At 39.9% G+C, this 136,722-nt stretch overlaps 4 protein-coding genes across 4 annotated transcripts; 1 reads left to right on the forward strand and 3 right to left on the reverse strand.

The window, feature by feature from the left end:
- Nucleotides 1–8,771: 8,771 nt before the first annotated feature.
- acbd6 (acyl-CoA binding domain containing 6) lies at nucleotides 8,772–37,955 on the reverse strand. The gene is made up of 8 exons (XM_083887673.1): nucleotides 37,499–37,955; nucleotides 37,241–37,305; nucleotides 36,560–36,656; nucleotides 33,571–33,650; nucleotides 29,727–29,832; nucleotides 27,767–27,856; nucleotides 12,530–12,560; nucleotides 8,772–9,550 (listed from the first exon to the last, which is right to left on the reverse strand). The coding sequence occupies exons 1-8, from the start codon at nucleotides 37,775–37,777 to the stop codon at nucleotides 9,396–9,398; spliced, it is 903 nt and encodes a 300-aa protein (XP_083743799.1). The 5' UTR covers nucleotides 37,778–37,955; the 3' UTR covers nucleotides 8,772–9,395.
- Nucleotides 37,956–40,174: 2,219 nt separating this feature from the next.
- On the forward strand, nucleotides 40,175–101,771 carry xpr1a (xenotropic and polytropic retrovirus receptor 1a). Its single transcript, XM_083888059.1, has 15 exons — nucleotides 40,175–40,289; nucleotides 46,124–46,175; nucleotides 82,666–82,767; nucleotides 86,151–86,371; nucleotides 86,465–86,614; nucleotides 86,741–86,824; nucleotides 87,467–87,548; nucleotides 87,741–87,928; nucleotides 88,156–88,335; nucleotides 90,366–90,534; nucleotides 92,435–92,635; nucleotides 98,446–98,612; nucleotides 99,221–99,360; nucleotides 99,920–100,144; nucleotides 100,460–101,771. Exons 1-15 carry the CDS (start codon nucleotides 40,221–40,223, stop codon nucleotides 100,515–100,517), a joined length of 2,088 nt encoding a protein of 695 aa, XP_083744185.1. The 5' UTR covers nucleotides 40,175–40,220; the 3' UTR covers nucleotides 100,518–101,771.
- Nucleotides 101,772–106,265: 4,494 nt separating this feature from the next.
- Nucleotides 106,266–120,843, reverse strand: sin3b (SIN3 transcription regulator family member B; the record flags this gene model as incomplete). The annotated part of the gene is made up of 20 exons (XM_083888781.1): nucleotides 106,266–106,502; nucleotides 106,667–106,865; nucleotides 107,645–107,739; nucleotides 107,828–107,920; nucleotides 108,723–108,896; nucleotides 108,988–109,157; nucleotides 109,845–110,130; nucleotides 110,674–111,027; nucleotides 111,938–112,121; nucleotides 112,400–112,638; nucleotides 112,764–112,880; nucleotides 113,405–113,618; nucleotides 113,916–114,034; nucleotides 114,200–114,289; nucleotides 114,454–114,582; nucleotides 115,498–115,653; nucleotides 115,919–116,284; nucleotides 117,863–118,016; nucleotides 118,686–118,792; nucleotides 120,733–120,843. The coding sequence occupies 20 exons, from the start codon at nucleotides 120,841–120,843 to the stop codon at nucleotides 106,266–106,268; spliced, it is 3,594 nt and encodes a 1,197-aa protein (XP_083744907.1).
- A 2,748-nt stretch (nucleotides 120,844–123,591) lies between these two features.
- haus5 (HAUS augmin-like complex, subunit 5) lies at nucleotides 123,592–130,302 on the reverse strand (the record flags this gene model as incomplete). Its single annotated transcript, XM_083888007.1, has 19 exons — nucleotides 123,592–123,694; nucleotides 124,458–124,590; nucleotides 124,739–124,877; nucleotides 125,568–125,664; nucleotides 125,884–126,029; nucleotides 126,135–126,215; nucleotides 126,977–127,139; nucleotides 127,370–127,524; nucleotides 127,606–127,687; nucleotides 127,771–127,898; nucleotides 127,988–128,042; nucleotides 128,130–128,218; nucleotides 128,611–128,698; nucleotides 128,820–128,979; nucleotides 129,089–129,221; nucleotides 129,330–129,354; nucleotides 129,879–129,911; nucleotides 130,059–130,121; nucleotides 130,205–130,302. The coding sequence occupies 19 exons, from the start codon at nucleotides 130,300–130,302 to the stop codon at nucleotides 123,592–123,594; spliced, it is 1,971 nt and encodes a 656-aa protein (XP_083744133.1).
- Nucleotides 130,303–136,722: the final 6,420 nt, after the last annotated feature.

Raw genomic sequence — 136,722 nt, forward strand, 5'->3', positions numbered from 1 at the left:
ACCAGAACAGAAGCGTGCCACCAACTTGACTTGGAAATGGCATGCCACAGGGAGCTGCACGGACTGTAGGTGTTCACGCAGTCATCCTTGTAGGGTCAGAGCAGACCACAGTGGAAAAGGGCTGATGACTTGTATGCCACATTGGACTATTGCGGACGTATGACCTGGGCCTAAACATAGGTAGGTTACAGATTATTATTATACTACACTATTTCGTCCAAAATCTGACAAAAAGTCATACTATACTATGTCATCCAAAATCTGATAATTTTTTTGAAAAAAGATTTTTAGCCCAAAATGTGACCAAAACGTCATACTATACTATGTCATCGACCTGAATATCATACTACACTTTTAAGTCCAAAATCTGACCATTGTTTAGAAAAAAAACTGTGGCCAAAATTTGACAAAAACGACATACTATACTATGTCGTCCAAAATCGAAAAATGTTTTGAAATTTTTTTTTTTAGCCCAAAATGTGACCAAAACGTCATACTATACTATGTCGTCGGCCTCAATGTAATACTACACTATTTTTTTCAAATTCGGACTATTTTTTTGAAAAAACAATTTTGGTCCAACATTTGACAAAAACGACATAATATACTATGTGGTCCAAAATCAAAAGTTTTTTTGAATTTTTTTTTTTTTGCCCAAAATGTGACCAAAACGTCATCGTTTACTATGTCGTTGACCTCAATGTCATACTACACTATTTCGTCCAAAAACTGAGCATTTTTTTGCAAAAAAATTTTGATCCAAAATTGGACAAAAAAGACATACTATACTATGTCGTCCAAAATCTGACAATTTTTTTGAATTTATTTTTTTGCCCAAAATGTGACCAAAACGTCATACTATACTACGTCGTTGACCTCAATGTCATACTACACTAAAAAAAACATTTGGTCCAAAATCTGATAAAAACATCATACTATACTGTGTTGTTATTTTCATTTAAAAACACACACTATGGAGCTGAAATAGCTCAGTTGGGAGATCGTCAGACTTAAAATCTGAAGGTCCCTGGTTCAATCCCGGGTTCCAGCAGCAAATGTCAAAGACCACACATTGGTTACCTTGTAATTATATTAGTCGTGTGATAATATGCAATAGAATACACTTATAAAAGTGCAAATTGGGACAAAAACGTCATACTATACTATGTCGTCCAAAATGTAACCATATTTCTGAAAAAAAAAATTTGGTCCAAAAATTTGACAAAAACAACATACTATACTATGTCGTCCAAAATCGGACAATTTTTTTTTGCCCAAAATGTGACCAAAATGTCATACTATACTATGTTGTCGACCTCAATATCATACTACACTATTTCGTCCAAAATCTGCCCATTTGTTTGAAAAAAACAAATTTGGTCCAAAACTTGACAAAAACGTCATACTATACTATGTCGTCAAAAATCTGACAATTTTTTTGAATTTTTTTTTAGCCCAAAATGTGACCAAAGCGTCATACTATACTATGTTGTCCAAAATCTGATAATTTTTTGGAAAAATATTTTTAGCCCAAAATGTGACTTAAACGTCATACTATACTATGTCGTCAGCCTCAATGTAATACTACACTAATTGGTCCAAAATATGACACATTTTTTGAAAAAACAATTTTGGTCCAAAACTTGACAAAAACATTATACTATACTATGTCGTCGACCTCAATGTCATACTACACTATTTCGTCCAAAATCGGACATCGTATGATCGGACGTCATACTATACTATGTAATTTTTTGGGGGGGGAAAATTGTCCAAAATTTGACAAAAACTTCATACTATACTATGTCGTTTTTTTGAAGAAAAAAATGTGTCCAATATTTAAAATAAAACTTCATACTATACTATATCGTCCAAAATTTGACAACAACGCCATGCTATACTATGTCGTTCAACATTTGAAAAATCTTTTGAAAAAAAACATTTGGTCCAAAATTTGATAAAAACATCATACTATACTATGTTGTAGATTTCAATTAAAAACACACTAAGGAGCTGAAATAGCTCAGTTAGGAGATCGTCAGACTGAAGCTCTGAAGGTCCCTGGTTCAATCCCGGGTTCCTGCAGCACATGTCGAAGGCCCTGTGAGTATTAGTGGTGTGATAATATGCAATAGAATACAGAAATAAAAGTGCAAACTAGGATAAAAACGAAGTTCTATACTATGTAGTACGTCATACTATGTCTTCCAAAATGTGACCATTTTTGGAAAAAAAAATTTGGTCCAAAATGTGACCAAAACATCATACTATACTATGTCATCGACCTGAATATCATTCTACACTTTTTAGTCCAAAATCTGACCATTGTTTAGAAAAAAAAACTGTGGTCCAAAATTAGACAAAAACGACATACTATACTATGTCGTCCGAAATCGAAAAATGTTTTGAAATTTTTTTTTAGCCCAAAATGTGACCAAAACGTCATACTATACTATGTCGTCGGCCTCAATGTCATACTACACTATTTTTTCCAAATTCGGACTATTTTTTTTAAAAAACAATTTTGGTCCAACATTTGACAAAAACGACATAATATACTATGTGGTCCAAAATCGAAAGTTTTTTTGAATTTTTTTTTTTTGCCCAAAATGTGACCAAAACGTCATCGTTTACTATGTCGTTGACCTCAATGTCATACTACACTATATCGTCCAAAAGCTGAGCATTTAAAAAAAAAAAATTTTGATCCAAAATTTGACAAAAAAGACATACTATACTATGTCGTCCAAAATCTGACAATTTTTTAGAATTTTTTTTTTTTGCCCAAAATGTGACCAAAACGTCATACTATACTACGTCGTTGACCTCAATGTCATACTACACTATTTCGTCCAAAATCTGACCATTTAAAAAAAAAATAAAAATTGGTCCAAAATTTGACAAAAGCGTCATACTATACTATGTCGTCCAAAATTGAAAAAAAAAAAATTGGTCCAAAATTTGAAATAAAACTTCATACTATACTATGTCATCCAAAATTAGACAACAACGCCATGCTATACTATGTCGTTCAACATTTGACCATCTTTTGAAAAAAAAACATTTGGTCCAAAATCTGATAAAAACATCATACTATACTGTGTTGTTATTTTCGTTTAAAAACACACAATAAATAGCTGAAATAGCTCAGTTGGGAGATCGTCAGACTTGAGATCTGAAGGTCCCTGGTTCAATCCCGGGTTTCAGCAGCACATGTCAAAGGCCACACATTGGTTACCTTGTAATTATATTAGTCGTGTGATAATATGCAATAGAATACACTTATAAAAGTGCAAATTGGGACAAAAACGACATAATATACTATGTCGTCCAAAATGTGACAATTTTTAGAATTTTTTTTTTTAGCCCAAAATGTGACCAAAACGTCATAATATACTATATCGTCGACCTCAATATCATACTACACTTTTTCATCCAAAATCTGACCATTTTTTTGAAAAAAAACTGTGGTCCAAAATTTGACAAAAACGACATACTATATACTATGTCGTCCAAAATCGAACGTTTTTTTAAACTTTTTTTTTTAGCCCAAATTGTGACCAAAACGTCATCGTATACTATGTCGTCGACCTCAATGTCATACTACAGTATTTCGTCCAAAATCGGACAATTTTTTGAAAAAAAATTTTTTTGCCCAAAATTTGACCAAGATGTCATACTATACTATGTTGTCGACCTCAATGTCATACTACACTATTTCCTTCAAAATCTGACCATTTTTTTGAAGAAAAAATGTTGTTCCAAAACTTGACAAAAACGTCATACTATACTATGTCGTCCAAAATCGTAAATTTTTTTGAATTTTCTTTCTTTTAGCCCTAAATGTGACCAAAATGTCATACTATACTATGTTGTCGACCTCAATGTCATACTACACTATTTCCTTTAAAATCTGACCATTTTTTTGAAAAAAAAATGTTGGTCCAAAACTTGACAAAAACGTCATACTATACTATGTCGTCCAAAAGTGGAGAAAAATGTTAAACATTTTTTTTAGCCCTAAATTTGACCAAAATGTCATACTATACTCTATCGTCGACCTCAATGTCATACTACACTATTTCGTCCAAAATGTAACCATATTTCTGAAAAAAAAAATTTGGTCCAAAAATTTGACAATTACTATGTCGTCCAAAATCGGACAATTTTTTTTTGCCCAAAATGTGACCAAAATGTCATACTATACTATGTTGTCGACCTCAATATCATACTACACTATTTCGTCCAAAATCTGCCCATTTGTTTGAAAAAAACAAATTTGGTCCAAAACTTGACAAAAACGTCATACTATACTATGTCGTCAAAAATCTGACAATTTTTTGGAATTTTTTTTTTAGCCCAAAATGTGACCAAAACGTCATACTATACTATGTCGTCCAAAATTGGACAATTTTTTTTTGCCCAAAATGTGACCAAAATGTCATACTATACTATGTTGTCGACCACAATGTCATACTACACTATTTTCGTCCAAAATCTGACCATTTTTGAAAAAACAATTTTGGTCCAAAACTTGAAAAAAACGTCATACTATACTATGTCGTCCAAAATTTGAAAAAAAATTAGAATTTTTTTTTTAGCCCAAAATGTGACCTAAACGTCATACTATTCTACGTCGTCGATCTCAATGTCATACTACACTATTTCGTCCAAAATCTGACCATTTTCTTGAAAAAGAATTTTGGTCCAAAATTTGACAAAAACGTCATACTATACAATGTTCTCCAAAATGTGAAAATTTTTCTGAAAAAAAGTATTGATTCAAAATTTGTCAAAAACCTCATACTATACTGTCGTCCAAAATTTGAAAAAAAATTCATACTTTAATATGTCAACCAAAATCGAAAATACTTTCGTATGTCGTTCAAAATTTGACAAAAAAGTCATCCTTTGGTATGTCGTACAAAATTTGACAAAAAAATCTGATCCAATTCAAATCCGATTCGAATCCGATTAGAATCCGATTCGAATCCGATTCGAATCCGATTCGAATCCGATTCGAATACGATACTAATCCAATTCAAATACGATTTTAAATCAAATTCAAATACGATTCTCTATTATTAAAGAATTAAGAATTATTTACTGAGTGGTAAAAAGGTCTCGAAACAAACTGCAGGACTCCGGGACTTGACTTGTCGGTTTTGACTTTTGACTTGACAACTTGGCTCGGGACTTGCCTGTCATTACTGCACCAAGGACAGAATCTTCATTTGTAGCAATGGAGCAATAGTGTGTACTTGTATTTGTTACCTCTTAATAACCTCTTTTCTGGTTTAAACACTGTCATTGTCAGTAACAGCAGGCTTCATGGAGACAAAAACACATTCCTAAACTGCAGGATTAAGGTTTGCATTAGGTTTAAATTTGGATTAGGGTTGGGGATGTTGTTGAAATGGTTGAGGTTAGGGTACGAGGCAAAGGAATGCATTATGTCAGTGGTTACCAAACCAGCCATGTACGTCCCTACTTCCACACCTAAAAAAAACTTGTCTGTCTTTAAGACCCTCTCAACACACACACACAGAGCACATGTCTATGAATGTCCCCACAGCTATGCAGAGACAAGTGTGTGTGTGCGGCCAGTGTTAAAAAACTTCACAGGCTTAAGTGGATTATTTATTCCCCGTAACTATGGTGTTGGCTAACTATGTCTAGAATTATAATAAAATTACACCGCAATGTACATCTGTATGAAACTAATTGGTATGCAGCGACGTGCAGCAGTTGTTTGAGAGCAGGCCAAGCTAACCCAAACTTAAGTGTTATCGATTCCTTTGTGTTTTAGCTATTCCTGCTGCATTATAAAAACAAAAATCAAAGAGTCAGCCTGGTTGGAGTTAGCACGTTTGCATAAAACACCACAAATTGAGCTGATTTTTATTTAAGCATTGATTGGCTGGGCTATGTGCATTAATGGATAGGCTCTAATAGTAGTGCCTTACAAAGATAAAGAGCCACACAGACAGTTAGGATAATTTACACGCCACTTACAGCACTAGTATACAAATAAATCTGAGGAAACTCCACCACTGTTGCTTTTGCGAAGATGACAAACACAAGCACAAATGCCATTATCATTGATCGCAGGGCTTTTATTACAAACTTCCTGAAGGAAACAGTTTTTTTCCCCATCTCAAGCTAAAGCGAATAAATTAACATGCAAAATAGATAGGATTTGTTTTATCCTGAAAGTCAATCTTGCAGCGTCGAGACAGGGCATTTTTCTCCCCCAAACAACTCCATCCTGCCTGCAGTGAACAATGATCTGCAGGATGACAGAGTGAGTCTTAAAGAGGGACTGGAGTCAAACCGAGGCCTCTCAATGACACCGTCAAGGTTATGAGCTCAATGCTGTTTTAATGTGAAACTGGGCTATTTCCACTCAATAAGCTACAGATATCAGCGATATAAAATGGAAGCAAAGGAGGAGGGTTTTTGACCATCGAGAAACTATGACAAATATTAACACACTGTATACACTATAATACACCATGTTTGCTGTAATGAAGGCCTCAGACTACAGTGCAGTTACCTCATTGCTTTGGTAAATACACTGACGAGTCACGTCATATTTATTTTCATTTTCCCCACATAAAAAGGATAAAGAAAAAGAAAAATGCTGTTTCATACAGACCAAGGTGCAAAAAACACAAAGACAAATGATAAACAGAACAATAAGCAATAACAATACTCTAAAGAGGGATGGCGATAGCTGTGCAGAATTAACTTTTTGACACTATCTCTTCACCATAAACTACATACAAATAATTAGAGTTAAGACACACAGAGATCAGTCTCTCTAAGATACAGGAAGTGGTTCAGAGGCAGAGGGATTTCTGCTTACTGTTGGGTTCCCAGCTGCACTTTCTAGGCGGATGTGTGTATGGAGGGATGCTGCAGTCTACAGACAAGTTGGAGGAGGGGTGGGGGGGCGTAGTTGCATTAAGAGCTGGCCAAAGCAACGACATGGTACTGCTTTTACAGAAGAGGGAAAGTAAAACGATAAAAACCAACAACAAGACAGCTCACGGGCGCTGAGCAAAACACACAGATTAAACACAACAGAAGCTCTCACTGTGTCTGTGTCTCAGCACGTTTACATGTCCTTTAGACACCTTCTATGTTTTTTTCCCAACAAACGAGCTGCAGTTAATTATGAAGTTGCAGAAACAAACGAAAGAGCACTCGATGCAAAGTACTGGTACCTCAAAGCTGTACTTCAGCTTACCGCTTTGAGTAAATGTAGTTTATTACTTTGCACCTTTGAAAATACATAAACACACAGAGCCGCTGAATACATTTGGGTCTGTGTGTGTTTCTTTGTGTGTGTGTGTGTGTGTGTGAGTCTGTGGTTTGGAGATGGAGGGAGCTGCAGTGTCAAAAGTGAAAAGCTCAGAGGAAAATTGAAGCCCCATAATGGAAGCGTAATGGGCTTAGTGTCAGAGTCTTGCAGACGAGCCGGGGAGGGGGGGGGGGATGCATGACTGCCGTCACCCTCCCTTACCTCAAGCCAGTGTAACGTGGTTTAGGAAGCAACGAGGAGACAACAACGGGCCCCAAACAGGCTTTAGAGATACACCAACAGTGTAATGGCAGGATGTGGATGGAATTCATAACATTGAGATGATCACTGGTTGTCTCTTTGTGGGATTGTAGTGCATCACGTCCCGCGACTCAGGTCGAATACTCAAAAAGGTTTCTTCACATCTCATGTAGGCTTCATCCTCAAAATTCATGAGGGGAGACACAAAAAAAAAAAAAACAAGAAAAGAGAAAGTCTTTATAGCTGAAGTTTACAAAAGTAAATGATAGCTCATGTGATTTGTGAAGTAGGGACACATCTACAGGTAGAGACATCACATGAATAGATTTTAATTCATATCATGTATTGCATCTTCTTTCACTAGAAGTACTGTCAAGTCAAAAAAAATGAATTTGAAGTGGAGCCTCTGGTGATGACTACCAATGCTGGGTTAGACCATCTATTGCTGAGTGACAGACTGCAACCAGACATGTGGAGATGGTTATCTAACACCTTGTGTCAAAGCAGATTTCTAGGGTTTTAAGTACGCTGGTGCAGGAGGGCAAGCGCGGGGCAAGGCAGTGTGTTACAGAGCAGAGGATTAAGCTTTGTCCCCGCTGTTATGTACAAAATGTGCTTTTGCATCTTTGTGAAGCTGTAGTTAAGAACCAGGAAACTAGATTTATTTAGTGTATTTTCATGTGGCAGATTGAGTGTGTGTGTGTGACCTGAGGTGGAGAAAATGTGCTGATCTGAGAGCTGGCCTGAGGACAAACAACGCAGATTTTGGTCTCAGTTTTGTGGGGTTTTTTTCAGAGAGGATCCTTTCTGATTAACAGTGAGTAGGATTCCCAAGCTCCTTAATTAAAAAAAATCAGAAACACAATGTAGTGCAGTATTATAATACTCCATTTAAGGTTCATTTGAATTATAGGTATTATTTTGTGTTTTTTTTTTTTTTTTTTAAATAAATAAACTCAGCTCTGTTAATTTATTCTATGTAGAATGCCGTGTACACAAACACACTGCGAGGTAAAGAAACAGTAAAATGTCGACTATCAATAAAAAGTCAGAGAAAATCAATTTTCTTGAGGACTTTAATGATATTATAAGTCAAATGATAAAAGCATTCCTTGGAACATAACGCAACTGAATCATGAAAAGACCTGCAGTAACACAAGTTGAACCAGGCAAAAAAAAAAAAAAAAAAAAGGCCTGGCTGGTTTTCAGACCCACACGATAGGATTCGGCGACATGTAGAATATTTTGTTTGATGTATTTTCTGAAATTCAAAATCTTTGAGTGGATAAATTAAATGAATAGGAATGTTTGTTTGTTGTTTCCTCTGGTGACATAAATAAGTGATAAAACTAGATACTTATGATGCTCAAATCCTGTCCTTCTGTTGGGGCCACTGCTCACTGATTTACGATATTGCTTGCAATGGTCTCACACACCAAAAGGATTTTGCTACCTCAGTATAGTGGAGTCTGAATCAGCTATTGTCTCACAGTAATCATCCTATCACCCAACCATATACTTGGCACACAATCAATATATATATATATTATTTATATTGATGAAAATATACATGGGGTGTGTTTCATTATATGTGTCTTTAATGGGGGGGCTAATGTTGACACATTTAGTTAAGCCAACAAAATCAAATTCTTCAAAGTTGTTTATACATAAAATCAATTCAAACGTCTGGAATCCTGGTCTACTGACTGCTGGGGTTCAACAGAGTCTCTTCAGGAATGAAGGGCTGATGGTGATGGTGGGGAGGTGAGAGTGAATGAGTGGAGCAAAGGGTCAGACTAGGACACAGGTGGTGGGTAAGAAGGGTGATCTAGCCTTTTGGAGCCGTGTACTGGCGAAGGAGAGAGGAGATGGCGCCGGATTCAGTGACCTCCTCGGGAAGAGAACCCTCTATGTCTTTGATGGAAGGGTCGGCTCCAGCGTTCAGCAGGAGCTCCACGATTTCAGCAAACTCGCACGCAGATGCTAGGGAAAGAAAAAAAGACACAAATAAGAGATGACTGAGAAGGAAAGGAACAGCACTGTACAGTTCCGGCATGGCACGGTTCGGTATGGGTTTCCATTTAATATAGTACCTCCTCAACGTGGGTGGAGTCATCATAGCATGGCTGCATGAAACTGCCACGATGTCGTTTTATACTTGACACAAACAAACTAGTGACATGTAAAGCAGGTGTATTCAGTGTAACTGAAGCATTAGAATGAGTTCATTAAAAAGATTAGTTGAGTACTTCCTGCAGGACCAGACCACAGACTCTGTCTGACACAGTCACTGAACTGAAATACAATAAATTGGAGACTTCCAGTGATGACACTCTGCCAATCAGTAGCCGGCAATCTGTCAACGTCACATTTAGTATCGGCTCAGCTCGCTTGGAACCTCGCAGGTACTAAAGAAAGTACCAGGTACCATCGCTAATGGAAAATAAAAAAAACGTGCCAAGACGTGCTGAGCCGTGCCAGAACTGTATAGTGGCTAAGCATTTTTTTTTTTGCTTTGCTTTGGCTGTGGTTGATGGATGTCAGTCAGGAAAAAAATATATACAATGGATTATTAGAAACTTATGTAGCAACATTCAGAATTACCTAGGATGAATCCTACTTTTGCGACCCCTGGACTTTTCCCCTAAAGCCACTGGCACGTTAAAAGTATAATTTATGACAGTGAAATAAATCGGGGCCACGTGGCAGAGTAGTGGCTAGCACCGTTGTTTGCGACCATGGGGTTTCTCCGGTTTCCTCCCACAGTCCAAAAACATGTGGAGGTTAATTGGACACTCTAATCTGACATAGGTGTGAATGTGAGAGTGAATGATTGTTTGTCTCTGTGTGTTGGTCCTGTGATGGACTGGTCACCTGTCCAGGGTTTAGCCTGCCTTTAACCTTATGTCAACTGGATTGGCTCCAGCTCCATGTGACTCTCATGTGGAGGATAAAGCAATAGACAATGAATGAATGAATGAATGAATGAAATCAAATATTTATTAGATAAATGGATTTGCATGAACATTAGGTACAGATGTTGATTCCCAGATGATAAATCAATTTGTCTTTATTGAGCCCCTGACCTTAAATCCAGCACCACCATAAATGTGATATACAGTAGGTAGCTTTCAGTAACTCTCTCTCAACAACTGTTGAATGTATAAGCTATTAAAAATTAATACATTCACAATCCCCTCAGGACGAGTTTGACCACCTGATGTTTTATCTTAGACTTTTTTTTATTTGTTAATAATTTGGTTTAGGGACAGATTTAAAATTATTTATCCATATTAAAGTACTTAAAATGTGTCAATTATTTAAATTAAATTAAATAGCTAGTATTGTCAGGCTAACTAAATAAATGAACACACTACGTTTGGTGCAATAAACATAAGATAAAAGCATTATTATTTCAGCATGTTAGTATGATAATGTCAGCATTTAACTTCAAATAAAAATCTCATGTGGCTACAGTTGTAGTCTTCTTTGGAAACAATGGATTGGTGATTGAAATCACTCCAAGTTCTGTATTTTTTTAAATTATTATTCTTAACAAGAGAATCAGGGATTTGTGTAATTTTCTTGTGTAGTCTGATACAGTATGTATGTATGTATGTACAGTGCTGCAGTTAATGAAAAGGCCATTTGAGGTCCCTGCACTGACAATGGCCTGAACCTGTGGTTTCCTTAAACACTTTTGTGCAATTTGTGGCCCCGCTAAAAGGGTCTTCTCCCTCTTTATATCGAGGAAGCATGCAGTTGCTTAACCTAGTTAGCAGGTCCCTGCCTTCCCAGTGCACCTCTCACCCCCACCCTACCGCTCTCCTTACTGAGTGCTCTTCTCTGTTGGTGTCACTGTCTCGCTACTTCTTAAAGCACAGACTCATGATTGCTGATGTCAGCAGCTGCAGTGATTGACAGTCAGGCCTTTTAACCTCCAGCCCAGGGGTGGCTCCCTCGCTGGCCGGGTGGCAGGAGCACATATGAGATATGACGATACATCGGAATGTGTGTGTGTGTGTAAGTAAGTGCACGGCGTGTGACACTCAAACTCTATAAGAATCACTTCTCCTTCAGCCAAATCAGACTAACAAAGCTTGGCTTATTTTTTCAGCCATGCTTGCAGTCCTCCTCCTCTTTTTTTTTCTGATCGAAACAGTGTTTTATTTAGCCAGCAGTGAGTGTGCGTGTGGCGGCGTGTGTCTCGCCTGGGCCTTGAGCTGTAAAAAGTGGCTGGCCCTCAGGGGAGCCGTAGAGGAGGAGAACAATTTATGGTGAGCAGTAAACCCTCAATTAATCACTTGCCAGCTACTGTGGCCCTGTGCAAAGAGAGGTGGGAATGAATTTTCATTCTCTGCTATTTGTCTCCAGGAGTTCATCGCTTATGTTTATTAGTCATCTTTTTATGCCCCATCTTCAGGGTTTCCTCAGCTGAGTGTGTGTGAATCTCTGGTGGTAGATGCAACATACAATACCAACTCCGATACCACCAAGTTGGGGGACAGATGGTGCAGCTACACACACACACACACACACACACACAGACACAGACACACACACGCACAGGCTCAGAGGACAGGGGAAACGCCTCTCAGGGACATGTGTGTTGGGGCATGAGAGGGTCAGGGGAGTCTAAGGACCACTGCTGATTTCCTTTGGGAGACCGAGCGATTATTACACACACACACACACACACGCACATGCACACACATAAACACAGCAAAAAAGTACAATACACACACTGCTTGCACCCACAGGATACAGAAACTAGGTTAAATCCAATTGTAGGAATTAAAGATGAAGGATGGCAAACAGAGTAGTAGGAAGAGGATGACACATTCGAGACTAATGCAAGAAAAGAGCGAGTCTTAGCAGAAAACGAGCCAAAAGCAAATCCCGCCTTTATGAAAATGAGTGCATATAACATTCTGTAGAAATTTAAAGTAGTAGCCTCCTTACCATAATGTAGCGCTGTTTGTCCTTCATTGTCCTTTAAAAGATAAAAAAACAAGTTTTCAATATAACAAGCATGCAACTGGGGAGGAATAAAATATAAGGCTAAAAATCTAGAATAAAACATACAGTATATTTAGCGATGAGAGAAATTGCAAATTTCCTGTCCAGTCAACAGGAAAACCTTTAGGTGATGGAATACTAAATAGCTGTGGACAAAAGCTCTCATGTTTTCATTGTACCAATGACAGATTATGAGAAAATGAGATATTGATTTGAGGGACACATGACCTGCAAAACAAACCTTTCAACTTGCAGGTGACTTCAAGCTCTGATCAACCTGAAATTAGGACTGGGCGATATGTTATTTATAAAAAAATTCAATTTTGGATTTAAATGGTTTAAAAATAATAATAATAATAATAATAATAAAGCTCCCAAGGGCAAAAGTTGCACTGTATTAAGAGGAGAAAACAATCAATGTTTTTATTTTTAAAATCGTCCGGAGCAAAAAAACTCAAATTAATCGATAAAATCGATATATCGCCCAGGCCTACTTTAAATAAGAAGCAACTACAACCGAACACATGACAATACTTCTACCACATCTGACCAGTGTTAGCACCACCAACCCACAACTTATTACCCAAATCCAAAACTTGGGACTATTTGGGATAGTTTTTTTTTCTTCTTGCCCAGTGAGAGATCACAGAAAGGAGTAAGCTACAGTATATGTGGCTTCAGATACACTGACAATGTTTATAAGTGGAATTTATTCATCTTGCCATCTTCATTCAGAACATAGGAAACAGATGAAGATAAACAAGAATGAGGGATTGAAAAGGAAACAGAAAATACAAATTGTGTACCAGTTTTTGAACATAGTATGACAGTATTAATATTGGGCTCAAACTGTAAAAGATGATGACCCATGTTCGAGGAGCATTGATTGATCATCACAGAATCTAGACCTTAACCCCACTGAGAAACTTTGGGATGTTCTGGAGAAGACTGAGCACAGCAGTCCAACTCTATCATAAATACAAGATCTTGGCAAAAACACACACTGCATTAGCTTATAGAAGTAATGCCATGGCAGATGTACTGTATGTTGTTATCAAACGGACATCTGAGTGTGTGACTTTTTTTGGCCAGGCAGTGACTCCTTCTAATTAACAAATTAAAGATGGAATCTGTGTGACTCTGACACACGGCAGCTCAGGCACAATACAGAGAAGAGTCAAAGTAAGTGTGTGTGTGTGTGTGTGTGTGTGTGTGTGTGTGTGTGTGTGTGTGTGTGTGTCATTCTAAGTGTAAAATGATGCATGGGGTCAAAGAGTCAATGGTAAAGATATCATTATTTTACGAACTGTTGGACAGAGATGGGGTAAGAAGTGTGTAGTGTATATGTATGTGCAGATATATGACAGGCATCCTCAACAGGAGATTCACTTTTTAATCACTGCTCAGACCTGCCTTTGCACCTCGTAATGATGACAAACGGTCAAACTGTTGCCTCCTGGACTAAGAACAAGAGCAGCTGCTCAGCCAAGTACAATGAGCCAGCAGGCACGGTGACATTTGCTTCAGTGCTGTAAAATGTCACTGAACAGGAAATACTACTCAATGACTAAAACTGTTTGAGTGAATTTATTAATCAGTCTTTTGTACCTTTGCCCTTCTAAGAGCGAATCCTCTTCCCTGTTGTAGTCCTTTCCTTTACTTTAGTTTCTACCATTCCTTTCTGCTCTTTTTTATATGAACCTCCAAAACACACCTCCCTCATTTCTGTCCTTTCATTACCTCACACAGTCATCTTTTTCTTTGATCATTCACTCCTCTATTTCCTCTTCTCTCTCCTCCCATTACCACGTACACCTCTCTTGCTCTATTCCATTTATCATCCTGCTCCCTTTTCTGTACAATCCCTCTTCCTTGTTCCCCTCTCCTCCCTTCATCTATTTCCTATCCTCTGTCTCTGACTGGGCCTAGTGCAGAGTGATCCTATTGTTGTCTCTCTCACCCTCTCTCTCTCTCTCTCTCTCAGGGGCAGCACTTTGGGGACCTGCTGATTGGATTAGAGCTTTCTATTCCCTCTAGGTGGATCACAGAGCACAGATGCAAATCGCCACCAGTGTGGAAAGTGCACCATAGTTAACTCAAGGCAACAATGCTGTCAGCCTGCGAGTTGAAATGTGTGATGTACTGCAGGCAATGTGTCTATCTCCCACAATAAGTGTAGAGCAATGTGAGCAGAACTGTTTGACATCGACAAAAGCTACAATCTTATTTCAGCATCCAGGCCTTTTCCTTTAAGGCAAAACTGCATCAGCTAACCGTTTAGTTTAATGCATAAACACACACTTAAAGCAAACTAAGCACAGAGGGACAGTGACAGATGTTTATAGCCGAGACCACGCGAAAGATCTCAACGCACATTAATACATACAGTTATAATTAAAGTGTAAGGGGTTTAAGCCCTAATCTGCAGCAAAGCGTTAATCTGGAGTTTGTTGGTCAACAAGCACAAGCACACTCGCACAAAAAAGCAAGACTTAGTGACACATAATGCACAAGAGACGGTTATGAGCGAAGATGCTAAACAAATATGATTGGGTTATAAATAAATACAAAATCTGAAGGAATTAATGAAGAAATTGCTCATATTTGAGTTTTTGTTGCTCTGAGTTGGAGCAAAAAAAACTGGACTGATTGCGTCCAGTGAATAATATGATAAAGTTATGGACTGAAAAAGCAAACATCAGAAGAAATTAGCTGCAGTGCTGAGTGAGGTAAAAAAAAAAAAAGAAGAAGAAAAGATAACAGTGTTGTTGCCTGAAAATGTGCATGTTGGTGCGGAGCTATCTGGAGCATGCCAGTGCATGTGTGCAGCCTACGAGCTCCTCATATGTTCGTGTGAGGGGTCAGCGGACTGTCCTCTCAGCGTTCCCTAATGCCCCTCGATCCAGGACGGAGGCTTGATGGAATCACAGGAAATTGGATTGTCTTCCATTTGCTTTGGAAGCAGCCCGGAGGAGACCTCACCCCCCCGCCCACTCCACTCCCACCTCCCACTCACAATACCTGTAGTTAGCGACCATAGCATCCCCCCCCCCCACCCCTCTCCGGTGCACCCCGTTTCCATCCCATTACTGAGGCATGTCGCACCCAAACCCCTGCTTTTACATGTCATCCAACGTTTCCCCTTGCGGTGCAGAAATGCTGGGCTGGATGTCAGCAGAGTGCTCAATAAAGCAGCTGCTTGCACAATACCAGCGGCGGAGAACCAAACCAGTGTAGTGTATCACTCTAATGGGGTGGAGCAATATGCTTAGGAGCAGCATGGATAGGGATTGATCTATTAGTACTATTGCAGTTTTGCTGAATTTAAGTCACACCAATCTATCATTTCTACCACACAAACGATGTGAAGCAAGATGGATGAAAGAGAACGAGGATTTATGGAGAGATATGGCAAACATTCTTATTCCCTTGGCTGTATGCCTCAACAGATTAAAATAATACTGTAACAAGAGGGAAATTAGTCCCCCAAAAAAAGAATAAACTTGTGTTAGACGTGTGTGGATGTGTATGAAAATATACACCGCAATTTTACTAAAAGTAGAAAGCTTGTAGCTTAGGTTATCTAAGGTGGTTAAACTTGTTTGATCCATTAATCTGCCGTCACACATCTCAAACAATGGGACAAGATACTTCAACCCACTCTCTTTATACCAGGATAAAGAAGAGGCATCAATGACTTATTTGAGCTCAGTCAGGGATACAGATAGGACACCGAGGTCCCATGAGTCTGTGTCCGCTCAAAACTGGGTTTCAGTCTGTCAAATCCACCAGCAGCTGTGGAGTCTGCAGCTGAGAGCAGAGTGTGTGTCAGTATTTCTGTGAATGCTTTGTCCCCCGTGGACTGTAACAGCGTTCATGTTTTCATAGCCTGCAAATCCAAGTGCCAACTGGACTCAGTATGTGGCGGGTGATGGGAAGCAAAGGCCTCTGTGAAGATTTAATTTCCTTAATACCATTTCCTTTAATGCTGGGTTTCTTTTTCTGTACTATCTCTTACTGTACATGGGAACGGTGTCATGCTTGGTAATAATCAGTTAAGTGGTATTTATTTTAAGATGGACAAACCATTGGTGCAACGTCCAGGGTTTTATAATCAATAAATCATCACGACAACCATTCTGAGAAATTAATATAATCGCCTGTATACAAATAAGACCTTAGTGAGGATGATTGGCATTCGTCTTGGCCAAGCAACAAAACACAAGGAGGGCTTCAATCGAGTGTGAGATATTGCTTCAAAATCTTCCTGTAATGAGATATAATTGATTATTTTAAAAAGCTGAAAAGAAAAAAAAATCTATCCCTACTGTAATAATGCAATAGCTTAATGATGTGGTGTCATATACAACAGTTAATTCAATTAATGAATACCCGTGAATACCTGTTCTGTGCTTACAGGACTGACGGTTTCAGACAAAGGATATATGCCATTTGGGTTTGGTTATATAGACCGGGTCAACCTGGGTACAAATTGTGTAAGTGCTGATATATGTGTATATATATATATATATATATATATATGTATATATTTATGATTATACATGTCATCTTCCTTTAGAATTTACCTTAAAAAATCAAAAAGCCTTCCACACCACTGCATCTATTATTCCACTCCCGCCGTAACTAATTATCTTTCTCAATCGCTCCACTTCTCCATCCGTCAGTCATTTCTCTTTTTATTTCTCATCTTTCTGTATGTGACTAAACTTTCTTTTGGTTTTTTTTTTCTCCCCCTCTCTCTCCCCCCTCTTATTTCCCCTGCCTTCCCCTCCCCCCCCCCTTCTGTCCCTGACAGCAACATTAAACAAGTGGGGAAAAATGGACAAGCAATTATGATTTATGATCAATGCATGCAGCAGCTGCTGACTTTTATAATGACAGTAGTTGGGGGAGGGAGAGAGGAGGGGGCGAGGGCGAGAGAAGAGATGTGTGTGTGTGTGTCAGTCTCAAGGGTGTGTGTTGGGAAGATGGGGGCGAATCGATAAGCGACTGGGATCATTGGTATGCAGATTCCAGTGGATGGCATTATGATGAGCAGGTGCCATCAATCAGAAAGCAGAGCACAGATCTTTGCAAGATGGAGAAGCCAAAGACCCTCCTCTGTCACTGGGTCTCATATCTGTAACCAGAGCAGCTACTGAGTTCACCAGGCACTCCCAGAGACTGGGATGACCCACAGATCACTAGTGGGAGATTATTTTGGTTCGCCAAATTTGTAGAATCTCTCAGCTCTTTACTTAAAAATTGATTATAGTGTATCCTTTGGAAATGGTTAATGTACCTATTCAAAATAATATTAGGTGTAGAAATGACATTAAAAATGTCAACGCTTTCATTTAAAAGGTTAAGGAAACACTGGTCGCCATCACAGACCAGACGTCCTTCACAACATTCCTTGAAGTTCCACACACTTCACAGATGATAATTTTTTATCACATAAATCCACAAGCATCTACATAACGGCATAAACCCAACAACAAAAGGCTGAATAAATGTTGAGTGTGATGGATTTCCCTTCTCCAAGTAATTTTATGATGCATAGATTACAGTGGACCACAATGAAAACCACAGGTTTTCTGGCTCCATATTTTGTATGAATAAAAAGTTGCATTTTTACATTATGGTGCACCTAAGTGGAATATGAACACTCATATCTAATCGACTGTAACTAAACAGTGTTTGTGTACAGTATCAGGTCAGTAAACTACAACCAAAGCTTTTAAAAGACTCTGGTCCCCACTGAAGCCAATACTATGTTATGTCCTCCAGTGGACACACACTCACATAGATGCTTTAAGCATGACCAAAGCAGCTAAGTACACCTTCTCTACATTTGTTTACAAGGAAGTTTAACAGCGATGTTCCCACACTTGGGTACCCACAGAAGCCCAGTGTCTCAGAGCAGAGCATGTTGCTGAATTTTACATGATTTGAAACCTTTTTTTTTTTTTTAAACACTTAGCAAATTTTTTTAATCAGTCAAATTTGGCAAGGTGGTTAGTAACACATTTTCCCCGTGGGGTGACAAAGTCAGAAACAAGATTTTAATCACTTTAGAGAGGCTTACAAATGAAAAATAAGATAGTGAAATGCAATGAAATTCCCTGGTGAAATAAAAAAATATAGATTTCAAGATAAATAAGCTGCAGGTTTTATAATGAAGTAAAAAAAAAAAAGTGGTTTGGGAAATGTAAATACTGTTAAAGAAACATGAAACTGATGCACTCAAACCTTTAGAATGAACAATAACTGAAATCTTGATGTACAGACCCAAACTGACATGTTTTGTTTGTGACTATGATATAAGACAGGGTTGACCTTGCACATGAGCTTATGTTAACATATATGGTCTTGTTTGTGTTTACCCAACAATGTGCGTGTTTGTGTGCTTCGGGAAGGCCCGCACACTTTGTTAAAAGGATCTAGAGACGGGGCCAGCACTAATTGAATCTGGGTCTCCTCTGAGCAGAGAGAGGTAACCTTGCCACTCAGCGTGTGAGCAGCACTGCCACCCATGGTCAAATTAGCCTGACGCCGAGCTCACTGCTCCTCACACCTCTGAGAGGAGTGTCCTTCAGGTGCCGGGGTGATCCCCCTTTTCCCTTCATTCCCCTATAGTTGCCATCAGGAGCAATAATGTTTCTGGGAAAACCCTAGAATGAATCTGGTGTCCATATGAAGATGACATGAGGGGGATAAAGGGGATTTTATACATTTAATGTCAGTTGTTTGAGTTTGGAAGGAGCCCAAAAGTGTGATACACTTTAAATGTCATCCATTCGATACCCATTCGGTAAAAGCTGAACATACATGAGACCACATCCACGTTTTCCTGTTGTTCCCTCATTTCTCTAATTCACCATCTCTTAATGTACGTTTCCTGTTCTTTTCCTGCACGCCGTCTTTCCTTCCACACTTCCCTCCCCTCACAATGTCGCCAAGCTTGCTTGTTCCCGCGGGACACCTTAGCCTCCATTAAGGCCATCAGAGAGGAGGATAAGGTTGAGGCGGAGTATTAACATCGCCAGAGGTCCCGTCTGTCCTCTGTCGCCTCATCGATGATGTTTAAAAAGAAATATATGATATAAATAAATATATAAAAGAGTGTAATATGAAAATCAATGGCCAGGCAGCAGGGGCTGCAGCTGAGGCATTTGGAGTGAGGGACTCATAAAGCTGAGTACTGCGGGAGACTGATGGAAGGCAGAACACTTACTTTGTTTATTCTCTCTCCTCACCCCCTTGTCCCCTCCCCTCACTGTCTGTATCCAGCTCTCACTCTCTTATTCTCTCCCCACCCCCCCACCTCCCACCCCTTCTGTCTGAAACGGTCGAGGACAGCTTTAATGCTCCTGACAATTTATGTGGATGGTTAAGAACGATGGAAATCAAATAGTTGAGTGTAGGCAAGGCCCAGTGAGTGGCCAATAAGAAAGAAACAACAGCTGATGATGGCAAAGAGGACTGTTACCTGCTCGAATGGCTCTTTAGGCTGCACTATTACTGTCAAGTTGCGAGCTCCTTTTTGAGTGCTCAATATTACGGATTCATAACTGTATCTGTGTGTCCGATAGGCCGTTTTAACGCGGCACAGCAACAGTTTTCATTTCATCGAGTCCAGCTAATGTGCATCGCGTACTAAATATGGCTCCCATAAGAACAGCTCACAGTGAGGCTTATAAAATGTCAAGTGCTGTGCGCGGTGGCTATGGTAAATTTTATGTGCGCGTATAAACTTTATCAAGGTGTGCTCTGATTAGATAGAAAATGATTACTCAATTAATCAATAAGCAGAAAATTTGATGGTGCAACTGTTTTTGATAAGTGCCAACTCATGTGGGTCAAATGCTGGCTCGTCCCAGCTTCTCCAATGAACTCATTTGCTGCTTTAATATTGTAAACTGAAGAACTTTGAGTTCTGGAGCTTTGATCAAACAGAGCATTTAAAGCATTTTAAAGATGTCTCGTTGGATTCTGGGAAACTGCAGGGGATGGATGTTATTTTATAGACAAACAACAAATAATGATCTATTACTAGATCCTAATCACATACTATATCATATAAAATGAAAACTTTTAGGTGCAACAAATCTTTGTGCTGTCACTGGATAAAACTTTATATATAGTGTATATGTTATGAGCAGTGTCAATATTCTGATATTCTGTATAATATATTTATAAAGTAAAGCAATTATAATACAGGCTGACTGATATGCAACCATGCTGTTATAACAGAGATGTGATCAGAGAGGCAAAACCACTGACGGCCAAATCTATATCTAAAATCGTATACGTCTACCTCATGTCTTTGTTTACTCCATCCCTCCATCTCTCTTTGTACTCCATTATATGATTTGAATTCACAATGCATTCTTCCACCTCACTTTCCCACCTCCCAGCCTTTTCTTTTTTAAGACCCCATACATTCAGCGGATAGGTTGTACAATACACAAACACACACACAGACACACACACACACACACATACAATTATGACAAATCTTGCTGAATATTTGTTATGACTGGGTAGACCGAGCCATTAGTTATAGGAGGCATTGCTGGGAAAGGGGAGGGATACAAATGTGTAATAATGCCTCCACCATAGAATTTCAATCAGCCCCCATGGAGTGCGTGTTTGTGTGTGTGTGTGTGTTTACCACTGTGATCACACAACACACAGGTAGTAGAGGACACAGACGAGAGGCTTCGGTGTTCTTTGTTTGCTAGAACCACTGGGCCGAGCTCCACTGCAGTAAGCTCTAAAGTGCCTTCAAAATCTGCATTACAAAGTTGTGAATATTAATGACCTTTTTCTGACTGTAACGGCTTCAGCAAGAAAATGTTATAAATACTGACGCCGGTTTCCTTCGCCTTTTCATGAAAAATGTGCATGAACAGATGGTAATGCTTTCGATTTTGTTCAGTTTGATTAAAATGGAAAATTTACTCTGACGCGCTTGATTTGTGAGCTGTGACTTTGGCATAAACCAAGAAAACGTTGTTTGAGAAGCTCAGTGAAACACTTTGAGAAAACCTTTGATATTTGGTCACTGCAGTGGCTCATAATAATGCATGAGTCTGACTTTTTTTTTTTTTTTTTTTAAATCATTCATTTGACAGACATGCTTGAACTAGGGCTGCTTATAATAATTATTTGCATAATCAATTAATATGTCTATTATTTTCTTGACTAATTGAGTATTTGTTTGGTCCATAAAATGTCGAAAAATGTTGCTCAGTGTTTCCACATTCCAACATTCAAACGAATTAATTGATTATCAAAATAGTTAACAAATTAGTAATCATTAATAATAGATTAATCAAATAATTCTCACAGCTTATAGAGAAGGGGCCAGGTGTTTTCTTCAGCAGTGACTTGATAAAAATACAAAAGCAAATGTGTAAGGCATTGAACCTCAAAAACATAACACATACAACATGATATAACCAATTATTCTACTGAATGACAACTCAGTTTGATTTTTTTTATATATTTGTTTGTTGTTTGTTTAATTTCCCAAGCAAAAATGCAATATATTCAAAAATGCAATATATACCTCCACAAATTGGAGGATTTCTGTGGTTTCCAAAAATAGATTGTTAAACAATCTGGTAAACCACTACTAAGGTTTTAGACTGTTTCTTGAATGAGACATATCATTTACAACATGTTTCCTTGAAAAACAAATATAATGGGCAATTTCACCAATGTCTTCAAATATTATTATCAGTTGAAGTGCTAAGGAGAAGCCCAATGTGTTACCTCAGCATGGCATCAGTCTTTTAAACACTAAATTAATTATATTAAATGCTTGTGTGGAATCATATTGTTCAGTTATAAATGATAACAAACCAAAATTAATGAAAGAAACGGTTAGAATTCACCATTCTAACTTCATCCATCTAGTCATTATGTTCACAACATCTCACAAGAAAGGTATCACAGTCTAACTGATTATAGATTTTTGAATCAAATATTAAATATGAGTCATCACAATGCTGTACACTTGAAATCTCAACTTGTCAAAGATCATATTGATCATAAATCAACTTAAACACATCTTTGGCATCCTGTACTTCATTCTCTTGTTTTTAGCCTTTATCTGATAACAGGCCTAAATCATGATACTGTCCATATTTCTCACACTAGCACGTGTTAAGAAGGAGTTCCCATGCAGTCATGAATTCACTATTTTACTCCATTATGTCGATAAATCCACCCACACCACTCACACATCAATGGGTCCATACCCTTGCAGAAAGACCACACCTTTAAAAGTCCACCATGTTGCCTCCGACTTTGTCCCAAACCCAAACTCTCTCCAGACAACACTGTGGGATCCACACGCAGACTATGTGTATAAAGACTTGTTGTGTGCTCTCTAGCCACCAGTTATAGGCTGCCCAGTCAGATATTTATTACTATTGATCTCGCTGGTCCTGGCTGGAGACTTTTGTTCTGCTACTCGAGGCTCTGACCTCAATTAAGTTATGAATTTCTATCTGATAGACTGGGAGCGCTTGGGGCCTGCAGTGGCCATGCTACCACGCTGGATTAATTTGAATTAGCGGTGCTGTGAGTTGCCCTCCCCGCCTCATGGATCATGTTGTTTTAATACAAAGTAGAGGCAGCGGCAGGGACGGATGGAGCGAAGGGGATGGGAGCTCGGAGGGGGGGAGGGGAGAGTGATGAGGAGAGAAGAAAGAGAAAGACGAATAGAAAAGAAAAAGAAAAAGTGGATCTATTAAAAGCATGTGAGTTGTGGCCATGTGCTTCAAACCTGCATTTTTTCCTTTTAATTATCACCGCTTCCAACTTAAGGCCTTAGCTACGTTTCCGTCCTGCCATTGTGTTCGTGTTGTACTAACCTGCATCTCACCTTTCCGTCCTCTTTGTGAGCCTAATCCTGCTTCTGTCACTTACCCTGCGAGTAATCGCTTTAAGTCAGACATTGTATGAATCTACTCTGGACCATTCCTGACAATTGTCGTAGTCTGAAAAACAAATTTGGGACAAAGCCCTGCCTTTTCCACGCCAGTTTCCACAAACGGGAACATCCTTCATATGAATGTATTTCCATGGCAACCAGACGGCTTCCTGGGAAGTGTCGACGAAGGAACCAAAAACAAAAGTTGAGTATGTGTGTGGGATGAGACTCATTGTAGATTTGGGGTGTGGGATTAAAGCGTCTGGACAGAGAATGACCACAGGGAGTGTGAACACACACACACATACACACACTGACCAGACCACTGAAATAACATGCTATGCAACGTCTAATTACGTACAAATAAACATCTTAACCCAAATCTCCAAATTCTTCACATTTCTCAACAGCCTACCTTTTCAGAAAATACATGTTCTCCCCCTTGTATATGTGGCTTTTCTATGGGTTCTCCAGTTTCCTTCCACAGTCCAAAAACATACAAAGGTTAATTGGACACACATTGATTGTAGGTGTGAATGTGAGAGTGAATGGTTGTTCCTATGTTGGCCCTGTGATGGACTGGGATGAGATTGGCTCCAGCACCCCGCTCATCTCAAACCTGTATCCTAATAAAAGGGTGGCCAAACTAATGCCCAATCCTTTTTTTTTTTCTTTGGTTTGCGTTTTGCATTTGTTCAATTAATTTTTTTGTATCCAACTTGTTATATCTGGCTTTAGTTTGGTAAAACTAAAACTACAACATATGATATATGCTATTGTAAATATTTGGATAAACAAAATATATCAAGCATATCAGCATTTAATTTTATCTTAACACAAGGCAGCATCAGAAGAGTTGTATTGCTGATGTTTTAAAAAAGGCCACAGAAGAGGGTTAAGAAAAAAAGTGACGATAATAAAATGTTAAATGAAATGTCCTACTACAATGGCTACTGAATGTGAATTGTTTTCGTCTAAATCAGGAATTATCTAACAAAAGTATAAAGTAAATTATGCGAGGAAATGTCATTTTTGTTAATCAAATCATTTGGTCATTACTCAAACATTTGACACAAACTGCTGAAGTCCAGAAAACATGATTATTATTACAGTTCAAACCAATTCTACTGTTGGACCTGATATGAAGGAATGTCCAAAACTTAAATCCAATCCTCTTAAATCCATTCTAACACAACAAGTCCAGGGTTGCAGCATCATTAATTTCTGTTATTACATTAAATGGGGTTTTATTGTCATCTCTCCCAGTTGGTACCGTCTGCCCCACATTCACTGAGCGAATCAGCAGAGGGAGCAGTGATACAGTGGGGAGGCTTTGAGGGGGAGTTAATGTACAGTACCAACACCGGGGCCTGATCTACAGTTGGCAGGTGGCAGGGCTGTGATCTGTGTATTCAAACCCACACAGCTACCTATTGTCGTCCCACCCTTCCTTGATCCAGGATTAACTATCAAACAAGCCTTTAATGCAAGTTACCAGGGTTTGGGAACAATTCACTAAAACAATCAGTTGATTAATTTCAAATGATTTTCCTCCTCTGCCAAGCAAATAATACTTTTTGTTTTAACTCTCAAGTCCCCCTCCCCTTTTTAATCAACAAATTAAGCATAAATCATGTTTGATCTTTATTTACTGGGTGCACAGCAGTTGGTAGAGGTCAAGAGAGATTACTGGTTGCTCTAATAGCCTGCAAACAACTCAGACATTCCTCTATTCTTCTCATGAACACATATAACCTCTAATACACTTTGTTTCATGGGAAAGGGGCTTTGGACAAAAAGGACAGATGCATAAAACTACCCGTCCATTTAAAAAAAAAAAAAAAAAAAAAAAATGTAAGTAGAGCTACAATACAACTAAGTTGGTACATTCCTCCTCTTCTTTTCATCCTTCATTCAACAAGGAAAAAAACCACAAGGATGTTCAAGTGAGTTCTAATGAGAGGCATATCATTCTGTAAGCTTTACATAGTGAGATAATTTGGCATTGCGACAGAGTGATATGATTTAGCCCACTATATTTTTCTCTCGGCCACCTCAGTGCCACCTCATAAATCTGCCACCAGTAACTGCTGCAGAAGTCCAGTTTCTTTAATATCCAGTCTACGCCACGGCCACAGCTTCCTGTGACACCAGTTAGACAGACGGGTGGAAAGGTCCTGATAGTGTGAATGCATGAATTCAGGTCATATCTGTACCCTAACTGGCTGCAAAAGCCTGCCTCTGAAAACATCAGTTTAACTTTTACATACACATATTTAGTAGAAAAAAAGAGAAAGAAGAGGAAAAGAAGGGGGAGGTCCATTATAAAACAGCACTAGGATATTTAAAAAAAAATTAAATCCATCCAAATTCTTGACAATTTTTTTAATCCTCTCACTGTTTGCTTTATAACAAATAAGAAACATTGGACTGCTTCCCTGAATGCTTTTGGATACAAAGTGAAGTAGAATCTCACAAAGGTGCTCGAGCAATAAATTAGAAGTCTTAATTCAGCCTTCCAGTGTCCCTGCCTGGCCAAAAACTAATGTTCTCTACTTTGAATGCTGAAAAAAACTCTTGGCATTTTACATTTTTATATAATTCAAAATGAAATGATAGATACATGACTGCTATTACACACCTTAGCAAAGGAAGAAAAACAAAGTCTCACTATACATCAATCTCTACTCTTCTGTCATTCTCTTGATATGGCTTTAAATCATCAGTGAAGTGTTTCATAGTTATTCCACAGTTAAGTCTTTTATGAACCATTCGCCACAAATCCAGACCCCCCCCCCCCCATTCACAACAAAAGAGGCCGCGCATGACCACAAAAGAGAAAGTCATTTGTGAAATGTCCTGATTATGTGGGTTGTGCAACGTAAAACAATTTGCCTGATTACTTCCAATTGATTCAGCCGTACAGTTAAAGCCTTAGTGTGCAGCCCCGTGAACTACACTATGTAGTGCCGCCGGGCAGGGAAGAGGAGTAATTTCTCCGATGTGCAGCTGAGCCAGCTTACCACCAAAGCTAAAGCCTCCTGGATGCAGCTAAACCTTGCAAAGAGTAAACACTAGGGCTAGCTACCAGCTAACTGTGTCTGTTAAAGCCCTGGGGGATTTGTCTCTGGCATAAAGTGAATTAAAGGTGACCTTCTGGAAGGGATGGAGATAGACAAGAGGAGGGTAGTGGGGGGGGGGGGTGCTGAAGATGTCACTGTTTGCTTTGGGTTCACTCATGTGTTGAGTACGGTTTCCTGCCTCTGACCTCATCTATTACAAACACTGATGATGCCTGCTCATCTACACTGAAACCGACCTCAAATGTAAACTGTAGCAACTTTTGGATCAAGCAACATCCTTTCGACAAAGACATTGCTGAAGTAATAATGTATGATGTACAAGTAAAATTGTAAATAAACATGTATAATACACTATTTTGTGCAGTCACAGAAGTGGACTTTAATAACAAACCTTTTTGGGAGACCTGTTACTAGTGTGATTACGGACTTTCAAACATGATTGGGAACTTGGAACTAGCCTCTGTGCACAGATGCGAGAACTTCTTCTTACACAGAAGAAAATACTTGGATTACGCAATCTATAACATTCTGTGCATTCGGTATTTAACACTGTAGAGGTTGAAAGTCTGAAAACAAATCTACAGCACACATATTTCTGAGTGAAATCTACATTGTGAAGTATGATCCTACAAGTAGTAAACATAGGCTACTAGAGATCAAACTTCCACGCCAACACCAGCACATTTTGAAAAACTCTCTATGAACTACAGAACTTTGAAAACGTTTCAGGCACCACCAGCTCTGTTGTTGTTTATGTGTGTCAAATGTGATCATTGGAATTTGGAATGACATAAAGCATGTCTTGAATAAACCTGGCGTAATAGATGTTTTTTTTAACAGCAGATGTTTATTTAAATTAAATAGCAGGACAAACACAGTATTTACCAGTAACATTAATTAAGGTTCCACTCCAGTATTAACAGAGCTGTTTTATTGTTCAAGTGTAAGGGTAATCACGCTAAATACTTTACACCTGTAGAGGATGTTTTTTTTTCTTTTAAACAACAAAAAACTACATACATATTTTCGGGATGTGTTCCAGTAAAGTGAAACAACAAATCTAATGGTGGCCTAAGACTTCTGCACAGTACTGTATATCTTAGTTTTCCAATGTAGCCGAAGAAAGACGGGCAGAGACATGCTGCTCACCTGACTGTTGATATCTGCTTTGTGTTGCAGTAATACAGACACCAGCTCCTTGTGTCCTCTATCACAGGCCCAGTGCAGGAGAGCCCGGCCCTACAAACACACGCACAAAGGCACACAACTTTGTATAAAACTTTCACCAAACATTGAACAGCAATGGATGAATTTTAAAAGTGGCTTTATTGTGTAAAATGTCATATCTGTTTTTGTCATGATGCCTTGTGTGATCAGTTGTGCAACCGCTGAGAGCAGTTCCACGATGATGAGAAACAACATGTGCACTGCTCTCCCTCTCTTTTCAGATGTAAGGTGGCTGCAGAGAATAACAATGCAGAAACCTGCGTGTGTGCGTGCACACACACACATACTCTTTTAATGATATGCTGCTTTCCCCGGTCTAAAACTGGTCCTCACAAAGATGGATATACAAGTAGAAAGATACACATGCATCCTCTCCTGTGGTCTAAGGTCCTTGTTATCCTAAAACCACACAAGCTCATTTTTCAGTAAGGCCAATTAGGTAAAGCAAACCTGCCGAGTCCATTTCTGTTACCTAAATTATAGTGATTCCCACAGCTGAATGTTAAAATGGATAGTGTGCCAGGCAAGAATACCAACAAATTGGTATCTCGCTCTTTCTCTCACTCTCTCTCTGACTCTTTTCTGCTCTCTTACACATTTCCATAGAAGACCTGACTTCCAAGACACTGCATGCACTGACATGATATCACATGATAACAAGAGTGTCACTAAAACATTTGTTTGAGCCGGCAGTGATATTTAGAATAGTGAACACTGAGAAAGGTTTATACTGAAATAGCCAGAGCTGAAACTGCTTTTTAACATCAGAAATAAAACCTGATATAAGAAATGTTCCACACACTCTGCTTCGACGAGTAAGGAACAGCCTCCATTCTCCTTATTTGAAAATAATTTGGCAAACTCCTCTTCTCTGTGGACAGAGGCGCTGCTGTGTGCTGTTTTGCATATTGGAGTCAGTATGTACAGTAAAGAGGCATACGAAAAAAACTCACTTTTTTGTTTAAATACCATCATTTTACATGTTGAAGGTGGGATAGAAATGTGAATATTACATTGTCCTACAATGTCCTAAATAACAAAGCATCCAGTGCATTTTATGTGAAAACGTGTGACGTAATTACTACACACACAGCTCAATACACAGCATAATCTGACATCATCAGTCTTGACTTTGAGAAGGACATTATTTTACATATCATACACAAGAACACACTGTATCCTGTTATTTTATGTTAATCAAAAATGATGTAATTAAACTATTATACTACTCTTTTGGTTACCTGAACCTGTGATTTTGTGTTCACTGTTGTTTGACTGTAAATGCAAAGGAAGATTGATTTTTTTTTTTTTTAGGTAAATAGGATTATAATATTATTTAAGAAAATGCACCCGGAAATATACAAAATTAAAATCTGAATAAGTTAACAATAAGTTAAAATGAAAAACATAACGTAATGACATGTTGGGTGTCTGATACAGAGCCTCTTTCTGTGTCTGTATCTGTGAGCTACAGAAGCAGCCCAGGCTACACTGCTGAAGAGAAACTTCACTATTGCCCTCTGCTGTTGAGCAATCAGCACTGCAGGTGAACTGATGACAACATCACAGGACAAAGTTTTTCTGCTGCCGAGGACCACTACCAACCATCTGCTCTGTGACTGGGACCTCACCAGTGGACTGCCTGCTTATCTGAAGAACAGCTGTGGTGACAGAGAGGCATGAGAGTGAGCCATTTCTACCGGCTGATAACGAATCAAGGACAGATGAGTGGATTTCAGGGTCAATCAGGAAAAAAAACAAAAACACCTCACAATAATAGAAGGAACTGTTTGCACACTTTACACAGAGTGCACAGTTACAGATATGCAAAGTGAGCACAGTTTCACTTTGCATATCTTTAAACACTGTGCGTTGTCGTTACCTCTTCGTCTTTAGTATTGACATCCACTTTCTGGGAGGTGATGGCCTTGCTGATGTGGTCGATGTTGTTTTCTCTGCAATAGTCGAAGATGTTCCTGTCCTCTTCCCTGAGAGTGACACAGACATTCACAGAGGGGAAAAAGAGAATAAGACAGGGAGGGAGAAAAAAAAAACATTACTCTATGCTGAGAGTGAGCCCTTCATATCAGGTAATGAAACACTTATTAACTTAAATACCTTATTTATTTTGCCTGTTTTTATTGCGATGCATAAGCATTCTCTGAAGTAGAATTAGGGGGAAAGGACATCAGAATTGTAAGGATCACATATATCCAGTCTGTCAGGTTCTGTGATATAATGCTCAAACGTCATGGATTTAAAGTGTGCGGTAAAATCTTTAACCTTGAAACTGGCACTGTTGCCATTTATTTCTCAGAAGCTTTTCCTGCCAACATGGTGCACATAACGTCCAGAGCTATATAGTGGTCCATGCGTGTACGTGTGTACAGGTGTGACTTGCATGTATATGTATTCATATCTAATCTAATTTTTGTGATTGTGTATATTATATAACCCTAAACAAGATAGTTTGTGTGTGTATATATATATATATATATATATATATATATATATATATATATATATATATATATATATATATGCATGTTTGTGTGCTTTATATAGGAGGCCATGTGCCATGTGGCCGTCAGGACAGTCCCGTTTGACCATTGACGAAAGACTGATGAGCTGCAGTATTGATTAGCTGCCAGGGTAGATGGATGGTGGCCACACATCAGGGACACTTGGGGTCACTGTGGCCATCAGACAAGGAAGTGGGTGTGGCTCAGCATGGAGATCCATGAATAAACATAGAGCTGGTAATCGGGAGTATGTAAATGAATGTGCTCATACATAACCTGGCTGTGATAAAAGTATAATGAGTTATTCATGATTCATCACAGGCTGATAAGGAAAACGGCAGAGTGAGAGGGGATGAAGAATGACACGAGTGAAGGAGAGAGAAAGCATGCAGGTAAAAAAGATGAAGAAAGGGAAGTGTAGAGGTTCATTAAAGAACTTTGTATATGCAGTTAGTCTTGATGTTGGTGCTGTATCTCACAGTAAACAGTGAAAGTTGTAGATGGTGATGTTAGTGAGGCAGTGGAAGAACCTGGCAGTGAATCTATGAGCAAACTGTTGGTCCTCAAATGTATTTTGACCATTGGTTGTATTATATCTGTTCGTAGCCTTTAATTCATAACATAAGTACATAGATTATTTAAGGGTGATCCATCACAGTTTAGCATTGCTTTTGAAAGAAAAATTATCACCCCTAATAATTGTGGACCATTGTGGACCAAGTCAAACATCTAACCACTCAAGTGTTAAGCCCACGCCCCACAGTGGCTCCTGTGGGGCAGGACCCAGGTGTTTGCTGTGGGACATTGTGTGGCAGAGCTAGCAGGCGTCACAGTCGAGAACTGGGGGGTTGGCCTTGGGGATGACTGACTTACAGTGTGGGAGTGGTACAGAGGCGGGTATGTGAGGTCTCCGTCACACAATAGAGCACTAAATTCAATTAATATGAATGGCCGGCCTGGTTAAGCGGGAGGGAAAGGCGTAAAGCTCTAAATGAGATTTCACCCTTTCGCTCCCAGTCACCCTGCAGCCCCCCACCATCACCTCCACCACTGCACCCTGCCTCCCACCAGCACTCAATCCAGTCCCCAATGCCAGGAGGTGATTAGAGACAGATATATATAATCAGAGCTGTTGTCTGTGTGTGCGTGCGTCTCATGTCGTTGTTCCCATGGGAGGAGACGCGTGTGAACACTGCATATGTGATGAGCTATGTTTTTGTCATCTGTAATGTTTGTGTTTATTGCTGACTACATTCTATAGCATCATTGGCCCTTACCTTACCTACGTGCTACAGGGAAGATTCACCAATATTATATTTATTGATCTGAATTAAATAAATCAAACCTCTGCAGTTGATCAAAATTTGAGACTGTGGTCATTGTGTTTTCACAATTTTTTAGCCATGCTATAGAATAATTTGAGGTTTCGGTTGTTTTATTCCCTGGTTTTGAAACGTACTGTACATTCTTAGATTGTACAACAGGTATGAATGGCACTTGGTTCCTGGTGTGAATAAACACTAATAATCTCACTCTACATAAGTTTTCAAGAAAAGTCTTACAACATTTTAATAACTGACAAAAATACTCAAGTTTTTATCCGTGGGTGTTTTTTCTGATGAAAACTGTTACAGTGAGGTCTGTGGATTATTAACAAAATCATGAGACTAAATGGAGAAATAAATGTTGCTATATAGAGCTGAGCAATTTGTTCAAAAACTTTATCACAATACAGAATAAAAAAAAAAAAAATCAGTCAATATCGGTGATCATCATGAGAAATGTCAGACAAATAAAGATTGGTTTTGGTGAAGGTAAAAGAAATCAGTTAATATACTGCAATATGTTGTTAAAGAATTATTGCCCAGCCGTATTGCTGTCTGTGTGTGTGTGTGTGTGTGTGTGTGTGTGTGTGTGTGTGTGTGTGTGTGTGTGTGTGTGTGTGTGTGTGTGTGTGTGTGTGTGTGTGTGTGTGTGTGTGTTATGAGCCCACATTTGTGTTTCCAGTCTAGTGTACTGGCAGATATGTCCTTCATCCATCAGCCTAAATTGGCCACAGTAGTGGAGAACACTCATCTACCTGCCCCGAGCTTCACTGATCAACACCATGGCCACACCATCCATCACGCACCAACACACACACGAACAAACGCCTGGGCAATATGTCATCCCATCTCCTATAGGACCCTGGTCAACACTCTCAACATGGCTGAGCTCCGTTTAACTAGGAAAAACAATGAGAACTCAAATAACTCAGAAATGGCTTCCAGCAAAGTGCACGGACAACAAAGCCTCCAGTGTTTATCAGTTTCCTTTTACAAGGTGGGTGAGGAAGATTACAAATGTAGCATTCAAAGCATCCTCAGTCACACGCTGATCAGCTCAGTCAGCCAACAATATTGATAACCAATCCTGCTTTTGTCAATATACACACCACACACACATTCTAAGCTTGAGATGAGCACTGAGCAATGCAATTAACTCTGTGTCTGGTTAACAGGTGCTTAGCTCTTTAATATGGAGTGGGTCTGTGTGAGAGTGTGTGTGTGTGTGTGTGTGGGAGAGGAAATTGAAATGCAGCAGAGCAGTGATTGTGACAGTTCCAGCAGGCTGTGCATGAATTTGGATGCAATTGCCTCGACGTATAGAGGCAAGTGTATGTTTATGTATGCACATGTGTGCATAGGTGCGTGTACATGCCGTGGTAATGATTTCCTCCTTCCTGGTTTCCCTCAGGGCAAAGCTGAAACTGAATATCACCAAAGGGAGCACTGTTCTGGGAAACCTGCTGCACCAGCCTCCCTCTGCTGTACCCAGCCTGTCTTCATCACCACCCTGGACTACCCCCCAAATCGTAACGTAATTAAAAGGGGAGAGACTCTGGCTGGCTCGACCCGAGACCGTGCATACTAATCACACACACACAGCCATTTAGGAGGAAAACCTGCAGGATTCACACATCTCATTCTCATCACCAAAAGAGCTTTTTTCCATTGAAATGAAGATGAGGTCTTTAAGCTTGAGTAAGTCTGCCAGGCAGAAGAAAATGGAGAAATCTTTCATTAACATAAATCAGAACTGTATGACGTCTCCGGACTAACTGCATTTACAGTCTGGTGAATATAATCTGATGCAGCATCAGGATTGGTTAACAATACCAGACTCAGACTTAGTTTACCTTGTGTGTGTGTGTGTGTGTGTTACCTGATCATCTCTTCTTGGTATAGAGAGCTGACTACTGCTCCTCCGAAGCCTTTTCTCCTTTCTGCTCCTTGCGCCCTTTCCTGTCAAATAAAAACATTCAGATATAAGAGCAACATTCTCCTCATACATAGTTAACTTTGGAATGGTAAAATTAGTTAGTCATAGTTAAAGGACTCACAATATACCATATTTCTCCAAGTAAACTAGTTCCCTGGTGTCTGTGACATACCATGACATACCATAAGCATGAAGCCCCACAGCAGTTTAATCACCCTGCCAAAACAGCCCTGTTCAAAATGCTCCGTTTAGTAGTAACTCTTTTTTTTTTTTTTTTTAAGCCACAGGGGCTACTGGGAGCTAAAAGCATTTAGCATTTAGAAAAGTGATAATTTGCAGGCTCTAGCAGGCACATTGCCGTCATATATAACATGTATCCACTGGACAGATAAATCCTCTGAGGCGGGAAGTTTGTGTAGGACTCTGTGCTGCACTGTGGAGCCAAGAATAGAACTTTTTGCGGACATGGCGGACTTCAGGTTTCAGAATACCTTTGCCCTCACCAGCACTCTTGTGTGTTTTACGGACAAAGCGGAGCTCCGCGAGACAACAATTCCAGGAATTTAACGTATTGTGACGTCCCAGTGAGTGCGGAAGTCAACATTGCATGTTTTATCTCCTGTATTAGACTGAGGAGGACCAAAAAAACATGAGTGAGTCATCTTTTTTCACACTTTGCTGACTGATAGGACCTCCAGAGTCCCAAATATAACGATTTAAATGATTAAAAAGTTGATTTTGGATAATATGGGACCTTTAATAAAATTACCACACACCTAGTCTAGTTTGGATTAGTCGTGTAGCCTGTGTTTCTGTCCTACATGGACAGGCACTGGCCAAGCTATTTTGTGTGTGTAATGTAGTACAATAGCGATGAATCTATTCACCATGAAAGGCTTTACCTATAGCATCTCCCTATAGCCTTGACAAAGGGAACACGCAACAGAGATAAAGTTCAAAATGTTGTAATTTTCAGATACTACTCTCTGTGGCTTTAGACATGACCTCACTAGCAATAAATACGCAATAACATGCAGGAGAACAGCATTAAATATATTGCGCCTCAATTTGTGACCGTTGTTAATCTTTTGAGTATTCATGGAATTCCATATTACATTCAGTTCAGCCCAGACTTTATTACCCGGCCTATTCTTCACTGACCAACCTTGACTCACAAAAGAACCCACACAAATCTGATTTGAGAAAATACGGGGGAGTAGGGAGGAACATGACAAGCGAAGCAAAACAACTGTGCATGCACTTTTGGTTCAACCTAATTCACTTCAGAAACTCAGAATATTCGCTGATGCACTGGCCCTGCTCCTCTGCAGTGTAATGTAATAAAAATCCAGTGTCTGCTCAACAATTGAGACAGAGCAGAGGTCACATTCTGGCTATTATTCTCTCCTCTGCTTTTCTGTCTATGTACTTGTACTTACACTATTTTAACTGTGCTTGCAAAAGAATAGCCACAGCCACGCTAAGGTGCTTTGTTAACACTAACACAATTAGCGTCTTTTCAGGGGGGCATTGGTGTATGCTGGGCTTTTTTCTGGCATTGTGCAGCTGTGAGGCAGAGTCAGTGAGTATTGCCCAGAGTGTGGTCGCAGACAATAGGATGTGTCAGGATTGGACATGTGGTTGGTAGCGGCACTGTAAACGTGACATAAATAGAGACAGAGAGCAAAGAAAGAGCAAGGATGGGGGTAATGATAGAGTGAAGGGGTAGAGAAGAAAAGAAGGTGGTGGGGAAATTAACTGAGGACAGGCAGGTATGTCAGAGGTAAAGAACAATGAAAAGAGGGGAGGACAACGGAAAGAAGTGTACTTCTGTGGGTCAGAGATAAATGCATTATATGATGCCATAAGAAAAATCAAATAGGAAACATCTCAATATTACAACAATAATGTGAATATACAGAAAATACATTTTATTTCAGGTTTTGTCTGGCAACAAATTTTGAAGAAATGCAGTGCTTTACACCTATTGTTGCCAGCTGCTGTAAACTTCACTTTACACTGAGATTTAGCCGGCTCAGGCTACTATAGATCATCCTTTGAGAATAGCTCCTTAAAACCTGACACTTAAAACTGAACAGTACTTCCCTTATAATAGCCACAGTGATCATGCACAGAAATTAGTTGGCCTTGTTCAATGAAAGCAGATGTTCTCATTTATTTTTCTTTCATGCTAACTTTGTGCATAACACATTTGTTCTTTTCAGTGTTCCATTAATAACACTCTTCCCAACAACGCAGACATTACAAAGTTGTTGTTGTATATCTCAATGCTTGTGCCTCAAAGGACAACCTGTCCATGGCAGCACATCCCTCCTGGCAGTCCACTGACTCCACACGGGACTGCGTAGAGACAAACTCTCTTGTGTCAATGCACGCGTAGACGCAGACTCAACAGCCATACTCTGGCAGTTTTTTTTTGCATTATTCATATTCCAAAATGTCAGGTATTGAGGAAGACAACAAAACATCCTCATGTATATTTCATGCAACTTGTAGAGAATAAAGAGCCACTAAAAGGGCTGAGACAAAATGACAGCGACACTGACCTCTATTGACAAAAACATGCATTGCATTTGAAAAGAGCAAAAATAACTTAAGCTAAAGATATAAATGAGATAGAGATAAATGTGATACTTTGCATATGCTAATTTGAAATACTAAGTGTCAGAAATTTTGTCATCATATTTTTCTTTATTTAGAAGATGAATTAATTAATGAATAACACTTCATTTGGAAACCACTGAAATACAAAAAAAATCACATCGCCACTATGACTGTTACAACTACTAGTGATATAATTAATAATAATACAAGTGTTAATATTAACAGCACTGCTTTATGATACAACAAACTACAGTATTTCTGCAGTTGCCATAATTAGATTTAACTTTTCAGAGACTGTTCTTATTACCTTTGTGCTGCCTTCAGGGTCTAACACATTGACACAGGAAATGTACTCCTGCATTGCCTGCTCTGCTTCCATATCTCCAAGCTGTTTCCAGGCTTGCCTGTAATAACAAACAATCACAATTATTACCAACACAGTAATTATCACCATAAGTAAAATTGACAGAGGCACTTTTATCTGCACTATACTGTAATGACGTACAATGTCTTTAAATGTGGATGAAAGCTGCAAGATTAAAAAAAAGTGACATTTCAGTATGAATTCTCATTTAAACTGAAATGTGTAAATATGTGAAACTGAAGAGAAAAAATACACTTAACACCTGGTGCATTTGCATTTTCAGTACATATCAAATCAGTTATATTTATATAACCAAAATGTACAAATCACAGTTTGCTTCAGTTATATCTACAACCTTTAGATGATACAACCTCATCTGTCCTTAGACCCTGGGTTTGAGTAAGGAACACCTGCCCCCAAAAAAAATTTAACAGGGAAAAGTTTGTGGAAACTTCAGATAAGAGTCACTGAGGAGTGATCCCTTTTCCAAGATGGACAGACGTGCAATAGACATCATATGTGCAGAGCAGCTCAACAAAAGAAAACATCCATTGTGACAAAAATGAAGGAATGTGATGACAAAGACAAAACAACCCCCAATAACAAAGTGACAAAACTACATACCATTTCCTCTGTCCTTCAAAGTCGAAGAAGCCAGGTTTTTGTGTATTGCACTTTCCCACTTTGACCTGTAAAGCGTAAAAGACTCTGATTAAAGATGTTTGATAACAACATGGCAACATAAAGATGACCTGAGTGATCTTTCAAAAGGCAGTGATGTAACATGGGTGTTGAGTCTTCACTGCATGCGGCTCTCATCTAAAGTCAAATGACGCAAGGTTGTGAGGACTGACCTCAACTTTCATTCAGCCTGACCCTCACCTGTTTATAGCGAGCATACAGGTACAACAGCTGGTCCCTGCTGGCCGTCTGAATCAGATCTCGTACGCGGTCGGCTGCAGACTCAAATTCCATCTCCAGCCCCTCGCCTTCCAGTCGCTCCCCCATCTCCGCGGCGCTGCAGTCAAATTTCCCCAAACCCAGATCCGAGTCGGAGTCTGAGCCTGCTCCGCCGAGGGGCTCCCCTGTATCGGGTCGAGCTGGGTCTGTACCTGAGCCCGTCGCAGTGTCCGGGGAGGACGACGGTGACCCAGAAGCCATTGTTATTGGTGTCTATAGCGTGTCGCCAGATACGACGAGCGCCGTAGATCCGTGTACAAAATATTCAGCGTAAACAAAGACTATCAGTCCGGTTTTATTTGCTCAGTATTTCAGCGGCTATTTCGGTTTTTAAAAGGTTATCACTGAGAAGCAGCGACCGTCGGACTGATTCCACCGTTGGTCCGTCTGCGGTACGATCAACTAAAAGTCCCGACTAAATCACCGTCTAGCGAGAAGGTTCCCGTCACTTTCCTCGTCGGTTTTCGAAGTTCTGTAAGAAAAAGTCTTTAAGCAACAACAACAACAAAAAAAAGCCTCTGCATATATATCTATATATATGTGTATTAATCTCGTACGTAATATTTTTACATTAGCCAACACATTATGTTCGTGTAGTGTTTTGTAGCGCTTTGTTGTTTATGGTAGGCATGGGAACATTTACTTGTCAAACAGTGAGACATCTTTGTCAGTGGTGATTAAAAACAGTTAAACAGTCAAAAAGCTAAGTTTATTGACATTTCTTTGAATATTAACTATATATCCCCAGTTTGTCACATAGTCAATCTTTATCTTGTTTTCTTTTTTCATTTTGTAGCTATAGTTAGATGAAGTTCCATTTTTGTTAATTCCATTGTATTCTGAATACAGTCACAATAAAGACATCATACTATTCTGAATACAGTCACAATAAAGACATCATACTATTCTGAATACAGTCACATTAAAGACATAATATCATATCCTATCTTAGTGTTACAGCTACCAACAACGCCATTGTTTGTAAACTATATAATGTACCCTGTAATTGTTCTTTTTGTAGCGTTAACTGTAACGATTTGTTTGGTCTTCTGAGATCATTTGAATTTTGTAATAAAAACACAATATAATTTAATGTAATACATAACAATTCGTCTAAATATTCAATATTAAACGTGAAGGGATAATATTCTACCGCAGGTAACGTATAGTATTTATTATTATCATGTCTGACTATAGTTTTGTTTATTTATTTAGTTGTTGTTGTTGATTACTTGATCCCTGAAGTAAAATCAGGCACGTGGGTGACAAACAGTATGTAATAGCGCAATTTGGCCACCAGATGTTGCTGTTGGAAAAGCGATGAAGTAGTGTTTTGTTATTCGTCTTTTCTCTGCAATTAGTGTCAGTTCCGACTGCTTTCACACCCCAAAAGCGAAGCTCTACATTTCCTGCCACTCAAACTCACACTATCAACCTTTTAAAGTGTGACTGTAATTACCTTTGCAACTGAACCGCGTAATGGGATAAAAGATCTTCAAAGAGTCAAAGTCCTCTATATTTTTTGTCAGCTAAGCACCACCTATAATAATATGATATCAAAGATTATTATATCTAAATGTATTAAAATCATCCCCTTCATGTATTGACTTTAGAGGAGTTTCACTGCAAAACGAGTGCTATTTTATAACTAATCTATTAACTACTTCAGATTATATTGTATTTTGTTAAAAATGAACAATATAGTTATAAAGAAAATACGGCAACAGATGAAATTACATTTTCAATAAACTGAAATTATCATTTTTTTTTTCAACCATTTTCTTTTTGATCCTGATAATTGTAATAAATTAATCTGGAAACATTTGCCAAACATGTGATGCCTATAGCTGCTTTTCCAGACCAATACTTATAACTCAAGACTGAACTCTGCACAATAAGAATTGTCAATATAAGAGAGATAGAAATAAGTTTTATATAATTGAAAAAAAAGTATTGTTGTAATGATTATTACTGTTGTTATTAATGGTATTAGAGGCTTTGTGATGATGGACACTACTGTATAAGTTTGAGTTAAGAGTATTTTATCCGCTTTTATACACGACGCTAATGTGCAGACACAACAAGCAGTAAAGGCTCATGGTCAGTGGTGTATTTTTATTTAAAGGACAGACGATCGCTGACCGCACTGGCAACACTTTCTTTCACAGGAGGTCCCAACAACGCCCGCCCGCCCGGTGCGGCTCCACTGCGCGCTCTGCTGACGCAACCACGTCAATGTGGCTCAATGCGATGGCGGACTGCAGTGTCCCCAGACCTGCCCACTGTGCCCAGGGAGGGACGGAGCAAAGTCACTGAGCTTTTTCCGCTCTCAACTGCTCCGAGAAACTACCACCTGTTTCAGGAAAGAGAGAGGGGACAGTTGTTGTCGCTGCTGTGGTCCCTCCCGTGGAGTTAGTATGCGGGACGGGATCTGCTCGGAGTGCACCGACCGGGACGAGTCAGAAGTGGAGTGAAGCAGGAGTGCGCTGCGCTGCTGCGCCGCTGACGCACCGCGTGTTCGGAGAGCAAGTTAACTGACAGAAGGGAGAAAAAAAAAAAAAAAAAAAAAGTCGCGTCGACGGGGAAAAGGAAGAGTCGCTCACGGATTTAACGGCGGAGTGAGGAGAAGACTTATTCCGGCAAAATGAAATTCGCGGAACATCTTTCCTCCCACATCACTCCTGAGTGGAGGAAACAGTATTTACTCTATGAGGTAAAGTCAAATGTGTTTTTTTATTTGACAGAAAAGCCTTGTGGATATTTAGTTGGAACGAAACTCCTGTATAATATAAATCATATTGCTGGGAATGAAAAGTGAAAGATAAGAGACAAAATCAGGAAAATAACAGGAAAGTGTTTTTTTTTAATATTATATATTTGGTAGCTTATCTGACTCATGAGAGCAATAAAGGACAGGAAACATAAGGGATGCTCGATTGTTTATGGAGGGGAAATTGACTGCGGTTGTTAAGAGCCAAGGGGAGCATTCATTGTGTAATATTGTTGTGTGTTGAGTTTACAACACATAAATATAAATACAATGAAGAGTTTAGTGAGCAGTGGAGTTGCTTTCACACTGGGGAAAAATATTTTTCTCTTCATTTTTAACAATTCACAGTAAGTGATATAGTGCATTTTGTTATAAATTAGAAATCTCCTACAGGTGTTAATTTCTCATTATCACATTAAAAAAATCACTTTCAAATGTTTGATTTGAATACATACATTGTTTTTTTTTTTCCTCTCAGTATATTTGAAGGGATGTAGTCTGTGAGGGGGTTCTATAGCAGTTAAACCAACAACATTGTCTGAATGTTGCCTTAATTTTTATTATTTGAAAAAAAGAAAAAAAACTGTTAATGGTAATTTCCCTTGCATCTTCAAGTCATAGCTGCAGATATTCAAATTTGCATCTGTAATTATTCATTGGCTTTGACTAGTGAGAACTGATTGTGGACATATTGTTTTTGTTTGAATTCAGATGCAGTTTTTATGTTCAGTTTATATCTTGGATTGAAACAAGGCTTATTCTGTCAGGGTGTGATGTGTTGTGTCTGTGGATTTAGAGGCATCTTTGTGTGCACACATGGTCTTTGTTGGATGGAGTACAGTACTTACGGAGTATTTTATTTTCACACCCCCACTTCTTTCTGGCTCTATGTTAAGAGCTGTATAGTGCAGACATGCAGTGACAGGATAGGCTGCTCCATTCCATTTAGCTGTATGAATTATAGACAAAGAGCCTGTTCTCTTTAAACCCCTGGTAACCTGCATCCTAGACTCAGCAGAAGCTCACTGAGTTGGGTTTTATTTTGGAGACATGATCTGAATATCACAGTTAAATTGGATAATTGCAGCAGCAGCAGACATCTTGATCTTTCCTGTCTTATATGTTGTCATCACCTGTGTCACAAAACCATCGTCAGATTTCAGTGAAAATGTGTTACAGAGATATGCAGTGAGCACACTCGCAAGAAGGCAATTTTACAATAAAATTTTATTTAGATTTAATATTAGCATAATTACACGGCTTTTTCTGGGTTCTTTGTCCTGTATGTACAGACAGACAGACAGACTGCCGCACATTAAGCACAGGGACAGATACATGGCCATACCAGCCATTTTACACCTTCAGTGTTCGCTCACACTCACTGACCTGAGATGGATGATGGCAGATTTTCTCTTTTGTCTGTGTTTATCGGTGCCACAGAATGGAAACGATGATTGTTTTTATTAGTGTTATATTATTATTAGAATCATAATCGTTTTCTATATTGTTTATATCCTTCACTTCGGGTTTTTTTCACTCTGCTTTTTGAGCAGACGTTATCATTCTATATCTTTAATTTCAACTTCATGGAGAATTAACAAAATGGAACATCAACGAATACAACTGTAATCAGTTGTTAATGCATGATTCAAAAATGAACAATGCTTTTGTATCTTAAAAACCTAGGGTATGCAATAATATACTTGTTGCAATCATACAGTCGTTGTTGGATTATTGCACCTCTATCCAAACAGTTTTTTTTTGTTTTTTTTCTCAAATCTGAATAACATGCTGTATAGGGTGAGCAGTGAGGATGGATTTGTGGGTATTTGTGTTTTTGTGGCTGCCTTCAGTCTTTGTCTGACCTCTGTAAACTCCATTACCTCCTGAGTGGGTGGGGCTGGTAGAGATCAAGGCGAGAGCTCACACCTACAGATGATGGACATCTTATTCAAGGCTCTGAAAATGAGTCAAGAGACAAAGACATACATGGCGTTATATTAAGACGACAAAGTCAATTAACTTTGGTGAACTTGGTCACAAAGACCTGGAAAAAAAATGCAAAGCCTGGAAATATTGCTGACAAGCAGTCCAGATATACCAAGGTCCATTCTGCAGACATTCAGTTATTATGGTAAGTCGTAAACATCACAATCAGCCCCTTGTGTGTTTATTCAGCATCAGGTGTTGCAGTGGCCACTGCAGTAGAAAAAACTGCTGCATTGTAATCCAGCTGTCTGTCTATTAAAATACATAATCGCCAGTTATTCCAGGAGCACAGGTCATTTTTATTACCCGTCGTCTGTGCTTCAAAGTGTCTGGATCTGTAGTGAATGCATTAAAGCCCCCTGCATTCACACTAACACTGGTTTATAATTGTATTCCCGCCTTTGTGTGCTCGTTGGATTAATTAACCTATGGCACACATTTTTCCTTCCTTGTTTTTTGAAGGACCCTACTGTGTGGAAATCTGCATGCTGCCTATTCAGATTGGTCAGCTCGTTTCTATGCAGAGGAAGAGGATGCAGCAAAGTCACTGTTGCGGGAAATGCAGAGCTTTGGCAGAGCTTTGGCTCCTAGGCACTTCATGTAGACGTGGAGGCATTGACAAGGCGATTGAGTGATCGAGTAATTAGGTGTTCGCGTTATCCCGTGGGATTGTAGTAATACACCTATATATGCTAAACAGCAGTTTGGTATGGAGGAGTGCAGGTCCCGCAGATTCCAGCAGCTTCCCGCCAAAGGGCAGAGGATGTAGAGGATTTGCCTTAAAATGTATTAACTCTTCTCTAAACTCTCACTGCCAGATTCCTCTCAAATTATCTCCTGTTTTTGTTCAAGGATTTGACATGAACTTGCAAATATGCATTACAATTATGTAGAGTGCACGTAATTAAGTGTGTACTGGAGGTATATGTAGGTGTGATTATGTGTGGGTGAGAATGCAAGGCCACTTATATACATTTACATATGCAGTCTACTCACTTAGACAGAGAGGAGGAGGAGGAGGAGGAGAGTGCATGGGGAGACTTGCATTTGAAATTCAGACTCGCAAAGTGGTATTACAGAATATAGATTCAAAGCAGGTGCCTGTGTGATTTCAGTGAGTGATTACTGTTTGTTCAAAGGTGAACCGCCTTGCATTTCTCTAATCGAGTCATGTTGGTGAAATGTCTTAACAAGCACAGTGAGCTCTGTCTTGTGACAGACAGCCTTAATGAAACGGTGCATTAAATAAACAACATTGCACATCAGCTATAGATTATGCGAGGGTGTGATTTATCAGCATGTTCTACATTATGAAAAATATGTATGCGACAACATGGCAACTGCTGAGAACCCCCACCCCTCCTTCCCTGTTCTATACCTCCCTCCTTCCTTCCATCCTCACCTCATCATTCCTCCCCCACTGGGAGGACATCTGGTCCCCGACCAGACCTGCCCTCTGCTTCCCTCCCTCTACTCCCCTCCCCTCCCCTCAGCATCTCTTCATAACCTCTCTACTCTACTTGCAGGGATCCACTTAAATACAGAGCAAGGGATTCAAGTGATCCACCGCTGGATTACCATTAGACCCTGAGCGATCTTCAGACTGTCCTCAAACATTATGAAAACAACCTCAAGTATACTAAAAGAAGGGTTTTCCAATGTAGCACGCAAACATTTCGCTTAGTTTCCACTCAACATGCCTCAGCTATTGAAGGATTGAATTCCATTGACAGAGTTCAATCAAGTGCATACTCTATGGAGTAATCCTCAATCTGACTCAAAGTGATACAAGTCTGGTACTTGAGTTCCACGTTGTGTCTGTGTGGGAGAGAGTGTGTTATCCTCACATTAATGTATGGTCATTCTAACTGATGGATCCATCAAGCTTGGCTTAGTTATTGTCTACAGGTTTCACCTCCGATTATTGCCAAGCCCAAAGGTTTATCCCCATTCCCCAGAGAGCCACACTGACTCAAATTCTCGTCACTGCCATCACCATGGCGACGCCTCCATCTTAAAGAACGCCTCACTGTCAGAATCTGCATGTTTGTTTCCCACCAATTACATGTAGAGTGTGTGTGATTGGGGGGGGGGGTGTGTTACTCACTAGAGATTACCCAAGACTGGGCTGGGCTCCAGCGCTTTGTGCACACTCAGGTCTCCTGTGATTCTTACCAGACACAGTAGACAAATAGCTGCAATCGCATGAAATGTTTACCTCTTGGATTATAATCTCGTGTCTGTTTTTGTATTTGTTGCATGTGAGAGTTGCAGATGAACCTGTGTATGAACAAGCCAGGCTGCTATTAATACACAGCAGTTTTCCCCCAAGTGGTTTATGCCCACACACAGAATCACCCTGTGTTCTCACTGCCATCGTACAAAAACACCATTCTCCACGATAGAACCTGTAAAGTAGACAGATTAATATGTTCAGAGGGAGCTGTTAATATGTCCCCCAGTAACTGCTCATCCTATTTGTACTTTATTACAACATGAGTTTGGTGATGCATCAGCATATGAAAAATGAAGTCAAGTCATGGAGCAAGTTGTAGGGTAATTGTTGTAAACATAATGATTTAATGATTCATTACTTAAGCAATCTTGAGAAAGTTTATTAGACTTTTCTTTTTATGGCAGGGCTATTAAGTTCCACAGGTTTTTTTTTGTTTTTTTTGATTCAGCTCCAGTCTGTTCTCCGCACTAAAACATTCAGATTAACCAGTGCTCAATTATCTGTCAGTTGTCATTGTCTTCAAGATCAGCCTTACCCCAGAGAAACAACTGCAGCTCTATAAAATTGCACAAATTGATGTCAAACCGTCTGTCCCCCATATCTGTCAGTTTGTCTTTCCCTCCGTCTTCTCCCCCCGTCTGCCACTTTAATTGAACATGTCTGCGCTTTGAACACAGATCATTTCAAAAGTCCAAACAACAATCATTGTCATGTGAAGTCTTGAACTGTTTGCAGCAACTGTGTTCAACCCCTGTTGTGTGTAATCATTTTGTAATCATTATTTCATACATTTGTCTTTCAATACCTGTTTGTAACAAGTGTTGTTACACAAGTGTTTTTAGGAACAGCCAGTCTGTGTGTGTTGCTCAATGTGGTGACAGCTGTGATCATATGGAGAAAGTATTCAGTCGATGGCTCTCAAATGGCATTAGATAGTTTAAGTGCTGCTGTCAAGGCAGATGATGCTGCGTGACTATTGTGTATTGCCTCTTAGACCTCTTTAATCACTTATTGACCTCCGCCAGGATGTATATGTTTTCGCCAGAGTTTGTCTGTTTGTCTGTCTGTCAACAACATAACTCGACAAGACGTAAACGGATTTTGATGACATTTTCAAGAAATGTCCACAGTGGGACCAGGAACAAGTGATTACATTTGGGCGTGATCCGTAGACGCTATCACTATTTTTATCGCTATTCTGTGGGGGGCTGGGCTGGCTTGGCGGAGGTCTGCGCTCTCCGAGTGCTTCTAGTTACTTAGTACTTTAATTACACCATCATCTCTGGATCAAATGTGTGAAAAAATGTTGTCATGTCATGTCGTTATGATCCCTTTTTGCGTCATTGTACCCCTCAGACTAAATTCATTTCATTTACTCCATACAGTGAGTGCTCACTCAATGCTTTTATGATTTTGTGGAAATTATATGACTTCTAATCCTTTTCGAGGAAAAACATGTCTTAATATTTCTCGATTTTATTTTTATGTGGGTCAGTGTTGGCTGATTGATCGGTTGCACAAATTCTAACCAACTGTTGCTTTGTTTTATTAGGCGTTCAAGGAAATGCTGTATGCTGCCCAGGACCAAGCTCCTTCCATAGAAGGTAAGGAGACTCCATGTTAATACAAAGCAAACCCACACAGACACACACATATGCACACGGCAACATAAACATACTTCTGTACTCACTGCCCCCCTTGCCCGTGGCCTGGTTGGGCATCCCCAGAATAACAGCCCTTCATGCTAAAAATAGAAATTCACTTCTAGCATGCTTCTACTCCACAGTCTCTGGTTCTAGTAGACAGCAATTAGTAAATCATTAGCCTCTGTCTATGTTAGCCCTGCTTTGGTTTATGGTCAGATACAAGGAGAAGAGTAAAGGGAATATCAGTTAGTGATGAGAGAATGTGAATAGCCTGACTAGTGGTCAATGTAACTGGCTCGAGCTGGACTTTAGTTTGAGTGGTGCTACTCAATATAACAGTGATAAGGAAGGGCCATGGCTAAAATTAAGCTTTGGCATTAGATTGCAATTGATGTGTGATGAGAGAAAGAATGTAAGGCGTTTATTTTTTTTAATATAGATGCCAGTATGTGGAAGTAAACAACTCTCTTCAGTTGCAGGCTTGAGATACAGTTCAGGATCTGGTGTCATGCAGCTCTTCATATGCGGCAGTGAACATGTGTGTGTGTGTGTGTGTGTGTGTGTGTGTGTGTGTGTGTGTGTGTGTGTGTGTGTGTGTGTGTGTGTGTGTGTGTGTGTGTGTGTGTGTGTGTGTGTGTGTGTGTGTGTGTGTGTGTGTGTGTGTGTGTCTAGAGAGTCTGTGTGAAAAAAGGTCCCCTAAACGTGCTTGTATGTAGTGACACTTCTTTCGAGCAGGTTTAAGTGTCAAAATGTAACACAGTCACAGTGACTCTGCTGTTACGTACATGTATGTATAGCATTAGTAAGCATGTTGACTTCATGTTGGACTGCAGTGAGTGTGAAAACTACACACTCACAAGTTCAAATAATTGTGATCCAAGTGTTTATACTGTGTATAAATGCAAATTGGCATGGTGCAAAAATCACGCTGTGTTTTTTTTCCGTAAGTGTTGCTCAGTCTTAAATAGTCTTTGTAGTATCGCACGTCTTTTTCAGTGATAACACATGAGCTGCCTCTGTTCTGAGAGGTGTCTCCAGAGGCTGTTAGCCACTTTAGTCAGGTTGTACATGGATGATAGATTATTTCCTGTCTCAAGTTTGAGCTGCAGTCATAGGTCAGTGGTTTCCTTCTGCTATAAGATAGGTGAGTGTGTTTTATGAATACGGACAGGATCAATCGATCAGTATAAATTCATACTGTGTCATTAATCTGTTATCAGTGTGACGTTCCAACACGGCCCCACTCAGTCATGTTGATTTGTGTCCTTTTCCACAGTTTTCTTTCACAGTTCAGAATGGAACCAACACACCACAACAAGGAGGTCTATAGCCTAGTCTATAGTCATAAAATCCCAGCTTTCTGCAGCAGTTTTTCTTCAGAAGGGTTTAAACTGGGTCAAAAAGATGTAGAGTTTGTCTACCTTGTATTTGCACTTTGCAAATAACATCATCACAGACAAGCATTCATTATATCGTCACATAAAACAGCCAGAAATCATGTCTCATGTGTCATGTCACCATTACACATACAATTCAATATTTTACACTGTTTTCTTAATATATTAATCTGTTCTTTCAGTCAGAATGTGTCATTATTAGGGTTTGATTCATGACTGCATGTTCTATCTCTCTCTCCCTCTTGCTCTGTTGTGTCTTATTCATTACAAAAAGCAGGGTTTTTGTTATTCAGAGGATGTTTCTCTTGCCTCAGGGAAACTGTTTACTGGGTCAGAACTTCTTGCTCACCCACTCTGCTCCTTCGCTGGCCACTCTGCTGTATCAGAGAAAGCAGTGTTTTGGATAAACACAACCTTGAGCCGCATTTCAAAGCCTGTGCCAGAGCGATTGCATACGAGAATGATCGACTATGGCCAACATTTAAAATATGTGTGTGGGGATGCTGTGGGAATATGGCACACAAAAGTCACTATTTTAAGCACCATTTTATGACACAGTAAACATTCAAAAAGATGGATGTACGTTAATTAAAGAGCATGTTGCACACAGACACACTACAACACGTGAACATTATCATAGCTCTGGTCTTCATCTGACCCTTCACTCATTGTTAATAATCTTTTGTTCCCTCCTTTCCTTGCCTGCATTGGTCCTTTAAGTAATTATAATTAAAACATGCTGGTCCCTGTTATACGAAGAGCCAATGGAAGACAACAGCAGCCCACTGGCCTCTGCTTCCCCTTGTTGCAACCATTACAATGAGTTATGCCACAATCTAATTCAATTACCCTGTGGATTATTCCAGAGATCTGAGGACAATGGGCTCATATAGACACACAGCTTTATGAGGCACCTGTGTGTGTGTGTGTGTGTGTGTGTGTGTGTGTGTGTGTGTGTGTGTGTGTGTGTGTGTGTGTGTGTGTGTGTGTGTGTGTGTGTGTGTGTGTGTGTGTGTGTGTATCATAGTACTTCGATTACTGTTTACAGGCCGGACATGTCATATGTGACTGTATTTATATTGTAAAGCACTTTACTTGCACGAGGGTGAGCTTTTACAGTCAGAGTCATTCATGTGCTGCTGCTTCATTCACTCACCCACTCAGTCATTCATTCATTGTGTATTTGATGTTGTTGCTCTGTAAATGGTCAGTCTATTACTGTGATGGTATCTGTGCGGAGCTGGGGCAAGGAGGAGCCATGAGAAGATGTTAGTGACAGCACTGTTAGTCACACAGAGGATAAGGGCAGGGCTTGTGTCTGTGTACTATTACATACACACACACATGCACACACACATGCACACACACACACTGTCCGAAGAGGGGGATGGTCTGACCTAAACCTCAGAGAACCCGCTAATGGATTTTTCTCTGAATCACGAGGTCTGGATATCGGATATGAATGAATGAATCTGATGCCCCTCGAAAAACTATTATGAATGGACGATTCCTCAGGTGACACTATAAAGTCTTTGTTACACTCTAAACAGTTGTGAAAAACTAAAGTAAATGCATACCTTATTTTGCTTATTGTCTTGTGGCTTGGCAAACAGTGGCCATATCCCTTTAGGGCTGTTCATGTTTTATGCAGTTAAATCAATAATGTTGTAAAAGCTGCAGTGAGGAAATAAAATGCTTGCAGTATTTCATCGTGTCGTGAAGAGTTGCTTTATCATCTTTTTTTTCCAAAAGAAATGTCAAGGTATTTGACTACAAATTTGGGTGGCTTTTATTTTTGTTCATTTATTTTTCAATAAAGGGAAGTATTTTATTGTGTTAAAATAGGGTGACTGTTTACGACTTGATATAATTATATGAACAGTCTGTTTCAATGCATATGTATGCATATGTGTATCGGTGTACCTTTGCGTAAGTCTATGTGAGTGATTATAAACATCCTGATGTATCTGACATGAGGTATAGCCACTCTCAGGTCATGTCATGTTTGTGTGGCCCAAAAATAGAGCAATTACTTCAAAGAAGAGTATGAAACCACCACTAAATATTGACTAAATATCACCGTAACGTTATCAATACATTGCAAAACAACTGACTAGAAAGAAAGTAATCCAACAAAAAACTACTTCCCTGTAACAATGGATGGAGGAAATAAATATTTCTCTTAAACCAGAACATAATGGCAACCATAATGTCACCATGACCACCTGCTCTCCACTGTATACAACCTGTCACTGTTTTTTTTTTCTCCCACACTTCCCTTGATGCTTAATTGTCCCACCTCTTTCAGTTTTTATAGCTTTGATTACAAGCGAATAAACACAACAGTAAACCTGCACACTGTGGCACATTTTTCTGCTCAGTCAGCAATTCCTTTTAGCTCCCACCACATCTTAATGAATTTTTTTTTTTTTTTTGCTCATGTGCGTGAGCCGTCGTACCTGATTTGATAACGGACGCATGAATCACACCCACAAATCACTTCATCCGGCACCTATTCTGCTCTTTTCTATTGTTGGCCACGTCACATTGCTTACCCGCCATTTTGTCTGCTGTTGTTGACGAACACGATGAGAGGCTAGTTGAAGGCTGCCAGCCTGTGTAATACAGTGCTGATTGTTATTCTGCCGGTGTGTATGATGGAACAGCAGCTGTTATTACGGGTGTTCGTCCCCCTTGGAGTCCGTCTTTGTCCTGCCATATTGATTTGGATTTTTTTTTTTCAAAAGTACTGATGATCTTTTTCCTTGCGTTTAAGATAATGCCTGTAAAAAAGAAACAATAAAATGTTTTATTATATGCATTGTATTATAAGTATGAACAACGTTGAATACATCTATGCGTTGTCTCTTTATCCAGTGGAGCTCAAGCATACATGAACAACACAGAGGAGAGCTTGGCAGGGAAGCACTGTGTGCGGTGAGAGGAAGACAGACAGATTTAGACAGCACGAGTCAAGCCAGTGTTCAGAGGGTGATAGGAGCAAGAAAAAGGAAGAGAGATAAAAGGATATACAGACAGACAGGTAGACAGGCAGGAGGGTTCAGCAGGACAGTAGCGTGGCAGCCAGGATCTCCCACCACTCTGCATTATTGATGTGCTCTTTGACAATCGGCTGCTGCTGCTGCCTGCTTCCGAGCACTAATTGCTGGGTTTTTGTGGGGGTTGGTTCCTTTTTTTTTGGTCCTTAACCCTCGTAACCCCTATAGCACATAGACAATGTTAAACCATCTAAACACCTAAAATAGAGCAACAGTGATTATTTAAAAGCAGGGAGCAGTTTATTGAGACGTCTTAGGAAGACAAATGTTATTTTAGACAACATACTTGTGTCAGTGCCTGTTGCTCTGCTCCATATCACTTGTATTTCTGGTATACTGGATATAAGTAAAGATGCTTGAGCCACTTCCTTGGAGTTTAATTGCCCGCAATATGTCAAATAATTCTAAATCAGGACATTTATTGAGCACACACAGTTGCATCCACAATCAAACGTACACGCAATTTCAGCTTCAAGAATGAATTTAAACTGATCTGAAATGGAGGGAGGTGGCTGTGGATTTTGGAATTGGTCCTTTGATGAGGCTTCTAAGGGTATTAGAGCAGAGGGAAGCAGGGGGTCAGGGTCAATACAAACTAAGGATCAGTTTTCCAAGGTCATGGACTAATCGAACTGAGATAATGAACGGTGAAAAGGGTGATAGAGGAGTGGGATGAAGAATGACAGCCAGCTGTCCTCACTTTCACTATTTGATGTGATGATCACTGATGGAATGGAGAACATTAAAAACAAAGAGGAGGTTGGGAAAAACAATGATAAACCTCACTGACCAACCCAAAACAGAAAGAGGGATCTCACTGACAGACAGTAGACAAACAGACTGAGTGGGCCGTCCCTGGGCTCATCTCCAATACATGTTGCCCTGCATTAGCACTGCAGCCACCCACAATAGAAAGACAGAGAGTGAAAGAGAACCTTAATAGATGAAAGTCTTCTATCCATCCATACATTATTCATTGGTGAATTAGATCTTGCTTGAATGAAGTTGAGAAGAAGAGGGAAAAGGAAGAGGGGGAGAGAGAGAAACGTATGGGATGATTGAGAGAAAGAGATCTAGAGAGTAGATTAATGTTGTGGTTTTAGGAAAAAAAAAAAAGGGGTGAGGATGTGGCACCAGAAGAGGAGGTATATTTAGATTTGGGACATTTGATAGCAATCTGGGAGGATATGATTCCCAGCAATGCAAATGTAGTGTTTGCTAAAAGGGGTAAAGTGATTTGAGCTGTTGAGAAAAGATGGCAAATAGAAGTAGTAGAAGCACTTGGGGGGGGGGGGGTTGTAACATCAGGGAGAGGGGTGAAGGAGAGGTGAGTGGTCACATCCATACTACTATGTTTTCATTTTTAAACAGCGGTTAAGATAAAAAATAATCTGCTTCGCGTCAAGTGTTTCTGCTCGTTATCAGCAGTAATCTGTGTCCATACTAACACGCCTGCAAGTGTAAAGTACATCACATGTCCATTCATGTACACTGGGCATGAGCGTGTTGGTGTAAACAAAGAGCAGATTCTCTTCTCTGCAGTTGGTTTCAGAAAATATTACAAAGTAGAAACAACAATGGTGAAAAGTTCTAACAAAGATGTCTGTTTCGAGACTGAAACTGAAAGTAAGCGTCAAGGCGAGTTATTGCTACCAATTAAGAGGAGAATGTGGGTAACTGTCATCTTTCCAAAGGTCTCCATTTTGTTCGTACTTCGTACTTTTTGGTGCTCTAAAATGCTGAGGTAGTGTGGACGAGTTATTCAGTCAATGACTTGTTGTTACTGTATACATATATACTATATACTGTATATAGTAGTACGTCTCAACATCAATGAGGTCTGAACACAGTGCCACTTAAATGAAGATGACACTGTAAACGCTACACCTTCAAAGACAACGTTAAGACACTTATCTTAAATGTGTTCCTCCGACAGAGCCTTAACTTGAATGTTAATGTGATCTTGGAGAGCTTTAGTAAACAGAGACGACACTAATGATCTGGCTGTTTGCCAGGTGCACAACCAGAGAACATACATAGAGCACATGTAGTGATCTGAGAACAATCTCAAGCATGGGAGGCATGTGAATGCAATGAGATCAGTCTCTGTTGATTAGAGATCAGCTGTCGCCATCTCAGGGGTTTGGTGCATTTGCTTAGCATTAGCAGGGCTTCCAAACCATAATCCGGCCCCTGATACAAGGTAAATTACTGTTTTTAATCTGCAAAGAGAAGCCTAATAAGCAGCTTTGGATGTCAGCCAGTGGCTCAGGCCAGGCTCTGCTGATTGGATATGATGATCAGTCATAGCTGACCGTATGTTATGATCTAGCATGGATTAAGACACGGCTATTCTGACAGGACAGAACAGTTTTCTTTGTTTGATTGTATTGTTTGGCTAAAATCGATTGATTTTGGATACCTTGCACACACCCACATGGCTCCTGTGCTACCATCAAAATGAAAGGTCACCAGTTTGGATGGATGGATCAGATCAGACACATGTGACCTTGTCTCAGCTGTGTGTGTTTTTACGTTTTTATCTTCCTTAAGCCGTCGCTCTTACTGCAAAGAGGTTGCCCTCTCTCTCTCGCTCTCTCTCTCTCACACACACACACACACACACGCACACGCACACACACACACACACACACACACACACACACACACACACACACACACACACACACACACACACACACACACACACACACACACACACACACACATTGATGTTTGTAGAGACGCTCACATACATGTGCACACACACAGACACATATGGAGCTGCGGGCTACAGGGTGTGGGTGTGATTGTGAGCTATAGATGATGACAGCAGGGCCATATGCTGATGTATTTCTGTTTTTTTTCCTCTCTTGTGCTGCTTTTAAGGTACATGAATTATGCAGTGTCCACTCTAATATTTGCTGTAAACTGTGGGGAAATAAGAAAACATTTATTACAATGCAAACCTAACTCTATAACACAACAAGATATTTTCAGTGTCACCTTTTGTTTCTTTAGCTTTTTCCCCAGTTATTTAAATTAGCTCTATGCTCTGTAATGGTAAATGGTAAACCTATGCTCTGTGACAGAGAAGTCATTTTATATATTTGTTTATGTAATTATTAGGCATCACACATTAATAAACATTGTGCATGTAAATGAATCAGATTTTGGCTAATATCCATATGCACAGTAGTACCTATATTAACTGCAGCCACAAATATTATTATTATAATAACATTCACTATGTACATGTGGGTTTATTTTGCACATTGTTTATCTAGTTCTAACACATATTGTGCATGGTGGTTAAATGTCTTCACAGTTTGTCCTGATCCAGTTTTTCACATGTGTTGTAAATGTGGAAAACCTGCAGCACTCACTTGCACACAGTGGGAAATTGCTCTACAGTGTGCTGCCTTTAAACAACAGAGTATTTTCACTGAAGGCAGTTTATCTTAATGGCACTTTGTGCCGTCTCCTCTTATAGTAGCTCTTGTTGTTTGAGGTGTAGAATTACTGCTTGGTTTTTTTTGTTTGATGTATTCCTTTAGTGGAGGTGGTGCAGTTCCATGTAGGGTTTTATACATCATACACACAAGCCTGATTTTTTTATTATTTTTTTTTAATTATCAAAGCAACAGTTTATCATTGGTTTCTACTGTGGATTATGTTGTTATTAATGGACATTAGTATGAATGTGGATGGGTTTGCGCTGCGTTTGTTAGAATAACAATGTGCTGCTTCGCCTCGGCCAGAACAGATTGTATTGAAAATGTGCCGCTCATACGAAGCTCATATGAGATTGTCCTCTCATCCCTATGTTGCTGTATTGTCTCTCTCACCTGATTGTCAACACAATCACAGGCACTGCACCTGGCAGCAGAGAGCTCTGTTTCAGATTTGATATTTGATGGAAATGTTTTTCCAGCAGCAGAGTTTGACTTTAAATTGAGTCTGGTCTAATGGGGGTCGGGGTCAGTGTATATGATTGTATCTGCAGGTGTGTCTGTGTGGGAAGTAGGTAACAGAGGTGGTGTATGTATTTTTATTTGGTACGGTCTCAATTTAAGCTGAGCAGTTTATTTTTTTTTTTTCAAATCAAAATTGCAATTTAAAACAATCAGAAGTGTTGTTTTTGTTTGAAGTTCTGAGCAAATTCAAGTTAGTACAAACGTGGGAAACGATTCATATCTTTAAAGATGCAGTGTGTAATATTCAAAGGTTTGTTAGCATTAATGAGGCTTGCTTTACAGAGAACAGAATGTTTCTACAGCAACTTAAAAGGCCAAATCAGCCACAGTGAGCATTTTATGTTCTGTAGTGGAAACGTACTACACAAATGAAGAAGGACAAAATCCTCTCCTCCTTCTTACACACTGTACTTTTAGGTTTTCACGCGTGCTGTTGAAACGTTGGTTAAATATTTTTGATGGGGTCTGGTGTTTACTACATTGCTGAATAATAGAGCTGAAACGATTAATCGATGAATCGATTATTAATTGATTACTAAATTAATCGCCAACTATTTTGATAATCGATAATCAGTTTGAAGCTTTTTTCATAATTAAAACAAGATTTCTGATCGTTTTAGCTTCTTAAATGTGAATATTTTCTTGGTATCTTTGCTCCACATAACAAAAAAATCATTAAAACTGAATCATGTTGGTTTGTGGACAAAACAAGACATTCAAGAACATCGTCATTTCCAGGTTTGACAAACACTGATCAAAGTTTTTTAACATTTTCTGACATTGTATGGACCAAACGATTCATCGAGAAAATAATAGACATACTCATCGATTACAAAAATAATCGTTAGTTGCAGCTCTACTGAATAATGAAGTGAAGTTTGAATGTACCACAGATAAAATTGCAATGGCAATATCTGTCCGAAAAATTGCAATTAGATATTTTTCGTTCTGCCCTAGTCTGTATTTCATCATCATTTTAGTTGCGGGCTAAATGAGAGAGAGACTCAGAGAAAGGCAAAAGTGTGGCAGGGGCGATTCGGGGGAAGTGAGAACTTGACGGATAAAATGAGGGAGGAAGCATGAAAGAAAGGAGAGAGGTGACATTGGTGGTAATTGGAGCAAAGGAAGCTAAAACCTCAGGGAGTCTCCTCTCCAATACATTACTATCACTCACAAAAGATGTGGGAAAAATACTGAGACAGCGAGGAGGTGAGTGTCCACTCAAGGTCTTTCATTTGCTTATTCAACGTCCTTTTCAGATATACTTGCCAACGATGGCAGCAATAACTAGCAGTAATTTATTTTTAATACAATTGAGGTTATAGAGGATATTTCTCTCAAGGGGCAGAAATATAATATTGGTCCAGATATAATTTCTCCTCTTATTTACACTACACTATATCACACTCTTCTAATCCAGGGACAAGATGGGAGAAAGAAGCATATTAATAATTTACAGCAATTGTTCCCTCCTGGACAGGCTGTCTGTTTTTATATTAAATGTTGAATTATTAACAGTGTGTGAGATTGAAAAGCTTGCAAATCTACCTTCAGATGCTCGTGAGTCTTCAACTATTGTCCCCTCTCCTTACTGGCAGCCAAACAAACAGCAAAAAGCACTCGGTTTTCTTTATTACTCTTACTTCATTTTGATCTTGATCTTGCGAGACATTTCAGATGATGCATTGGTGTTATGACTGAGTGCTGAAGAGGACAGTTTAGTTTGTTTATGTCCTCCATTGTCACCACAAAACAACAGAACCTTAAAATCAGTTTCAATTATCACCCACAGCTTCACTGTAGAGTTGCACTGTGAGGTCATCTAAAACAAATAGTCGCTTAATGTAACTACTTTGGGGTATATTTTTAATGTAAACATTCATGTATTTAATGATGCACCAGGATACTTGTTTGCAGAATTAGAATTAGAATTCTGTGAAAATGTCTTCAATAACGAAACAAATGGTATGGTATGGAAACTCCGGGTCAAAGTCGTAAAAGGGACTGCGGCGGGAAGTTGTGACAAAGTTATTTTTAAACATTTTTAAACATTTTTAAAACAAGGTTTTGATAATGAGTAGCAGTGCATTCACCTTTCCAGAGGGGGAGCTGTGCTTCTGAGAGCTGGTGTGCTAATTATGTCACTTCCAGGTATTTGCCAATCACAAGACATTTGGGAAAGCTCTCGTTGGCTGGCAATCACAACACAGTCTGTCTTCTGGGGGTGAGATTTTGGTCTGAAACAGTGCGACTGACGAGAGCTTCAGTGAGGAGAGATTTCTATCAGCTCATTTACAGCAACTAGGAGGTTTTTGACCATAATAACAAGTTAATGTATGTAAGTAGACCTCCATAACTAACATATATGTGCAACAGGACCACTCTATGTGAGCTTTAAAATATCTCTAAATGAATCAATGTAAAACCTAAATTGAATCAGAATTGAGGCAATTCAGTAAATCAGTAAATCTTATACATTTCTGTCAGCGTCACCGTGTCAGGACTGTTGCTCATCATTCTCAATTATTCCTCTTAAGCAGCCCTACTACCATGTGCCAGCCTCAGGGAGTATGCATCATTCATATCTCTCTCAACATGTGTCTAATCTATTCACGATGTGCATTAATAATAACCAAAAGTACCAGTTCTGTCCGGGGTTGAGATCTGTGTGTCTGTTGCATTTGTACAGCATCATGTCTGTGTCTGATGGTATGCTCTGACTTCCTTCAGTCACTTAAAGAGGAATCCTCTTGACTTACAAATGGCCATTTTATAGCATCACACTCCTTAGTGGTTTTTCAGCAGAAACAACAGTTTTGCATGTTGTCCTCAGGGCAAACTGAATGACTTCTTCTCGACAAGTGCCATCTGATAATTAGGGCTCAAAATCACCCGATTAGTATGCAGCTCAATCGCGCAGAGAACAGCTCATTGTTCCCCGCGGCAGGAGCTGCAGCCATTTGTTAGAAGATTACTGGAAATTCTTGTTAATGTTTTTATGAGAATCAATTGTATGCACAGTCATTTAAATTGTTGCCTTGTTAATCTCAGAAGCATTTGTTTTAATGTAGCCAGCAGGTCTGCTTGCAGATTTGGTTAGGCCTCTTTTTAGGATGCGTGGTAATGTTTGTCAAAGCGTGAAATCCCTCGATGGTCGCGGGAGTGGAGCTTTGTGTTCACTGATTGCAATGTCGTCTGTACTTTTCCATGAAAACACACAAACCCGAGCTGAACCGTCTCCATCATTGTTACCATGGCACCAAAGAAAGTCACCAGAGTCACTTGAGCCTTGTTTTACTCCGGTGACATTCAGGACCCAAACACAGTAAACGTAGAACATGTGGAACAAAGGGCTGTGGCGTTAGGTTTTATTACTGTTCTGTGAAAAACACTAACATACGCAATAAATCATTATCTCAGTGGGAACCAGTGTCTCCTATCTGTGTATGACCTGTATATGAAGAAGGATTACTTCCATATAAGTGAAAATATATATGGTATAGACAAAGAAAAAGAGAAATATCTGTTTACCAGTGCATGTTGCTGTAACTATTGGCCCATGGAGGGAGACACAATTCTGGCGACAATGAGCATTTGTTGAAAAGAAAGGATTGTGGAAACTTGTTCCCACTCAAAATGTTCTTAATTAACAGAAAAACACACCTTAATCTCATTATTTCTCTGTGGAATTTAAAGCAGAAACCAATATCGCATTGGGAAAGCAATTATCATTTAACCAGTAATAACTCAGCTCCAATTCCGGCCCCTATATTTTTCAAAACTCCCAACTGCTAATTTTAATGAATTGTTTTATTGCTTTCTTAATTACATATTTTTTGAATCTATGTTCTTCTTGCCCAAGTAAATCACGTTAATGATATGACTCTCAAGTACGGCACCACAAGGTTAGTGCGCTCCTAATCCGATTGAGCCAGGAAATTGGTCCTAATCATATCAGGTATTGGATTCCTCCCTGCCAGGATGGTAAAAGTAGAACGGGTGAGTGTGACGCCTCATTCATAAGTTAGAGGTGCTGTATTACAACAAAGAAATGGAAATAAGAGATGTGGGAAAATTAAAATAGAAGAAAAATACATTCAACTTTAATCTGAATTAACTTTTTGGTAGCACAGCTATGACCGTGATACTATTTCCTAGGTAAATATGAATTGGTAAATTATGCTTAAATTAAAGGCAGTATGTTAGGTTGTGTCAATGCTAAGCAAAATCTGTCTTCTTTAAAAGCATGTGTGAAACTCGGGAAAATAAAATTCAACTTTCTGAGATTCTGCAGGTTCTCCACCGTTTTTCCTACTCCTATTATATCTTTATTTATGTGTTCTTCTTCTATTTTTCCCCATGCATGTATTCACACAAAAAAAAGTGTTTACCTAATGTGATATGTTGTATTTATGATATAGATGTTTCCTGACTGGAATGTGAACCCTGTCTGCCTGAGGAGTTTCCAGACACTGCAAAATGTGTTAACCATATCTGAGGAAAATGCCTCTTCTCATGTCTGCTATGTGTGCGCGTCAGCGGAATGTTTTTCTTTTTATATGTCAGTTTATTTTGTGCTCAAAGTGAAGCTGCAGAGTACGACTCTTATCGAGAGGCTGCAGCTGCTGTTGGGAGAATATCGCGGGCAGTGTGGAGGGACTTCACACAAATACAAACACACAACATAAACATACACACACCTGTTTGTTTGTTTTGAGAACCTGGCAAAGACAATCTGTCCTAAACGAGCACGACTAACTAGCAGGATGTTATATTCACCTGCAATATGATAGAAGGGATTCTCCTGAGAATGGAGGAACACCTCGTTATGTTGTGCACTAATAAAGCTGCACATGAAAACACATTTCTATAATCTAATCTAGAAGGCAAGATGATGGGTTTTAATCCAGCTGTTATAAATGTGTATGTGTGTTGGTGCAGGTGTTTGACTTTGTGCCATCTAACATTTAAATGTTGGGTGTTGCCTCTATAGTTTGAGAAGAGAATCCAAACAGCAATATTGCTTAAGTCTTTCATGATATACGATGACATCTCAGGCTATGGTGTATTTCAGGCTCTGGCAGCATCCATGCCGTCAGTGTCCTGGCTATAGTGTTACCTCTCTGGCCTCTTCTGTTAATGGCATGGCCACCTTGTAGGTTAATGGATACTGAATTTTGTTCACCGCTACAGTGCGGCTCTGCTGCATCTGCTATGGTTACAATAGCAGGGACCTGGGCTCTTATTCTGCTTAGATTAATAGCCCCAGGTTGGACTATTGACACAACACTTATCTTGTTTTTATGACTCCAGCAGGTTCTAGCACTAAACCTTTGAGGCACACGTGCTCAGTCACACACACACACAAACAGTCACTGCACACACAGACACGCACCTCACTGACGCTACGTACTGTTCAGTTACAGTTAGATTTGCCGCTTACCTCTTGTAACTTGATGTTTTCAGTACAATGCAAATGGGTTCATGCTCGAGATGAAGTGAAAAGCTGATTACACTGAGGATCAGCCTGCAAAGAGACAGACAGACTGTTTTCATGAAATTGCAAATTACAACAGACCAGCAGTGCAGGACTAGGAAAGGGTTACTACATTGCATTTTATACACAAATGTCTTCACAAATTATGTTTTTTTAAAACTACTGAAAATGTTTTTTACTCTAACCATTACATCATCACACTGAAATGTATAAATATTATCTATCAAAGAATTTCCAATTCCAGGCATGTACTTATTTATTATAATGCAATATGTTCTCCATGTAGCAGTCAACAGGTCAAATGTAAACACATTTTAAAAGGTTTTAATTTACTTTTCGGTAACACTTGATATTAAGGAACACATATTCACCTTTAACTAGGTGCTTACTAACATATATAAGTAGAACACGAGCCCTTTATTAATAATCATTAAGCACATATTACCTGCATTAGGGTGAATATGTGTTCCCTAATGTAAAGTGTTACGAACTTGTCTTATTTGTTAAAGTCTTAATTATTGGTCATAAAATATTCAAAGGCAATTTGGCAAAGTTATTCAATTATACAATATATGATATAATAATGTTCATGCTATGAATTTACAATAAATAAAATGTATGGTAAACAGTCTGTATTTATATAGTGCTTTTCAAGTCTTGTTGACAAGTCAATTAATGCTTTACACCCACGCAATTTGGGGTTAAGTGTTTCGTACAGGGACACATCAGCATGTAGACGAGCAGAGCCCGAGATTGAACCCACAACTTTAGTTGAAAGATCACTCACTCTACCACTGAACCACCACCACACCAAGTCCTATGTGTCGACTGGAACTTTGGAAGTTTGGTGCAGTTACATTCTATGACATCTTTCTAATCATGACAGAATAGACAATAGACTCAATCCCACCACCACCACATTTAGTTAATTGTTGTGGCAATAAGAAAACATTCGCAATTGCATTTGGGTTTTTTTCTTACTTAACTTAATTTATATAATTATTAATCATCCAGTTAATTGATATTGTCTTAATAATATCAATTATGTTGCCTTAGTTGAATTATCGTATTACAGGAACATTGTATGTGCAATGACAATAAAGAGATTCTGATACCTTCCAACATAATGACATTCCCAGCCTCAGTGATACTTTGTGTTTACTGCAAAAAAAGAAAATATCAGTATTATTCAGACATGCTGGCACTAAGAAAATGGACACTGAAGTCACAGACTGATTTTTGTATAGGTTTATATTAAGCATATAAGTGTCACTGTCCGTGGGCTATGCTTACAGTTCAGTAGTTCTTAGAAAGCCGCAGCTATAAACAGATGAACGAGAGAGACACAAAGTTGTTCAGAGCAGGTAACGCAGAGTCAGCGCACCGGTAGTGTTTATGTTATTATAATGCACCTTTGTAGCAGATCAAAGCTGAAGAGAATGAGCACGAGCAGATGAGATGTCCCTGTGGGCTCCACTTCCTCTGTGCCTGCAAGTTCAAACACAAAGAGTGAACACAATCATCACAGGAAGAGCCAGCCACAGTTAGGCTAACAGATTACAATGCCGAGGCTTATGTTTGGTGAAATTGTTTGAATGGGAGACAGTGACAGGAGAGAGAAGTGAAAAGTGTGTGAGCCTCTGCTCAGGTTTCTGTCTTGATAGGCGTATGTTCTCTTACACACATGCATGCACACACTCACTGATCTCTCCAGTAAGAACGCCGGGTTATAATAATACGCTCTAATAGAAACGTGTTTTCACCTGTCAGAGCCTAATAGCTTTTGAATCACACCAGTAAAAAATTGACATATTTCACTATGTCTTTACAAAAGTGTATGTCTTTACACTTCACACATTAGTGATATCGGGCCTCATTCAAAAACAGTGCTTAAACAAATATGTTTGACACACAAATCTTCAATAAGTACCTAAATGTATTTAAACATATGAACGAATGTAGACGCACTCCCTTTTATCTAAATTGATATATGCTGGAATAAAATCAGCCAGTGGCCAGTGGTGATTTTGCGTTTGCACTTGTTTTCTGAGTTAGAACATTTCTGCACACATATTAGTAAATGAGGCACAAGGCTTTTTTCCTCTGGGATCGATTCGTTTAAAATTCATGGCGTGATTTCTAAAGAGTGAGGGAGAAAATGTAGGAAGAAGCAGACGAGAAAAGCACTTGTCCTCCGGATAGTTGAACAACAGGAACATAGAGACGGAGTGTTTACATACTGCATGTGGAATATAACTGAATTTAGCAGTGACTGTTTTGTGGAGAAGCTAATGGGGATTCATTACAGGGGAAAAGTTCACTTAATTCATTTATGTGAAATAAAGCTGTTGGAAGTATTGACCAGGAGCTGCTTCTCATAACAGAATAATTAAGAAACAAGTGAAGTCTGTAGATTCTTAGTCATGATTAATTACGACTGTATTGCAGGTCTTTCATCAGGTTTTTTTTTTTTACCTCTCAGAAAATCGGGCCTATATTCTGAGGCGGTTAGCCGAGATAATCGCTCCCCACTAATCAGTGGGCTGCTTGACATCAGTCATGATTGGCTAAGGTGGGAGTTGATGTTTACAATTGGTTGATGGTGGTTAGATACAAGCCGCCTGGTTGCCTGGATACAGCCGTCCCTCACAGTGTTAGTGGCCTTGGCAAAGTGACGGACAGCATAAGTGCTGTGCAGAGAATGTGTTGATTCTGCTGAGAATCTCTTCATCTGTGTGTGGTACGGATCTATAGCAATGTCTGTAGCTATTCAACTCTCCCATAGATAGATAGATAGATAGATAGATAGATAGATAGATAGATAGATAGATAGATAGATAGATAGATAGATAGATAGATAGATAGATAGATAGATAGATAGATAGATAGATAGATAGATAGATAGATAGATAGATAGATAGATAGATAGATAGATAGATAGATAGATAGATAGATAGATAGAATGAAAAGCAGTAAGACACAGTCCTGCAGTTAGGCCTGCACCATGAGCTGCTTTTTCAGTGTTGCATACTCTGGCTGTGCTCCAGACTCTGAGCTCAGCAGACTGACTGATAAAGAGGTAACAAATACACATACACAACCACTCTCTCTCTCTCTGACACACACACACACACGCTGCATTATGTATTTTGGCAAATATAAAGTGTCTTTCTAAGATCTGTTCAGGTTGCTTTGAAATGAACAACACCGATAATGGAAATAGATATAGATTGTTAGATTCAGTATTCTACGAAGCTAAGCTGTCTAAGATGTTGTAGTTCTACAGATTAAGACAAATAACTTTGGAGAAGCAGCATTTAGTGTACACTCCAAAGGGGTCCTTCTACAAGGGCTGAGGTTCTACCTGGAACAATTTGCTTCTGAAAAACCCTTTCTTCATGAAAGGGTTTTTCAAGGGTTCTTGGTAACACTAATGGTTCCAGTAAGAACCATTTTGATCCGGAGAACCCTTTAAAACCCCTTTTCCGAATAAAGGATTTTAAAAGGGCTCTTGGTGGAACCCTCCAAAAGGGCTCCAGGTGGAACCTTTATAAAAAAGATTCTACCTGGAGCCAAACAGGGTTCTCCTATGACGACAAGCCGAAGAACCTTATATGGTTCTACTTAGCACTTTAATTTCTAAGAGTGAAAGTGGTCCTGTCAAAAAGACCTGAGAACGTCCTTTACATTATTTTAAAGTGTTAAGCTCTACCCTTTTAGCTGCTTGTGTTGTATTTCACTGCTAATTCTATTGCTGTGTTTTTCAGTTTTACTGTGTTGGGCTTTTCTAACTACACTAATCATTGCAGTTCAGAATGAATGGCTCTGTACAAATAACATTTGATTGATCGATTGAAAACCTGCTCAGGTGCATTTGAGAAAAACAACAACAAAGGAACATAAAGCGAGCGAGTGAGAGAGGTTTAAGGCAGAGCTTTGCTGTCGTTTATCTGTGAACACAAAGTAGATCAACTCGTTAAAACGAACGCGCTCGTGGTCAGTTGAGCGGCCAGCAGAGCATAAACAGACAGCCGGACTGTATTTAAGCAGGACAGTTACGAGCTGCTTGAACACCTGATGTGAGTCGGATCGGTGAACCTCACCAGGCATCAAGGATCAACACCTCAGTTACCTCAGTCCCTCCCTCCCTGTGTGTGTCTCTCAAGGCCAGTGATATTCTCCTGTTGTACCTTTGCCTCAGTTGCCTTGACAACTGTTCTCTCGCAGGGCGGAGTACCACTCACTTTCTCCGTGATGGTGCAATAAGTGCTACAATTATGCAAATAGTGTTCAACAAAAGTGTTTTGCAGCTCAGACTGAAAAAAAATGCTCTTTTAGCTCGTACTTTCTGTGTTGCTGCATTTCTGCACGCCACCAATCATGTCTTTGTTTTACGATTTTATTCTTTCATACAATATTTCAAGGAAGGAGATAGATGAGTGCGTAAATTGATAAATGAGTGACTCTATATGCAAATGACACAGTGTTGTACTTGAGACATGGAATGATATAAAGGAATATTTATGCACTGGTGAAGAAGAGGTGTGACCAAAAACAGCATCTTCTTCACTCAGTAATTATCCAGCATTGTGTGATCAATGACAGCAGCTGTAATTTTGTGATCTGGCATGTTAGCAAAACACTTTTAATAGTACTTTAATTGTATATTGCAGCTTGCTGACGAAGTCTTGTTGTGACAAATTTCTGAAACGTATTTATGAGTGGAATAAATTCTCAGCTGCTGCTGTTCTGCTTTTATCTGTTCACAGCCAAACTCTTATTGTTTCCACAATCCTGTTAGTTGTGATTTAGTTACGGCTGAACTTTTGTTATTGCTTTCAATAACAAGCCTGTCCCTCAGAGACAGACTCACTGGGACTGAGACGTTTACACCGTGCAGTGGTGCAGCAGAGTTTGCGTTTGGCACGAGCTCATTGCATTTGTGAAGCTTCTAGTGTTTCCCTGGAGAGTAAAGGTTCTGATCCTGGTGCATCAGTATGCTGCCATTCTTCTCCCTGTTGTTACTGTTGTCTCGCTGAATGAGCAGCTGTGGAATCTGCTTTAAATGCACAGTTCAGTTTAGTAACATTAATATGGTCTTTTTCCCCAGATTTGTTTGCTTTGCTTGTTTTCAACTTAATATGGTATAAGGTATTTCCAACTGATTGGGGATGTGTTTGGTCTGGTGTTTGGTCTGATGTGCATGCAGAGATCTGCAGAAAAAGGGGTAGAGTGTCATTCTGGTTATTTTAATTTACTATACGTGACGTTACAGACAGGGAAGCATGCAGTCTTATTTATTGCAGTGAAAGTCAGAGGTTTGTTGCCAAAAGAGTTGAGGCACATTGAAGTTTCATTAGTTTGCCTCTGTTTGTGGAGACACTGATGTTGACTAAATCAATATAATTTTTATAATAAGTGTCAATTTGCATAGACAGAACTATCAATAATACAATAAATGACTGACATCCTATACCATTTGCTTTTTGTTTCCAATTGCAGTTTCCATGTGAAAATGGTTTATTCAGCCCTGTAGACAAGTAATGGCACATGTGGAATCTCATGATTAAGCTGTTTGCTCGGTCTGTAAATCACATTTAGTTTCCACGGCTACAGCTCTGCATGCAAATCTATCTTAATACAGTCTGTAATTTTGGATTTAAAATGTAGCTATAAGTGCTCTATTATGGATACTGGATAGGGATGCACAATTTAGATTAGCGGCATTATAGTATCAGCCGATATTGGATTTAAAATGTATTATCAGATATCGGCAAACAGATCTGCTGATATGACTAATGACTACAACAGTAGGCTAAAGGCCACATTATACTTCTCCGACTGCGTATGCGTTATCCGTCTGCGTCACCACGGAGACGCCTCGAGCATTTATACTTCTGCGTCGTGGTGACGGACACTCGCTGCAATTTCCCGCCCGATCAGTAGGGGTCGCTGCGCAAGGTTGTTGTGCTTCTGGCTACAGTGAGCAATGGCGTCCGAGAAAGAAAGAGAGAGAAAGACTGTTGTTGTTGAAAAAGTGGCCGTTTCTCACTTTTCTGTGTCACGGAACGCAGTTTTAAGATAATTTGAGGCGAGAAATTGGCCATTTAGAGTCTAAACATGTGCTGTGTGTGTTAAGATATGACGTATTTATAGTTCGGCAGCGGCGTTATCGGCGGGGATCAGCTCCGCCTCTGTCAGGACGCCCGGAGCGCACTGAGAGCCGGCACAGAGCAGCTTAGCTCGGCCTGTCCTGAGGACCAATCGCAGCTCTTGCCGTCTCCGTAGTCCCTTGACGGAGTGACGGACACTTAAAAAATATTCCGTGCACCCGGAGACGACGCAGAGGCTCTTCGACAGGTTCTGCGTCGACGCAGAGGACTCTGCGTAGCTACGCAGAGCACTTTACGCAGGAGTATAAATTGGGCTTAAGTAAGCCGCTACCTCCTTAACTTCTACGCTAATTATGGATATAATTACGAACTTACAAACATTACATGTGCTGGCACGTGTGTGTGTATGTGTGTGTGTGTGTGTGTGTGTGTGCGTGCGTGCGTGCGTGCGTGCGTTTGTATAGTGGCAAATGTTTTTTTAATGTGCTCTTTTGAACTCTGGGGCAGTACTGGTCTTTTGTTGTCTGTCTGCCACACACGCACTTGCACGTGCATGCACGCACACACACACACACACACACACACACACACACACACACACACACACACAATACGACGCCCTTCAAACCCCCATAACTCCCCCAACACCCATTGCCCCTCTTCATCTCCCATCCTCCAGCCATCCTCCAATCACAGCCATTGACACTTTCATCTGTTGAAGGAGTGAAGTATGTGTGTGTGTGGTGTGGACAACAGCACGAATATAAACATATATTTAACATTATATATAACATTTGACCTTCCATCATTGTGTTGTTGTCATTCATTGTTTGACTGGCTCATCGTGAGAAACGATGTTGCTGCTGCTTGTAGATGGAAGATGCTGGATTTGTGCAATACCGCTAAAATGTGATATCTGGATTCTTATAAATACAATGATTCTTCTACCTTTTTAATAAAAAAACAAATTGAAGGGTTATGACTTTGCAAATGCATCTCGTTCAGCCTTTTGTCGCGTACAAAAGGCCACAGTGTGAACTGCTTATTGTCGTGAAAGAGGTAAATGGTGTCTGTTGTCGAACAGGTCTGCTGCTGCATAATGTGAGATGGACTGTTTTCTGGTCCATGTCAGACGTTCTTTTGTAATTCAGCAAAATCAGCGTCTCTTTTTTTTTTGAGCTCCTCATTTTGTCGAGTTCTCCTCCCGTCTGTCGCTGTGGGATCAGTTTTGCCCTTTGTGTCCCTTTAACTGTCATTAGAATACTAATAACCACAGAGGACCTGAGGTCTGTGGTGATAAAGGTCACCACAGACAGGACACTGCAGGAGCACACACCAAAATAAATTACAAAAAGAAAAAAAAAAAAAAAATTATTGCTTTTCTCTGTTTCATAATTCATTGAAATGTCCCGATTTTAAAGTCTTTTTTTTCACATTTTTGAGGATTTTAAATAATAAGTCCAAGACTGTCTATGTATAAAAGACTATAAATGACTGCTTTTCTGCTGCTCTCTGTTTATGTGTGTAATTAGAACATAACACGGGTGTACAGATTTCCTTGTTAAGGATTTTCCAGAGGGACAAACGGGACATAATAGAATTCTTTAGATAGACATACAGCTGTATCCATGGTAATTCAAACAGGGCACTGCACCCATTACCCAGGCCGTCCTTTCAGGAATGTATACACACATATAACATGTAACACACAGGGCCTTGATAAGCATTGGAAGACTAATTCATCCTCCTTTAAGACTTAAAACAGAGTCAAATAAAGGTGGATGGAGACTGAAAGAGCTTCAAAAACCCTGTAATGATTCACTGTGATTGCATGGTAAAGGCATGCTTCTTGGGGTAAAGGAATTTGTGTATGTATGCAATTCCATCGCTAATAAGTAATTCTTCCATTATAGAATGTCATAGGACATAAACCTGCAGTTTATGCTTTCTCAACAATATTGTCCCCTCGCTTAACAGATGTCTTGTTTGTCGCTCGCTCTGTTTTTTTTTTGGCATCCATTCATCTCCTGCTGGCCCCAAGGCCAAAGTCCACTCAGTTGTAATCATTCCTCTTTAGCGCGCCGGCCCACGTAGGACCTTTGCACTGTCACTGCTACTGCTGATACTTAGAAAACACTCCAGCAGTTTGGAATCCAAGAAGGCTACACACGCTGACAGACAGCTCAAGTACGAGATTCAGTTGTCTGACGGTGTGAAGATGAATATAATTATAAATAAAGTGAACGTGCTTTCAGATAAAGATACGAGTAATTATTGCCAGGAATCCGTGTTTGCCTGAAGCAGCATACAGACAACGACAGCAGCTAAACTGCATGGATGAGTGTTTCCTTTATAGCTCTCAGGCTGTAACACGAGAGCTGAATCATTTGAAGTGTAATTACAGTTGGTGTCAGAGAGAGGGAGACACTGTTAGTATATGTTCACAGGCAGTAGTGGTGGTATGTTTATCATTTATATGATGAACATACAAGGATTACATGACATTTCCGTGGACGAGGTCTCTTCTGTTCAGCTGTTCAACATGTTTCACAATAACACACACACACACACACACCTGATAAGTGGCTAAAAGCAAAGAAAGCCCCAGCGATGACGCTGTGAGCCAACTGTAGCTTTGAAATATTAACAGACGTATGCTGTGTGGCAGAATATTAGCTCCTCTATTAGCGTAAAAATAAATAGATGGACTTTATACCGAGGAGTAGAGCTGCAACTAACGATTATTTTCGTAATCCATAAATCTGTCGATTATTTTCTCGATGAATCAATGAATCAGTTGGTCCATAAAATGTCAGAAAATGTTAAAAAACGTTGATCAGTGTTTGTCAAACCTGGAAATGACGATGTTCTCGAATGTCTTGTTTTGTCCACAAACCAAAATGATTCAGTTCTAATGATTTCTTTGTTATGTGGAGTAAAGAAGCAAAGGAAATATTCGCATTTAAGAAGCTAAAACAATCAGAAATCTTGTTTTAATCATGAAAAAAGCTTCAAACCGATTAACTATTATCAAAATAGATTAGATAGATTAATAATCGATTCATCGATTAATCGTTTCAGCTCTACCAAGGAGTATGGCTGTCTGGCCTGATGCACCACTCAGTCTAAACTAACCAGATTATTACACAAATGATTGACGATTGATTTATTTCTGAAATGCAATTCATATTTGTACTTATGTGCAAACGAAAATTATACAGTCAGGTCCATAAATATTGGGACATCGATACAATTCTCTTCTTTTTGGCTCTATACGCCACTACAATGGATTTGAAATGAAACGAACAAGATGTGCTTTTTTGTTATCAATGTTTTTAATTATTTCAGAAAATAAGACGTCAGAGCTACACACACACACACCTATGAATACGTGAAATATAAATATATTAATTTCTGCACTGATTCATTCATTGTTCGCCCCTGACATTGAACAACAACCTTATCTTCAACATATTCACAATAACAATTCAAAGTCCTATACTGTCCTATTGTAGTTAATTACTTTGTAAATAGGAAATGGTTTGTATTTATATAGAGTTTTCGAGTCTCTCAAAAGGTTTTACAGTTTTTGCCACTCACCCATTCACACACTGCACCTCCTGTGGTCCGTTCACGTGCTTCCGGCACAGCCATCAGGAGCAAGGGACACGTTGGCATGTAATGTGCAGAGCTGGGAATCAAACCCTCAAACTTCCGGTTGAAAGATGACTCACTTCACTACCGCTGAGCCTCCGTCGTCTGTACAATTGGATCAAATGTTTCAACAGACATTCTGAAAGGCAACACAAGGGTTAAAATTAAAATAATGTTGATCGATATAATAAATTAAGCATGAGCCATATGTGGCAGGCAGTATTTTTTTCAAATCAGTGATTTATTTTATCCTCGTGCCCACCATGTAATTAACTGGGTGTAATGAATTACCTCCACTCTTGTATAGCTCTCACCTCAGTGCACAGCCAGCAGCAACAGCAGCAGCAACAGCAACAGCAGCAGCAGCAGGGCTGGTACCTGTAGATCCAACATGGCCCCTGCTGCCACATCCATCACAATAAAGGTGTTTGTGTTGAGTGAAGCTCTGCTCTGTGGCATTTTAGGGTCCTTGAAGGACATTTAAAGCCTGCGGTAATGAATAACCCATCAGCAAGGCAGGGGTCTCCCAGCCACCATTGGGGCCCTGCATGTCACATCCATCATGTGCTGGGGTTCAGCTCGGCACAAAGGGAGGGGGGGGGGGGGGTCACTCAGCCAAAGAAGTGGGGTCCAGGTGTATGGATGCTTATTTGAAGTCTTAGGACTAAGGTTCGAGGTCTAATTTGCAGCAGAATAGGGTTTGAATTTGTGTTTGTTAAATTTAAAAGATGAGGAAAATATAAGAATGTCGATGGGGGTGTGAAATCTCTTGGGAGTGAGAGGTTGCCCTGGTCTGGGGGGGTTTTAAGAGACACACAGTGCTGCAAATCCCAGAGGACACTCCTCCATCAGCCCACCCCTCATGCTTTTATTACTGCCCTGATTAAAACCCCCCTCCACACACTAATGTAGCTGTTATATATGATCTCTCTCACTCTTGCTCAGGTATTGACAGTCCCCTGTGATCTGTCACATGACAAGATCCCATGGTGACAAGGACACATACTTATTAGCATAGCTTGAAGGCATTGTTTCTGTCTCTATAAATCTATGCTTTTTTGTTATCAATGTTTTTAATTATTTCAGAAAAGACGTCAGAGCTACACACACACCTATGAATACGTGAAATATAAATCTATTCATTTCTGCACTGATTCATTCATTGTTCACCCCTGACATTGAACAACAACATTATCTTCACCATATTAACAATAGCAATTCAAAGTACTGTCAATTATTCAGTCAATTATCGTGAGCATCAATGTTCGAGTGACCAAATATGGAAATGTTTTTGGAGCTCGTCTTCAAAGACAAAACATTCCCTTAACCTTGAATATATTTATTTATGTCTATTTTGTTGTAATTATACAAAGCTATGGCAACAGTTACATCACATGAGGTATGGAGACAAAATATGGAGCTTTCTTCCTCCTTTATCAGTGATGTTATTTTCTGAAATACAGCTCAGGCCAGACAGGAGGATTTTATACACACACACACACACACACACACCGACACACACGCACACACTCCCAGCAGGGCCTTCAATATAAAAGGCTTTTCATGTTACTGTGCCAACAAGTGTTGACTGTGCTATGTTAAGGGTGAGTGTCAATCTAAAGGGCAGCATGTTGCCAAATCCATCGTCTCTCTCTCTCTCTCTCTCTGTCTGACTCATATTCACCACTATTTTGACAGTTGCCGTTGAGCAAAATATATTTTTTCCCATCTTTTCCCATTTGATGCTTTGCTTTTGGACCGGTGAAATATAAAAAAAATTAAAATGGCAACAATATTTCTTTAAACAACAACAATTTAGTGTTTAGTTGTGTTAAGTGAGAGAGTCAGATTATGTTATTCAGACCCATCATTTTGTTCATCCTTTTATAGCTTTGTTTTTTTGTTAGTTTTTTGTCTGTTTTTAAAGATCTGATTAAGAATGTTTATTGTTCTACACCATTTTTCAGTACAGTTGTTCCAAAGATTAACTCTGTTTGTTGTGATACATTGAAGTTTTAGGTTAGGCTTTTTGGCATTGTGTTGCTCGTAGATTGCATATTCCTATCCTCATTTGAAACAAACCTTGACACTGTTTATTATATTATATTATCGGCACAATGTATTATTGGAAATCGGATTTGCTGATATGACTAATGACAAAAATAGCAGGCTAAAAAAGCTGCTTTCTCCTTGACTTCTATGCTAGCGCCCCCTACCTATTATATTTTTTGATGCTTATTTATTTTGCACAATAAAGATTTTCTCTTTCCACATCTGCTGCGACATGAGTATGAAAAATATTATGTTAATTTCACTACAGAAGAGACTGAATGACTTCTGCAGTTGGGCAAAAGGAAAGACGTTTATCGGTATCCTATCAGTTATCGGCCCAAGCTCTCCTGATATCGGCATATCGGATATCCGCAAAAAGTCCAGTACTGTTAAGTCCAATAGCTATTTCATAGCTGTTGTTTTTTTTAACTCTGTACATGATTTGAACTGACATCCTCTCCTCTGAACAGGAACATCCATCTATTCGCCTACAATGCCTTTTTATTCGGTCATCTGTCATGGCCTAACACTTTTCAGTCTCGACTCCCAGTCAGTTGATGTGTGCTGCTCTTTTCCACCGCTCAGTGAGATGTACAGCCTGGCCTAATCAGAGATCAGAGTATTGATTACGAGCTGCACAGAAAAAGGCTGTTGCTTGCCATGCAATACAGAGGTACTGAGTAGGCCTAATCAACACCTATTGATTATTTCCTGCTGACTGCTTCCTTCTGGTAAGCAGCTTTATGTTCAGCATGCCTGCTGCGAATTGTCCGTGTTTTCTGTTGTTTTGTCGCCGTGGAGATGTAATGTAATGTAGTCAAGACTTAACACGAGAATAAATTGGCTATAAATGAGTTACTGTGAAGCTGCATTTTATCAAATAATCAACACAAATGCATTCAATCATGTTGCGATCATAGAGCCATGTCCAGATATGATTTAGCACACCCGGACACACACACACACACACACACATGGACGGAAGGAACACCTGCTCATTCACATGCAGGCACACAATCAAATAGCGATGTGAAAGCAATTGGCTGCAGCAGAGGAGAAGCCAACTCCCAGAGTCGGTTGCTAATGGCTACAGGATCCTGGGGAGCAGGGGAGAGATGTCGATAATGACAATGTCACTCCCAGCCAACCAGATCTCAAAAATGGGACAAGACACACACACACTTACTCAGATGGAAATGCAAGTCTGCTGGCTGGTGCATTTATGTATAACACACGCACACACACACAGACGCACAGACACACAGACAAGAGCAATTTTCTAGGTGGCTGTGTGTTATTATAGTTGTCTGAAAGTGACTGTGTTTCAGAGGGCCATTTTAGCCCGAGGTGCACTGGTTGAACCCACCTACTGCAGCTACTATAGTTGTCTTATTTATATATTTATATAGTTATAACTATGCTATACTATCATTAATTAATAATATAATATATTATATTATAATTATTACCATGTGTTTTGATGTTTATTTACATTTTAAGATCAATTTGGACCCTTTTTTGTTATCACTTTCACATCGTTGTGTAAACGAATGTTCCTCTCGTGTATTATGGATGCTGTGGTGGTACGACAGTTCATTTCCCTCTTCAATCCATCAGCCCCGCTAAGTATTTCCATCCTCAACAAATCAGCTGACATTAAGCATTTTGTCCTCGCTTTCTACAAAGATTTTAATCTCAGTATGTGCATTATTCTGCAGAACGATAATCTCATTTTTTTTTCTCAGACAGACTGAGCGGAGATCTTCTCTGTTGTATGTTCCTTGTGTAACAGCAGACCAACATGATGGAGTGGATGATGTAAGGTCATGCAAAAAATACAGGTCGTCCTCTCTGACTTGACTTGACACACACTCAAATCTCTCTGCTTTATTATAGAGAAATTAAATGAGCGAAGTCCAATATATTGGATATTGCATCATTCCACCATCATCTTTAATCATCGTCAAATTTATAGAATGCAGCCGTTCATATTATATCAGTAGTTATATCAGTATAAGTAGAGCCACATAAGGTTCTTCGGCTTGTCCTCATAGGAAAAACCCTTTTTGGCTCACGTAGCTTGGTGGAACCCAACACTTTTAAAACCCTTTATTAAGGAAAGGGGTTTTAAAGGGTTCCCTGGATCAACCAAGAACCCTTGAAAAACCCTTTCTTTGGGAAAGGGTTTTTCAGAAGCAAATGGTTCCAGGTAGAACCTCAGCCCTTGTAGAAGGACCCTTTTGGAACCCTTATTTTTAAGAGTGTACGTCAATGCTACATGTAGTGCAATGCAGCAGAAAACAAGACCCTGATATTTTCCTCTGTGGCTTCTCAGTTCAGTCACGGCCCTGCTATTTTCTGAATGAATGCAGTGAGTCTCTAGGATGTCGCCCATATTCCTTCCACATGGTTACATATGGATCAACAGGACACGCTCAGTGAGGAGGAAAGAACAAAGAGAATGGTGAGGGGAGCTAACCGTACATACTTCTTCAAGAAGACTGGAAGATGAATCTACAGCCAGTAAAAAAAAAAAAAAACCTTAGCTGTAAAATGACACCAGCAGCACTTTCATCCATTTCTGATGAACTCTTTCCTCCGCAGACTGAATGATGATTAATATCAGCCATGGCTGTGTTCACACAGAGCGCAGAAGATAAACCTTATTGTGATCCTAATGAGGCATGACCATGTAGAGCAGCCCTGACTAATAGGGTTAAACTGTCAGTCGGCAATCCACAATGCAGACTGAATTACTGCTCACATCGTTCATACGATGCTGTTCGTGTAGTTTTCTGCGCTTTGAACTCTCAGACGAGGCAGAATAAAACATTTAAAACATATTTCTGATACAGAAAGATCTTCATTCGTTTCCCTCATTGTGCCTGTAGCTTCAACATTAGTCAAACAAGTAGATGTATTTGTTTATGTTCATCTAAATAAAGGTACTGTATGTAATACTTTTTTTTTTTTTTTTACACTAAGCTGATGAGACCCTCCTCCCTTGACTCTCCTTCCACCCTCTCGTCTCCCTCGCCCCCCGCCCCCGTTCCACATTTATCCTCTTTCCCTCTTGCACAACCTCCTTAATTTTTAAATCAGGTTTTGCTTCATAAAACCTTTATTTTTTTCCTGCTCATTGAATCAGTGAATCATCTTCCAAAAGCAGCCTGGCATTTATGCCATAGTATGTTCCATTTTATAACGTTGTGTAATTTGTGGGAGTGACACATCTAAAAATAACTGGAACCTCTTGTGCCAAAAGGTTACAATGCACCTGTGGAAGGCACTAGTTCACAGACAGATGGTCTCGCTGGTTTTAACACAGATATTTCATTCACTAACTCGTGTCTTTCATGTTATTATGGAGCTATAACATTGCTGGTGTAGCGGCACTGAGGGGGAAACTGAACAAAGCCAACACACTTAATTTGTGTTTTACCAGTTCCTTTTGATTCAGCTAATCCACAACAGAGGTGCGATAATGGACTCATTGGCTATTCATTTGGCTAAATCTTATTGACAGCACTTTAATGTTCGTTTCAGAGGAGATGAATATCAAAGTGGCGCCATAAACAAATCCATAAATACATGCTTTTACTTCCTGTTTTGTGCACTTGCAGGTTGCAGCACACTGGCTCCCCAATGGCAGATAATGGAAGAAATAATAATTATTGTGAGGGAACTGTACTGTTATAGTCGGATGTGGTGAAGTTACACCATAGTTGTATTTCAGAATGCAGATTTGTAAGAGTGATTTGAGAGTGTGTATTTAAAGGTGTTTATGTTCATGTATACGTTAAGGGTTTGAAATCCATCTATTGAGTCCCGTGTTCACTTGCATAGATTGTTTGGCTTGTGCATGAGTTAATTTCACTCAGAGGATTAGACTGCAGTATTGGTAAACTAGTATTGGTATTGGTAACGGAGAAAATAACCCTAATACATGAGTGTTTAGAGAAATTTTGGTTGATATTTTTTTCAAAATTACAGGATGTACTCGAATTTAGTTTTTCAACAATATTCACTGCATTAGTATCTTTAAAGCAGTGTTTTAGTCCAAAAAATAATCATAATGAAAATAATTTGTGTTCACATTATTAGTATATAAAATCAAACATGTTAATTCTACATAACTCATAACAACACTGACTGTTTGAATCATACCTGATATCTTTGGATTAGATTTAATGTTGAGTCATGTGTCTGTGCAGCGTGTACACACTGAGACACTGATACTTAAACACATGCTTCCGCAGGAGTAAAGTCTGTGTTCAGATATTGCAGACTGTGAAACATGATATTTACAATAAAAAATCCCATTTAAAAGCCTTTCGCCGAAGTAGCTCAGCATGAGAAATGTGACACATGCTAATCAGAACAGACCAGACAGTGTGGACTAAACCACAGGCTTCATTTGATTTGCTTCTTCTTGTCTAATACACTTATACAAGTCATTCCTGGCAGATAGATTCATCTTAAAGTTCTTTTCAGTTGGTAGAGATTTGGAAAGGGAGAGGTGTGGTGCAACATGCAACTTTCAGGTGAACATTTGCAATTATGAGATGAACTTTTCACTCTATCATCTGTTTGCCTTTTCCTTCAGTTCATATCTGTAGAGAGATGCAGGGAGTCAGAAAGACTCAGAGAAACTATCCTGGTCTTCAAGGACTCGTGAGAGAGGTCAAGGTCAAATTTTTCCTCGCTCTGACTGGCAAAGATAAAAGTTCACAGTAGCAGCTTTGTAAAATAATACGAATCTAGAGAGGAAGGGAAGGACCGTCACTGAACTACTAATCACGTCTCTTCCTGTATTTCCTTTTTGTTTTCCAAGAACATCATGGACAAAGTAGTAATTATGTGGAAAACAATTGACCCACTTAATGTTTGTTCTCAGAAACTTTGCCTGTTAGTGTCCTTCTTTCACTTCACTGTCTAAACAATTTTGGTTTTACGGAAGAATTCCCCCTTAGGTAATTGCTACACAGGCTGCACAGTTAAAACGATTGCTTCTATACATGACTGTTGTCCCTCTCTTTTAGATAAAAGCATAGACTTGATTGATGTCTCTGGTCTCAATCATGTAGCCACTGGTTGTGATGTGAGGTTTTGCAACACAGGTTTAGAAGATGGACTCTTAATCTGAAAAACTGAAATACTACATCCGCTTTTATTATGATCGTAGTCTCAATACAGCGTGAATTGGAGTCAAAGTAATGATAAAGCAGGTTGTGCTTTTGATGTGATGTCATGTATGGTGTCCTGCCAGTTCTTGCGCTCTAATTTAAATATGTTCACTCCTGCTTTTAAAAAACCCAGATGTCAACAGACAAATGGTTTAAAGCCTGGAGGCAGAAATGTAAAACCAGTAGTTTACGTCACAGTGTGTTGGCACTTGTGTAGAAGTGAAATCAAATCGGTTTTATTTGCGTGCTGCAAACTCATAGCATGTGTTATCTCAGTGCAATTTGTATTCTAAGGCCGATACCTTACAGTATTATCAAGAAAAATAATGTGTCAGTAGAAAGAAAAACAAGAGGATGAAATCTGGGTGAAGAAGATGAAAACATGCACAGGCAGAAATTATAGACAGTGCACTGTAGTTGTTCACCATGCAGCATCATGCAGTACACGTCAGTCACATCATCTCACCATCAACTTATGTGACATGGTTTTCACCCTGTGTACAACACGTCTTTTCTGTTGCTTTTACTCATCTGTTCTTTTCTCTTTTATCGTCTCCTATACTCTATATCACTCTCCTGAAAAAGACTCAGTCTCTTGTGATCTCTCTTTTTCTCCCCCTCTCATGTCGTTCTCCAGCATGTCTAGATGCTGTGTGTTTTCCCTCGGCTCCCCGGGATCTTCTCACACCCCATCTGGCCTCTTACTTGTACTCTTTCCCTCGCACTTGGCTGCTGATGGTATACCCATCACACATGCTACACACACACACACACACACACACACACCTAATAAATTAACACTTCTCAGAATGTGTTGAACATTCTCTCTATCTTATAATTTTCTCTTAGGTTGATGGGCCTTTTTTGATGTCTTTAGTTTGCAGTCTTGCTGTAAATAAAAATAGTACAAACAATAGAAGTGGGGGCTACAGCAGCTACAGTAGTTCCTGATCCTGCCTCCGGTCCTCACAGGCAGACAGTCTAACCCAGTGAGTGTGCATTCCTAATGCTCCCCTGGCCTCGATGAGAGAGATGATTGGTAGAATTAATTGTGGCCAGAGGGCCAAATGGGAATAAGTGAGAGAAAAAAAAAAAGAGATGCAAGGAGGGGGTGAGGGGGGTACATGGCTGGTTTTTAGTGTTGTGTGTGTGTGTGTAAAGCATGTTAGGGTTGTTTTATGCTCTCACTCTGTTTTTTTTAAGTCAATCCTGTTTAATTTTATGGCTTAGTTTGTCTTTCTTTTCATTTCTGATTTACACCTGTGTGCTTGCAGGGAAGAGATAAGTGAAGTAATACAGCAACAATCATAATGTAATGGTCTCCTCCGCTCCCAAGACAGCAATGCTATCATGACATGGTTTATATCCATTAAAAAAAAGCCATTAAATGAGATAAATAGGTCTTAAAATAGGTACATGTGTGTGTGTGCATGTTTGTTTTTCGAGGATGTGAAGCACTGGATGCTTTGTCCTCTCGCCCTCTCTATCCTGGCTCCACTGTAATGACAGATGATATCGGAGCTCCTAACTCAGAGGAAACCAGACACCAGAGTCTTCCCCTCTTCTCAGCACCTCTCTACCTTCACTGTCTGTCCCAAAATCACAAAGAAAACAGGTGATGCAGATAATAAAAGTGGACCGCAGATACATTAAAGGCTGCATTTAAAGATTAAAAAACAAAATATTTACTTGTGAAAAGACTGTGATACAGTTCTAGGTCATGAGTACTGTAGTGTGGTTGTTGTCCTCAGTGAATCTTTGTCACTGTCAACAGCTTAGAGGGTGTCCATGAAGTTTTTATGTGCTGGTATTATGTGTTCATGTCATAGAATTGTTGAATAAGACGTTTGGGTGGTATGTGTGTGTGTGTCTTTGTGGCTTTGTGGCTTTGTGAGGACCACAAATTGTAAAAACCATACGTAGTTAGGACATTTTGGCTGTTGAGACCTGGTTTTAGGGTTAAGGTTACAATTGAGTTTAGGGTTAAAGCACTTTGTTGTGATGGTTAAGGTGAAGGAAAGGGGCTAGGGAATGCATCACATCTATGATGGTCCTCACTATGAATGAAGAGCAAACATGTGTGTGTGTGTGTTTTGGGGAGTGGGGGTTAGAGTAGTAGGGTTGTTGGGAAGCTGTCTCATCATTTATTTATACAATCTACAGAAGAAGGGGTTAGTAGAGGGAGGGGGGACTGCCTTCTACAAGCCAGCATGGGGAATACTGCAGGTCAAGAGTTGTTTTTCTACCTAGCAGCACAATTCTTTGTCTGAGAAAGTGAAACCACTGAATAAATACAACACGACTACTCTCTTCTCATGGCGTTTTGTACTAGTGTGTGTGTGTCGTTATCTTGATCACAGATCCCTTCGGATCCCATGATGCTCCTGCATCTCTTGTTGATTTTTGGTTGAGCTTTTTGTGCTAGTTGAGTGAACATTTCTTTGTTTTATTTTTGAGTAGAAAAGTAGACATTTTGTGCTCCTCACTGTTAAAAACATAAAGGCAAACAAAGTCGATTTGAACAATCATCAGCTATTATTATTTTATTGTTGTTTGAAATTCCATAGAGTGGCAAAAGATTCCGAAATTAAAACTAAAAAACAAATAAATTATGTTGTTCGATTGTAAAAGTCACCACACATATTTTGGGGGCAAAGAGAGGGGTCAGCTATTTTTGTTTATGTTATCTTGATGAGTGTGAAGTTACTTGTATTTTGAATGAATTGATTGAACAACCAGTTTGGGCATGACAAAACAAAGTATAGACCTTAATGCTGGTGTCACATACTCAAGTCCTGGTTGTGATTTAGTGTAGGCTAGTTGAATGTCCCTAAATTTAATCAAACCACACATTGATTGTGTCTGTGCACCAACAACTGCCTTGGCCAGAGGTGGTGTTATGTTTACAGGTTGTTGTTGTTGTTGTTGTTAAACACATGAAATGTAAGTAACTAGGGGAGGAAACATCATCAAATGTGCCACAAAGACAACTGAGTAGAATGTTGTGGTCAAGGTCAATGTCAATTGTATCCCATAAAACAAGAATTCAATCTCATAAATGTAAATATTCGCATAAACGCATCAGTTCTCTCTCTGTGGATCTTTAAAAGCTAAAGGGAATATTGACGGTCAAAGTGTCACACGTTCCAAAGCACAAAGAGTGAATACACACTCAATAGAATGAACACATGCACACTTACGCACAATGGCTGGAAGAAAGAGTCAGGGTCCTCTGTGTAATCTGGATGGGATCACAAGCACTGGACACCTGTAAGAAGTAGAAGCAGAGTAGTCAGTGAACCTGTTCATCAAAACAGAGAAACATGTTGCTTTATAAAGAAATACAAATATGCACTTACCTTTTCAGTGAAGGAGTGCAATTATTTGCCTGAATGGTCAGTTGGTTGTAGAGTGTTAAATTCAGGAGAATAGTGAAGCTTTTTGAGGTCTCAGTTCCCATCATGGTGAAACTCTTGTCTACTTTTGAATCTCTTTGGTTGAACGCTGTTGGATTCCAGGAAACCATCTCTGTTATCGTCTTCCCAGACAGGTGATAATGAGAAGCCTTACTGTGCTGCTGAAAGAGAAACTGTCAGATTTACATGAAAGCCTGTGATATAGATTCAGTTTAAGATAGAGACAATAGAAATTCATTTGCATACTTAAGTTTTCTTATGGTTTTTTTTGTACACGCTGTAATGAATATGGCACATTGAGTCTCTTTTGTGCTGATGCTGGATGAAGGTGAACTCACTGTGTGGTGGGCTGAGCATAAAGAATTGTTTCAGCAGGTGCAGAGTTTCAGATTCACCTTTGTTCTTACACACACACACACACACATACATCACACCTGATGCACTGAACTATAAGAACAAAGCTAATGTGTGCATGACTAATACGTGTGTGTGTATATACACATACACAGCTACACTAGTGTGCTCAGCAGTGCACCAGGTCAGTAGGAAACAAAGAGGATGAGTGTGCAGGGCCATTTCATAACCCCCCACATCTACCTGCAAACTGCCCCCACATCCTCACTTTCATCCAACACAACTCCACTCCCACTGACACACTCACTCCCTCAGTCTGTATCCCAGTCTGTATCCCAGTCTGTATGCAGTGGTGGAAAAATACCAGAGGATTTTTATCTTCATCTGTTTAAAAACAAATCACTATTTCATTATTTTCTGCAGATGAAGTGTCTGGCATATAAAAGACCAAAATGATGAAGTTAAAATGAAGATAAAGCCAATACAATATTTGTTTTTTCCACTTATCAATTTAAATGTAAACCCACAATTTCAAAGATTTTTGTTGTTTTATATAATCTTTCAGCTTTTTTGGTAGGAGGAATATTTTTTTTTTTTTTAATTTTAACCATAACTGACTGTTTATTTTAAATCTAATGTTTGAGTCGTAGGAAGAAAACACACTAGACTGACTTCTCGTCTTTTCCCTCCTGCAACTCTTTGTCACCACTCTATAATGCTGTTTCTTGGAAATATTGAACAGGGAGCATAACCTTTTATTTTGAAAGACAACACATCTCCGTGGCATCCCTGTAGCTCTAACTGAAGCAGTGTATATGATTATTATTATTTAATATTAGCCATTGTGTTTGACCAGCCAGGTGCTCAGTCATTCAGCTGACCTGATGCCAGGTGATTGGTCAGTCTGTCAGCTTTACATAGATTCATTCAGCTTTTGTCATTACTATCACGCTACTTTAATAGACTTTAAAACATTTCATGTGTGTGTATTTTAATGTATGTCAGCTGAAAAGGAAATGCAGCAGACGAGATGGAAGGAAGTTATTGATCTGATCGTAACTCTGAATGATTGCACATGTACAGACTCATCCTTACATCAGGGCTTTACAAAGATTGGTGGAGTTAGTCAGTGCAACTGTCGTGTCATGAAAACATACTAGACACTCCTTGTTAGACATAGTAGGATGGCCTTTACATACCAGAAAGGATGCTGTTCTTCATTTGTAAGCTGTCAATTATTACACTCATGCAAACATACATATGGGTGGTATGTTTAATTCCTGCCAATAAACACAGCTTAATATTTCACCTCGGCCTTAAATTGATTATTGACAACATCATTTATCGCAAGGAGATTTTTTGTTGTCAAATGTTCTACATTTATACACTTCCTTCACGTCACACAATGACTTTTTTCATACATCCACTAGCCTTGTTCCTTAGATCAACATTTTTGTTTAAAACTGAGGCAAAGTTTTTAACTCAATGTAAAAAATCAGACTACAGCTGCAACGATTATTCCATAAATCAATGATTAATCGATTACTAAATCACTTTGATAACTTCTTTGATAATCGATCAGTTATCAGTTTGAGCTTTCTGATTTTGTAGCTTCTTAAATGTGAAAATGTTCTCCATAAAACAAGGAATTCCTTTAGTTTATGAACACAACAGTTATTTATCATTTTGACATGCTGCAATAATCATGATTTCTGTGTCTCTTGTGTTTGTTTGTTTATGCAGTCACAGATGACGACACGGTGAAGAGATACTACGCCAAGTTCGAGGAGAGGTTTTTCCAGACCTGCGAGAAGGAGCTCCTGAAAATCAACACATTCTATTCAGGTATTTATTCATTCCAGATAATATCAAATACGTTTCAGATCCTCTCTGTTACAAGGTGATTGTCAGTGGACAGTCATTGAGATGCATAATAATAGTTTTTGAACCACTGTTCAAAGATTGTGATGACTTCTCGTATATTTAATTTACCCTGCACTGATGTAAGAGAGATTTGTTGCTTATTCCAGTGTCAAATAACATAATAATAATAATTATTTCCCTGAAGTAGCCAGTATTTAGTTACGTTGAGGTGTGTTGGGAGCCTGTGTGTATGTTTGAGGACATACAGGAGTATGGGTGCAGTGTAACTTTAGAGGGAAGTCATCGTCACCCTCTTAAAATACTTGTTTTCTTTTTTCTGTTTTTCAGGAATCACACAAAACTTCACACACTTGACATAAGCCATTATCTTAAAGGGGTAAAATCACATGATCTGATCAACTGAGGATGTAGGCGACTTAGGCGATTATTTTAACAGTGTGACGTCATAATATATTCTGGTATTCTGCGAGCAGAGCATTGCATTCTGGTCTTAAAGCTCAGCTCTGAGGGGAGCCTGTGTATTTAAAGACAGTTCTTCCTCTAGAGGTTGTTTGTGTAACTGCAGGTTCTCTCAGGTCATCAGAGGTCCAAGGCTGACTGGCAAGATTACTCTGTTAGTGATGATGAGTAGTGCTGCAGATAAACAGGGTATAAATAACGTCAGGCCTTGTTGAGGTTGAAGAGGAGGTTGATTTACTGAAGTACTGTGGAAACTTTGATCCTCCATTTTTTTTTATTCTTGATTTATATGCTAGAAGATTGGTTTGCTACTGTAGAGGTTGTGTCTTAACCCACAGCATTATATCAGTGTCTTGTCCCTGAGCAAGTAGTTTAGCATTATGATCACAGAAAAATATTATTACAATCACAAAAACATTGTTATTTTTTTACATATGAGCAAACAAAAGTATGTGCTTAATCAGTGTATTCACTCACTCACTCATTTTCTACTGCTATATCCTCCACATGAGGGTCGCTGGTGCCAATCTCAGCTGGCAGCTGTCAGTCCATCACAGGGAGACAAACAACCATTCACTCTCACACCTACACCTACGGTCAAAGAGTGACCAATTTGCAGAACCCACTCAATTTATTTGCATGTTGATTTTTAAAACACTTTTTAATGTAATTTGTTGACTTCACATCCTGAGGGTTAGATCCACCTGTAGCCTGTTCACTGTTTCACAGCACAGGTCGGGAGGCCTGTTAGCAAGGCGTTGCAGTAGTCGAGGCAGAAGATGACCAAAGCTAGGTCATCGCCGGCTCTCCAGTATCATTTAAACTGCTCTCACAGGGCTCTCTTTTCCACATGGGTCTTTTATTTTTTTGGCCGCCAGTGTGTGTTATATGTGTTTTGGGGATTTAGCTCTGACAAGTGAGCAGATGAGAGATTGTCAGATGTGTCGGGTGCGGTGTACTGCAAACTCACACTGTCTGTTTCACCCTATTGTCCTCTCCAACTCGACTTGTGCACACACTCAACATGGCACAGCAACTAACCCGAGAGGTTACATTTTGATTGGCCATAACAATAGTGAACAATATACTTAATTTGTGGACTGACAGTAAGTGCTGAGTAGGGAGGGATAAGAGGGTTAACTAGCACCATTCTGTGCCATAATAAACTGGATCCAATTTTCTGTCTGTATTAATAAAAGATCAGCAGAGCAAACAATAACTGGTCTTTTTGGATATATTCAGGTAGACATTTTATCACAGTGAGTGAGTCACTGTCTCCTCAGCAAATTGAAGGTCTGAGGTTACATTTTGTATCTGAAAACATCAGTGTCTCCTTCCTGTGCTCAGGCGTCTTGTTTTTCCAAGAAATTACAAAGATGTATCTGACAGGCTGATCTATGAGCAGCGTGTGTGTGTGTGTGGTTTGGAAAAGCTGTTATGATTGAGTGAGAGCAAGTGGAGAGCTGGAGAAACTGACTTTACATGAGAGACTCGCCTCCACGCAGCTTTTCTCCATCTCTCTCTCTCTGAAAGGGTTCACTGACCTCTCAAAGCCATCCTCCTGTGCTGCGCTGAAAGCCAGCTTGCTGGACAACACTTTCATCACTGTGGGTTAAACACACACCAAAAAAAAGTTTCTGCACACCACGGCTCTCACCCTCTGTGTTCCTGAAAGCAGAGGAAGAACAATGGACTCTTTTCAATTCTCCATTAAACCCACATCACTGGAAATCTGAACCACCAACACCTGTCTTTTTCAGCTTCATTAACCTCACACAGATGGACAATCCAGCCCTGTCCCCTGCTGTGAAATGACACTGCACTCCCAGAGTGCCAGATTTAATCTGAATTAGACAGTCTGATTTTTTGTTGCTGTTCTCCTGTTGCATCATTACAACAGACATTATGAGTCCAAACGAAGGATAACAGGAGTTTAGATGTCAAAGAACATACATGGCGTTCCTGTTAGGGCTGTAGTGTGATATACTGTATGGGAATATTGTATATGTGTGGGTGGGTGTGCGTTCAAGCAGCACAGCGTGAAGGTCACCACCACTGCTTTGAGGAAACCTGGGAAACCACGACTGAAGGCTCTGACAGTCTGGGGAAAAGGAGCTGAGAAAAGCTTCACACCATGTCAGATCTAGTTTGTTATCAGACGCACAGAACTGCAAGGAAATATCAGTGTTTCTAACGTGACTCCAAGTCTGTTTGTTTAATGGCTTCCACTCCAGATGGAGGATAACATGCAACTGCAAACATACCATACGTACAAGTATGGTTTTCTGAGTGGTTTAAAAAAAGAAAAAGTGGAAGAGAGCTAATCTGTGTCAGAAAAGTAGGTAGAACTGCAAGAGAGGTTAATGAAATGCTGATTATTCCCCTCTCTTTTTTCATGGGTCCTCACATCAGTTCAGCCTAACAGAGGATTTTTTTTTTTTAACTGTCACCTTTTTGAAGCTTGTTACAGAAAGTTGTCCTCAAGAAATTGGATATCAAACTAAAGAGCCGACATCTCTTAGCAGCGGTTTGTCAGACCAAAGTGAAGGGTCGTCTTTCCTCCCATGGGCATAATGGTCAGACAACCAAAACACATGTCCAACAGAATGAGGGACTGTTGGATTATCAATGTAAACGTACAGTGTGCAGGATTGAGCAACACGCATTGTTTTACGATTTGACTCATCTTATTAATCCTCGTTTATTTGTAATGTATTTTACTATACTTTCTCTGAATTCTATCAATTGTTTCAAATAATAGATCAACTAACTGAGATAGACTATAAAGAAATACAACCACTAATGATATGTCACTTCATTTAGATCTTGAGTGGTTAAAAAAAGGCCCTAAACCTCATTTTCTTTTTTTTTTCTTTTCCCTGTAGAAAAGCTTGCTGAGGCCCAGAGGCGTTTTGCCACGCTGCAGAATGAGCTTCAGTCTTCACTGGACGCTCAGCGTGAAAGCAACGCACCGCCTGGCCTCCGCAAACGCAAGACGGTGTTCCACCTGTCACAGGAGGAGCGCTGCAAACACCACAATATCAAGGACCTGAAGCTAGCCTTCAGCGAGTTCTACCTCAGCCTCATCCTTCTCCAGAACTACCAGGTGTCACAAGCACAAACGCACATTTTGACACTTGCAGTTTAAATTACCAGGCCTTTCAATAAAATAATAATGTGGTCTTTTTTTCACCTGCAGAACCTGAACTTCACTGGTTTTCGTAAGATCCTGAAGAAACATGACAAGATCCTGGACACTCCTCGCGGGGCCGACTGGCGCGTGGCTCACGTGGAGGTGGCGCCGTTCTACACCTGCAAAAAGATCACACAGCTCATCTCTGAGACAGAGGTGCGCGCTTACGCATGCACAAACATACACACAGTATTATGTTACCAAATGAGACTGGTGAACAATGCACAACGATGCACTAAATCTATACCACTGTTGCTACTTGTTTGTTGCTTGCGTGTCCAGACCCTCGTCACCACAGAGCTGGAGGGAGGAGATCGTCAGAGAGCCATGAAGAGACTGAGAGTTCCTCCACTGGGGGCAGCTCAGGTCAGACATGCTGCTCATGTTTGCCGTCCCTCACTAATATCTGTTTATAAACATGATTTGTTACGGTCACGATCAACCCTCGCCTCTAAGTAACTGATGTACTTGTCCATTCTGTGGTCATGAAAGTGAAAGCTCCCTCATGTGAAGCCCTTCAAATCTATCACAAGACATAATTACTATGATAAACAAAAGTATTATCATTATACCCTTTATTAAATTCCTTTAAAGTCTGAACAGGCAATGGTGTTGGGCTGAACATAAGTTGAAAACAAAATATGAGAAGCCTCCCATCATGAGACATAGTGAAACAGGAAAGAAGATGGGAAGAGACAACGTGAGAGGAACCGTGAGAGGCTTTGGTATTGATTTTCTAAGTGCCTTTCCATTGGTGCACGCACAGGATATATTTCAGAAATAACAGAGGCTCGTGGCACTTTATCCCCTACGTTATATCTACTGTCATATAACCGTCATTAATTACCGTCATGTCTGACTTGAATTGTGTTATTGTGAACATTGATCTCTCCATTTCATCCAGACAGGTGTATAACACATGTAGTTTTTACCTGAAGTGTTATAAGTGTTATAATTATTAGTATTGTATTTATAATGTTTTTCTGTATTTATCTACACCTCACTCAGCCTGCTTTGGCCTGGACGACCTTTCGTGTTGGTCTCTTCTGCGGCTTCTTTATCATTCTTGCCATCGCCTTTGTTCTCACTGGTAAGTCACAGGAACATTTGTTCATTCATCATTTTTTCATGTGCTTTTGAGGATACAAGATAACATTCAGTCGTGTTTTAGATTAATTGGAGCGTGTCGAGCAGGCTGTCACTGTTTGACCTCAGATGTGCTGTCAGACAGTCAAAACTCTACAGTTTCATATTAAAAGACATATTTACTGTGTTCCATCAGGTGCTGTTTTCATCCGTTACGAGAACATGTGGCCTCTGGTGCGAATCTATCGGGGCGGCTTTCTGTTGATCCAGTTCCTCTTCCTGTTGGGCATTAACACGTATGGATGGAGGCAGGCAGGAGTCAACCATGTCCTCATCTTTGAGATCAATCCCCGTAACAACCTCTCCCACCAACACCTGTTTGAGGTTAGAATGAAGACACACAATGGAAACAGTTGCTCTATGGAAGTGAATTCACATTGAATATGGTGCATTTCCAAGAATGAGGTTGTTTAGTTATTATTATTACAAATCTTACTGAGTTTACCTATACAAATAATTTGCACAGCATTGTTAAGTTTACCTGGTGATCATGTGTTAAAAGAGCTGCACTTTGATGGGAGTCTGTTGTGTTTCCTCTCTCTGTGCTTCAGATCGCTGGTTTCCTGGGTGTGCTGTGGTGTCTCAGCATCCTCTCTTGTCTCTACTCCGAGTACACGTACCTCCCCATGCAGGTCAACCCGCTCATCCTTTATGGCTTCATGTTGCTTTTCCTTATCAACCCGTTCAAGACCTGCTACTACAAATCGCGTTTCTGGCTCCTCAAGCTGCTGGTCAGTCCAACTATTGACTTTGTTCTTCCAGACGTTTCCTGCAGTCGTTTGCTTTGTGTGGATGGATGAGAGAAACAGTTACACACAGGCTAATGTTGACAAATGTGAGGCATCAGTAAGTAATGTTTTAGATGGACAACATTGTAAAGGAAGTGCGTGTAAAAATAAAATGAGAAAATAGCTATATTTACTATTAAAATCATTCTGATTATAAATTACAACGTCCCCGTTTGTATGGGCATAAAAAGACGTAAATAATCCACTTAGGACATTCATCAAGTGATTAATTGACGTTAAACACAGAGATAGTAAGAGAAGAAGCCTCACTTCCACCTGTATTGCCACTGCTTGCTCTCAGATCCTCCTCCTGTTGCTGTGCACAATCGTTTATTGTTATTTTGGTGTTGTGTTTCTAAAGCAACACCAAATGTGATCGAAAGAGAATGAAGTTTGAGTTTGTGTGTCAGACAGTGTGCGTGTGTGTGTGTGTGTGTGTGTGTGGGTGTGTGTGTGTGTGTGTGTGTGTGTGTGTGTGTGTGTGTGTGTGTGTGTGTGTGTGTGTGTGTGTGTGTGCGAGAGCCTGTCATCATAATGATCATGTATGATTCAGATATCAATCTCAGGTTTCATGTGAACAAAACCCTCCCATGTTCTGCTGTTCTTTGTCTAATCTGTGCTACCAGTCTGTGTGTGTGTGTGTGTGTGTGGAGGAGGGTGCAGTGAGACAGAGGGCAGGAGGGTGGAGAGATAATAGAATGCAGCCTCGTCTCAGGGGATGTGGAGGCTGTGACTGTGCAATCATTACGGGCATAGATCTATCAGTATGTTGATGCCCTGAGCTCCTCTGTCCCTCCTCCTCCTCTTCTCCTCACTCTTTCGCTCCCCTCCTTCATTCTTCCCCAGCAGCAACAGCAACAGCAGCCCCTCCTTCTTCCCTCATCTCATTTTTTTTGTCCTTCTCTTCACTGCTCCCTAAGGTCCACATGAGCACTCAGTCAGCCCTCCTCCACTGGTTTGTCTCCATAATCAGCCGAAGTCATGAAAAGATCAGTGCAATCAAAAATCTGCACATAATTAGAGCTGGTATGAGTTGGTTTTCGTGATTGTCAAACCTCATAGAAAAATGGGATATATTTCAAGCTGTGCTATAGCACGTATCCATGGCAGGCGCACTACTTTCCTGTGACAATAAACACGCAACGTAGAGGACACATTTTTCATTATAGGACAAACTGCAGAGCAAGCACCTGGATTACTGGTGTTTGCTCAAGATATGAAAAAGCTAACCACCTGAGTGCAACAGGCCTAACCTTGAGTCTTCCACGCGGAGCAGATATGAGCAAGATGGCTGCATGATCAATACAAACTTTGATTGACGGGTTAAGAGAAACATATATAATGCTTGTGTTTGTATAAGATCAATATGTGACATTTGCAGTAGAGGCAGAGCATGTGCAGGTTTTTCCATCTGAGACTGTACATGGAAGAATGTGTACAATCACCTCTGAATGTCACATGCAGCCTGAGGGTGAATATGGAGAGAGTGGAGTGGGGTTGTATCATTTTACAAAGTGTGGTCAATAACTGAGCTCCTGCCAAAAGTCACATCCTAAATAACCTACCCACATTCGCCCCAGTACGCTGCCAAGTCGTTTCATGTGCTTGTGGTTCTACGCCAGTGAGGAGTGACACAGATAAACACAGACACAAAGACTGACTCATTAGTGTCCTGTTGTGCGCTGATAAGGGAGACTGCAGCTCTAATCCTTTTGTGTTCTACCGATTATTAATAGAGGTTGTTTCCTGCATGGTGCATCTCCACTGAAGTACTGTGACAATTACACACTAATTAATTGTTGATTGACTCAGTCACAGAGCCAGAATTTCCTGGGTTTACTCGTATAAATCAGAAATTAAATGAAATTAAGGTATTAGGATTAATCTTGTGTCAGAGAAATCAGATGAGATGTTTTCTGAAAGGTAACAGTTTTTATATAGAATCTTTCTTTCCATTATTTGTCTGTGTCCAGTTTCGCGTGTTCACGGCGCCATTTCACCGCGTGGAGTTTGCGGACTTCTGGCTGGCTGATCAGTTGAATTCTCTGGTGGTCGTTCTGATGGACCTGGAGTATCTCATCTGCTTCTACATCTTTGAGCTACAGTGGAGCAACAGTAAAGGCCTGCTGCCCATTTTTAAAGGTGAGACATTAGATCCAAGGTCACAGTGTCGTGACCTAAAACCTCCTGTGCACCTGTGACTGTTGTTTCCCGCTTTCCCTTGTCCACATTAAGTGAAAATACTTAAACACCATTTCTGGTCCCACCTCATCAAGATGAAATTAATAAAAATGATAATAATATTTTCCTTTTCTGGAAAACTGTCTCTTGCACCCTCATACTGTAGAAACAACAAGCCTAGCCACGGCAAAACCAGGGACATTTTTACTTATTATTATGGCCATTTGAATATTATGGCACTCCTCAAACTGCTTTAGGGGGAATTTTAGCCTGAAAAATGTACACCTTCTGGGAGCCAAGAGACAGAATCATCACATTTACATAGCACAACCCACTCCTGGTCTAAGCTGTCAGAGAAAAACCACACCTCTCTGTATGAGCTACTTTTCATCACAGCAACTGGACCGCAGATACTATTTTATGAGCTACACTGCTACACAGAACAACACATATACAATATATAAAAAAACGTACATAATAAACTCTTAACATTTGAAATGAAATAACTTAAAAAATACATAGCAAGGGGAGTGGTTTATTCTGTTATCATTTACTGTCCTAACATGATTGTAGTCATATTTTTTTCAGTCACATTGTTTTGGACTACATAACACAGCTATAATATAGTTAATGCATTTTTCTGAGGTACAAAATCAAATTCAGTTTAGGGCAGCATCTAGCTTTTAATCCCTGTATGTGACTTTGAATGAACACTAATTTAATGTAGATTAACAACGTTAATGAAAACTCACCCCGTCAGAAGACAGAAGGTTGATAAGAGGTTCTGGGACGTCATGTCGTCATCTCAGAAGTAACTACTGTGTCTGTTCCTCAAGGTGTCCAGTTAGGTCATGTTCTCTTTCGGCCACTAAATAATCCATCTGTTTGTTGTACGTAAGCTCTATAAATGCTAAAGCTAACATGTCCTCTCTCATAGCAAAAGTGAGATCAGTGTCCGCATGACCAGAAGCCTCTGTCTTTGTTAAGAAGTACAGCCACGATTTAGTTCTTCTGCATTTTTTCCTTGTCCATCGTCATTCAACGGTGAACAGACAGCAGCTTCTTGAAGCAGCAGTGAGCCAGTCTGCATATTAAGTAGTCATGTGTTTTCTCTGTGAGGGATACAAAACAAAATCACCACACCTTAACTAGGAGTCGATTCACAGCGATCAAACAACCCTAATTCAAATACAAAGTTTATGGTTTTAAGATGCGCAATTTTGTGAAGCATGTAGTGGCTTCTTCCAAACTTCAACTTCCAAAATTTTGAAAAAAGACAATCCCTCATTTTGAATAAATAAATCTTTCTGTGTTGTGTACTTGGTTAGTGCTGGGTCCACTTCTTGCTTCTTTAGCTCCTGGCGGTCATTGCATGTTAAGTTCACACCTACTGTGACTGGGTTTGTTAAGATTAAAAAAGTAGAAAATGTTAAGGAACATTTATTATTGTAATACATAAAAAAAAAAACATCACAGATACATGTATTGATCATAAATACCTGAATTTGTCTGAATGTTTGCAGGTAATTGTTCATTCTTCATCTGTTGAATCACATCACAATGTGCAGATGAAGACAGTGACAACGTTGACAGTGTGCCAGAGAGTTTCCTGTCAGAAAATGTGACATGAACAAGGTTTTAATGGCTGTCACTGACTCTATCAACACTGACATCAATTAATTAATGTGGAGTTAATGGAATGGAAATGTTTGGCCACACAGAGGTCACCATGTGACTTTAATTATGATGAGCTTTTCCTTGTGGAGGGGAATAACCTGGAAAAGAGAACCAGAACACAATATTATTATCATAATATAAGGCAACATAATTATATTACAGTACTGTTCTGCTTTTATTTCAGACCCCAATGACTACGTTTGCCACAGCTACTCTTACGGTCTGCGTGCCATCATCCAGTGCCTGCCTGCCTGGTGCCGCTTCATCCAATGTCTGAGGCGTTACCGTGACACCAAGAGGGCCTTCCCTCACCTGGTGAATGCTGGGAAATATTCGACCACCTTCTTCGTCGTCACGTTTGCTGCGCTCTACGCCACACACCGAGGTAAAAAATATATCTACACTGAGATATGTAATTAATGTGTTTTTTCCAGCTGAGATGAGATAGTATCAGTTCAGTTTTCAGTGCAATAACATCTAAGCTTAATATCAGGTATGAACCTGAGAATCAACAAACTGCAATCGAACAGCATCTGTGTTCCAGCAGTATGTCAACAACAACACAGGCTTTTGAAATGTTCTATCTCAATATAACATGTGTGTTCAGAAAGCAGCCATGACCTTGAGGCCAAATGCGAGAATCTTATTTTCCTTGACAGCACTGAGAGCTTCATAATGGAAATGGTGAAAAAAATCTGTCAAACACAAGTGTGGAAATAAAAGGTTGTGCATTCAGGCATTCAGTCTGAGGTGGGAGTGGGGGGAGAGGTAGCAAACAGAGAAAGAAAGAAAGAAATGCAAGAAGAGAGAGGAGAAAAGGAAAAAGGAGCAAGGTGAAAGTAAAGGAAAGGAGAAAACTGAGTGCAGATACCATTAAAAGTCAAGTCACTCTCTCTGACAGTTTCACAATTAGCCTGCAATTATTCAGATTCAGACGCCGTATCACAAAGGAGTTGGTGTTCAAAGACACCGCAGCGGGCGATAGAGACATCACTCCAGCGTTCAGCCTTTGTGTTTCACTTCTGCATCTCAGATATTTCTCCACACATTTCTAATTTCAAAGCAGTTTATTTTCCATCCTCTCATATATGTAAACTCTTTTCCAGATATCAGATCACATATTTATTCACCAGCTAAATGTCAGCTGTGAAACTTTATCTTCACCCCTTTTGCAGGGCTAAATGTTATTTCCCAGCTTGACTTTATTCTTTTCCGATAAAATATTCAAATCAATAGACTTGCTTCCCAAACTGTCAGTGATACTGAATGAATCAGGAAGAGACAGACAGACAGACAGACAGACAGATGACTGGACAGACTGGTGCTTTCCTCCTCATCTCAGGAGGAAAAGTTGTCTATTAAATCATATCCTCCTTTCTCCTCTGGTCTGAAGCGCGTAGACCCTTAGACTAATGGCCTGTCTTCATGTGTTATTCTGTGTGAAGCTGTGTTTCATCCTGCATGATAATGGAGGCCGAGACCAATCACTGGTTAAGTGAAAGGGGAGGGTGGGAGCCACACACACACACACACTCCTACACACAGATGCGTTCATAGATTGTAAATGGTTGAGGAAATTGTCTTTTGGGAGATATATGAAGCATTTCCCACAGAAATTGTTGTTCTGGTAAATTGAAAACCCTCTAATGAATGGCACTGCTGTATCTATATGTATGTATATCTTGTATATCTTGTATTCAAATATGGGATTAATACATAAACAGGTATCACTGGTACTATACTATATAACAGTCTGTGTGGACACAGGGCAGAAGATTTCTCAGCATCCGCCAGAGAAAGACATCTGCATTAGCGTCATGTTCACACCGCTGGGTCCAGCTGTTAAAGGTGGCAGGAGTGTCACTCAGTATCTGGCAGGCTTCCCAGTGAGTGTGCACATGTACTATGTGTCACCTTCATTGCAAACCCCCCGATCACGGCTCTCACTTCACAGCGTCTGTGTGCGCTCACCGCTGAGCCACCTCACACATTCCTGGAACTGCCAGGACATTTATCGCCGGGAAAGGCAAAAATAATCAAACCATAAATTCAGCCAATAAACCGAGTGGAGGACGACGTCGTGTTCACCGATTATAAATCCGTTAAATTACAGGTCTCTCTGTACTTCCTGTTGTATGTATGATGCAGTTTTGGAGTAATGTGCAAATGAGCAGATTTCTCCCGTCAGACTGGATTTCACTCCATTGCTGTGAATAAATGATCAAGTTGATCAAGAGAAGAGGATTTCCTGATGTAAGCAAAATCCCAAAGCCCTGTATGATATATTGTTATTTCTTATAATAAGAATAAACCAGTCTTTACTCAAAAGGCGCAATACAGGAACTACTATTTCTTACAGTGACATGAGGTATAATGCCGTTTTAGATACAGGGGAGTTAGAGGCCTAATGATGATGACCATGGGATTTTATCTATGGTGAACAGGATATTGCATAGGAGAGAACAGCACTGATAGAGAAATGTTGTTTGAAGGAGGTGGCAAATTACAAAATGTGGGATTAAGCATGAGGAAAAATGTTGAGATGCCCGTCGAATCAAAGCTACGCTGGATTTAAAGACATCCTTCTGTGTGAAATCAGCATCAAAAACTCCTGCTACAATAACACAAACGAAAGAGGAACATTGCCCTGCTGGTGAGAGGCAGACTGTGGTCATGAGTGGCGGGAATAAATGGAGCCATGCTGCAGCGAAGGATCAACAATTTCAGAGCTGATAGAGCTCAGAGGGGGAGGTTAAAGTGAGTGGGAACATGAAGAGTAACCGAGAAAACCAGGAGAGGAGAGGAAAGGAGAGGAGAGTGTAATTTTCAGCCCGGGGCTGAACACATGTCCGTCGGACTCTGCTGGAATAGAGATGAGCCCAAAGCTGACAGCTTTTATAACTTGATTTCATGTACTGACGCCCCCAGTCGTTATCAGGAGAGGAATAGCAACACACACCCTCAGTCAAACACACGCTCATAAACCCGTGAAGATAAAAGACCCTGCATGAGTCAAATGTTATTCTCTGCCTGCTTGAACTCTAATTCACCCCTGCTGAGGCCAAACAGACTCCTGCTGCAGCAAATAGGCCGCGTTCCATTTAGCTCAGAAGTCTGACCTGAGAATGATGTCACACCTGAGTGGACAAAGTTCCAGTACAAGTCCTAAGCTTTATTTAGTGGGGTTTGCTTGAGCCAGGTAAGCCAACATCAGCAATAATACTTGGCAACCAGGTTCCTATTGGATGATACCAGCTGTCAATCAAACTGTATCATCTGTTTTCCTCTAAAGTGGAACATAAATCTGACATCACGTGCTATTCAGTAAGAACTGAAACTTGGAATTGAGGCCATTAACTCCTTGGGAAAATGTGTAGTGGATATTTTTGGGGGGACCACTGGTTCACCCCGAGTGGTTATCGACTATATCCTCATTTCTTGGTTGGCCGAAGAATTGACTTGGAGGACAACATCCATTCTATATACATTCTATGTTGTTTTCGTTTCCACTTTCAGCTTTTCATGGGCACGTTCCTCCATTTTCACTCAGTCTTGACATAAAACTAATCAGATAAAACACTGCTATACAGAGGATTGCAGATAGAGTCACTTAAGCGCTGATAGGCTTAATCAGCGTTGGGTGAAGTCATTGAGCAATAGCTTGAATATATCAGACATTGATTTAAATTGAATTACTCTCTGTAGCTCTAAACTACAAACTAGTAACTACACATTGTAGGCAAATTTAAGGGAGAAATAATTGTTGTAGTAGTTTAAGGTATAAGGTAAAGTAGCAGAAAATGGAGATACCTCTTACTTCAACTACTGTACTTAGAGTGTCTGAGTAAATAAACGTAGTTACCTTTCTCTGTGGCAGAGAGGTCTCCAGGTACAGATTATTCCTAATCACTTTATTGATTGGTTTGGTTGCCAACAGATGAGAAATTACACTGATAGCAGGGACTGCTTGTTGTTGTAAACTTGTTTCCACCAGTGCGGCGTGGGCCACTGAAGTGCTCTAACTTTAACCGCCTTTAACCTCTTTGGTTTGCGTGTGTGTGTGTGTGTGTGTGTGTGAGACCACTGTCACTGTTAACCTCTGCTCAGCGTCCAATCAATGTCCATGTCACTGTGTTTTAACCCCGTAATGGCCCCGTGGTTAACCAGCCTGGTGGGGGAAAAACATCAACCCTCACAGAAACTGAAGGGTTAAATACTATGTCACTTCAGAGGATGGGGCTATACGGGGACATCAGATAGATATTCCCAGTTAAAAGAGTCTATTGTACTTAGTGTGGCCATAGGGACCACTTCCATCCTATCGCTCAGCTAAAGAAGCACACAGCACAATGGGCGCAAGCAGTTAACAGAGCAGCAGCAATAATTCTCTGTTAGAAATGTCCCCACTCTGCTCCCCGGCGTCTCGTTGGCTGGCAGCAGGAAGAAGCTGTGACGATGACGAATGGGAGAGTGGCCAGCCGCTGTCTGGTCTCTGCTGTCTGTGTCTGTCTGAAACGCTGTGTTAGGCCCAACAGCTCCTGATTTATCATGCCTCAGGAACAAGCAACACGCGCGGCGGTGAACCTGCGTGGACACACAGGCGCTGCAGAACACTGCTCATGATGCACACTGACATCACACAGCACATGAAACAAATGTAGACAAACTCAGAGCTTGTTAAACAGTCATCAGCAGATCTTCATGAACATGCACCGAGCATCTCTGGTTTGTTTAATGGTTTCATCTGTTTATGATGAGGGGGCGGCATTAGTGTTACCAAGAACCCTTTCTTCGGGAAAGGGTTTTTCAGAAGTAAATGGTTCCAGGTAGAACCTCAGCCCTTGTAGAAGAACCCTTTTGGAACCCTTTTTTCTAAGACTATACAATAGTACATAAACTTAAAGGTGCATTATGTAATAAAACTAAAGCAACTGGCTGTAAATTCCTCCTAATATGTCACAGAGACTCAGGAATAATGTTCATATAACAAACTGAACTCACCAAAAACAACAGTACAGCCAAAATATTTGCATTAATAAAAAATATTTTGCAGACCGCACATCGCACATGTTTTGAAATCATGTTTTGGCATGTGGCGCCACCTACCGCCGTCTACCAATCATTGCAGTCAGTAGAGTCTCAGCTGCCGAGCAACCACGGGTTGTCAGTTACGTCTGAGCGAAAACGAAACCTAAAAGACCTTGATATTTTGAATTTGAGTGTAGTAACCGTTTTTGGCCACATTCTTACATATGGCGCCTTTAAGGTGTCCAGCTGTAAGTGAAGCATTTACAGTTGCTCAGTCTACAAAGTGCAGAGTCTTCGTTTGAGTATTTGATATATGCATCTGACGTATTATCTGCTGTTCTATGTGCTTTTGTAGCCGCAACAGAATTAGTTAATGAACCAGTAAGCACAGCTTGGATAAGTCAGTTAATTTTGCAGGACAGGACAGTTTCAACAGTCACAACAGATTTTAAGTAATTTATCAAGAAAAGCCCATTAACCTTCCCTTCGTGGGCCCAATTTAAATCACTCCTGTCAAAGCTTTCCCTCCAGTCCCTCCTCAAACCACAACTCCCCCTGAAAATTCATACTATTTACCAAAATCCAGTGGTCCCAAACTCTCCTCAGCTCTGGTTGCAGATCCACAATCAGTTTGGACTCGACAAGCCCTCAACTTCGGCCCCACTCGTTTCTCCATCCTCTTCTGATCTCACTCACTGAAAACATACATACATTCATCATAACATAACATACACACAGGTTCTATTGGCATTATCTTATACACTTTTGATTTGTTGCAACAAGAAGAAATGTGTGAAAACAGTGCACTTGGTCATCTCAGTTCCTTTGTGTTACCATAATAAATACCTCTCCTCCAAATGAAATATTTCAACTGTGTGACTGAAACTGTTGCTTTAGTTGAGTCTTTAAAGTTCAGCTGGTCTCTCTTCACTCTGGTGATTTAATACTGTCATCCTGTGTTTGATGGAACATGTTATGAGTGGGAATTAAATTGTCAATGTAAAATTTGCCCACAGGACATTCAAATACAACATAGCTCCTGCATTCCTGACGAGGGGGCTCCCTCTAGTGGTCAAAGCATTATTGGAAAAGTTGCACAATGGTTGGTCGTGATGAAAACAGAACGCCACCTGACATCAGTTTGTGTTTGTGTTGTTTTGTTTTCAGAGCAAGGACACACAGATGCCGACACGTTCTTCTACATGCTCATCGTGTTCTCGACCATCAGCTCCCTGTACACACTGATCTGGGATCTGCGTATGGACTGGGGTCTGTTTGACCGTGGAGCGGGAGAAAACACCTTCCTCAGAGAGGAGATCGTCTATCCACACAAGGTAAATTAGTCTGATAGAAATCTGAAGAGCAAACACACACATATTTGTGCAGCTAACCTTCTTCTCAGGACACTGTACTGACTTCTGTTCATTTGGACATTCTAAACAAAGCATTATCCCTAACCTTAACCATAATTACAATTGATATCTTCATCCTACACTTAACCAGTTCCTCAGAAATTAGGTTCTGCTTTATTAGGACCAGGTATTAGGTCTCCATGAGGATTACTGGTCCTGATAAGGTCAGTGTTGATACCAGAAAAGGTCCTGAAGCTACCACGCTTCCTTTCAGGACTTTAGGGCATTGACTTCTATTAATTTGGAAAACCCAAACAAAGCATTAACCCCAACATTAATTAGAACCATATACCTAACCTTACATTTAACCTAACAACAATTCACATCTTAGCCATAACCATAACTTCTCAGAAATGAGGTCCGGCCACATTAGAACCAGATTTGACCTAATGAGTCCTGAAAAACTCAGTGTTTTTAAAAACAGTACAGACACACACAGACATAATTAAATGACGAGCATAAACTTAACCTGAACCACAAATCTACATCTTAATCCTTTGACCAATTATCAATCCCATCTCCTCTCACAGGCTTACTACTACTGTGCCATCATAGAAGACGTGATCCTGCGTTTTGCCTGGACGATCCAGCTCTCTCTGATCACAACGACCAAGATCCACTCTGTGGGCGACATCGTAGCCACCGTGCTGGCCCCGCTCGAGGTCTTCAGGTGGATTGCTTGCTCACTTTTTGTCCCCAACATACTGACACACATGTGGTGGTGTTCTACACTCTTAGACATAAAAGTGCTAAGTAGATCCATTTAAGGTTCTTCGGCGTGTCCTCATAGGAGAACCTTTTTTGGCTCCAGGTAGAACCTTTATTCAGGAAAGGGGTTTTAAAGTGTTCTCTGGATCAAAATGGTTCTTACTGGAATCATTATTGCTACCAAGAACCCTTCAGAAGCAAATGGTTCCAGGTAGAACCTCAGCCCTTCTAGAAGGACCCTTTTGGAACCCTTCTTTCTAATAGTGTACGGGCCGAGGACAGCAGGCATTTTTGATAGATCACAGTAGGAAAATCACAAGTGTAAATAATCAAAGTGATAAAGGATGAGTTCCATTTAGCCTCCTCACTTTCAGGGTGCAGGATGAACAGAATGCTTTCCCTGCTAAAACATGCATAAAATGGCTGCTGTTCAAACAGTTCACTGACTCAAATTGCCTGATGATCCCATGAGCACCAACAGCTGTGCTTGTGTTTGTCCTCCTCACCTAATTTGTCTGCAGGCGTTTCGTGTGGAACTTCTTCCGCCTGGAGAACGAGCACCTGAACAACTGTGGCGAGTTTCGTGCGGTGAGGGATATTTCTGTGGCGCCGCTCAACGCTGACGACCAGACGCTGCTGGAGCAGATGATGGACCATGACGATGGGGTTCGCAACCGCTCTGGCAAAAAGACTTGGAAGAGGTCCCACAGCCTGACACTCCGACGCCCCCTGCTGTCCTCCTCACAGTAAGGAAAAACACAGACACTGACTTCTACACTTGGACATTTATATTTCATTGAAAAAGTATTTAGAATATTTTAGAATTAAGTCCTGGATTATAATTTATCAAGATGGAGGCACGGACGTATTGTTTTACATTAGGAATATTAGGAAATAATATGTATCTAAGATGAACAAACTATTTATATTGTTAATTCATGTTAATTCACGTTAAACCATAGCATTTATGGTTGCATGAAAGTCTAATTTAATTTAAGTCTGAGTTTACTTTAGAAAGATGTTTCTAGATTATATTAATTTCTGAAATATTCTTTTTCCAGATTGAAAAAGGACACAAAGGTGCTTATCGAAGACACGGATGATGAGGCCTTCAGCTGAGTCCACAACGTCAATGCGTACCTGCCACACACACACACACACACACACACACACACACACACACACACACACACACACATGTATACACACACAGACATACTATACTTATACGGACCTCAGTCACTAACATTCAACCTCAACCTTCTCTCCTCTGTAGTTCTTTCTAAGTGTAGTGATCCTGACCCTTAATGTAAACCTTTAAATCAGCAAAGACTGTCAGTCTGGATTTACCTCAGCTTTTCATGGTCTTTATAAGTATAAGTATATACACACACTGTACATTACACACACACACACACCTGCTGAAGCACAAACACTGTAATACTTGTCACAGTTCAGACGAGAGCTACCACCACAGAGACAGACAGATGGACGTCATCGGAAAACTTCTGCTACTCAGACCACACTGCCCTGAGATTACCCTCTTATTTTCTAACCGATGTTTTACTATTTGTTGTTTACCTTGCAATATTTCTGTTTGGTTAGATTTAGTTTTTCTGTACACACAGGCTGGCTACACGCGACTGTTTACACGCCTTTTTAAACTACTCTAGGATCAACAGGGAAACAACGAAGTCAATCAAAGGACTAAATACGAATCGATAGAAGCCTGAGGAAGGGCTCGACACATCACAGCATATCAAAACAAATCAACTGGTTTCCACTTGTTGATTCTTTTTATACTCCATCCTTTTTTCCCCTTCCTTTTTTTTCTGCTGAGTTGTAATAATAATAATAATGTGTACAATCACAGTCCTTGCAGAAGCACTTGCAGGAAAAGTGCATTTTAATACGCAAAGCACGAGAACAGTTTTGATTCAAGCATTTCTAGTCTGTGAAGTTGACGCTACACTTCATAAATATTCATATTTGATGTGCATTATTACTCGATTGTAGTTGTTCGGTACCTCTACATGTGTTCTTTATACTAGTGAGACTAGTTTGAGCATCCACAAGATGATTGTTGATGTTTTTTTTTATAACCTTCGGAATGTTTTTTCTTAGTTGTACTTGTGCCAAATGTTTTGATAAGCTTGTTGTCAGACCTCCATTTAACCCCAACCCTGAAATTAGACAAAAAAGATGACATTTATCCTGTCGGGTCATCTTAAAGTGCCCCCACAGTCTGTTATATATATGTGCATTGCTAATCTTTGCATTAACTACCAAAGCTTTGTTTTTATGAATGTGTCTGTCGCCACACGCTCTATAGTGAGTCACATGTAACCGATCAAAATCAGGCTATTTTAGCAGTCGACCTCTGTCTTGTAGGAAAAGAAGTAGAATTACTAGTATTTCTCTAGATGTGTGTGAACTATAGAATGATAAGATTTTGAGTCCTCGGTGTAATGTATATGCCAGAGGCATCAACTGTGCAGTAAGTATCATTTGGGGCAGTTTGTAGTGATGTAGGACACTTTTTTTCAACTATTTAGGTAGATTCAGCCAAATTGAAAACATTTTAGGCTTCATTACAATCGAGTCACCTATTTGTTTTGTGTGACAACCCCAGTGATATGTCTGAAATAAGTATATAAATATAAGAGTACTGCTAGGTTGTAGTCAGATCTGGCAACATCACATCAGCTGAATGAAAGGTTCTTACACAGTAAATATGTGACATGTCTGTCTTACAGCTCTTGTCTGACTTTGGGCTCCTGAATAAGGGAACTAAAGGCAGGTCTCTCTTTGTTTTGTTTTTTACTATCTTTAAACAATCCCATAATCGTAGATAAGAACCAGGAAAATGTGCTGTACATCTGACGAACACTCTTCAACCTTCGTGTTATTCTCAAAGCATCAGCTCACATTTTAGGAGAGCTGTATGTTATAAAACTCTAATTCTAAGCCTGTGGCTTTTAGAGAAACGACACCAGCCTCACTGCTGGTACGTGTGTTTCACTTTATCGTCTCGCTTCAGTCTCTGCTCTGCTGTTCCTCCCTGTGGCGACACCGAGTAACCATTAGTCAGTCGTAAGACGAAGCCAAGAAAGCTACAGAAGAGTCCCGTTTCTCTCATGTACAGTATGTGTGTGTTTTTGTTTCAAACCGAATCGACTAAGACTGTACAGTTTATGTGTGGAAATGTGAAGTGAAAACATAGAAAGCAGAAATGTTGTATCTGATTATATTTAGAAGACGGGTAGCTTCCCTGTCTAATGAAGTACACTAGACACATCTCATAAACGTATTCAGACATTAGACATGCACACACACACACAGCTCACATTGACTCCATGTCAGAGCGCACAACACTAGTGCAGATAGTTTTGTAAAAAGCTTCTGTCGTCTTGCCTGCATGCTGCTTTTTATTTGACATTGTACATAGATCTTAATTTATTTGACATGATGTGTATATTAGTGGTCATTACGTAGCTACTGCCACAATGTTCGATTTCATGCGTTGCCATTATGTTGCTCCGAGGAAAAGCAGTATTTTGTAGATGAGGAGGAGCCCTGATGTTTATCGTTGAAGATTGCTGCACTTTCACGTGTAAATCTGTTGAAAGTGCGTTTATATAAAAGTAGAACGTGATTGTTTGTGTCTTGTTGGTGATTCCTTCTTATTTCAAGGTTTCATCGTTATGGGGTTGGGGGGGGGGGGCTATTTCCTGTGTCCAGAAGCTGTAATCCTGTTTGTACATTTGTGAATGTGCATGAAGATATAGTGTACGTTACATCTGTTGTTGTAAACTGCCCCCTGCAGACAGAAGCACTTTGACATACTGTAGTCAGGAGCAGGAACTGACCCCAGTCCAGTGAGAGGACCCGCAACCAGATACTGTTCAGCTGATCCCACATCAGCCTCTTCTCTCTCATGAGCAGCATTTTTGGGATGCTTCTCTGCGAGGAAACAAAACGGTTATTTTGTAAAGTTCGTGTTCAATGAGATGATGATTTTGATGAGTCCCAACACCTTCTTCCTCATTGGTGATTTTTTGTTCCTACTGCTTGCTGAAATCCCACTGATGTTAAAGTGTTTGATGTGTGCCTCCTCCTGCTCTCCCTCCCTTTCCCGCCATCTTTCGATGTTGATTGTACCTTCTCTCTAATCTAGCTGAACGTTAATAGTACCTGTAGTTTGGTAGATGGATGTTCCACTTTAATAAGATACAAAAAAAAAAGATAAGCTGAAGAAATATATTGTGGCTTAATGTGATTTCCAGAGACATGAAGAGAGGAAAATGTCTTACCGTCTGAACCATCCTCCCCGAGTCCCTTTTACATAGTAGTTTGTACATGTCGAGTGTATAACACTGTTCTACGATGGTTTTCCTGATGTATTTGTATTTCTGTAAACACTTTGGTGATCCTGTCATATCTGGGTTTTATAAACCACGATTATTTTTAAAACTCGGTCTGCCTCTTGCCTCTTATTGTTCTAAACTTTATCTGTTGTCACCTATTCTTTTTTTATACCACCTCCAAGCCGAGCGGCTTTGCTGCGAGACTGTCTGAAAATATAGAAGCACACAGACAAATGCAAGAGTAGACCTCGCTCTCCATCACGTTACCCTTTTGATCGATGGCATTCCCGTTTCTTCTTGTGAATTGTCTTTACTAGATTTCTCTATGGTTTACACTTAAAACCTGCTTCTTAAAGTTTTAGAAATAGAAGGGATGATTTCAATTAAAGTTGAGTGGAAAGTAAAAAGGAATGGAAAACTATGCCCTTGAACAGGAGCATAATCATTTACCAGACTCTGGGGCATGCAGCCTGGTGGTGGATGGCAGCATTGTAGCTCCTGGTGAGAATTAATCTGAGAAAAGTCAGAATTTCTATAAATGTTTGGGGATAAGAGGATTTCCCCCATCCCTTTCATTCCTGAACAGCGTCTGGCACCAATGTGTTCAACCTGCTAAACAGAATGAATGAATCTGCCTGAAAAGCTTCCTGGCAGAGGATGCACCCGCAAGGTTACAGGAGAATACAGCAAACTTTTCTGGAAAATCATGTTCACAAAATGAAAATGGAACCCCCCGTTTGATAAGAAAAGGCTTGGAAATGTGTCACACACTAGCTTTCTCAAGAGACTAAATACAACGTAAATCTAAGCCAAATCTCATCATGAATGAGACGACCTGAAAATACATAGTAAAAAAAAACCATCTGAACACAGGTGAATATTAGCTAGTGTCACTGAAAGCTCATAGAAGCTACAAACAGACTCACTGAGCTTTTTAACTAAAATATGCACAAAATGCAAAGAAAGTACACAAACCAAGTACTAGTATGGTGATAAGCAAGGAGTCATTTTCTTAATCTGGTTTTGTCGATGAAATTCTCTTAGCTCAAGGTAACATAATGCCCCACATTGTTTTGATGGATCAATAATCCAGAATCCAAAGATATCTGGTTTACACCAACATAAATGCGAGGAAAAACACCACATCTGGACACTTCAAGAGCCAAAACAAGCACATTTTCAACATCTGTGCCATCAAAAGTGTCATGTTATGACCTGAACTACGGTAAGTTTGAAAACAATGATTTCACATTTTTTGACTCACCAACTGTTTCGTTATCTACTCCACAAAACTGAAGTATCGGGTAAGGGAGCAGCAGTTCAACTGCGAGTCCAGTTTCTAAAAAAAACAGCAACAACCTGGGAGTCGACATCTAAGAAGGTCACAACTAGGTTGTTTATTTTATGATAACTGATACAGGATAAATGTTATACATTCTATTTTAACACTGATATTCTGTTTTTATTTTCAATGTCAGTATGCAAAAAAAGACAATGCAAAGTAAACATTTGGTGAAATCATGAATATGATACATAAATTGACTGCTTCATCAATATTAAATCAATTAAATTTTAAGGACTCCTCATTACCCCGGTGATAACTTGTTTCGCCACAACACAAAAAAATGAAAAAGATACAAAAAAAAAAAGAAGAACTGCAAACATCAAGAGTTGGCTGACGGCAAACACGGTAAAGAACCAAATGATCTTCAGATGTATCCATCAACTCAAGTAGATGCATATATAAAAATACAGGATCCCTGTTGTGTGTGTGCGTGTATACATATATATATATATATATATATATATATATATATGTATATGTATATAAATATATACATATGTATGCACATACAGTAATGATGCAATTACTAGAGTTGAGCCTGTACTGGGCATACTAACAGACAAAATGAAGAGCATGATACACATACATACACACGTTTACCATTATCTCTCCATATAAACACACATAAATCAACAAACAGGCAAAAGGCTCTCTGGCTTTAGAAGCTAAAAACTACACTTGACTTAAAAAAGAAAAAAGAAAAACAGACATTCACATTTCTGAAACATATTTCATTATCTCATAACCTCTCACCTGATCATCCATCTCTGTCCATCAGTCAGAACAACCGTTCTTGTTGCTTTTGCGCCACCAGAGAAGCCAGAATGATAAGGATGATGATCTGTTTGTGCTGTCCGTGTCCAGCTCATCCCTGTTAATCAGGGTCACACTCACTGATAACTGCACTGTCTGTGTTGGTCCTTTGCTCCACATCATCGTCCCTCTCACTGTGCACCCATTCACAGCCTCCCCGTGTTTTTCTGCTAGTTTCTTCATTCATGATTGAAAACGAGGGAATGACATGTTGTGGAGGGAGGTGGACAAGTGTAACTGCAGCTGTATACGTCTGTGTTTAGTGTATGAATGTCCTTTAAGTCCATGCATTTGCCTGCGTGTGTTTGTAATGCATGTCCGTCTCCAAGGGGGGGCATACATCTATGGTGAAGCCGGGGCTTTGCTACCACTGTAATGAACTTGGTATCTGTTGACCATTTGCCCCTTTACCTCAATGGACAGGCAGACCGTCTTGCAGGGGATCATGTCCTCCTCCTCCTCTCCCATCAGCCAGTTCTGCACCGAGCGTTCAGCGGAGGCTGTAACGTGATTGGCCAGCCAGCCCTGGTGCCACTTGTCAAAGCGGTCGTGCTGGCTCGCTGCCACTCTGTGCTGTGACTGTGGAGAAAGAAAAACATATTCTCAGAGCTATTGGAGACTCAACAGGATTTACAGAAACGCAAAATGACTTTTCAAATGACACCCATAAGCACCAGGAAGCAGTTTCATACATTTTCAAAACGTAGATTAATATAAAATAAATGAATGCAGACTCCCAGTACCTTCCTGGCCTTGACCAGTGCTCCTCTGCGGTACATGTAATCCTCAGAGTTCATGACAAACACCATCTTGTGAGTGTTGAGTTTGAAGCGGCAGTCCAAACTCCCAGCGTTTTCCACACCCAGTTTGCGGTGCCACTCTCTCCTGCAGCGCATCGCCTCCACCTGCCGCACCTGCCAGCGACGGAAACGCCGCAGGTTCCTGCACAAATAGATACATGATGAGATGTTTATCAGATCATTTCAATTATTTTAATACACTGTTCATCTGACAACACTGAAGTGAAGTGGTACTAGTCGGTACTGTCCCATTTTCTGGTACTGTACATTTTTGCTGTGGAACTTAGCACAGAGGTGTGGCACCTATAGGCCAGGGTGAAGCTAGACACACTGCAGCATGCCATTTGGACAACAGAACTGTCACTTCTGGGCAATAACAGAAATGGAATGGGGAGAAAGACCAAGCATTATTTTGTGAGAATTCAAGGTTGTTTTAGTTTCTTTTTAAAAAATAACATCAGTGTCATTGATGTGCTACACTATGTCACGCTGGTATGATGTCGTGTTTTTATCCCAAGCCAAAACAGGGTTTACCTTTCCAAATCATACTGTGGTGAGCTGATCTATAGGGGGACGAGGGATTCACTTTACACCACATCCACTAATAAGCCTATTTATAGCATATATATTATGGAATTTATCTTCAAATGGTGATAAATGTGGATTCAACCACATGGTTGTCACATATGCGGTCAAATTCACATCCTGTAGACATGTAGAAGAAAATTAAAATTGTAAAACGTTTCATCAAACTTTCACTGAGCTCTGTTGAAAATTCAATTACCATAAACCAACAAAATCATTTACAAATGGGCATAATAAGTGCAGGGGTGTTTTATGTACAACTCAAAATGAGAAAAATATTTGCTCTGATCTACACATTCACCGACACACACAATCATTAATGTAAAGCTGTCATACCTGGGCAGAAACACAGGCTTGAAGAAGTAGCCGTCTGCTTGTGAACACAGACTGGACTCTGTTCCTACAAACTGCTCCATGTAACTCGACAGGCACTGAGGGAGCAAAGTTCCATCAATTAGATCATTCATTTCAAGCTGGCAGTCAGAAAAAAAGTTATTTACAGTTTGTAAACATGTTTACCTGTACATCCAACGGGTCATCAGCCTGGGCCTCCTCAGTGTCCAGCAGCTCAACGGCCATTGTCACATGACCTTTGTTTTGGGCAAACATTACCTGACGATACAAAAGCAAAAAAATAAGACACTACAAACAACACACTGTAGCACATTTGACTCACAAGACAGTAAAGAATCCTGTTCATCTGACTGTATAACAAGTTTCACTTTCATGTCACACATTACTCACAGATCAGGTCCCATATTATACCCTATTTTTCCAAGTTAAACTAGTTCCCTGGTGTCCTAATGAACAGGTCTGGGACATGAAAAATGTAAAACGAAACTTAAGGGACAGGAAATGACATCAGCCACAGAGGCTACTGGGAGCTAACAGCAGTTAGCATTCGGAAAAAGATGTATCCACCACGAAGTTTGTGTATATCTGTGCTGCACTGTGGAGCCAAGAATAAAACTTTTGGCGGACTTCCAGTTTTCGGTTGCCATTGCCCTCGCCTGCACTCTCGTGTGTTTTGGGTATTGGGATGTCCCAATGAGTGCGGAAAGTTGATTTAGCATAATATGGGACCTTTAAGTAAATGTCTACAGCATTAATCATCTTCAGAAAATAAAAAGAGAATGAGTTCTAACATGAAAAAGTAAAGCACCTGCCATTTTCTAAAACCCAACATTGTTATTCCTGAAACCGTGAAACCGTTATTAGTCTTGTGCTTTGCTTTTATTGAAACATAAAATATTGTGAGAAATGCTAGCATCCTCTAACTGACCTCTAACTGTGTACACTGTATGAACTGCAGAGAAAATGGTGGATCATAGCCAAGGATATTCTTCAAACAACAGCAAAATGTCAGGGCCAAATATAAAATTTAGTTCTACATTCACCAGGAATTAACGCTCACCTTGAAACAATTCTCCTCGGCCATGACTCGCTCAGATTTCCACTGGTAGCTCGTCTCCCAAGCAGCTCTGACACACTGTGAGGAAAGGTTCCCTCCTGCTGCCCCGCGCTTCCTCTCAGCAAGGTAAAGATCAACCACCTGCAGACAAACCTCGTCGCTCACCAGGTGCTGCAGCTGAGGGATACGAATTAGGACAGTGAGAAACAGCAGCAGAAGGGAAATGTCGAAGAAGACATTGGGAAAAAAAGGGTCAAATCTTACTAACCTGCCGAATGATGTTGTGGATGACCTTGTCAATGGTAAAGCCGATGTAGGCATGGATGGTGAACATCTCTCTCAGTGTGTCTTCATACTGTGTGGAGTCCAAATTACCATCCAGCAGACTGCGCACCATGTCCAGGAAGGCTGGGTAATACTCCTCTAACTCCACCTCACCTGTGGAAGAAAATGGATGTCAACGATTAATGGAGCTATAGAAAGAGTCAGTGTGGAGACACCCTGTAGCATAAATAAAGTACATATTCCAAAAAGAAAAGGGGACGACATGTGGATATAAATAATTAAAACACCTGTCTGATATTTGCAGGAGAGAACAAACATTTTGTGGTTCCAGGTTCCAAAGCGCAAGTTTCCTTGCCACATATTAAAATACCATAAATCAAATATGTTTGGTTTTTCAGCTGCTGGTCACTAAACAAATACTCAAAATAACATTATGATGCCAAACCATCTTACAGAGAAACAATGTTGTTTTATCTGGGGCAAACAGTTTAGAATAATAGCTGATCTGAAATCGATTGCATGTATTCAGCACGCTCATTTTTAAAATGACTCGAATGACCTTGATTTACAATTTGGCTCAGAACATGACAGTGTGCCATTTCAAATGCTGATAAGGCAACCACGATTCCAGGCATAATTCATAATTCAGAAGAGCTGACACTGGAAAACTGTTCTGAACCAGTGATAATTAATAAAAGCTAATTCAAGCTTTTTGCCTAGAGCCAATGTGCTAAAATAAACACAATACTTCTGCTGTTTAGTCAGATAAGACAAAACTCAAATTAAGTTCCTACAACCTGCTATTATATAATTTCCATGACAGACAGTGGTTGAACTTACTGGGCTGTTTGAGGCGAAGCTCCATTGCGAGGTCACATGCTTTTTCTCTCCGTCCCTCTGCCACCAGCAACCTCTCTCTGCTCTGCTCAGCTCGGTGATCCAGCAGCTGCCGCTCAGCTTGTCGGTAAACCCGCAGCAGCCGTGTACACAGAGTCTGGTGCAGCCGCAAGAAGAAATACCAGTTGTTGTTGACAAAAAAAAGGTTGTAGACACCGTCCAGCTCCTTCTGGTGCTCTGCTTCCGGGTCGCGGAGGTCCACTTTCTCACCTACTGCAACTGAACCTGTCTCAATAGGAGCAGATCCTGGGGTGGATGCGGCAGTCCCTGCAGGCTGACTCATGCTACAAGAGCTGGTGGAGGTCTCCGTTTCTGCAGGTTGGGATGGGCTGCATCGCCTTCGCCTGGACTCGCCATTGAGCTGCTGCTGGGGATGGGTCTGGGTTGGAGTCTGATCGGGCTGGGTTTGTGCCTGACTACCTGTGGCTGCTGCTACTGCTCCTGCGATGTTACTAGAACTTCCATTTCCTCCTGCTGCTGCAGCTACTGCTCTACCTCTGTCTGCCCTCTCTCTGTCTGCTCTGTCTGCTCTGTCTCTGTCTGCTTTTTCTGCCCTCTCTCTGTCTGCTCGTACTCTGTCTGCTCTGTCTCTGTCTGCTCTGTCTGCTCTCTCTCTGTCTGCTCTGTCTCTGTCTGCTCTGTCTCTGTCTGCTCTGTCTCTGTCTGCTCTGTCTCTGTCTGCTCTGTCTCTGTCTGCTCTGTCTCTGTCTGCTCTGTCTCTGTCTGCTCTGTCTCCGTCTGCCCTCTCTCTTTCTGCTCTGTCTCTGTCTGCCCCGTCTCTGTCAGCCCTGTCTCGGTCTGCTCTGTCGATTCTGTCTGCTCTCTCTCCTGGCTCCTCAGGCTCAACCTCCTCATCTGTCCAGTCTTCAGTATCACTGAGCTCGCCACGGCGGGAGAAGAACAGGTCGGGGACAAAGTGCTGGATGATGCGCTTGATGTGGTCTTTGTCATCTTTGTGGATGGTAGGTTGACGTTTAACATGATAGATGATAAGTGAGGCAGCGTCCTCCAAAATCTGTTTGTCCTCGTATGTAAAAACCATGTGAGGCTCACTGGCAGGGGCTACACCAGAACCATTACGTCCCTGCTGGCCAACTCCGCTTTCCTCTGTGCTCTGCTCCTGACGCTGAAAAACACACAAATATATGTATTCATGAGGGAAGTTTAGAAGGACTTTGTTAAAGTTAAATATGTGAACATCACTAATTCCAAGTATGGGTTAGTTTCAAGGTGGACCACAGTTTGAAAAAGTCAACTAAAAACTTCCATCATACTGTTCCTATATATTAGTTCTTTTTTTTTTTAATTACATAGAGTACAAAGTTTCAAACGATATTTCGTTGTATGGTACCTGTACTGTATAATGACAATAAAGCTCTTGTAATCCTTGTTATTGAGACAGAAAGCACAGGAATCACCAGTGGTCTTGTGTAATGTAGAGTAGAAGCATTCTTTCATTCTTAGTAGCACCAGCACTGGATTAATCCACCATAATCGTACACTGCTACCGTTATAGCAATATCTCAATATCATGAAACTTCTGATATTTTCGCTACCAACAGCTTAACGGCTCTGTTTTCTTTCATACTTGCTCTGCAGCATTGAGCCATATCACATGGTGGTGCATCAGATCAGGTATCAACAGTTAAACTGTAGATAAATCAAACTTCAGATTCTTGTTATGTAAACTGATTTGTCACGTCAAGCGAGCTCAACTTTAAAAAAAAAAAAAAAACAAATAAGGGAAAAGATTCATTTAATAAATAATGTCTATCATCTTGATTATCACACATCCCTGATCACCAGAAAGATGTTAATTTATTTAAAGTCTGGCTTTTGTTTGTTCAGCTCTGGGTCTGAACGCTTTCTTTGAATATGTGAATGAGTCGTTTTTCAAGTTAAAAACGGGTGTTGGATTGTTAACAATTAATTAAACAAATTATTTTCTCAAGAGTTGTACTACAGGCAGCCCACATTATCACTTCCTGTTGTATAGGCTCAGGTGTTAAGCCTGTAGATACAAAGACAGGTCTTACCTCATCATAGACACTCTCGATCTCATTAAGAAGGCTCTTAGACCTCAGAGCTTTCATGTCATTCTGTTTGAAGTTGACTCCTTGGTGATCAAGGGACTTCAGGTAGGCCTTCTCATACTGCTCCCTCCATATCTTATTGAAACCTTGTTGTGCCTCTCTCCATTCGTCTTCCTTGGCTTTCAATCTGTTGATAATAACACAATGTTTGATACAGATGCATCACAAATCACAGCCATGTTCATGGATTTGTCATATAAATATGTAAGGAACTGCACTTGCTTGGCAGTTTTAATTTGTGTGAATTACAGTGTCACGATGAAAGGAAACTTGAATAATACAGAATCCATTTGTAGTAGAAGGGCCCGTCATCTCAAATCATATTTCCTTGTACCTAGTTCTGCAGACCATTTTTTTCAGAGGTTTTGGCTAGTATTTAATTCTGATCTAATTCTGTGCCCTTACCTCTTGAGTACCACTGGCACAGCTGTGGCAGGACTCCGCTTCAGGCCCTCAATGATCTCGGGGGCTTTGTCACCATAAATCCGATACACAGCACGGCGCTGGATGACCTCAGAAGTGCCCCCCAGGCAGTCATCTAATCGGAATCTCTCTTGGTCCTCTGGTGAAAGACGGGACAGCTTCTTCTGGACACTCTCTAGCACTCTGATAGTGGCCAAGTTTGTCTCCAGAACCACATCCAACTACAAGTGGAGATTTAAGGACAAATCATAAAGACAGGATGTGTCATGTGTCAAAAGAGCAGGGTCAGAACAGATACAAATGAGTAGTTTGTGGCATTCTCTCAGAATTGTTATGATGCATGTACCTCAAATCTTTCATCCTCACAGCGATGCAGCTGCTCCTCATATGGAGTCTTCTTTGAGCTGACGAAGGTGGAATCCTCTGACCAGGAGGGGAATGACACCCAGGTGTCATTCAACACCTACATACATACAGATGGACAGAAATCTCATTGATTTACTACTGAAATACATCTACTGCTTCACTTCCTCAGCCACATTCCTGACTGTAGCCTTTGGCCAGAAGAAGGTGTGGTCAAGTGGGTACCCACTTTATGTGATTATTTTTGATGAGAAAAAGTACAGAAAAAAAAAACATTGAACAATGGAAGGGTTGCTTTGAGCTTTTGACCCATAGTAGTTGTACGGGGAATGTTTTGTTTGTATTACTGACATATTGATAATCATAAGTGAGCACAAAACACAAGCACGAAGGCGACATGAAGCACATTCCTGCCAATGATTTCACACTAGTCCACTGAACTGGAGGAGGCGATAAAATACAAGACAAGCAGCATTGCACAAACAAAAGTTATTGATGTTGAAAAGATGGATGCTAACAGTGTATGGTTCAAGCCATCATGTTTGTAAGCCCTTATGAATACATATAATGTACTTTTCTCTCACAATATTTCTGTGTTTTTAGTAAAAATGTAAGTGGGTGTACCTCCTTGCATAGGGCGGTGCGTCCACTGCATTTAGGTTGCTGGTAGGTCTTGGGGAGTGCTCGGTAGCTGGATCCCAGGCGCTTGCAGGAGGCATAATCCACCTCCCTGCCCCCTCCCCCCTCCATGTAGCGATCCGACAGCCCTGACACAACATGAGAGAGCTCTTTGTCCCCCAGAAATGACTTGAACTGTGCGTACAGTTCGGGAAACTTCCTGGATGGAGATGCAATCATAAATGACAGATAAATCAGAAGAGCAGCTCACAAAATCATTGTGCAAGTAAGGATGCAATTGGGTTATACATTTGTGCAGTATGTTTTGACAGTAGTCTACGTATCAGTTCTATGTGGATGCGACTTCAGAAACTCTTAAATGTACCTGAAAGTGTTTTCCCCAAAAAAAATCTTAAATATGCAGCTATACCATAAAGTCTCCTGAACAAGAACAGATGCTCTTAACTTTTCTTATTTTACCAACTCATTTCACACATGTATCTTTCCATCCACTCACCCCAGGAAAGGAGTAACAAGCTGTAGCAGTTCTGCTCCAGAAACTACTTCCTGGTTAAACAAGGCGATGCAGCGCAGGAAGTTCTCATACACTTCCTGACTTTTAAACAGGCGACGAACCTGAATGATGGGTGGGGTGACAAAGAAATTAAACTTATCATATTAGAAGACCTGACAAAATAGGTTTAGATTGTAATAGAAGGGGGGTGCAGTGTCAGTGAGTTAAAGGAAAAGGGTGTTGAAAAGGGAACTCTAATATTACAATAAAGGAAAATAATGCCTCACCTTATCAAAGAAGGAGAATTCTCTTAAAACTCCATGTTTGCCAACTGAAGCAAAGGACTGATCTTTGGTACAGGAATACTTCATTTTTTTCTATACACAAATGAAAGCATAACTTAATAGGATCACATTTAAACATGTATATTGTAAATAACGTATTTGGGATGATGCTAAAGGAACTGCGTGAAGAGCAGAACCTTGAGATCATTGCCATGTTTTTGTCTATTAGCACTATGCTCATGGTAGGTAGAATTTACCTTCAGCAGTGGAGACATGTGCTGCAATAAGATGGGTCTGGGCCTCTTTTTGTTCTGTTTAGATATTGTGTCCTCTTCTTCTGGTCTCTTTAGCTGCTCCTTCCCCCCTGTCAGCGAGCTCCCTGTGAACTACAAGACAAGGAGCGCACACACAAGTTCAGGAAAATGTAATATCATACCATTATACTAGAATAGGTGTGCAAAAAACTATTATTTTTAATTGATTCCCAAATAACCATTTGTTATATAAAATGTCAGCAACAGCTTATACACTTAGGCTTCCTTTACACCAAGCATTGTTTGTGACCAGATTGCAATTGGAAAGTACCAGAACATGTGCAAGTACAGGTGTAAATACACCAGAGAACGGATTGTTATGTGATCTGTCAAACCACTTCAGGTGGTGGTTGGAGACACAATGTGGCCACACTGAGCACAAGTGTAGGTGCTCCGATGCATCTCTGCTTGTTGTGGGTGAAGCGGAGACCCTTGGTGGCTCTGAGCACAGCTAACATGACGGCAGTGACAAAACTGCATTGTCTCCTCTGCTGTAGTGAGTTTTCCACTTGTCAAAGATGGAGGGGGGGGGATTGATGTGGACAGCAGAGACGCATGTTAATGCCAGGTGTAAAGGCATGTGGTGAAGAGATATCCGATCCCTATCTGATCACAGAAAACGATTTGAAAAGGTGTAAAAGGCCTTAATGTTGCAAACTGCCTTACTAATGAATCATTACAATCACATTGTGGCCAATTAGTTTATGTCAAATTGCATCAAATCATTTCTGTTCCAATTACTTCTGGTCTGTGATGATTGATTCACGCAATTTAAGGTACCCCTCTTAAATAAATAATTGTTTTGCACTATACTATTAAGTACAAACATTGTCAGCATAACATTTCTGATCAGTAGCACAAATACAAAATGGCAATAGCTACTGCTTGAATTGCTTAGAGAGAGGGCAACCTCAGTCCTGTTGTGTATTTGCTTTGGTTGTTTGGAAAGGGGAACATTATCCGTCTTTCTTTTGTTGCTTGACCTACCAGTGATCTCTTGGCATCAGGCAGGAATTGTCCAAACTCAGCGAGCAGATCTTCCTGTCCCTTAAAGAGGCTGGCAACTTTAGAAAAAACCTCATCTTCCGTCATCCCACTGCTTCCCCTGCTGCCTCGACTCTCCTTAACCTCCAGCTGCTCTTTCTGAAGGGTAGTAGTGACAAAAAAAGACTTCAAAAACAAGGCAAATTACATTCAGTGACCTTCAAGAGTGATCCCCTGTGGAAAATTGACGTTAGACAGTAATGCTGTAAGTATGAACTTTGAATTCATTCTAAATCAAAACAAGAATTCACACCATTTTGGTGAAACGCTACAATAACAGTTTGTGACAACCCACTCAGTATCTGACACCTACATTTCATATATTATACCTAAAAACCATCATCACATTTTCACTCTGCAGTACCTGATATGTATGAAGAATCTCTAGAAAGGCTCTGTAGATCTCTGGGTGATCCAGAAAGCGATTTTTGATTTTGTTTACATAGCTGATGGCACTGTCAAACTCTACTGGGCTCGTTTCAGCAGCAGGCGGGGATACCGACGAGGTGGTGGCGTGATTCTGACTCTCTCTGCTCGTCAGGGGAAGAGAAAGTCTGCTGGGAGGCTCTGGAGGTCCTGCTGAGGTTGAGGAAGGTAGGGACTCTGATGAAGCAGCCTTGACTTCACTAGTGCGGGCAGGTCCAGCATCAACGTGTGTGGCAGAGGCACTACTTGAGGTTGCAGGCACCGCAGAGGTGGTGAGACTCTTCCCCTGCTGGCCTGGAGATACCTGCATAGATGAAAAGACAGTAGGACGATGTTGAAGTACATGATTAGAAGAGCACTCAAGATTTAAAGAAGAAATATGGCTAGTAAATACAGACGTAAATGAAAGAGATGGGCAATGTACAAGAAAAAAATACATGAACACAACTAGCTTTGAGAGTTGTGTCCTAAACCATGCCCTTGTTCCCCTTTACATAATTACTCCATGAATAAGACTCACATTTCTCATCTACAACAACTTGTATATTACGCTGACTGATAAAACTCTAAATGAATTAAAACGACATATCTCCTTCACCAGCAGACCTTTTTAGAATCAGTCAAATTTTATTTCAGCTTACACGCTGATATTTTATAAAACCAAACAAAACGGCCAAAAGTCCATAAGTGAACATGACTGTAATTAGAGAGTGATTATGTTTCCCTTAAATTTCAGACTAAGAAGCTTCACATTTTTCTGGTGAATTTTCCAAAGACTTTATAAATACAATCTTCAGCAATATTAGTGAAATGCGTTCACCCAAGAAGCTGTTTTCAATTGTCATAAAATCACAAAAAAGACAGAAATACTTTTTTTTTTTTTTTTTAACTGAGGATGTGCAAACTTTATTACTAGAAGATACACCCAAAATCATATTCTGTGACAAAATTCTAAATTCAACACATCAAATCAAAATGGTTTTGATTTAACACACCTGGTGGTGCTCATTCGTCATGTCACTCTCTTTCAAAACAAGAAAAAGGTCACAGATTTGATTTGTAGCAGTTAATTGGTTGCCAATACTTGAAATAAAACCAATGATTTGTATTGCATGTGAAACTGACAGAACTAAAATTAGCTTGTGCATTTTCCCTCACTTATTGTCAATTGTTTGGGGCATCAGTTATAAATTGCAGGACATCAAATATTTCATCAATCAGTTGTAGTGTCAGATAGCAGAAAAGAGTATATATAAATCAAACTGTCTGACCCTGATCATCCATAGAATTTACATATGGCATATGAACAGGATGTCAAAAAGTTAAATCAGCAACATTTATTACACTGGGAGCTTTCTGCTCTATCTTAAAGACAAACAGTGGGAATCCATTGAACAGTGCCTGTGTTCTTAAATTGTTACTGCAACCATAACTCCTGAACTTTCTTTGTCTATTTACTTGTACTTTTATATTTCAATGTTTGCTTTGTAACTGTTATCTCCCTGATTTAATTAACTATGCTGTATGCTGCTGCCTTTCTTGACCAGGTCACCCTTGTGAAATAGGTCTTGATCTCTCTAAATAAAGGTTAAAAAAGTAAATACAATACAAATACAAGAATCATTTTTGGCTTCACCATTTGTGTGTCTGTGTATTTTTAAGTAACAAAATAAAAATGTGAAGCAGCTTCCTCTGATAACTTGTTTACCTGTTTCCACTTAGGATATAAATGGTCTTAAGTTAAATAATAAACATTCTGTTGAGTTTTGTGAAGACAAGACATTTGTAGTAAGGGACCTGCTAAAAGCTATGTCTGTTTAAATATAAATTAAACACTAGTTTTGAGAATGATTCCAGTTCAGAGGAGAGGAGAATATCTCACCTGTGTAGAGAACGGTGATTGGAGAAAAGCCATCCCATTCTTGGGGACCTCTATCCGATACCCTGGCGGTAGGAAGGCATTGAAGCCCAACACTAAGTCTGGGTGTCCATAGAAGAGTTGAGACACACGGTTTATCACCCCTGGTGTGTCGATGCTATTGAGGAGAACAGAGAGAAACAGACATTTTAGCAATAAACTTATCAAGAGCAAAAAATAGCCTCTTCCTGCCTCATATGCTGCACAACGACAATGACCTCTCAATCAAAGAAGCACAACTGAATTACTAGCTATAAATTACATGTTTCAAAACAATACAAGTCAAGGCATAATTCACCACCATGTGCCTGTCTGTTTGTATGACTTTGAGCAGCATAACTCAAAAAGGGTGGATTTGAATGAACTTTTGTAGGCAAGTTATGGCTGGAGTAAAATATGATTTTGGGGATGATAAGTAAACAGATCCAGATTCATTTTTTAAAAGGCAAATTATAACCTTGTGAACTGGAGTGACTATTTGTGCATAGTATTTTTTGGAGGAGGTTTGTGCTTGCAGGGGCGTTTCTTCAGTTTAAGAAGAAATGTATGCAATTTCTTACTTGTTGATAAAAGCTCTAAATGTGCAGTTAATCCCTGGGTGATGATGTTTTGCAAAGTAATCAAATTGCACACACAACCTCCACTATCTCAAGGGCCATCTCATTAAAAATGCATAACTAAAAGTGAATAACTTCTGGTACTCTTGGGATTGATGAAGGGTAGGTAGAAGCATCACTTTCTACACATATCTGTACTATGTGTGAATGTTCTTTGTTTGCATAAATACCTCTGCGACTTAAACTCCTTCATGATGTCAAGAAACTTGTTGTATATGCCAGGATCGTTTGCAAACCGAATCTTAACTTGGTCCAAATATGACAAGGCATCTTCAACCTAAAAACAGAGAGGGGAGGAAAACAAAACAATCAGATCAATAGTATCATCTTAGGTTGTGTTGCTGAAAAGGGATCTCACACAGTTATCATGTTTAATAGGATGGTTGTTTGTCTCCACATCAAATAACACGCTGCACCTCACTACTACAGCACATACTACAGACAAACAGTATAACCACACAAACGGTGCCATTATATAAAGCAAAAAAGAACCTTTTTCCATGTGCAGGTGTATAAATGACAGTGTTTGTTTTGTCTGTTGTCAACAATGGATGGATAATAATACAAGAAAAATATACACTTCTCTGCCACTTCTTTAGGTACACCTGTTCAACTACTTAACACAAATATGTGAACAGCGAATCACATAGCAGTGTCTTGATGTATTCCAGCATGTGGACATAGTCAGTACAACTTGCTGAAGTTCAAAATGGACATCAGAATGATAAAGAAAGGTGATTCAGGAGGTTTTGAACAGTTGTTGGTGCAAGGCAGGCTGAGTGTTTCAGAAACTGCTGATCTATTGAGATTGTCCACACACAACTATCTCTAGGGTTTACAGAGAGTGGTCTGAAAAAGTGAAAATATCCAATGAGCGGCAGTTGTCTGGGTGAAAAACCCCTAGTCGATGCCAGAGGTCAGAGAAGAATGGTTCAAAAATGATAGAGAGGCAACAGAAACCAATCGTTTAAACCGAGGTATATAGGAGACCATGTCTGAATGCAAAACATACCGAGCCTTGAGGCTGATGGGCTACAGCAGCAGAGGACCTCACCAGCCACTTTATTAGGTACACACAATACCTAAAGAAGTGGACGTGTGCGAGTGTTAGCAAGTAACTTTGAATGTTTTCCCCTCACAGTTAGACATTTTCTATCAATTAGGAAGTTTTAAAACCACAATCAATTGGGTTTCTTCAACTTTCACTTTGGAGCAAAAAATATCGATCTCTACTCATTTGATATGTATCATAATTATAATCGATATCGACTGATCCGAAACATTTGCATTTATTTATTTCAACACGAGGACATTTTGGCCATATCGTCCAGCCCCATTGTCAACTGAAGTGCTTCATCAACAATTGGACTAGTTAGCCGCACAAGCCGTACAAGCTGTGCAACTATCACTATATAAATAAATAAATCGAACGGGCGTCAAGCAGCTTTTTGTTCGCTGGAGCATGTTTTTGCTTTTTCATCACAACAATCCGAGCTCGGTTCAGGCTGCGTTTAAAAGAAAAAAGACGTGTTCACACACAAAGCATTGTCAGAAATAATCCACATCTAGAGAGGGCTGAAGCTAACATTAGCCCACAGCCAGCCCACTGACGATAATAACTCCACTACAACACTTGGAGCACCTACAACCACGTACATGTTTATTCAAGACGTTTTAGTCACTGCTGGTTTCTCACCGACTATATGTGGTGTTAGCAGAAATAGTATGAGCGCGTTCAAACGCTGCGATAACAAAGACAATGTGTAATGAAGCTGCTAATGAAGTGAAGTAGCCGTGGGGTTCTTGGCTAGCCTGACTGGCTGACGTCCCCCACTTTGTTCAGGGTGGCTGAAAAAAGACGAACAAGGAGGAACTTCCCACAACCAAGGTTTGAGTTAACGTTTGCTCGTGTTTGAGAGTGTTATTGACATCGCGCATGAGAAAATGCACCGCTCCACGTCACTTCACACAATCATTCATGAAAAATAGCTTCTGTGTTTAACCTTAAATGTCAGCGTTCGCCTATTTAGCGATGAATTACTTTTAACAGGCCAGCCAGCTAATAACGTTAGCCAGCCGTTCCATTCTCACTACTCTACGTTAGAGGAGAAAGAGGAAAGAGCCTCAAATCCAGTGCAATGATCCGACAAAAACAAAATGGTTGTGACTCTGAGGGACTTTTTCCCTCCTCTCTTGTCGTGTCGGTTGTCTTCTTACCTTCAGCTTCTGGAAGTGCTGCTGCTGCACTTGCTTTTGTGTTATAACGTAAGGCTTGTCTTGAATTTGGTTGATTTGCTTCGCGGTGCTGTGCGCCTGAATCTTCGCCATTATCCCGGCGGCAGGAGGCTCGAGAGCCGCGAACACAACTTGAGAGGGAAGCGTCGCTGTTACCTCCAGTTAGTTGTTGTTGGCTAGCCGACAAACCTTCCTCCTCTGGGTCGGGAAAAGCCAGCCAGCCTGCCCGCCTGCCTGCCTGCCCAGCGAGCAGCCCTACTTCGCCTGGCTGACTGGACAGTAGTGTTGGCTCAGTCAGCGCAGAGGAGGACGGAGTGAAGGCTGCTGACAGAGCCGCGCTGCTACTCGCTTTGACTTTGATTCCACATCGCCAGCGAATTAAACAAGCACAGGAGAGAAGTGTCGGGAAATAAGCAAACGGGGACAATGGTTGCCGTTTGTCGTTTTTAAAATAACTATCGCCTGTCTCTTTAAATTCGGCGGCAGCGGTCTGTCTCGGCGTCCGGAAGCCAGAGTAGAGGAGTGAAAAATTGAAGAAGCAAAAAAAAAACGTGAAAAATTGAAGTGCGCAGCCGCAACGATGGGAGGAGCTGAGTTCACAAGAATCAGATTGCTCCACTCCCCCTTCACTGCTACAAAGGAACAACGTTACTCCGTGCAAGGCGACAGCTAACATACACTCACCGGCCACTTTATTAGGTACTCAGGACACCTAATAAAGTTCAACAGTGGCACTCGGCGTGGTCTTCTGTTGCTGTAGCTCGTCTGCTTCAATGATTGACACGCACGTTCATAAATGGTCTTTTGCACACATTGTTGTAACGAGTGTGTACTGAGTTACTGTTGCCTTATGTATCACCTTAAACGTGTATGGCCACCAGTGCCACTCACTGATATTTTCTCTATGACAGGCCCAGCACTATAATAAGGGGTCACCACAGTTCTGACAGTGTCTGAGAAGGCTTTTAAAGGTCCAGTATGTAACATTTAGGAGAGCGTCTTGGCAGCAATTCAATTGTGTTTGTATAAGTGTATAATTGCTGTAAAATAAAATAAAATAGCTTCATGTTTATAGCCATAGAATATGCCTTTTGTATGTATTTTAGGCAAGGGCCTTGCTTTGTGAAGGCCACCATCTTGTATCATTCTGTTTCTACAGCAGCCACAATGGACCAAGCAGCCAGAGTGTGCATTTTGTGTTTTGTGAAAAGGAACCCTACCATATACAATAGAAGAAAAAAAGACATTCTTTCTAGTATGTAAAGGCCATCTTAGTTCCCTGAGGGCTGGGTTATACTATCCGTGTGATTTCTCCATAGTCAAATGTCGGCAAGAGTCCACACAGACTACGCCAAGCATTCCTCCACTTTGAGTCTGCGCATACTACGTGTCGACTGCGCATGCTCCCTGCAGCGAAACACTTTATACTCCGGTTTGGGCCACGCTATTGTTTTCAGTCAAAAGAGACAACAAAGAAAACGGTAACCATGGAAACTTACTTGAAGTTGTAGAGGGGAGTCCGCTGGTAGCCACACGCATGTACAACTCTCACTCTCACAAAAAATGCTTTCTTGTTTACTATTCTTCTAGCACAACACTAAAAATAGTAAATAGTATTGTTTATATCATTGATTGTCATTCAAAATCAGCAGAAAGAGACATGTAAAAAAGTTGGCTCCTGAGAATTTTTAATAGCCCCCACTGTCACTTTATCTTGATGTCAGGACTGCTGCCCGAGTGTGATAGTGCATGAAAATCCAAGTAAATCCATCTCTGAAATAGACAGATCAGCCCATCAGGCACAAAAAACATGCCACATTCAGTCAATTAAATGACCTTTCTTCCCCATTCTCAGGACTAGTTTGAACTTCAGCAGGTCATCTTAACCATGTCCACATCCAAATGTATGCACATGAATGTTTAGAACTGCAGCAATGTATCTAATAAACAGTCAACACTGAAGACAGATGCTTTGTTAAATGTTATAAGTGTTCAGTCATATGGTAGATTACCCTACAATTTCTTTTGGCAAACGCTACTGCAATGGTCTTCAATACAAAAGCAAGAGTAGGGAAGTTCTCAATGTTATTGTATTCTATATGCATTCAAGAAAGACAGGATTCTATGATTTTAAATGGTTTATTACCAACAGACTTTTCACATGATAAAATATAAAGACCACAGAAGAGTGAGAATGCTACTTCCATCTATTGCTGCTTTTATTGTATGTCTGCAATTCCTTTACTTTGTGTATACGTATAAGACCAAAACCAGTATATTCTCATATTTGATGAACTGGAACCTGCAAATATTCAATATTTCCTTGAATATGACAATATATATATATATATATATACACACACAAACTCATGAAAACATTTTGAAAACTAATTGATTCATTATTGCAGCTCAGCACATTTGCTTTCATAACTATGCAGCCATGGACAGATAAGGCTTAAAGCACCTTTGCGTACAAATTTGCTATATTCACCTAACATCATTCTCCTGCCACGCTTAATGAAAATATGGAGGGGAGATGACGGGACAGCCACACCTCCCATGCTGATATAATTATTTATCACAAAAGACAGGACCAGATAATTAGCTGAGTTGATATTGTTATTTTACAAATACCTTGACACATTTAAAACATATCATATTGTCTACCAAGTGAAAGAGGATGACAGTGTGGTCTTTGGGGCACTTCATTATCTGCAGCCCCAAGAAATGTGCCCACACTGCCTATAAATTTATCCAGCCTTGACTGTTGTGCAGGCATTTTGCCAGTGAACAGTGCTGAAAGAGATACACCTTTATACATTTTAATCTATGACACCATCCTTAAGGGGTATTGGCAGCCAGTTTCCATCTTTGCAGCCACTGCTGAAAAGTCAGTCCTCCTTGATTTGCCTCTGAGAGGACATGCTGAGCTGGTTGATCCCACCTATGTGCATGAACACACAAAGCAAACAGTTAAGCTGATATATTTGACTCTCAAGCAAAGATTGGAAAAAATACAGTTTTGAGTGCATTTTAAAGCAATTATGTGAAAATTAACTTGTGAACAACAATCAATTTGGGTCTTATTTCATAGTTTGGGCCATAATTTCTGCCATTTTAAACATCTCATTACTGGGTAACATGTTTAATTACAGTATTTAGATATTGAATTACCACAATATGATTATCACAGTATATACATAATCCAATAAAAATTATTTGTTCCAACACCTCCTCCAGTTTAACATGTTTACAACTGTAATTATATTCAAGATTGATCATTTTATACCCAACATGCACCTCTGCATATACAATTGTTTGTCCAGTTCTCTAATGTTCTTCCTTTGACCACCACTATGGTACTTGTCGGCAATGGCATGTTACAGTGATGTTGTTTTATTTACTCTGTTCATGACCTGACAGGCAAACAGTCATAAACGAAGGGCATGTAAAATCAACAATTTTGTCATTAAAAAAATGTGCTGCTGTGGCATTTGTTTTGACTTTCTGAGTTGCAAATTCTTCTATGGGCCTATAGGCACACAAATGGCTTCCCCACCCCTATGGTAAGAACTTGACAAACTGGATGGCTGTTAGGAACAAGGTGAAAGCACTACTAGAAATTATGGTAGAACTATGAAATAGGCATACATGTTTGTCTGCTATAAATACATTAACATTTATCTATTTCAAAAGATGTGACTCACCAGTGAGAGATAGCAGTTTTGACTTGGTCTCCATAAGAAAGGCCCTGTGCACTGCATTGAGTGAGGCCTTTGACTCTTGGTACCAGACACTTCAGAAGCTTCTGATCCTCCTCTACGACTCTGGACAGCAATGCTATAAGTACATCAAGGACAAACAGTTGATTTGTTGTCGCTAAAACCGACTACAGTTCCTAAAATGTGTATATGTCTAAGTGACATACAAACAGCACAACTTGTTGTATGTGGTAAACGCTTCTCTTTTGATGAGTTCCTCTGATTACCTTTTTGATCAGAAGCATGTAGCATTTCTGTTTCCTTCTGTATTTTCTGCAGAGTCATAGTGTGAAGTTGTTGTAACTGGTGGAGGAAACGTAACTCAAGTTGCTGGGAATGTGCCTGAAACCACAACTCCTCAGGAGCCTCAAGTGCAAAGAGAAGGAGAACTATTAGTATATCAATTACAATGTATGTCAAAACTATATAAAACTTATACAATAAGTGTTAAACCAGCAGATGTCCCTAAAACACAAATGCATGTAAAATAAAATTTCCTGCTGGATCAAGTCATTGTAATGGTTAGCTGGTTTATCAACACTGACTTGGACATGTGAAGTTTACCAAACAGTGTGGCCTGTGGGAGCTGATAGCTCAACTTGGATAAAAAATAAATAAATAAATAAATTCATACCTTTTTTCATTTCATAGCTGAAGTGCATGGTTACAGTGCTCAGTTCAGATAAATCAGTCCAATCACTACCAAGGATAGAAGTACTATTTATATAATGAACTTTTAGTATGACTGTTCAGTTCGCTTCATTTGGATTTCCTTCGTGCATCATGTTTTTAATTCATTTTTACAGAAAGCTTAAAATTCATAACAATATTATAGTATTTTTTTCATACTTTTACCATATAAGGTATATATATAAGGTCTCACATTGTTAAATCTGTTTCACTATTATATATTACAGCTTGTATCCTAACTAGGTAAATCAAAAAAAGATTAATAATCAGCCACTAAGTTATAAATCAACCAAACATAACCTAAAACCAGACATGCACATACAGTGTCGCTCAGGGTAACATTTTACTCACGATGTCAACACTCACCTTGTACAGAGGGAATGCCAAGCTCTGACACATGCTGCTAAAGTTTGGGGACTGCATGCGATGGATGGACAGTGATGATGAAGGGATTCTTTGCTTTCTGAAACATAGAAGATGTTGTGATGCACTCACTAATTGATAGATAATAAATTATATCCACTGCAGAGGGAGATACATGTACTTATGTGGAATGTTCATTATCTGCCTTCCTCAATAGATATGAAGTCCATACATTTGGTGTTTATAAAAGAACACAATTATATTGATTCCATTTTGATCTGACTGAGGTGTAGCCCTTCAAGTGTTGGACTTCTCTTACCCCTCAACAGTCCTGCGGTCCAATGCAAGAAGCGAAACCATTCCAAACTGTCTGGCGTCCTTAGAGATCAAGTTCCTAAGACTATCAGCTGCAGTGGTGACATCTTCAAATCGTGGCACCAGATTATCCCTGATGAATTCCTGTAACTGAAACACAACAAGGGGAGACAAAAACATTTATTTCACAACAGCACAAACAAATCCCATTGATAATGCATTTACTTATGCACCAAAGATGGAGAACATCCAAACCTGTCTATGCAGATGAATGAGCTCAGTCTTGGCCATGGAGTTCCCCTTTATCAAACCTCTGATTTGGTCCTGTCTGAGAACCTGCAGAGATACAACCACACAACTGTGAATGATTTAAGTTGCAAAGATTTGTTTAAATGGCCCTGAAAGAAATGGAAACATGTTTATTTACTCTCGTAGTTTGAGTCTTAGAAGCAGTGATGAAGCAAGTATTCACTTAAAGCAGAACTATGCAGGATTATTTACCCTAATTTAACAGCTTCAGTCACAAGCTGTTTACGTGTGCAAAAGTATTTGTTACGATTGGAATTTACAATTCCATCGTTTACATGGACACAAAATTAAATAATCATATTGTGATGTGCATAAACATACATCGAGCGTTCAGTCAGAATGGACTATTGTGACGTGCAGTATTGTCGGATTCTCCAGAAGACAACGCTTCACTTCCGCTTAGGTAGTAAACAAATGTTATACGCGTCTGCTTGTCCCTTCACTGTCCACTATCTGTCTCATTGTCCTCCTCTTCCGCGTCTGTGACTTCCATGTCTGTTCATTATTATATTTGTGGAATGAAAACAGTAGTAACAACATTGAAATATGTCACGTTTACGTGGATCAGACATGTGATATCGCCAAACCAGGGAGTCATGATCTAACCCTAACCCAGATCTGTATTTATGAACACCAATCTCAATGACAATTGGCAAATACCAGATCTCTCCTTCGAAATTAAATTTGTTTCTGCATGGGCTACATATCTTTATTTTGATAAAGGTTTTATTTAAAATATTATCACATTTAAAAGGTTATCAAAAGTCTTTGTCAGCTGTCACTCTTACCACTAGTTGTCTGAAGTCCCGGATACTTTGCCACTGGTTGCGGAGGTTTCTAAGTGACTCCTGACGGCTCCGGGCATGTTGGTCCAGTTGGATACATCGGTCTTGGATGTGATCTCTTGCTGCTGCCTGCATCACACTCTGGATCTCCAGCTCAAGAACTGACCTGACAGAGACACAGAAAGTTCCAGAGGGACAATACAGGTGTAAACGTACTCCTCTTTAGTTTTTGTCCGCAAAATCTGCCTTACCTGTACCATGAAATACAATAACATTAATAAAAAAAAACAAAAAAAAAACAGTGCATAAATGTGTTTGAAGGATCTACACAAAATTAAAAATATGTTTCAGATGAATTGTTAAATCATGACATGATCTGTAAGTTAATTCGCTTACAGTGCCAAGGTGTCATTGTGGAGCTTGTCTGTTACACCAGACAACTCCTGCTCTGCCTCCGCCTTGCGGGACTGCAGTTGATCTTTGAGCTGCTGGACTCTGGAACGAGTCTGGGTCAGTTCCACCAAACTCTGCTCAACCTCTTCCCAGGCATCCTGAAAAAATAAATAAACAAAACAGAGTGAGAACTTTCTGAATATTATATTAAAATCTGTTCAAGTGTTTGTATTAGAAACCTGTAACAGAGCCTTCACTGGTGGCAGCACGCTATCCTCCTCTGCTGACATGTCTAGTAGGTGATTGCTTTCATAACGGAACCTGAAACACACATTCAAAAGACAACACTGAAGTCTAACACTATTAAATCATCCAAATTTGAATACTATGGTGGTATGACTCACCGCAGAGCTGTCACATCCCGAGTCACATCCAGTGAAGCAAGTTTGTCTTCCAACTCCTTCTGGTCTCTGGAAGCTAAATATTGTAATGCTGAGAGAATATGGTTTGGAGGATAACCACCCAGCACGTTCTGGCACAATGACAAGAAACAACATGTTTGTTCAATTGAAATTCAAAGACAGTTGTGACCAAAGGAAAAAGAGAAAGAAAAAAACAAACCTCCACAGCACTTAACCAGTACTGAAACATGGCAGTCTTCTGTTCAGGGGTCATACTGAGAGGGGGGAAATTATTAATTCAATAAAACATTACAATTAATATAGACAGTATGAGTAGTTGATTCAGCTCTTATAGTCCTTACTGTTTGGCTGCAGTGTTTGTTTTCAGTTCACTCTCTTGTAAAGACTGATAGAAGTGGATCCTGTCATCACACAGCTCTCTTACTTTACACTGTGAGGATAAAATAAAATAAATGATGACGATCATTTGCTGCTAATGTAGTAAAAGGTTTGGTCTGCATTACACAGACTTGTGTGATCTCTTCTGATAAAGTGATTCATTAAATTGTTTTCCAAATGTTCACATATGGACTTGTGAAGGTACAAAAAGTTATCAAGGCGTCTCTACCAGCTTTGTAAAATAAAAATATTCTTCAGTTGGCACTTCATTTCAGCCATAATTTACTACAGTTTAGCCACAAATAGGGTATCCAGTGTGTGTATTTTGATTAATTAACTTGTCTTTTCTGTGCGCGCGCACACACACACACATTGTATGTTTTTTTTTACCGTTACATAAATTACACTAATAAATCTACTAAGTAAAATACAGACAGCTCTTACCAGGACCTGTGCCTCTACTGAGGTATTGAGGTTGTCCCCATCTCTGCTGCTTGACGATTTATCAAACAAGACTTCAACCTCTGCATCCCTGTAATGCACAGCACAATTCTTCTTTACTAAATCTATACAGCTACTTGACTGCTACATTTGAAAATTAGATAAATATATTTATGTTCTGTTTCACATAAACATTCATTTTATTGTCACACCTGGCCATATGTTCCATTGCTTCACAGTGCCCTCTGATATTTTGTGCATCTTCTGACAAAACCTTACAGCCCAGGGCACAGCGCTGTCTGAAGGCCTGGAGAAGCAGCTCTCTACACTGACTGTCCTCCACCTGGGACCAGGTACGACCGACAGACCTCTCTGTTCAATAACATTTTACAACTTTTAAACATTTTCATATCGAGTGTGTGCACAACATATTCAAATGTTAACAAAGACAGCCAGTCCTCACGGTGTGTGATGGACTAACCTTGTGTGGCCAACTGTTCCTCTGTCCCACTGATCTGAGAGTCCAGGTGACTGATCTCAGCTCTGAGCTGCTCTATCTTCCTCTGAAGCTCTCTTTTTTTAGCAGCCTCACTATGGTCCTCAGTCTGCTTCAACTGAGTGTACAAAAAACACCAGCAGATAAAAACACATTTCAGCTTAAACAGTCAGTACTTTCAGCAGATAAGTGAGATATAAATGTACAGCAGGGAGGTTAAGCATACCTCTTTATCCTGAAGAACTTTGTACCTTGAAAACGTAAGTGTCAAAGAAAGTACCAGACAAATGCTGAAACGGTCAGAGGTCTGGAGATGACTGGAGATGGTGGCAGAGAAAATTCAGGGTACATTGATTCTTTTGTCCCCATTTAATTTTTCTTTTATACACACAAATGCTTAACTTCACTTTTTTTAAAGACTAATGGTCTGTCTCTTTGATTTGCTTGCAGAGAAGATATATTTTGAATTTTGAAGTAAATGTATGGGTAGAAAATGTTGGCAGCATTAATCAAGCTTCAAAAACAAAGACATTAAAATCTGCCCCATCAGTTGGCTGACCAATTAATCAATCAATCTCCTCCACAGACTGTTGATGTCCAATAACTCACAGTTTAAACATCTCTGTACTTCACTTACTGACATTAACAACAACATATTATGCATGCATCAGACAGAGCAGTTAATCAACCACACTCTTTAGTCTATTGGTGAAATGGACAAGTTAAGACATTAGTGAATTAACATCGTCCCTGTGTGTCAGTTGTGAAAGGATACCACTGCAGGTTGCCACGCATGATCCTCACATTTCTGGGGAAAAGAAAAGAAACGATAGATAATAAACTATAAGCTATTCATAATATGTACAGTTACATGTAATCATTTAGAGTTTGTAACAGATAGGGACACAGCCGATTATGGGACAACATACATGACATCAAATAAATGAATACTAACCTCTGATGGAAAATGTGTTGGATGACATACTTCCATATTGATTTCCCTGTCCCAACACAGAGCCTGGAAACACAATGACCTCCCTTAATCAACGGTATCCAGAGTTATCAGTGTTGGCAGGGAAAGTGTGAATGGCCAATACCTACGTTTTGAAGTAACCGTCATTGGGTAGACTGTCCGGGGGCAGGTTAAACTCCTCTGTCGCCCATCGCTTCAACTCCTGCACCAGATTTCTGTCCGCCATCCCGATTGTTGACACTCACAACGACAACAAGCTAGCTGCTACCAGCGTCAGTTAGCGAAGTTCGCCCGAGTCGTTGCTCACGTTTACCTGAGTTAGTTTTAATCCTGTGACTTTTGTTTTCCGTGTGGAAATTGTCGTCGTTGTTAAATACGCATTCAATTACTCGGCAGTGGGTTTATTTTTAAAAATTCGAAAACACTCAAATTTTCAACTTCCCGCCTGTTCACGGTACTTCCGGTCGTTGCGAGCATTTCCGTATACTCTTAAAGTCGTATTGTCCCATAATGTGATTCCCAAACTTAATATTTGCTCAGTTATTTAAAGACAACGAACATTGCTATCAAATTCACAAAATGTCTATTCTTAAAGTGACATGAGAAATATAATATTTCTGACTACCTTATTATGTTGTACTATATTGAATAGTAAACAAGTCATTTTCTATAAATATGTCTGAATCACAACTTCATTTAATGCATGTGTAATTACAAACGTGTACACATACATCTTGAGTAAAAGTCTGTGGAAATGTTTGATGCAGGATGTCTACAGCTGTTGTATCCGAATAAAACTTGCACACACATTGCAATTATCCTAATGATTCCGCATTATTTTGCCTCATTGCAATGACTCCAGCCCTTTTTGCTAGTTTACATGGCTAATGCAACAAAGTCCTTGTATTGTGAAAGCTTTGCTTTACTTACTTTGCTTAATAAATCTGATTCTGAAAGGTATTTTTTACCTGACAAACGGATCACAGCCCTTATCTTAAAGGTGCCATATGTAAGAATGTGGCAAAAAACGGTTACCACACTCAAATTCAAAATATCAAGGTCTTTTAGGTTTTGTTTTCTCTGTCACTGTAGCTCAGACGTAACTGGCAACCCGTGGTTGCTCGGCAGCTGAGACTCTACTGACTGCAATGATTGGTAGACGGCGGTAGGTGGCGCCACATGCCAAAACATGATTTCAAAACATAAACATGATTTGCAGTCTGCAAAATATTTTTTTTTAATGCAAATATTTTGGCTGTACTGTTGTTGTTGGTGAGTTCAGTTTGTTATATGAATATTATTCCTGAGTCTCTGTGACATATTAGGAGGATTTTATGGCCAGTTGCTTTAGATTTATTACATAATGCACCTTTAAGACTAATATGTTATTTCTGTCTTCATTCTATTTGTATTTGACTATTTTTGATTACACTGCATGCATTTCTTTATACCTTTTGAAATGTTAATAAGGGTTCTTTTGTTTTTTGGAAATGAAGTACTGCATTTTATTGTTTGTATTGGCTCTTTCCGGGTATTTCAACAGGTAACAATGACTGAGAATGGCTCAAAAGAAAATCTGTCAAAAGTAATTTCAAATCATGTGATGACTCAATATAGTGAGGCTGGAACTACTTAAAGGTGACTTAGGCACTATACAGACTTGCTCACTGAAAAAAAACGTGTGTTGAATTGAAAAATATTATCTATATTTATCTCTATTTCATTGTGTTGTATTTTTATGTGGGAGTTTTTTTTTTTTAGAAATGGAAACATAAAGACAGAAAAATAAAGGAAGAATATGTGAGTTTCTTGTTGTGTCCAAGTTTCAAACATAGAGGGCGTAGTAGTTCCATTTCCAAACTCTTTAAACTCAGGCTTTCAGGCGCCTCTCATACCATCATGTATCTAACAGCCCACTTATCACAAACATCTATGATGCCACAGACGTTTGAAATAAAACTCTTTTGTGGAGCTTTGCGTGACATATAAAACAACAACAGTCAGACAACATTGCCCAGAGCAGGAAAATGTTGTTTTCTGTAGCTTGTAATGTAATGTCTTGCACATAGATAGGGTGCATTTTTATTAGTTCCTCTTATTTTGTAATAAATGAATGAAGACACAAAGTAAAAGATACACAACACATAACTTCTCACATTTTTAACAAAAACGCATCAGAAACCATTCAATTATCCAATCAGATGTGCAGCCTGGTTTTAGTGTGAGCTCATATATGTATTTTTAGATTTGATAGTTTGCTTTCTGCAGATTGTACTGTGATGAGATTATAAACTGTGTGCGAACGCATGTGTGCATGTAATATTGTGACGTAAGTTTTGAGTATATGTTTGCACACGTAGCGATGTGCACATCCCAAACAGAAATAAAAGCACTGCTCAATGTTCTCCCCTGTCAACAACGTCTTCCGTACAATAGAAGAGACTCTGAAATGCACTGCTAATGACCATGTGGCTATGACAAAAGCCTGCGCTCTGTTCCTTTAATGTTGGCAAATGTAGTGATACTAATCACACACACACAGCGCACAGTGGCCCCCGTGACCTGCACTGTGTGTCTGAGTGAGCCTTTAGAAATGTAGCACATCAGACGCACTGCACAAATCTGCAAGTGTGAAGGAAGATACACACACACGCACGCACGCATGCACACACACACACACACGCACAGACACACACACACTTTGTCTGTCTGTCTGTCTCCTTCACACAAACACTTCTACACAACACTGGCGCCAACGACCAAATCCCCCCTCTCACCCCCCCTTTAACTGACCTCCAATTATGTCATGCAAAAAAAGCTGTGTCCCATTCAAAAGCTCTCTTAATCAAACTCAATTAATTCCGCTGTTTTCCCTTATTATCCTCCGCAAGGAACGCGTCTTTCCAATAAGACTGTTAACTCCAGCCGAGGCCCTGTCAGATCTACTGGGGTGCAGGAGTGAAATAATAGACGGCACAATTGATGAATTAGTTATGGGAGGCTGTGTGGTTCTTAATGAACAGACTAAACTTTGTTGTAGAGGAGAGGTGTAGTGGTTTAGGGCTTTCTCTAAGTAATTACCAACAGCATATAACTTCGAAGGCTCATGGCATCTCAAATACTAAAAACCTGATTTAAAATGATCATAGATCGGCCTTTTTTCTTTATTTTCTTTGCAGAGATGTGTTAAGGGTTTTTGACTAATCCTGCTAAGTGTTCAAATCTTTCATAGCCACATCACAACAGAAGTGCATGCACCTACGACATAATATATATTTTTTTAACTTTCTAATTACCAAGTCCTCTCATTTTATCAACTTAATTATTATATATTCAAGCTGTGAGATGATGCCTGTATTTCTGATGCTATATATGTTTGCATTATCTTAATTTATTAGAAGGATAACCCCCTTGAGTTGGAGCATCTCATCTAAATATGTTGTGTTTAGAATATTAAGTTCAAATCGAGTACGTGGTCAAGGTCAGGAATTCAATTCTTATGTATTTATTCTCTATATACTTCTGATTATAACCTTTTGCTTCTACTACTTGCAGGTGAACACACGTTGGCTATGTTTCATCAGAAATAGCTTCATGAATGATCAGATTTTTCTGTCCACAGTACCAGGTCAGGAGGATTTACAGATGTTTGACATTAGGCAGCATGTGTGCAGATTGATTTGCTGCGCAATACAAATGTCCATGTGAGATTAGATTATGTTTTGGATGAGCACACATATCTAATACTCTAAAACAGGCCTAAAACGAGGTTGTATTCATGCAACATGGCAGTTGTATTTCAAACTGTTCATTATTAATGATTAATGGTTTTAGAAAACAGGTGCATTTTAAGATAAGACATCATAAGATATGGGAATAAGAAATGGTACATAAAATTGGTCTCATAATTGAATACATTTCTGAATTTGTGTAGTGGAGAATAACTTTACTGCTAAACGTTTGTCATCTACTGCTGTTCATTTTTTCCCATGCCTTTGATTGTGCCATGCACTCCGGCTCAATGCTCGCTTACCCCGGCCCCAGGCTGTGGCTCTAGTCCAGACATGGCCCCAGCTGAGCAGTGCCAAGTTGTCCAGCAGTTAGTTAGTGTCTGTTCGGGCCTATAGCTCGGCTCGGCCTGGCCCGGGTACTAATCCCCAGGCTGTCAGAGGACCCTGCTCTGAACTCATCCTGCGGCACAGGAAAACGCTCTAATTGGGGGATTTTCTACATCATTAACTCTGATGAGCAGCCATCCCACCCTCCCTCTCTCTTTTCCTCTCCACTCTCTGTCTCTTTCGCCCACACTTTACTACATCTTAATCTCTCTTAATGTTCCTCTTTTTTAACTTTCTCCAGCTCCGACTCTTCTCACATTCTCTGTCTCTCCTTTCATCTTTTCTACTCCAAACCATTTTCACCTCTGTGTTTTATCCAGACAGAACGATTGTGGTTGATCCGTTCTATGAAAACGCAGTTAACATGTGACCTCATCAACCTGAAACAACACGTGACAGAAGACGAAGTGCTTCACCTGTGCAATAAAATGTAATGTGTTCTCTGCTGAGATGCTGGGGGAGTCTATTCACCACTCAGGAGAGTTTTTGGTTATTTTAAGTTACTTATTCATTCATAAGTGATTTTTACTTTTGTCCACTGACTCGTCCATATGGCCCCTGATGTTCAGGCCTCCATCTGTCCAGGAAAGTGATTCACATGCTCAGATGACCAGCGAGTACAGCGGCAACACTCACTCTGTGAACATGTGTTGCAGTGGCTGAGCCTGCTGGCCTGCCTGCTTGGGGCAATTAGGGAGCCCTGTGGTCAGCACCCCCACCACTCCAACCCCCCCAACCCCGGAGAAGCACTGATTGATTGGAGTCTCATCTTCCTAACAGGCTGGCACTCTGCCACCAAACCATGGAAAAGCAGAGAGGACTGGGAGGGGTAAAACAAAAAAGAGAGAGAGAGCGCCTCGATAACAGAGAGACCAGGCACCAAGTATTGGGGAAAAGAAAGATCTCTGCCCGTGCATGTCAGATGATAACGATTATATTGTTGTAATCTTGAATAGACTTAAAAAATGAACATGTGGGAATGAGTGCACAGGTCAGCATGAAAGCAAGGCGGTGTAGTGCAGAAAAAATGGGGAAACATATTCTACCAAACTGTATTTATTTTCAGATTGTCGCTCTTTTCAGAATATCAATGATCCAGGCAAAATTAAAAATAAACAAAACAATCACTGCAACACGATGAGAACTATGACAAGTAAGAAACAAAACAGCCATAGGAAACAAACATCCTGTGCAGTATTTTCACAGTAAAAAAAAGAAAGAAAAGAAACTGAAATCGAGTGCAGTTTTGTCCGTTATCTAATCTTTGGCTTAATCTTTGACCAAAATCACATTTATGTCGTCTTCTTAATGTGCAAGGTAATCCTTTTTTCCCCTTTGTGGATCTGCTATCATCCAACAGGGAGTCTAAATATAGCTAACAAACAACATAAAAAAAAAAAGACTAACTAACTAAAATTATGACTGACCATAAGTGACAGATGTAACACTGTGTTTTCCCACATCAATGGATTTCCCCAGTACTCAGAAATGACTAAATGTTGGATTTGTGCTTGCTGCTGTTGACGCTGTAATTATGAACAACTCCCACATCATATTTAAGTGAAATATCACAACCACACAATGGGAAGTTTTGTATCTGACATTGCACTTTAAGATGAGGAAATGTCTCTCATGTCAAAAGGGTCACCGCATTAAACCTTTCTTGGCATATTCAGGCTGCTGTGGGTCCTAAATATCTTAATCCCAATAAATTCAATACTAACAAGTTGTTCTACTGTCTGACAGAGGTGTAGAATACAATGTATGTTAACTTTACCATAATATGTTACAGATGGTAAAAAACCAACACTGAGTCACTAATGACCATAGCAGCTATAGACAAACCATGTTTCTCCTCCTTTGATACAGAAAGAACCATTTTACATGACAAAATAGCTACAAGGGCCTATTTAGTGCAGCGCCGAACCTTCTCCCCCCACCTCCTTCTTATTTAGACAAAGAGGACACACTTGGATCAATTGTGCCGAACAAAGACCAAACTATGTGGGGTGACGCATCACACAAGGCTCTTTCTGCTGCCCTGCACGTACACGCAGCCACCCAACACTGAGCTGCCAACAGGTTTTCTCCTCTGACAGCCACTCAAGCAAAAAGAGGCTTAGTCTGCTCACCAGTCTCCCTCATCTCCTTCATTAAAGCATCTCAGCAAAAATCAGAAAAAGAACATAATCATCGATATTTTTTTAAGAGACATAGCTCTGACACCAGTTCACTTTCCTGTCACACAATGATGCCATATCTGAGATCATTTCCTCTTCCTCTAAATGATGAACTGCCCTCTTCCTCCAGTCATATCAGTGTATCTACGAGCTTCAGGCTTAATTATCTGAAGTGGGCAGCCAGTTTATCTAAAACCTGTTCCACGTTGTCATTCAGAGACCCAATCAAAAATGTTGACATGTATCATAATGTGTTGATTGTCATTGAAATGCAGCTCCATCATTCACAAAGTTCTCTGAGACGCTGATCGGCTGAACCATGGGAAAAAACCCACAAACTTTCTGATG

This window comes from Microchirus variegatus (assembly GCF_963457635.1).
Source record: "Microchirus variegatus genome assembly, chromosome: 4".
NCBI lineage: Eukaryota > Metazoa > Chordata > Actinopteri > Pleuronectiformes > Soleidae > Microchirus > Microchirus variegatus.

Bases quoted from the DNA above. Each gene is read 5' to 3' on its own strand.
- acbd6 (XM_083887673.1), bottom strand. From the start codon at position 37,777: ATGGCTTCTGGGTCACCGTCGTCCTCCCCGGACACTGCGACGGGCTCA. The intron at 37,306-37,498 runs GTGAGGGTCAGG...TACGCTTTACAG, and splicing joins TGTATGCTCGCTATAAACAG to GTCAAAGTGGGAAAGTGCAA. The intron at 12,561-27,766 runs GTGAGCAGCATG...TATCTTTTAAAG, and splicing joins AAGCAGATATCAACAGTCAG to GACAATGAAGGACAAACAGC.
- xpr1a (XM_083888059.1), top strand. From the start codon at position 40,221: ATGAAATTCGCGGAACATCTTTCCTCCCACATCACTCCTGAGTGGAGG. The intron at 86,615-86,740 runs GTGCGCGCTTAC...TTGCGTGTCCAG, and splicing joins AGCTCATCTCTGAGACAGAG to ACCCTCGTCACCACAGAGCT. The intron at 87,549-87,740 runs GTAAGTCACAGG...GTGTTCCATCAG, and splicing joins CATCGCCTTTGTTCTCACTG to GTGCTGTTTTCATCCGTTAC.